Consider the following 144,179-nt stretch of genomic DNA (forward strand, 5'->3'; position numbering starts at 1 on the left):
TAAACACTCACTTTAGAAAATGTATTATGTCACGAAATTTGAAAACATGAAGGAATACTGACAAAGGAACAACATCTTGAAATGTCTCTCCTGACTGGCGAAATGTCTCTCCTGACTGGCGAAATGTCTCTCCTGACTGGCGAAATGTCTCTCCTGACTGGCGAAATGGCCTAGTGGATAAGAGGACAGCTGGATAAGACGCAGGCCTCCTAAGCAGAAGGTTTGAGTGTTCACTCCCGGTCCGGCCTGGTGGGATAAGGGTGGAGATTTTTCCAATCTCCCAGGTCAACTAATGTGCAGACCTGCTTGTGCTTTATCCCCCTTTGCGTGCACATACACGCTTAAGACCAATTAAGTACGCACGGAAAAGGTACTGTAATCCATGTCAGAGTTCGGTGGTTTATAGAAACACAAAAATACCATGCGGGCTATCTCTGAAATTGCACTTCGTATTCACTTAGAGTGCCAATGTCCCGCGGTTTCTCAGGTCTCTCCAACAACAAAAATAGCACCACACCTCAGCCTTTTTTTTCCAGAAGGAGTACTTACTTTGCGTTTCTGCCACACACTGCTTTCCATGTTGAAGGCCCAGAGCTCATTGGTGGGCTGTGGGGTTGTCTTCTTGCCGTCTCCAACCATGATCTTTGGCAAAACGGGCTCCAGAAAACCACCGTAGATAAATATCTCGAGACGTCCCGGAGCACAGGCTGCGGCTTGGTAATACCTGTAAAAAAATAAAAAAATAAAAAATAAATAAAAGATGATGATTAGTGGCTGATCTGTTGCAGGGTTCCAAAAACTGTGCGTTCCTGTGTCCTAGAATCTGAAAAAAATGTACCAGAAATTATGGAGGGGGTGCTGGGATGCACTTCATCTAAAATTGGAACACATGTGATCATAATGTTAATGTGAAGGGCTCAGAGAACACGAGCACTCCAGGGATCATGTGTCGGCAAGAGAGAGATGTGCCTTCAAAAAATCATAACACAATCCAGTTAGCAGACAACCCAGAAAATATGGCCACACACCACATACACATACGCACAAAAACAGAAGTATTCGTATGTAAAAGAATTCACACCTTAAAGTATAAACATCTGTCATGTAGTTTTCTGTGAAATTGATCTCCACAAACACACACCCCCTCTCTTAATTCCACCCCCCCCCCCCCCCCCCCCAAACTCTAGCACCATCCTTTCCAAAACCCAAAACCCTCCTCCCCTTACCACAGACTTACATACATAAACAGAAGAATTTGCGTATAAAAGAAGATTTCACATTTTAAGTTTTATAACTATCTGCCAAGAACTTTTCCAGGAATCGCCACACACACACACACACACACACACACACACACACACAAACACACACACACACACAAACATTCCCCACAACCTCTACCCCCTCCCCCCCCCCCCCCAACCCCTCCCCCCCTCCGCCAACCCCTCCCCCCAAACAAAAACCCCACCCCACAGCCCAAACCTCCCTCACCTTCCCATAGGACGGTCTTCTCCCCTGGGTTCTAGCTGGTCCCACTGGGCGCTGAGCGTGTCATAGCGCCACGTGTCGTTCAGCAAGCCGCGCTGCAGGTTGTAACCCCCGAACACGTACAGCTTGTGGTCCCCGCACGACACCATGGTGTGGCCCACACGGGCTGACGGTGCGGATACCTCGTCATCAAGACGGCTCTTGTCCACCAGGAGTTCTACGTGGGGGTTGGCGCCGATGTTGATGCTGCAGTCTGAGCCAGCATAGTTGGCCCGACAGCGACACATCCCATGAATCTGTAATACAATGTATGTTTGTTACTCTCAACGGTAGTTTTGTGTTGTGCAATGGGATGGGATAGAGCCACTTGTTAATTGTTTCTTATTCATAAAAGCACTAATCAAAAAATTGCTCCAGGGGCTTGCAACGTAGTACAATATATGACCTTACTGGGAGAATGCAAGTTTCCAGTACAAAGGACTTAACATTTCTTACATACTGCTTGACTGAAATCTTTACAAACATTGACTATATTCTATACAAGAAACACTTAACAAGGGTAAAAGGAGAAACAGAATCCGTTAGTCGCCTCTTACGACATGCTGGGGAGCATTGGGTAAATTCTTCCCCCTAACCCGCGGGGGGTGATACACAAGTGTATGCGTGTTTGGGTGGTATCAGCCATCTGCACTTATGGCAGAATGACCAAGGTCTTTTATGTGCCATTATGGTGACACGGTGTAGGGATATGGCTTCCGTCTCTGGGTCTTCACATAAAGTTTACCCGTGTCCGTCCCGGCCCAAATTCGAACCTGCGACCTTCCGATCACAAGTCCAGTGGTCCACCAACTGAGCTACCAGGCCCCCTCTCTCTCAAAGGTCTCACCTTATCACAGGAACCTCGATCCCTATGAGCGAAGCAGTCGTGGGGACACATTTCCCGCTGACAGTCCGCTCCGTAGAATCCAATCTGACACTGGCAATTCCCGCCCATACACTTCAAGTTCCAGTCATCGTCTGATCCGCATCCACGACATGCATCTGTCTTGTAGGTGGCGTTGAACCCTCGAGTCTGCGACACTGGTGTTGGAAAAGAACACAAGAATTATTTCCCCTTTCACATCCGCCACTCTCAGTCACCCCAAGCATTCAAACGAGCACTTAAAAACGCACCTCTTCAAGAAATACAACCCCTGATTTTGTTTTCCCAGTCCATCAGTAGGCTACATGTTGTGTATTTGTTGTTTTAGTGATCATGTGATAATGTATATAAACATCCAGGGCTGTTTTCAGTATTGTTGATAACATGTTCTGTTTGATTAAGGGTATTCAGCTGGTATTTCCTTGTTTTCGCTACCTATTTTATTCATGTTTTTATTACTTAGTTAGTGGAAGAATCTTTTGTATGTATGTTTGATGGTGTATGCTTTTAATTAAGCGTTGCTGACTATGAATGTAGATGTAAATGCTTGTATAACTGTGTTTTAATTTTAAATGTGTCAAGCGCAAAGAGCATAATTGTAAAGTTATGATGTTGCGCTATATAAATGCTCATTTATTATTATTATTATTATTATTATACATGAATTTAATTTTTGAATTTTTTTTAACAAAAGTAGGCAGGAGTTTAGGTTGTTAATGACAAGACCAACGGTTGGGGATACTGTCTACAGAAAAAAACTCGAAAAGTGTATGTTTCTGTCTTTTTGTCTTTAAAACTGTGGCTATAGGTTGAACATTTGGGACACTTCTGCTGAAAGAGAAGAAACGTTTCAATTTCTGTTGTTGTTGGTTTTTTTGCTGACTCCGGGCCAAGTATGTCATAACCCATAATGTGATTACGTCATTAGAAGTGTGTACAGTTTCATAGCTCCAGCTTCAAAAACATCTGCGGAAATGAAATGCTACATTTTTTGTTCATGGACATACGGACGAGAGGCTAAAACAAAGGACACTGCTCATTACTGTGACTCACTATTACTGTGACTCACTGATTACTGTGACTCACTGATTACTGGAGTGAGTGCAAAACACACACATGTAAGCCGAAAAAAATACCGCACAAAAAGGTGAAATCTCGGGGTGTCAAAAAGGATCGCTGGAGCTTTGAAAATGCTAAAAATCCGCAGTGCCTGCTACCACACACTTCTACACTGACAATAAAAACCTTCCCAATCATGCTTCTAAAAGCAGTCAACAAATGCTAGCACTCCGGGCCTGAAAGTGGCGAGTATTTTACTCGCCATGGCGAGTAGAAACATGTACATGGCGAGTAGAAATGTTAATCTACTCGCCAAATGTGAGTAAAGTTGCTGAAAAGTTGCTGAAACAAAACGTTGCTTTGGCGAGTAAAATTTGCTCTCTGGCTAGTTAATTAGAGAAGTACTAGCCAAAGGCCAGTGCCCCATCTTGTGGACCTTCAGCGCTGCACTCACTTAAGAGATTGGCCTCAAAGACGATGGTGATGGTGCCAGAGTAGGCATGCACAGTGAACTCTCGCCCCGGGTTGATGCCACACACGGACCCCAGGTGCCGCGCCCGACTGTGCGACGTGCCGTTGATGTGAGCCGGTATGCCGTCGTACACCTGAATTGCATCCTGTTCAAAAAACGCAGAATTTAAAATTAGATGATTTGTATTTTTCTTTTGCATCGATATCCGATAGTCTTTAATTGTTTTTAACCAGGCAACATTACAAACAATCTATCTTTCTAATGAAAAAATAGAGAAAGTGTGTGTGAGTGTGTGTGTGTGTGTGTGTGTGTGTGTGTGTGTGTGTGTGTGTGTGTGTGTGTGTGTGTGTGTGTGTGTGTGTGTGTGTGTGTGTGTGTGTGTGTGTGAGTGTGTGTGTGTGTGTGTGTGTGTGTGTGTGTGTGTGTGTGTGTGTGTGTGTGTGTGTGTGTGTGTGTGTGTGTGTGTGTGTGACTGTGTGCATGACTGCATGTGTGACTGCACGTGTGTCTGTCGATCTGTCTGTGTATCTGCCTCTGTGTAGAACATTCCAAAGTCCATCAATATAAACAATCTCAAAGTACATGTGGGGTGTGTGCACGCGCGTGTATGCCTGCCTGCAAGATTAAATAAAACAAATTAAACCTGAGCGCACATGGGAGCTGCAGCCCAAGGCAGAAGAACTGACCTGTCCACACTCCACCTGCATGTCGCCCTCCACGGTCAAGGAGATGATTCGTGTCACGTCCGAGTACGGCACCCCTAGTGATTTCTCGTGGAAGACGCTGAGGATCCACAGACAGTAGGCGTGTGAGGGGTCCCTGACCCCACCGCCTCGGTACGACCCCACACCCCCCTCCGTGATGTTCATGTGGATGGAGCGATCATCACACTGCAGGTAGCACTTGCCTCCGTTTCTGTTCCAGCCAATTACAGGTGTGGTTTTAGGTAAAAAGAGAAAACATTGACGTATGTGATAACCAATGTGCTGTATTTTCTCAGTTTTGCTGATGTTATACGCTTGGTACATATATTTACTCATTTTCCTTAAAGAACATGTGATAACATTACTTCATAGGTAAGCACATGATTTTACCTATGGCACAACACAAATCTCTAGCCTCCCTCTCTGAGATGCGTTTGAAGACAGACTGTTAAAAGAGAATAAATGTATGTACACAATTATGATAGAATATTGATGTATGAATTGAAGAAATGTATAAGAACACAAGAATGTATGAATGACAAAGAACAAATGTTTATTTTTGAATGTTTTATGTATGTTTTATTACGGACACAAAAGCTCAGCAATGCAATTTCTCTTTTAGAGATTAATAAAGTTATTGTATTGTATTGTATTGTATTGTATTGTAGGTAAACACACACACACACACGCACGTAAACACACACATACACACACACCCAGCACACACAGACAGAGCACACACACACACACACACACATGCACGCAGGCAAACACACGCAGGCAAACACACACACACACACAGTCTGACACACGGACAAAACACTCAAGCACACACACAGCACAAACACAGATACATGGACAGAGTGACAAACATACACACACCCTCCCCTTCCCCCCAACCCTAAACACACATGACCCACTTACCTGGGAAGGCCATAGTAACCATCCTCACAAAGGTCGCAGTGCAGGCCGCGTGTGTCGTGCGTACAAAAACACTCCCCGGTGATGTTATTACACTCCCCCTCTGCCAGGTCACCATGGCCGTTACAGTCGCATGGACGACAACCTGCAAAATATGAGAGAGGCGTAAAGACAAATGTAAAACCTGCGATCCTCGGACATGGACATAACTTTTATGTGTGACTCAGAAGCAGTTTCGGTGTCCCATCCAATGTTACCACCATGGCACATTAAAGATTACGATCATTCTGCTAGAATTGCAGGTGGCGGATAACACCTAAACACCCACACACCTGGGTAACATGACTCTTGTTGCTGCTAGCTTTCCACTAAGAGGAAGCGACCCGGCTTTCTCAGTAACTGGATAATAGAGTAAGAAATGAAGCGATCAAACTGTCCTTACCTGCCGATGGAAGTTTATCCATTTCACTGAATCTATTACTCTGTCTGATATCTTTCAAACCTAGAAGCTGACCCTATCAATATACACAGTTACCCAACATGAATTTCAGGCATTTAGCACTCCCAAAATAAATCTCCTTTTTTTTCTTTCATGGGCAGAAACTCCCACAGCTTCTACATGTCATTTAGGCAGCCATACGCCGCTTTCAGGGGATGCAGGCTTGATATTTTCATGTTTTTATAACCCACCGAACTCTGACATGGATTACAGGATCTTTTCCGTGCGCACTTGGTCTTCTACATACGAAGGGGGATAAGGCACTAGCAGGTCTGCACATCAGTTGACCTGGGAGATCGGAAAAATCTCCACCCTTAACCCACCAGACGTGCCTGGGATTCAAACCCACGACCTTCCGCTTGGGAGGCTGGCGTCTTATTCACTAGGCCATTGCACCCACCAAAAAGAGTCGGAAAAAATTGAAAAACTCCAAATTTTTTATGTACAGAACCAACTTCACACACACACACACAGCAAACAACACACACAGACCTTCTGGGTCGCTAGGGTTGCCGTAGGAACCAGAACTGCAGTGCTGGCAGTGTGGGCCGCTGGTGTGATGCTGACACTCGTCACAGATGCCGACGCCCTTGGAACAGGTGCTGTGGTTGTTGCAGTTACAACTCTCGTTACACCAAGGGTTGGTCCAGCCCAGCTCACACAGGCACACGTAGTCCAGCGGTCCCGAGCACCGCCCATGAACGCAGCTGTAGAAACACCTGGAAGAGAACGAAAAGTCAAGATGTAAACATGGCTGTACAAACACACTTTGATATGCATTTTTTTTTTAAATTCGCCTTGAGTCGCCTTGTGTGGTGAGATACGTGCGCGATATAAATCCTCGTAAATAAAAAAAATAAAAAATAAATAAAATTCTTCGAAGACGGAGGACAGCTGCCTATATGGCGGGGTGATGAAAAGCAGTCGTAATTGTAATCATCTCATGGCTGATGTGGAAGACAAAATGAAGTGGCCCTGCAAGTACAGTGGAACCTACCCCGGTGACCACCTTTTGATCACCCCCACCTGCCCATTAAGACCATCCCAATAGATTCCTGACGAGAGTTTGCTTTTGGTGAGTCCCTTGGGTGGTGGTGGTTACAGAAAGGTTTGACTGCACAAAACAGAGGCAAGGATACACCAAAAAGTCTGAAAATGACCTATGGTTGCAAAATAATCAATCAATCAATCAATATGAGGCTTATATCGCGCATATTCCGTGGGTACAGTTCTAAGCGCACACATATTCAAGGCGCAGGGATTTATTTATGCCGTGTGAGATGGAATATTTTTTGTACACAATACATCACGCATTCACATCGGCCAGCAGATCGCAGCCATTTCGGCGCATATCCTATTTTTCACGGCCTATTATTCCAAGTCACACGGGTATTTTGGTGGACATTTTTTATCTATGCCTATACAATTTTGCCAGGAAAGACCCTTTTGTCAATCGTCGGATCTTTAACGTGCACACCCCAATGTAGTGTACACATAATACATTACTTATGAGGATGGATCACAAAAACTGCTCTAAAATTATGTCTATGGGCTGATTTCAACCAACTAAAGTCTGAAGATTCTCATGTGTGATGACAACTCACGTCTTCTCGCAGTGGTCCTGCCCGTCGCCCTTGAAGCCCTGGTTGCAGTGACACTCGTAGCCGTCGAAGGTGTTGAGGCAGGTGGCGTTGGAGTGACACTTGTGCAGCCCTAGGCGACACTCTTCTACATCCGGGCAGCGGTCGTACGACCAGGAGGTCGACTCGTTGGCCAGGTTTGGGAACTTCTCCTCTACAGTCGCAGCACACGTCAGCTCATGTCTCGGGCCTGGGGGAAAAATATAGTATGGTACTGTGTTGTAATCATTCGCTTGGGACTTTCCCAGCAAGCGGCCGAAACATTGGATCAAGCAAAGTTCTTGTTATTTATTGTTTGTCGGTGCATTTTAAAGACCGTTGGGTTGACATATTTGTGAATGTAACGTATTGTTTTGTCAATAACAAAAATTCCAACAACCTACCTTTCTTGTTGGCTCACGTAAGTGTAGCCTATGCGATGATAAACTTTGTCTGTCTGTGCGTGTGTGTGTGTGTGTGTGTGTTATGTGATAGAAACTTTAACATTTGAAGACGTCACATTATGGCGTAAGAGGGTTAGACGTCACGCGAAGGAATTACTGAAAGTCTCGGTCATTGTTATTTTGAGCGGGCCGAGACTAGTTGGCAGTCGTGTCCCTGTAAGTAGGCTACATGCAGACAAACAGATCTAGATCTAGTGTCTCGCTTTCTTGCACAGTGTCACCTATGCTGTGTGTGTGTGTATGTGTGACGGAGTGATTGAGTTTGTGTTACTGTTTGTCGATTTCTTACTTGAGCCTCTAGTTTTTTGATTATGGTACTGTGTGTTTTGGTTTGTTATGAACGGTATAGGACACCGACTAATACAGCTTTTTTTTCCTTCATTTCAATTTTCTATGATTTGATAGTCCTTCTTCTTCTGCGTTCCCAGCTATGCTATATCTTCAATCCGGTCTGTAGGGCGAAGTCCACAGTACTTGATCGTCCAAAGGCTGAGAAATTTGGGTCGCTTCCTCCCAGTGGAAAGCTAACCACAGTAGAGTCGTGCTTCCCAAGTAAAGAGTGTGCTATTTAGGGGTAATTAGCCACTTGCACTTCTGGCAGTATATATAAATGACCAAGATCTTTTACATAACCCAGCATTGAATACCGTCTGTGAGTCTGCACATAACGTTGACCTGTGGTTTTTTTTCCCGACTAGGAATCTAAACCCACGACACGCAGATCACAAGTCCAGTGCTTTACCAACTGAGCTACCGGGTTCGCAACAAGCTAAACTGATTCAGAATAATGTTAGGGTTGCAGAATAAGATCTACTGAACTGTGCTAAGTTAAACCATCAAATTCCAAGCAGCGAACAGTTGAGATCTTCAAATATAAGTCAACATGGCAGTCAGAATAATCAAATCAACTCAGGATTATGGCTGACTCTTTCTTCTTCTTCTTCTTCTTCTGCGTTCGTGGGCTGAAACTCCCACGTACACTCGTGTTTTTTGCACGAGTGGAATTTTACGTGTATGACCGTTTTTTACCCCGCCATTTAGGCAGCCATACGCCGTTTTCGGAGGAAGCATGCTGGGTATTTTCGTGTTTCTATAACCCACCGAACTCTGACATGGATTACAGGATCTTTTTCGTGCGCACTTGATCTTGTGCTTGCGTGTACACACGGGGGTGTTCGGACACCGAGGAGAGTGCACAGAAAGTTGACTCTGAGAAATAAATCTCTCGCCGAACGTGGGGACGAACTCACACTGACAGCCGCCAACTGGATACAAATCCAGCGCGCTACCGACTGAGCTACATCCCCACCCGCTGACTCTTTCAACTGTTAGTCTAAAGTAGTTACAAATGTGGTCAAATTCAAAACCAAAGGCGTCACACAGTTGGTCCAAAGCAAAAGTCTAGGACTTGCAGAAATGTTATCAATATCAACACCTACTATTTCAGACAAAAGATGACCACATTGATCATAAAACAAAAGTAAACAAAATCTCTGAATGAGAAAACAAAAATCTCTCTCTCTCTCTCTCTTCCTCTCTCTCTCTCTTCCTCTCTCTCTCTCCATCCACCCCCTCTCTCACCTGTAAAATCTCCATCCACGCAGACGCCGAGATTAGGGTTGTCGTCGTTGCCACACCACCCACAGCCGAAGGAGGACAAACAGGTGTGGCAGTCAGTGTTGACGCTGCAGTTGTGACAGCCGTGTCCCATGGTGATAGTGTCCACCCAGCTGGTGCACTGCCCGTAGATGTAGCGCGTCACGTAGTCGGAGAAGGGCAGGCAAGTCTGCGTGTTCTCGCACCACACGCACTGGCCAGTTTCTGCTATGCACTCAGAGCAGTCCTGCCGGCTGGAGAGGAAGGAAGGAGGCGAGAGGGGTTAGGATGTTTGTGTGGATATGACATACTAGCTGAATAGCCGCTTCGCCAGGTACGGCTTCGCTGGGAAGAAGTTGAGCCGAATACCCGGCTGTGCCGGGGACCCGGCTTTGCCGGGTGTACGCCGGCTTTGCCGGCGCACCGCACGAAGGAAGGGAGATAAACGCGCAAAACACTGGAGAAGAGTAACACCCGGCTTCGCCGGGACAGTGACCTTCTAAAAATAGTATAACGGGAATATGGATTGAGCGTTGTCGACAGTGACCTTCTAAAAATAGAAACGGGAATATGGATTGACGCCACACGAAGGAAGGGAGATAAACGCTGAAAACACTGGAGAAGATAAGGAAAAGTTACTGGGAATGGATCCAGAGAAAAATCAAAATCGGTTCAGCGCTGCGCGCTGAGAGCACGTGTTGAAATATCTCATCGAGCAGGTTGTGTCCGGGGTGTACCTGAATATGGCCACCAAATTTGAAAGAGATCCATCGAGAACTTTGGCCGTGCATCGCGGACACACACACACACAGAGACACAAGTCGTATCTATATATAGATATTTGTTTCGGTGTCTCTTTCATTTTTTTTTTATACAGGGGAGGGCGGGGGGTGATGGGGGTGGGGGAGCTGCATTTACACCAACAAACACATGTGTACACACACACAAGCACGCACACACACACATATTTGCCCCCCCCCCCCCCACACACACACACACAGCAGTTTCAAGCATCAAGCCTTTAATCCTGTAAATTTCAGTTGAGGTGTTCTTGAAATGTACAGGTTTGAAGAAGCTTAAAATTCTGCTGCATGAAAATGCTCTGGACTCTCAAGAATGCTGGAGTCTGTGCAGCAGATTTAAACAGAATCCGCAGAAGACAGTTACCCACAAAAACTCTCAAAATATTGAATGAAATCTACAAATAGCATGTAAACTACAAAAAACAAAAACAAATTTAGGGGAAAAAAGACAAACTTACTGATGGCAGGGAGGTCGACAGTCACTGACGTTTCGTACAGCGTCCTGAATTCGATAGCGTCGAGTGCAGTGTCCGTTCTTTGCCACCCACTCACACAGAGAGTCCTGAAACATTACCACACAGTCGTTCAAGCCTGACAAATACCTCATACGAACCAACCATAACACTGAACAGCCTTTTTCTGTCCATAAAAAACTTCAGTCCAAGGCATCCCCTTCCAAAAAAGCATCTCTTGTGTTTGTAAGCATACTATTATGTTTTGGCAAAAAAGAAAAGAAAATCATCAAAAGATTTTTTTTTTTTTTAAAGAACAAATCAGTAACAACAAGTCGCGTAAGGCGAAAATACAACATTTAGTCAAGTAGCTGTCGAACTCACAGAATGAAAATGAACGCAATGCAATTTTTCAGCAAGACCGTATACTCGTAGCATCGTCAGTCCACCGCTCATGGCGAAGGCAGTGAAATTGACAAGAAGAGCGGGGTAGTAGTTGCGCTGAGCAGGATAGCACGCTTTTCTGTACCTCTCTTCGTTTTAACTTTCTGAGCGTGTTTTTAATCCAAACATATCATATCTATATGTTTTTGGAATCAGGAACCGACAAGGAATAAGATGAAAGTGTTTTTAAATTGATTTCGACAATTTAATTTTGATAATAATTTTTATATTTTTAATTTTCAGAGCTTGTTTTTAATCCAAATATAACATATGTATATGTTTTTGGAATCACAAAATGATGGAGTATAAGATGAACGTAAATTTGGATCGTTTTATAAAAAAAATATTTTTTTTACAATTTTCAGATTTTTAATGACCAAAGTCATTAATTAGTTTTTAAGCCACCAAGCTGAAATGCAATACCGAAGTCCGGGCTTCGTCGAAGATTACTTGACCAAAATTTCAACCAATTTGGTTGAAAAATGAGAGCGTGACAGTGCCGCCTCAACTTTCACGAAAAGCCGGATATGACGTCATCAAAGGTAGTTATCGAAAAAAAGAAAACAACGTTCGGGGATATCAATCCCAGGAACTCTCATGTACAATTTCATAAAGATCGGTCCAGTAGTTTGGTCTGAACCGCTCTACACGCACGCACACACACACATACACCCCGACCCTCGTTTCGATTCCCCCTCTATGTTAAAACATTTAGTCAAAATTTGACTAAATGTAACAAGAAGGGCAAAGCCCATATGACTCACATGCTTTACACATTTTTCCTACCAAAATACATGTGACCTTGACCCAAGGTCAAGGTCATCCAAGGTCATGCAACACAAAGCTGTTAATTCAAGACATAGGAAGTACAATGGTGCTTATTGGCTCTTTCTACCATGAGATATGGTCACTTTTAGTGGTTCACTACCTTATTTTGGTCACATTTCATAAGGGTCAAAGTGACCTTGACCTTGATCATATGTGACCGAATGTGTCTCATGATGAAAGCATAACATGTGCCCCACATAATTTTTAAGTTTGAAACAGTTATCTTCCATAGTTCAGGGTCAAGGTCACTTCAAAATATGTATACAATCCAACTTTGAAGAGCTCCTGTGACCTTGACCTTGAAGCAAGGTAAACCAAACTGGTATCAAAAGATGGGGCTTACTTTGCCCTATATATCATATATAGGTGAGGTATTGAATCTCAAAAACTTCAGAGAAAATGGGAAAAATATGAAAAATAGCTGTTTTTTAGGCAACATTTATGGCCCCTGCGACCTTGACCTTGAAGCAAGGTCAAGATGCTATGTATGTTTTTTGGGGCCTTGTCATCATACACCATCTTGCCAAATTTGGTACTGATAGACTGAATAGTGTCCAAGAAATATCCAACGTTAAAGTTTTCCGGACGGACGGACGTCCGGACGGACGTCCGGACGGACGGACGGACGACTCGGGTGAGTACATAGACTCACTTTTGCTTCGCATGTGAGTCAAAAATGACAACAAACCAAACCCAACCAAACCAAACAACAAGAAGGGCAAAGCCCATACGACTCACATGCTTTACACATTTTTCCTACCAAAATACATGTGACCTTGACCCAAGGTCATCCAAGGTCATGCAACACAAAGCTGTTAATTCAAGACATAGGAAGTACAATGGTGCTTATTGGCTCTTTCTACCATGAGATATGGTCACTTTTAGTGGTTCACTACCTTATTTTGGTCACATTTCATAAGGGTCAAAGTGACCTTGACCTTGATCATATGTGACCAAATGTGTCTCATGATGAAAGCATAACATGTGCCCCACATAATTTTTAAGTTTGAAACAGTTATCTTCCATAGTTCAGGGTCAAGGTCACTTCAAAATATGTATACAATCCAACTTTGAAGAGCTCCTGTGACCTTGACCTTGAAGCAAGGTAAACCAAACTGGTATCAAAAGATGGGGCTTACTTTGCCCTATATATCATATATAGGTGAGGTATTGAATCTCAAAAACTATAGAGAAAATGGGAAAAATGTGAAAAATAGCTGTTTTTTAGGCAACATTTATGGCCCCTGCGACCTTGACCTTGAAGCAAGGTCAAGATGCTATGTATGTTTTTTGGGGCCTTGTCATCATACACCATCTTGCCAAATTTGGTACTGATAGACTGAATAGTGTCCAAGAAATATCCAACGTTAAAGTTTTCCGGACGGACGGACGGACGGACGGACGGACGGACGGACGACTCGGGTGAGTACATAGACTCACTTTTGCTTCGCATGTGAGTCAAAAATGCATGCACACAGCATTAGCGTTCACCAGAAATGTACAGTATCTAACCGTGTTTTGTCCGAAAATACCCGAAAAAAACACTCATCAACCAGTCAGTCATTCCAGTTGCCGTGCCCAACTGAGTGGATTTTTTCTTCAGCGAATTTCAATTGTCTTCTGGTCAATGACGGTTTACAAAAAATGTGCATGATCATTGAAACATCATAAACAACTCAGATGTAAAAACTTCACACATTCCCCCGAAATCGGCCTATGCTGCCAGAATGGGCGGTAAAAGCCGTCATACACATTAGGTATTCCAAACCATTTTTTTAAATCAAAGTTTATGAAAAGAAATTGTTACAGCTTTATAGAACTTTTTATGCTGATTAAAATGATGTTAGGACTATTTATGTACGATAATATTTAAGAAAGATATGCGATTTTTCCTCGTTTTGGGACTTAGAATTTGTTTTGCGTGAAACACTATTAGGTGATTTCTAGCACCCACAATAACACATAAAAATCCACTCGTGCAAAAACATGAGTGAACGTGGGAGTTCCAGCCCATGAACGAAGAAGAAGAAGAGCACTCACATCAGCACAGGTGTGACACTGAACATGGTTGCCACAGTTGGGGCACTCGGAGGGGGAGGTAATGTAGTACTCCTCGTCAGGTGTCCAGTCTTCAGGGTTCTCCCCCTCTACCCCCTCTGTTCTGTTTGCCACACAGGTAATGTTGGTGTCGTTGCGCAGAACGCAAGTCCTTGTTACCTGCACACAAAGACAGATATATAAGAAATTGTAAGAAGCCAGTTTCCCCCGAAAGCGGCATGTGGCTGCCTAAATGGCGGGGTAAAAACCGGCCATGAAAAAAACCCACGAGTGTACCATGGGAGTTTCAGCCCGTGAATGAAGAAAAAGAAGAAGTAAGAAGCCAGTTAAACATCAGTCTGAAAAATCAAGCCAAAGTAACAACTTCTTTTCATTATCCAATACATTTGTTTTAAATATCCATCTGTGCAAGTTTCTACATTCTGGAACACATTTCAAACTTGGGTACACTCTGAAAAGGACTGTCTTCAGGCATGATTGCATCAAGCTTCGTAAATCTTCCCTGCTGGCTAACCTAAGAAATATTTTGCGTTCTTCTACCACACACACACACACACACACACCACACAAACACACACACATGTTTACACCACACACACACACACACACACTCAACACACACACACACACACACATGCATACACCACACACACATACACACCACACACACACCCTAATCCCCCACATACACTACTGACCACCACCACCCCTAACACACACTTTACCCTCCCCCCCTCCACACCACACACACCTGACACCAGCTGCAGAGAGTGTCGGTCAGACAGCCCAGACAGTAGTAGTACTGGTCACAGTGGCCTTTGCCGTAGGGTTCCTCCCTCAACACACACACACACATTAACCCCCCCTCCCCCCCCCCCACACACACACACACACACCTGACACCAGCTGCAGAGAGTGTCGGTCAGACAGCCCAGACAGTTGTAGTGCTGGTCACAGTGGCCGTTGCTGTAGGGCTCCAAGAACTCGGAAGTGATGACCTGGAAGCGCAGGTTATTGGTTGAGGAATTGAGGAATCCGTTCCAGCTGATCTTGACCTCGGAGCTGTGGCCACTGGAGTCCTTGCTGGGGTACATCTGTCTCTGGACCTGCTCCGTCACCTGGTGCAGCAAATACAAAAGCTCATACAGTGGAACCCCCCTTTAAGACCCCCAATTTAAAGATTTCCCTCCTTTTATAGACCCTGTTTTCTCAGACTTTCCGTTCATAAACTCTGTGAATTTACCCCCTATTTTAAGACTCCCTTCGTTGTAAGACCTGATTTCGTCACATTTTTTTAAGGTCTTAACTCCTTGTCTCCCAGGTACGGATATATACCCACTCATATTGCTCTATCTCTCCCAGGTACGGATATATCCGCTCAGACTGTTAGCTTCAGTCGCTTCATGTAACGTCGATCTAACGCCTGCATTCCAGCGTGTTTCTACAGTTTCTACACAGTTACTACAATTCTGCATGACCTACTGCAGCACAGCTGGTCTCGGCTAAAAAAATACTTGGTCAACATAGGTGGGGTACAAAGTGTTAAAGACCTTGTTTTCTCAGACTTTCTATTCATGACCTCTGTGAATTTACCCCCTATTTTTAAGACTCCCTCTTTTTTAAGACCTGATTTTGTCAGATTTGTTTTTTAAGTTTTAAAAGAGGGGTTCCACTGTATTTATTTGTTAATTTTCATAACTTTATTGTCCCATTGCATGGAAATTCGGGTCGCTTCCTCCCAGTGGAAAGCTAGCAGCAACAAGAGTGGCGCTACCCAGGTGTGTGGGTGTTTAGGTGTAATCAGCCACCTGCACTTACGGCACAATGACCCAGGTCTTTTACATGCCACAGTGCTGACATGGGGGAGGAACATGGATACCGGTTCTCTGAGTCTGCACATAAAGTTGACCTGTGTCTGTCACTGCCCGGATTCGAACCTGTGACCCTAGGATCACAAGACCAGTGCTCTACCCACTGAGCTACCGGGCCTCTGGTAACTTGATAAAGAAAAGTGTTACAACTTGTGTTTTGTTTTTATTTATTCAACACACCAAGTCTGTCTAGTTTCTGTTCTTCCTGCAGTGGTGTAACCTTATTACCACGGGGAGGGGAGATAGCTCAGTCAGTCAGTCGCGGCACTCGCTTGAAAACAAGTTGTTGCTATTGGCGTAGATTCTCGAGTCTCAGGGTTTGGAAAACACAAATACAAGCATACAGGAGAAAAAAAAATGGGTAGTGTGATTCTGTCGCTGCACGCTATTCCTAGGGATAGAAGCCCTAATTACCTTGAGGGAACTTCCCAAGAACAATAAATACCAAATACCACTACCAAGATCAGAAAAGAAAACGGTTCAACAGGTTACACTCTGTGAGAAAGATGCTCAGTACTACACTACTACAAACAGTTATTGGGGTCAAGGACATTCAATTCACTGAGATTAAGTCCTCACCTGTGCCAGGTAGTACTTGTGACCCCTGCTGACGTCTGGAAAAAGCGCCCCTTCTTGTTTGCGATGCGCGGTTGACGTGTTAAAAGACGACTGCTTTCCTATGGAAATCACTTTCTCCTGCACACATAAGAGCTGTTCGTTAACATCCGTCTAAAACACTTTGACGTTAACCCAAAGGGATAACTTCATTGCACCTGTCCTCTTCTTCTTCAGTGTTCCAGAATTTTCTGGTTACGTGTGAGCTCATTTGCCCATTTGGGTTCCCCAAACTATACTCTGAGAGCATAGTCAGCTTCACTCCGCTTTCGTTGAGTAGGCATGCTGGGTATTTTCGTGTTTCCATAACCCACCAAACTCCGACATGGATTACAGGATCTTTTCCGTGCGCACTTGGTCTTGTGCTTGCGTGTACACACGAAGAGGGTTAAGTCACTAGCAGGTCTGCACATAAGTTGACCTGGGAGATCTGAAAAATCTCCACTCTTAACCCACCAGGCGGCAGCGACCGGGATTCGACCTCACGACCTCCCGATTAGGAGACTGACGTGTTACCACCACGCCACTGCGCTCGTTAAGGGATAACTTCATTGCACCTGTCCTCTAATGAGAGGGGAAGGGTATTTCAACAAACCAGCTCACAACAGAAAATGTCCTTCGTTCAGAGACGTCCTCTCCCTGGAGGGGCCTCACCTTACATACCTGCCGTTTCCAACTCCACTGCATCAAATTTCACAATAACAACAAAGCATACATTACATGGAGTCAAACTTTGTAAGATCCAGTGTCAAAATATGTTGCATAAAGTATCCTCACTCCCAATCTAAGACTTCCTCCTTTTAAATACCTTGCTTTTCCAGATGCTCTGTTCCGAACCTCTGTAGACTTTCTTCCATATTTAAACTCTGTCCTTTTTAAGACTTGATTTTCTTGGAGTTCTGACGGTTTTATAAGGGGGTGTTCCACTGTCTAGCACTTTTTTTGGCCCATTATCAGCATTATTCATTCTGCAACAGCACTTCACATTTACAGGGGTGATTTTCAAACAAAAATTCCAAAACTGAACTTTTTTTTTTTAACCTAGCCAGCACCTATCCTCAACCTCGGTCCATCGTATCGCAACTAACAAACAGATTGATTTAAATTCAACTTTACAACAACCACAAAAAAGTCAATGCGGAATTCCGTATAATACGGAAGGAAAATCACCCATGCATTTACTCTCCCAACTAACCTTGCTTTCTTCTGTCTCGTCATCGCTGAGGTAGAGCCTGGCCTGTGCGTTAGACAAACCCAGGTAGAGGTGAAGCTGGTTCCCCGGAGGAGGAGTGGCGTTCAGTGGATGTAAGAATCCGATGAATCTTGCCGTGTACGTGAAGTCACTCTCGATTTTGTGAGTCGACACGTATCCCAGGGTGCCACTTGTTGAACGTTTGATTGACAGCTGTAACAAGTCAAATTAACATTCAGCACTGCTTTAAAAAAGATGTCACTCCTTTCCTTTTCTTGTTCGATTACAGAATAATAAATCACCCAAACAAATTACAGTCGTCTGATCCATGTATTCACTGAAAGAATAACAAGGATTTTTAGTGACAAAAAGAAAGCAATGCAGATCAATGAGACAACTAAAAACAAAAACCCGATTAATCTTCAGAGCTACACTTCAAGAGTGATCACGGCACTCAAGAAAATGAAGACAACAATTGAAAGAAACGACTCAGCGTACAAACAGCAGAAAGAGATAACAGGAAAAAAGAATAAGAAAGAGACGGCAAAATACAGACAACAAAAAAAGAACAGAGAGAAGAAAATTGACCTTGTCAGGAAAGGAGAAGTTTATGTAGTTCTGCTATTTGAATAACAAAAAAGTGTATAAAAAGAAATAACAGACAACTAAAAAGAAAAAGAAAAAGAAAAAGGAACGAAACAATAAAAAAGAACACAGAGAAGACATCTTACCTCATCAGGAAAGGAGAGATTCATGGGGTAAAAGAAGAAACAGATACCTAAAAAAGAACAAGAGGCGAAGCCTTCAAGGCTCACGTAAGAAATCGACAAATAGTAACACAATCAATCACTCCGTCACATATACACACACACACAGTAATTGTTTGTTTGTTTATTTGTTGCTTAACGTCCAGCCGACTACGCAGAGCCATATCAGGACGAGGAAGGGGGGGATGAAGGGGGCCACTTGTCAAGCGATTCCTGTTTACAAATGCACTAACCCATTACTTGTGTCCCAGCAGGCTTTAGTAAAACTAAATTAATACCTACTGGAAGATTACCAGTTTCCAGTATGTTAAAATAGGCTTAACCTATCTACTGCTGGACTTACATCAGAACACTAACAGATTAAACTATACATGAATCGCGAGACAAGCGGCAAGAGAAGAGATTTTTGGAAAAAATACAGGTGAATGAGCAAGAAGGCAGAAAAAAGAAAGAATTCATGAAGAAAAAGAGAGCATGACAGGAAAGAGGAACCAAAAATCTACCTAACAGCAAACTAGAAAGCTCCTGCGGTTCCAAAAACAGGAGGGGCTTTTAATTTCATAACCGCAGTGCCCCACTGCGGGAACACACACACAGTAAGAATAGGTGACACGGTGCAAGAGTGCGAGACACTAGATCTAGATCTGTCTGTCTGTAGCCTACTTACGGGGACACGACTGCCAGATCGACACTGCGCAGACACCGGAAACACGCTGTGCAGATTAACCTGTAGGAAATATCCTTTGGTATCTTCTGTATCTATTCTTCTGGAGCTACGAAACCGAACAATATGAAATCGTCTTCTCCGAATCGGCGAACTGCAGCTCGGTGATGACTGTATCTATACCACAATCCTTCACGCGATCTGACCTAACCTTGACCTCTGACCTGGTCTACATACCACACACGACACAAACCAGTCACCTGTGTTTACCCCCCAAAAAAAAAACCACCACCAGTTTTCTTTGGATACACACTTTAACTACATACGTGCCGACGAAATGTTGATCATTGCTTCAATACTTCGAAGCTGTTGCTTGGATAATAACCAGGTAAACTTAGTATTTCGGTGTTCAGTCAAATGTTAAAGTTTCTACCACAGACATACATACATACATACGCACGCACGCACGCACAGACAGACAAAAGTTAGCATAGCATAGGCTACACTTACGTGAGCCAAAAACCACAGGGACAACAAAACAGAAGGCAGAGAAGACAACTGACCTCGTCAGGAAAGGAGAGATTCATGGGGTTATGTTATTTTGTGAAAAGTGGAGAAAAAGAAGAAACAGATAACTATAACACAGAAAAATACAGAGACAACAAAACAGAAGACAGAGAAGACAACTGACCTCGTCAGGAAAGGAGAGATTCATGGGGTTGCGGTACTTGATCCAGTGAAGGCCGGCAGGGAAGTCATCGCGCTGACACTGCAGTATGGTGGTCAGGTTCTTGCTCAGCCCTCCCCACCAACCCACGTTGCCAGACCGTGTCTGGTTGGCCACCTTGCAGGTGCCTACGGGAGCTAAAACATAAACAGCGATAAGATAATTACATTCTTTTGGAATGGGCTGGATTTAGTCTTCTTCTTTTGCTTCTTCTCGTTCGGCCAAAAGCAGAGGTGCACCACGTACAAAACGCTTCATGACAGCTGGATTTAGTCATTTACAATGGAACCTGCCCTAAGGACCTCGTCTTAATAACGGCCACCTGCTCATTACAACCATCCCAAAGAAATCCGATCACGAGCACCTGTCTACAAGGACCGATTTCTCCTGTACATATACACCCCATCACGCACACTCAGATCATCCGCTGACACCAGGCTACTGAAAGTTGAGCGCTTCAACAGGAAGCAGCATGGAGCAAGAAGCTTCTGTTGTGCTGCACCACCACTCTGGAACTCTCTTCCCTTCTCTGTCAGACACTGCACCTCTCTCAGCTCTTTTAAACAACAGTTGAAAACTTTCTTTTTCACAGAATATTACACCAACCTGGCCTAATGTCTTCTTCATTCCATTTCTGCACATACTCTATGATTGTTGAGAGTGTTAGCTGTGTATGTTTGTATATATATAGTGTGTATTGCATATATGATTATTGTGTGAACAGTACATGTGGTGATTTGTGTCTGTATGATTAATTTGTTTTATGTAGGTTGTACTTTTTAATTGTTCTATTCTGTATATATATATGTTCTTTTGTAAAGGGCCTAGAGCCATAGGTTAGGCCCTTAAAAATGTCCAGTTATTATTATTATTCAGTGATGTACATTTTAGTCGGTCTCCGGTCTCTGACCGATCCAATTTCCCCAGGACCTATAGCTTTAACCCCAGCAGGACACAGGTCCGATTAACCTACAGAAGAAGTGGTCAAGGGTCCGATCGTTTTTGACAATGAAGCGGACATGCAGACTGTTCAATTTTCAAGAGGAAAGCTTGTTTCGGTTTTGCCAAGCGAAAGTAAACACTGCGTGAGGAAAGCTGGTTTCGGTTTTGCCAAGCGAAAGTATGCACTGCGTGTGACCAGTTTGTTGAGTGAACGAGGCACCATATGGGATCTGATTCTTTGAATTAATTTATCCTCAAGTTGGATCAAGAAGAAAAAAAGAAAACCGAACCCATATGGTGCCTCGAGTGCATTCATTGGCTCAGCAATAAATCGTTTAAACCAATGGGAACCACCCGTGCATGTTCGCACATGCGCAAGGCATTACTTTTCGTCATAATATCCGGAAAAACCGTTGTGCGTTCGAACGAAAATAAAACGAAAGAGAAACGACATGGGTCCGAAAAAAAAGCTCAAAGCAGATAAAAATCAGCAGACATTGATGTCCATGCTGCGTTCGCCAGCCACTGTGGCTTCAGCTGAACCAACAACAACGTCAACCGAGAACGAACTCGTCGAAGTGGAGAGTGATGGTGAAAGTGCAACCGACAACTGTTCAAATAACTTTGAAATGTGATTCAATCCTTTGAGTATCTAGTCATGACAGTCGCGGAAGGTGGAAGAATTTAAACTGAAAAATCTTTTTAAATGCGGTTTTACGAGTCGTGTTTTTGTCCTATTGAAATTGCAATCTCAGGACACTGTGTCCTATTGATTTTCAGTCTTCAGGACAATTGTCCTAAAGGCTGCTAGAAAAATGTACATCACTGATTATTATTATCTTGAACGGTCGTCATAGACATGTTCGACTATACGACTCGACGTGTTACCAGGAGAAAGGACGCAGGGGTCAACATTGAGGAAAGAAAGAAAGAAGAAAAAAAAACATTGAGGAAAGAAGTTGCACCTTGTACTGTAGTCCAGAAATTAAGGTATGAAAATGTACTTGCCTTTTAACACCCCTCCAATTCAAGACCTAATTTTCTCAGACTTCTGTAACAAAAAAATAGGTAAAAAAAAATCTTTTTTTTTTTAAATTGCGGCAGCAAACTGGACATACCTGAGCGTGTCTGACACTTTGCCTCCTTGACACACCAGCTGCACTGGCTGATGTGCACCTGTCTCCGATGCGACACGTCTGTCAGGTTGGCCCCTCGTCCATGGCTGACACAGGCACCACAGGTGTGCAGGGCGTGGCAGATACCTGGGCAGCGGTCAGGTGTGTCTTGTGGCTCTCCTTTACACAGCTGAAAGACAAAATAAAGATGTGCAGGTATGACTATGAGGGGAGCGGTTGTATCAGTCCAGGCATGAGATCCTGAAATGGTGAACAAGTCTGAAACATTTTAACAGTTGTCCAGAACATTATAAGATGTGTGTGTGGGCGGGGATGTAGCTCAGTCGGTAGCGCGCTGGATTTGTATCCAGTTGGCCGCTGTCAGCGTGAGTTCGTCCCCACGTTCGGCGAGAGATTTATTTCTAAGAGTCAACTTTGTGTGCAGACTCTCCTCGGTGTCCGCGAACACCCCCGTGTGTACACGCAAGCAAAGACCAAGTGCGCACGAAAAAGATCCTGTAATCCATGTCAGAGTTCGGTGGGTTATAGAAACACGAAAATACCCAGCATGCTTCCTCCGAAAACGGCGTATGGCTGCCTAAATGGCGGGGTAAAAAACGGTCATACACGTAAAATTCCACTCGTGCAAAAAACACGAGTGTACGTGGAAGTTTCAGCCCACGAACGCAAAAGAAGAAGAAGATTATAAGATGTCTTGTGGCTTGTTGTCAGACCAGCTTTTTTGACTGTCCGAGGGGGAGCATAATTAGTGTCTTATGTTGCATCTCTATCGACTGAAGCAGAAGGCACATCTGCAGTACAATGTATTGAAAACAAGGTGAAAGCCATGTAACCTACATCATTTTCAACTTTTACTTTGTTCGAGGCTCTTTTCCTCAAACTTTAACAAACTAATTAATTTAATTGGACAACGACCTGCAAAACTGTGTGCAACTGTGACTGAACAGTTCAGTAAAAAAAAAAAAAAAAAAAAAAAAAAAAAAACCTTCACTGCCACAGTATAACAGCATTATCCGAACGGTCTATGAGAAAGAAATGTGTTTAGAACCCCTACAAGTACTTGGACAGTGGTTACCTCCCATTTAGTTTTCAGAAATGTCCTGAAATGTTGTTGACACAAATCCCACGTATGAGATACGGTTATGGGCGTAGGACAAACCGAAAATGACCACGTATTACATACGGGGTGGGCAGTGAAGGGGTTAAGTATTTATTTACACGCTTAATGTTAGGTTCCCTTGTCACACTGTTGGGTTCAAGCATTACAGATGTGCACATGTAAATCAGGCAATCCACTAAAGGAAGAATGAGTTTCACGGACATAAATAACGTGGGGGGTCCAGGTGGCCGCGTAGGTCCACTGGCGGGGTCCAGGGGCAGGACCTTATGAGAGTCTGGGGGCAACACCCTCCGAAGCTGAAGCTGAAGCATGTTGGCCTTGTAAATATAAATAACCCCCTCTGGGGAAAGATACATTGTGCATGTAAAGATAAACACTATTTTGTTTTGTTTTTAGATTTTTGTTGCTTTCTCAGAAATCCACGAAAATCTTGGAGATTTGGATTGCCTGACATATATATATATATATATATATATAATGCAAGAATGCAATATGCAATCTTTTCCACAAAGTGATCATTAAATCCACTGACCTCGGAGTGAGAGCGATGCACACATCTGGACCTGGGAGAGCTGAGCTGAATCCCTCCCTTGCAGAAGACACATTCTGGGTCGTCAATGCACAACCTCATATCGCCGTATAGCTGGCAGTGGTCAGAGTCATTGGATACCACAGTCTGCAGTGGGAAGTAGACATTCCATGACAATGAGATGTCAGTTGATGGAGACTGATTACAAGGTTGAACCTCACACACAGACACCACCTCACCCTCACACACTTACACACACATAGCCACAAACATACACACAGTCACAAACAAACACACACACACACACACACACACACAAACAAACACACACACACACACACACACACAAACTAGGTGCACTATATTTTCTCTGAATAATCCAGAGATACTGAAAAAGAGAACGCTCACTCTCTCTTTGGCATCACTTACAGTTTATGGAATCTGAAGCCAGAAACAGTAGTTTCAACCAACCCATCAGACCAAAACAAATCATTCAAATGTGACGTACAGAACTGTTCCATAATGGGGTTTCGACCAGCTTCCCCTTGCAATGGTATCCCATACTTCTAGTATGTCCAATTGTTCACGCCTCCATTATGCGGCCGAGACAGCTGATAATGTTTTTCCAATTACAGTGGTACCTCTCTTTACGACCCCTCTCTTTTACGGGTCCCTCAATATTACGACCGACTTTTCTCTGACGGATTTTTTCTCCTTCTTTGTCTTAGTATTTCTCACCTCCATATTACGTCCCCCTCTCTAATACGACATACGACCGTCCATACGTGGACTTATAACGACCTTTCCCAAAATTATCACGGGTTTGGTTTACTCTAACTTATATCTCCAGTCGAGTGAGTAAGTGATACGGACACAAACACGTGCTGAAATCCTGTCCGTGTACAACATCACTTCGGCACGCAAACGGCTGAAGCCATGGTTTTTCGTTTTTATTTCAGGTCATTACTTTATTTTGTATAGATAAAGGTCATTCGCCAGATGTCTGCTTCATTTTGCAAAGAACTGTGCAGGAACTCCTACCTTTTAAACACGCAAAGTTACAGAAACGTTATTAAAGTAATCCGATCATCGAACCAAAACTGAAAGTTGTGGTGACGTCATGAAATTTTGCGATGTACGTACATGCAAAGCGCGTGAAAATTTTTTCGGTCTAGCTAACAATGGCGGCAGACGAACACGGTTTTGAAATCTGGAACTGTTCTTGGTTTTCCCCGATCCGTGACCGAATGACGCGATATACAACCACATGTACGTGAACAATTCCAGAAGAAGACGTTTTTCATTTCTAGGCTCAAGTTAGCGGTCTTTCTTTCACTGCATCTCTGAACAGCCCATCAAACATCTATAAACAAACATTATGACAACATAATTTGACACTTATCTAGGGCGGGGATGTAGCTCAGTCGGTAGCGCGCTGGATTTGTATCCAGTTGGCCGCTGTCAGCGTCAGTTCGTCCCCACGTTCGGCGAGAGATTTATTTCTCAGAGTCAACTTTGTGTGCAGACTCTCCTCGGTGTCCGAACACCCCCATGTGTACATGCAAGCACAAGACCAAGTGCGCACGAAAAAGATCATGTAATCTATGTCAGAGTTCGGTGGGTTATAGAAACACGAAAATACCCAGCATGCTCCCCTGAAAGCGGCGTATGGCTGCCTAAATGGCGGGGTAAAAACGGTCATACATGTAAAAGCCGTGGGAGTTTCAGCCCATGAACGAACAAACAAAGACACTTATCTAGTGTAATTGTAAAACTGCTAATACACTTCCTGAGACATACCGGATACGGAGCGACTGCAGAAAGCACCTTGTACACCATGAGATCATCCAGCACTTGGCCAGAGTAACCTCCAACAATCAGCATCAAGTTGCCCCTAGCAACTGCTGCCTGGTGTCCAAAACGACCTTTTGCTGTCAAGGGACCTGGAAAAACAAAACAAAATACGTGTACACATAAACATACACTACAGTGGGATGACTCACCTTTCTCCTTTCACACCTCTCATTTTCACACCCTACTTTTTTCTGACCTTCTGTTATTGTTAAACTTAAAAGAAGGGTTCCACTGAAAAAATAAAACTAATACAAATTACACAAACAAATGTGCACCTGTTACCTGTAGGTGTGCACACATAGGCATACACACCCACACACATAGGCATACACACCCACACCCACAGGCATACACACCCACACCCACAGGCATACACACCCACACCCACAGGCATACACACCCACACCCACACACATAGGCATACGCACCCCCACACATGGCACTCACAACACAACTTATCACCCATGTAGGTCCAACATACACACACATCCATGCATACACTCCCCCCCCCCCTCCCACTCCCCATTTACCAACACACAAAAAGATCAAGCCTCACCTGTAAAATAGGTGTGGTTGAGCCAGACATGGCAGCCCAGGTGGTAGAAGTACATCCTGGCGTTGTAACAGATCTCCAGCCCTGAATGATCGTGTGTGTTACCACCATACACCACCATGTAATTCCCTATCAGCACCGCCGAATGGAACGCTCTCTCCTTGGGAATTTTGGACTCCTCCCAGTTGCTGTTGATAAGTTCCGTCCAGTAATTATCTTGCAGGCTGAGGGAGTAGATCCTCCGAGAGCGGTCGCTGAAGAGAGCGCTGCTTTGGATGTATCCCCCAAAGACGATCAAGGCGTTGGACTCTCTGTGGTAAACCGTGGAATGGCCCACCAGACGCTTGGGGGGGTAGCGGCTACCCTTGATCACCACCACCTCCCATGATTCCGCGTTCGTTGCATCGATGCGATAGACACTGTCTCGAGACACCCTGTCCTCTGTCTTACCCCCTATCAAGTACAGCCATTGGTCGACGGCCGTCAGCGTGTGTCCCGTCACCGGAAGTGGCGACACTGAGCCGTTCCTGCCTTTCAATGCCCACGTTTCCGACGTGGTGTTGAAGTACCACAGTTCGTTGCTGTGCGACCCGTTGGCCAGGACCCCTCCGAAGACGAAGAACCCTTCACCGTGCCCCGCCATGGCGTGCCCGCTCCTGGGCAGAGGCCAGGGCTGTGAGTCTGAGACAGGGACACCCTCCCAGCGGTTAGTGTGGAAGCAGTAGTGGGAGAGGTCGTTTAGCACCGAATTGAGATCGAACCCCCCAAACACCCACAGGCAGTCCGCCTCCTCCAGAAACACAGCGGTGTGAGACGTCCTGCCTTTGAAGCCGCTGCCCGAGGGTTGCAGGGTGTACCACTCCGCCTGCCCCGCCCTGTCCGCCAAGGAGACGTTGCATGCGTGGCCTGCGTAGCCTTCCTCGCACTCGCAGCGTTTCTGGCTGAGCGAGACTGGAACACAGGTGCCGTGGTCATTGCAGTTGTCCACGCAGCCCCGGTGCTGGCAGCCGTCGCCATAGTGATCGCTCTGGCAGTGGCAGGTGTGGTTGACGCAGGTGCCATGGTTGCTGCAGTTCCAGGGACAGTCGTAGATGAAGTACCTGGCGTCAAAGCCTTCCTTCAGGTAGTTGCGGTCACTATACAGGTACAGCAGCATCTGGCACACACACACAAAAACACATTATTTCATTGTAAGTAAAATTGTGCTTTCAATAACTTTGAATAAGTGTGATTTTGTAGTCTGGCTATTGAAGATTGGCACCTACTCCCCCCCCCCTCCCCCCCTCCCCACTATCTTCTTGTAAAATGTGAACAGGGTATTCTCAATTTCACCCCTCCCAACTTACTCCATCCCCTCACCCCAGAGTTCTCTCTGTCAGCCACTAAAAGTGAAACAAACACCGACTTTGGACAAAATTAAAGACCCCTTCTTTGATTTATAGATCTGTGAAATCTGACACACACTAAAGAGGGTAGAATTTCCTAGCTCCCCGGTTTGAAAGGAAGTTAACACACAAAAAAAAGAAGATTCACCAAAAGAACAGCAACACAGAGAGGACACTTTCCTCTCTTGATTTATCTTTGAAAGCTGATACCTGCATAACAGGGTAGAATTTCTTTGCTCCCCCTCTCGAAGAGTTCCCAGTTAAACACAAAAAGAAGATTCGTGTTATCATTAATATCAAGCAACAACACACTAATCTCTTCTTGTTCTCTTGGAAAAGTCATTATTCACCCCCCCATCTCCCCCACTTTGATTAAAAAAAAAGTATAAATTTTGTTTCACTTTCTGGCACATGAATAACTTTCATGTAATTTGACTCCAGTTGTGAGACATACTTAACAAAGTAGAAAGGGAAGGCTGCTGTGGTGAAAGAACTTTGGGAATAAGAGTTATTGAGTTAGTGTGAGTGTGTGTGCGTGTGTTTGTTGTGTGGTGCGGTGTGGTGTGGTGTGGTGTGGTGTGTGTGTGTGTGTGTGTGTGTGTGTGTGTGTGTGTGTGTGTGTGCATGTCAGTCTGTTGGTTTGATATAAATGTATGTTTTCCTCTGGAAGAATACACAGGTCCTAACTCAAACTTGCCATAACACACACACACACACACACACACACACACACACACACACACACACACCAAAAACAAACCACAACCCTAAAACAAAGCCACTCACATATCCAGAGCGTGCAGTGACAGGGTGCGGCATGCTGTCACCACTGAGTGTGGCCAGGAGGGGGCTAGTGTAGGAGTTGCCATCGTAGATGAAGAGAAAGTCAAAGGAACATTCGGTTGACATGCTCTTGAAGTGCAGATGGATGGTCTTATTGGGGCTCCCAGCTGCAACACAAATCACAAATTAGAAAACTCTGTCTTCTTCTACGTTTGTGGGCTGAAATTCGCACGTACACTAGAGTGCACAATTGTGCTTTAACTCACATGTAGAAGGATACCCCTACCCCATATTATATGCTTTTTTGCTTGGGAAGGAAGGCATCTTGTAACTTCTGGAACAATTACTGAATCAGTAAAACTAACAGAGAACAATACATACAGAATACAGAATCTTTAATTGCACAAGGTTGGGAATTTGTTATGACATTACGGCTAAGAAACATTCAATCCAGCCATGTACACCAACACACACATCATTTATAAATACAAACTGATCAACAACATCAATTTAAAAACAACACTGGACAGCATTTAAGTTTTAACAATACAAACACTAAAACTAGCAGCATACACTCAAAGCTTCCTCACCTCAAGTCGCATGCACACACACACACACGCACGCACGCATGCTTGCACGCACGCACACACACACACACTTGTGTACTTCATTAGAAGCTCAATTTTGATTTTGTAAAGCTCGCAGTGCATTTCACACTTTCAGAGTCGAGTATATTCACACATCATAATAAATAATCTTCTTGCACACCTGATGCTAATTTCCACCAGTTGTACAAACAATGTCTTTTGCACATTTTCAACATAAGGAAAGTGGAACTTTGAATTGACAACTTCCCCTGATGTTAATTTCCACCAGTTTTACAAATAATGTCTTTTGCACATTTTCAACATAAGAAAACCAGAAGCCTGGATTGTTATTACACACGTACAACCCCCCCCCCCCCCCCCCCCCCCCCATATCAACTACACAAATAATACACAGGGGTATAACATTGTGGGAAAACTATTATCAAAACTCAGATGCAACAGACAATATTCCTCCTATGACGGTATGGCACGGAGGCTAACTTTGTGACTGTGTTCCTTTTAGGCTTATTGAATAATACATGGCATTTAAAGTGTCTCTGTGCCAAGGCCTTCCATTTTCCTGTGGGCCAGCCAGAAGCTAAAAAAAAAAAAGGCCCAAATGTCACAGCTAGAGCATCAGATTTTCACTCTGTCCTAGCCATAGCATTAATTAGCACAACATTTGCATCGTAATGGTGCAGATCAGGTTTTGCATCATAATGGTGCATGTGATGCTTGGCATCATCTCATTATCTGGATGCACTGTGCAGGTTTGACTGAGCTTCGTGATTCAAGCTAGACCACTTTATGACATGGCCTTTCAAAGCGTAAACGTTGGAGGTCACTACAAGACCTTGGCCAGGAGTAGAAAAGTTGGCCCTATGTAATAGCTGATCTGACCATAGTATTTAGAACACTCTTTTCAAGACCACCAATAATTTGATTAAACAGTGATTGAACGCAGAAAACTGCAGTAAACTACTAACTTGAATAAGTTTTCTGCACTCAATTACAATTTGTTTTGTGACTGTGAAAGTAAGAACAAAAAGAACACTCAGTCCCTATAAGGTTCACCTGCTCTTTGTTATGTTTTTATGGCCGTCCCATGTGTTTCTTCTTCTCTGAAATAAAAATGTCAGGATTTTCAACCGATGTGGCAGATTAACTTCAGTAATACTATTAGGCCAAAAAGAAAAATATGTCTGTTTCCGGTAACCCGACCGACCCTATTTTTAAGCGCCGACCCTAAAGTTTTTTTCCCGCTTTAGCACAACAACAACAAAAAAAATAAAAAATATGAAGTCAAGTATACTTTATTTAAATTCAATATATCTAGGTCAAAAACATGAGCTAAATAGTTGTAAGTAAACAAAGGAAGCGTTTAATTTTTTTTTTTTAAAACACGTAAAAAGACGGTAACAAAACGTAAGAAAAAGGCAAAAATAAAAACAAACAAAAACGACAGACCGACCCTATTTTTTTCGGCGATGTTACCAGAAACAGACGTATTTTTCTTTTTGGCCTTACTAGTATTAGAGCCCCTTTTAAGTTGTAATGATGCAAACTTTTCAAAGCGAGGTGAAGCGAGTACCACACTGCCGACTGGCTTTAACCTGCAGTTGTGACAAACAAATATCTCTGATGTGTATCTATTATTGTAAAGTGTGCACTTAATATATGATACCCTTTTTTTCGAAAATATACCCATCAGAGTTCACGATTCGCTGTGGCAACGATGGCTGGCCCGTAGTTATTGCTGACAATGTGCTTTGACTGATGACACTGGTCAGCAGCATGATACTTGTTTCGCCTCGCTTTGAAAAGCTTGCATCAGTAAAACGAGCTCTTACTCTGCCACATTGTTTTAAAAACCCTGAGCGTGGCAGAATTCTTTCCAGATTACGGCTTTTCAGTATTGGCAGCGTATCTAACCTCTACACATTAAAGACCTATAGATACATGTACTAAACAGGATGTTCAACTGACAGTTATGTCACATAAAATGTCACAACTTCAAACAAGTAGACTCCCTCTATACATCTTCGCTCTGATCCAAGCTTTGATCTTTTCCCCCTTGTCAAATGGCTTGTAATAGCTTATGACAATAAACCAATGAAATGTATAATTGCACCCAACGGTCAAGCATGCCCCTCCCTCACCCCCACCCCACAGTCCTATCCCCTGCAGCCTCCATTACTTTCTTTATCCTATATCAGGGATGTTGCTGGAGTTTATTTTCTTCACCAAATTTGCAGAAATGGCTGTGAAACTGAAAGTTTAACTTTAGGCAGCCCTTGCCCCACCCTGAACAAGTTCAGGGCAGCTCTGCAAAAATGACAGCAGAAGATTTCAGTGATTTGAAAGAAGTTTCATCGCTTCATTTTCTTCTTTTTACATTTTAGTTTTGACTAAATATTTTAACATAGACGGGGGAATCGAGACGAGGGTTGTGGTGTATGTGTGTGTGTCTGTGTATGTGTAGAGCGATTCAGACAAAACTACTCAACTGATCTTCATGAAACTTGACATGAGAGTTCCTGGGTATAATATCCCCAGACAGTTTTTTCATTTTTTTGATAGATGTCTTTTATGACGTCATATCCAGCTTTTTGTGATTGTTGAGGCGGCACTGTCATGCCCTCATTTTTCAACCAAATTGATCGAAATTTGGGTCAAGTAATCTTTGACTTAGTCCGGACTTAAGGATTGCATTTCAGCTCGGAAGCTTAAAAATTAATTAATTAGTTTACTCATTAAAGTTGTCATTAAAAAAAATCGTTTATTTACAGATTTAGAAATCATAACATTGTTTTCTTCATCTTCTCCTGAATTCAAAAATTTATAGATATGTTAGGTTTACTTGAAAAACGCGCTCAGAATTAAAGAAAATAGCTCGAGTATAATGTTTGTATGCTTCGCGGAGTCACGAGTGTGACCCGTCTCGGTTTTCGGGGAAGTTTAGCCGAGACTATCTGAATGTAGTCTTGGCGATGACTGGTTTTGGTGTCGATCTTGTAGTTTGATGCCTACAGATTGACTAAATGTTTTTATACCGCTTCACGAGACTTGTTTCATTTTATATTACTATGTCACTGTCTGCCGACATCTAACAACGTCTCTCAACTGAAATCCTCATCCCGTACCGACTGATAACACTTTGTTCCAAAAGACAGCAGTTTCCCTAGAGCGACCGGCATTATTAAAAAAAAAATTTTTTAAAAAAAGGGAAGACAGCATTAATTGGAATCCTTTAATGAGGCAGGAAGGGGACTCCAAGTCTTGGGTAAAGGACAAAGGGAGGGCAGTGCAGCAGCTTCTGCCTCCTGTCTGTTATTGATTTTCTAAATCAAGACCCTGATGTCAAGTATTGATTCACGCTGGGAGCTAAAAATAGCCTGCAAGCGTGGGAAAATAGTCTGCCCAACAGAAAGCGGAGATTTCCTGATGCATCTCTCTCTCTTTTATTTCCCTCCCCAGCATTGGGTGCATGCCCGCTGCAGTGTGACTGCCGGCAAGGTTACCCTTGGAGACTGACAAATATCATTATCACTGTGAGATGATGCACTGAGGTCTGCTTCTGAGTCTGACTGAACAGTGTTTGACATTGAGAGGCTAGATCATGGACTGGTACTGGTATCATACTTCCAGACTTATGCATCAGATGACGGATCGAGCTTACCACGCACATGCAAGCACAACCCCCTCACGTATACACACAGACGGAGGCAGATAATGGAGAGAAATAAAGGTTGTACAGGAACATGCAATGGCAATATTACTTCTTCTTCTTCTGCGTTTGTGGGCTGAAACTCCCACGTACACTCGTGTTTTGGCACGAGTGGGTTTTTACGTGTATGACCGTTTTTACCCCGCCATTTAGGCAGCCATACGCCGCTTCCGGAGGAAGCATGCTGGGTATTTTCGTGTTTCTATAACCCACCGAACTCTGACATGGATTACAGGATTTTTTTCCGTGCACACTTGGTCTTGTGCTTGCGTGTACACACGAAGGGGGTTAAGTCACTAGCAGGTCTGCACATAAGCGAACGACGAAGAAGAAGAAGAAGGTCTGCACATAAGTTGACCTGGGAGATCGAAAAAATCTCCCACGTACACTCGTGTTTTGGCACGAGTGGGTTTTTACGTGTATGACCGTTTTTACCCCGCCATTTAGGCAGCCATACGCCGCTTCCGGAGGAAGCATGCTGGGTATTTTCGTGTTTCTATAACCCACCGAACTCTGACATGGATTACAGGATTTTTTTCCGTGCACACTTGGTCTTGTGCTTGCGTGTACACACGAAGGGGGTTAAGTCACTAGCAGGTCTGCACATAAGTTGACCTGGGAGATCGAAAAAATCTCCACTCTTATTCTTAACCCACTTGGCGGCAGCGACCGGGATTCAAACTCACGACCTCCCGATTAGGAGGCTGATGTCTTACCACTGCGCCACTTTGCCCGTCATTAGTTACTACATGTACACTTTCTGTCACAACAATCTTGAACTAATTTCATACTCGCAGATACACCATAATACCCAGCATGCTTCCCCCGAAAGCGGCGTATGGCTGCCTGAATGGCGGGGTAAAAACGGTCATAGACGTAAACACCCACTCGTGCGAAAACATGAGTGAATGTGGGAGTTTCAGCAAAGGAACAAGGAAGAAGAAGAAGAGATACTCGCAGATTAAATTCATTAAATAATAGGTTAGCATGTGAATTATGCCTCCTACCCCCTCCCCCACCCACACATGTGTAGCCATGATCGTTTACCTCCACTGATCAGTGATATTGATAATGTGTTTGCCTCCGATTCTTTTTAGGAGTGTGCAACACTTCTACAGCAGTGATGGTGCTAGTATTTTTTTCAAACCGGTACACACACTTTTATGATGCAAACTGTCCAGAAAAAAAACCGGTAGGCTGGTCATAGGAACCAGTAAGAGTCATACCAGAATACTGGTTTTGTTGTTTTACCAGCGAAAAAAAAGGTAGTTCTAGACATCAACCGGTAGGCCAATACCAGCAGCCAATTTTTCCCAGTATTTTCTCATTTCAACCGGTAAAGTACCGGTAATTACAGGTTAACGCCAATACTGTACAGCACATACAAATCTTACTGACTTAATTATCCTTCAAGTTCAAGGTGCTTTCTATAGATCTCTCTACAGTTTACATGGTTTTTCTTCCAAAAAAACCAATTTCCTTGCACATTCACTTCCAGTGAATAGATTCACTACCAGTCTAGGAAAGAGCTTCCTGCTCAAGATTACAATGGCATCCATTCCAAGATAGTTTCAAACCAAATGAATAAAGGAGAACTTCTTCTTCTTTTTCTGCGTGAAATCTGAAAATGTCCCATCACAATTCCCTTCAGTGGGTCAAAGGGCACATTGAAATTGCATACCACTACCAGTGCCACTGCACCACCAAATGTACACTTAACATCGGATCACACACACACACACAGATAACACGATATAGGGGCTAATTCTCAGATGGCACCATATTGCACCATTTTGCATCTTTAGTCAAAATGCGTACAGGCCTCTTTGGTGCTTCTTGCCTTAGATTATGTCCCATCGGAATTTGGTTGAGGGGGACAAATGTCCCATTGCCTTTTTCTCCCAGGTTAAACCCTGTGTGTGTGTGTGTCAATGTGTGTGTGTGAGGTGTTTATTAGAATTGTAAAGCGCTTGAGGATGTGAATCCCCAAGCTGTGAATCGAGGCTTGCTCTATAGAAAAGTGATTAATCATTATTATTAAAGAATAAAGTTGACTGGGTAAGATCTACTGCTCTTTAGAGGGTTTTTTAATTGTGTGGGCTGGGTAAAAGATTACCCCCCCCCCCCCCCAATTTATCAGGGCAACCAAGGGGGTCAGGGACTGAGTCAGTTGAAGAGCATGGTCAAGCCGATTACAGATTCCATTACAGTGATAATGATCTCTGGTGTGCGATACATGCAGTAAACGCTCAACCAGTCAATGTGAAGCTGTGTGCATTAATCAATTTAATAGGTTAACAGTAATAACACCAATAACAGTCTGTACATAGTCTTTGATTACTGTTTTACTCAGAACAAAACTTAATGTGTCAGCTTCTGCTTCGTTTCTTTCCACCAGTTCGGTGTTGAATTCTTCATTGAAATGTACCGTCCATGCTAACAATATAACAGAAGATGACACTGAGCGACTGACACTGACAGCGTGGTCACAGTACAGACGGGGCCCACAGCAACTGAGATAAATATAACATGTTCTGGGGCCTACTGTTTTCACTTTCAGCCTATGTAAATTGTAATCAAATACAACCTTGGAACCCTAAAAATGAATTTCGAGTACAATTTTGTTCTGCCACAAATGGCACTATCATCTATGGTGTGATATCAGTATACACATGCAAGGATGTACATTTTTCAGAATAACAATTAAACTACAATTTGTGTATGCAAATTGACCCAGTGATAGTATACTAGGCACAACTATGTGTGCTTTGGCTAGACCTGTTAGTTTTACTTTTTGGACTTTTAGTAAAAGATTTACTTCACCCTTGGAAGTAACACACACACACATACTCATGCACACACGCATATTGCTGTGCTGTGAACGCTATTGGGACTGGTACTGGTAGATAAAAGATGTTATTGTCAAGTGTCGAAGTGATTGGGACTAGGGTGCCGAACTGTGAACATGAACAGAGAACCAAACTTTTTGATTGCTCTGTCCTCTTCACTTTACATAACTACTTTGCACGCAACTGCTAATGCTATTGAAAGACTCCCAGCGCTTTAATTAAACTTGTACAATTACAGTGAACAACAAAATGTCATTAATATAGGCCTATTGTCCAATTTGCATCAGCATGAAAATGTCATTGTCACTTCAAAATAATTACCAGTGAATAGTAACTAAAGGTCTTGCACACACACCAAAACAAAAATCACTTCCAAGGGCAGTGACACATTCTGCACACAAAATTTGTGCAGGCCTTCAAAGCTACGCACCCGTGAATGAAGAAAACAAAAACAAAACAAAAAAAGTTATCACATAAAGAAACTGCAATCCCAGACATTATCATTTTCCATAGCTGAGCTGCACCCTACAACCACCTTGCACACACCCACCATTGTGCATCCGGTTACCCTCCAATATGATCTATTCGACGAGTTGAATAATAAACATCACTTGTCTTACCTTCAATAAGCCACTCGCAGTGAGAGTTGGCGAGGTAATTTTTGGATCCATCAGAAATCAACCCCTCGTCTCCATTGAGAACTTTACGGCCACTGCAGTTACGCGTGGCACCGGAGCTGGCACTAGTCTGGAAGCAGACGGTTCCCAAGAAGATAATAGCAGCCAATACCACCACTGGCACCAGCGTGCTGAGTGGCATTTTCACTCACTCTCGGAACTCCGAGAATCAACACACACTCGTTCCATTACTGGGCACACGGACGAGAAAACATCTTGGGGAAGGCTTATCCTACCTCGCACCACAATTTTCAGGGGGAAATTTGAAGAATGATCGCTCATGTCTGGCACTGTCTCTGCTCTACAGCTGATCGCTGCCACCATTTTGGGGCATCTTTCCTGAAAGTCTGCGGGTCAGGCTTTGATGGTCCGAATTCGTCTTCGGCGATCCCGGCGCTTCATTTTCGCATCAAGCCCGCACAGATAACTTCCATAAATTTCAGACCAGCCTCCACGGTATCCTGGTTTTGCCTACATAGCTCGTGGAGGCTGCTTATTTTAATTCGACTGATAAACATTCATTCGTCATTTGCTTTTGTTCGACCAATTTCCGCTAAACCGCAGTGAGGCCTGAGACGCATGCTGATTGGTTGAAAATTTGGCCAGCTCGGGTCAACGCACTCTTGTAGTAAAACACTTGCACAGTGTCTGTGCTAGACTTGGTTTCATGAATTAAGTTTATCATCCCAACAGACTTTGCACACAATGACCCGTTGCAAAAGGTTGTTAAAATGCAGTTTTCATAAAGAATATCTTGCACAAGTTCTCGCAAAAGTGCGCCTCTATGACCAACTTGTGACCTGCATTATGATTGATCAGTTGTGCACTGACTAACAAATGCTGATAAAGCAATTTTGTGGAACACAGCCTCAGTGCACTGGGGCATAGACCATTAATTTTTGGTCTATGACTGGGGGAAGTCAGTGTTGGGTGGTTCGCCCTCTTTTGGGGCAAACTGGTGCGTTCTTATCAATAATAGGCAAAAATGCATCATTCAAAGCAGAAAAGGTATTATTTGGACTAGTATGGTTGAAAATAAGATGGACAGGCACAGAAGCAATGTCTCACACAAAAATCCGTCCGAGTCTTTCAAATTTTTAAAGGATCTGTTGTGTGGCCCTTAAAGCGGACGTTTTGGTCATTTGAAAGACCAAGTGCAACATTTGGACTGTGACTATGGTCACTGTCTTGTACTTTCATTGGATACAAACGTGACACTGACCGGTGTCACGATTTCATCTTTCGCCTGTGTACATATTTCCCCCTCGACATAATTATACTCAAGACTGAAATGTTGTTTCCTGGTAAAATTAAGAAGTGAAATTATTTATGGACGAAAAGCATGTCAGTTTCTTGCATGTGAAGAAAATTGGTGGTAAAATTTAATAGATTTCACCCCCAAAATCGAATTCTTCGAAAATGTGTACTGAGTGGTTACGTCCCTTGAGTAAGAAGGAAAACATTTTAGGATGAATCAAATTTCTAAGTTAAATAAAACAAATTGGTTGGACAAATTTGGCCCCATAAATGTAAGGAACACAAGGTCGCTCATCAGTACTATCGAAGGGTGTTTTTTTTGTTCAGTGTAGAGTTTATACTAGATCAACGAGGCCGAGAAGCGGCGAAATATCAACACGGCGAAAGATGAAAACGTCACACCGGCCGCGTCACGGAATCATTACGGCACACATGTTCAAGTTGTGTGTAAACTATGGTCTATTAGCGTTGCGCTAGTACTGGTTAGGCCTACGAAAAGTACTTTTATGATCGGCAGTTCAATCATCTATTATTCATTCATATTTACACCGAGTTTTAGCTTTGCCAGAAGTTGATTGGTTTGAACGCAATGGCACAAATTGATGATGTATACAATCAGACATTCGCCGGCTGCGATTCAGTGTTCCCCTCGACTGCGAACCAGTGTTCTCGTCGGCTGCGATCCATCCTGAACTTGTTTCTTTAATAACTTACAATAGCTGTTCATTTTACGTTTAGTTAATGTAAAAACGAAGAAAATCAGCACACAAAAATGCCCTCAAAAATGTAAACACCAACTTGCACTGATATAAATCACACAGAAAAAGACACGCACGCACGCACGCACGCACGCACGCGCACACACACTGACACACACACACACACACACACACACATTCCGAGCGGCCAATCACTTGACCGAGTCAATACTTGACTGAATGTAAAAAATAAAATAAAAAATTAACAAAACGCGTCCACTCATACAGTTAGGGCCTACGTCGTGACTGAAAAAGCAGGCACCAGAAAGAGCAGATTTTGTTTCTTACCTGTGTCCAAACCCCTCCCTTTTGAAGTTACTCCAAACCCGGGTCATATGTCAATAGGGTGCACTTAACTGATCAATGAATAAATCATAGAACTTACCCCACCCCCACCCCTGCTGTGTAAGATCCTGCATATCCTGTTATGTTTAGAAAGACTGACGGTGGGTTAGGTGTGCCTAGATCGTTCTTTATTAAAAAAGAGAAGATCGGTTTCACGCTCACAGAAAGAGATTGCCATCATTGCGTTTTGTTGTTGATCAAGTTGGAAGCTGACAAATGATCGTCGGAATATATAGCTCTGATCTAATACATAAGAAAGGGAGCAAGCATGCACGCACTCCCTCAAACTGACAAGTAAGCAAGCAAGCGAAGACTCATTGCAGACTCGGAGACACCGACAATTGGTTTTTTTACCCTCAGCCCCTCTCAATGAGCCCAATGAGTGAGTATACACGAGGTTCAGAAGAAGATTATCAGTAGTACGTAAAACACAAAAGTATGCAAAATATAAAATGAGTGTGTATGTGTGTGTGTGTGTGTGTGTGTGTGTGCGTGTGTGTGTGTGTGTGAGTGTGTGTGGGTGTCAGTGTTTGTGTGTTTGTCAGTGTGTGTGTGTGCGTGTGTGCGCGCGCGAAATGTATATGAAAGGGTAGTGGAGGTATAAAAGAGGGAGATGGAAAACCTAAACACCCACCAACATATTCGGCAACCTAAAGAACCAAAAGCAAATAAATGTCCCTGTAGCTTAGAAGTTGCAGTGCAATTTGTACACAGGGCTATTTCGAAAGCAATAGATAAAGCGACTGAATGTCCCGGCCGCGAATAAAGTATCACTAAAAGACCACGACAGATCGAATGGCACACTTTCTTCTCCTGTTCAAAACTGCTGTACATTGAAAAGCAAACAGTTATAGGCTTTACGGTTCTGTAGAGACTCAAAGAAGCGCTCGTGTAGTCAGTAGTCTCAGTGATCTTTAGTATTGCTGTCACAAGCCGATACAATGATGTTTTTATTCTTTAGTACACACATAAAGTCTGTGCGCTATGTTCTGCTTTATCACTGGTTTTGGCGTTTTGCTCATTGAATGCTGAATACCTTTTAGCATATGCACGACCGAGTTATAATACAAATGAGATGTTTGCTTAGATCCGTGAGTATCAATAAACTGTATCAGTGACAAGATCGAACTAGGCACTGGAGGGTCGGTTTAAAACCCCTGACCAAATTCTGTGTCTCAAGTCAAGAAATTAATCGTCAAGATGGCGTGAATTGGAGGATATTTCAAGCGTCTTGTTGAGGAAAGAGTGTGTTAGTCAGTGTTTATGGACACACATTGCCATAGCGGCGTGTAGACAGGACGGCTCCTCCTATGTGCCTTGTAACCAAGGACTTCTTCACAGCTGTCTTGTAACTATGGGAGTTCAATGGAGACATCGAAGCAAGAACATTATTACAACACTATTTCAAGATTGTTTCACCGTCGTAACCTGAAGTGAAGCTCTCTGGGATTTTCCTCTTCTGGAAACTCTCCCAACCAAAGATGTTTTCCCTGTGCCTTGCAGCTACGGGAGTTCATCGGAGACATTGAAGCAAGAACATTTTACAACACTATTTCAAGATTGTTTTGCCGTCGCAACCTGCAGTGAAGCTCTCTGGGATTTTCTTCTTCTGCAAACTCTCCCAACCAAAGATCTTTTTCCCTGTGTCTTGCAGCTTGTAATTAAAGACGTTTTGGCGTCAGTCTTTGTCGAAAGCGAGAACAGTCAGTACTAGTTTGCCCTAACGACTCACAGTTGACTGGATTACACCAGAAAGAGTCGTACTACGCAAGAACTATTTATATGGTTTCTCACGTTACATCATGCAGTCGTCAGAGCCTGATTCAGACAAGATTGTTTTTTTCAGTGGTTCCTGGGACAAAAAGAGTTCAACAAGATTATTGACTTTAAGCTCACTTCCTACTGAGAGTGCATGTGTACCCTGAGAGGGGTATGTTTTCGTCTGTGTGTTCTTTATTTAACTCTCCATTAATGCTGTACTTCGGTGTCTTCTGACCGTTCAGTGATGTACTTCTTTTTGATACTAACTGCACACAATTGTTCATACAGTGTTGACCTGTGCACATAAACGTTTTCTCTCATCAAGAAAGTTTAACATATATCTTCAGTCAGTTTTACCCATGTCTTCAAAGCAGACACGGATTTTTTTCCTCAAAACTGTGTGTACAAAATATCCAACTAAAATGAACACTTTTTGCTGCGCCTAGTAACCAAAGGCTTTTTTTTTTTCATTTTGAGATCAACACTTCTTCCCCAGTGAACAAAAAACGAATCTCATAAACTTTTTGAACTAACCCAACGAGCTCTGTGAACCAAAAGCTATCCTAATCGTGATGGCTAAATCCGATTCAGGGCGCGTCACTTTCGACGAAGAGAAATGCCTATGGCGGTGCATGCCCTTCTTGAAGCGAGAGATGGACAGCGGCGCCATGATGCAAGAACTGGCGAAAGAGGGAGTCCTCTGCGAGAAAGATCAGCAGTTTATCCGCTCCAAACCCACCAACTCGGAGAGAAACTCTGCCCTGATAGACATCATCATGAACAGTACTTCTGACAGTTTTCTGGAGTTTGTCATAGCGTTGGACACCACCGGTCACAAGGTTGCCTACCAGACTGTTCTGGAAGCCCACGGGAAGGAATCCGAGAGCACCTACAAGAAGTTCGTGTCTGGAAGCGGGCCTTCCGAGTTTGTCTCCGGCACAGTGTTTGGTGACAATTGATCTGACGCCTTCTCAACGAGAACATTTTAGTTTGAAAGTTTTGTAGAAGCTGTAGGTATCTACCACGCTTTATATTAATTGGGCGAAGTCGCACTTCACGAAGCTTGCTGCACGAAGCTTGCTGCACGAAGCTTGCTGCACGAAGCTTGCTGCACGAAGCTTGCTGCACGAAGCTTTGGCTCGGAATTTTCGATTAAAAAGAAGTCAACTTCGGGCTAAATTAAGGACAGCCTTCAGCGTCTGCAGATAATCCAGCGTAAACGAAGACTTCTTCTGGAAGTTAACACACACAAAAACTAAAGGCAAAGACTATAAAAAAAAAAAACCTCACAAATACTCCAGAATCCACCACCACCACAAACACCTTCACCGTCACCATGTCGCGAGACACGTCGCGATTCCCGACGGGGAAGATCAGCTTCGACCAGGAGAAGTGCCTGTGGCGGTGCCGACAGGTGCTGACCCGAGAGATGGACAGCACCGAGATGATGAAAGAGATGGTAAAGCGCCGGGTGGTGGGGGAGAAGGACCAGCGCAAGATCCGCTCCAAGCCCACCAATACGGACAAGAACCAGGCCCTGCTGGACATCATCATGAACCGCACCAACGAGGGCTTCTTGGAGTTTGTCAGGTTGGTCACTTTCAGGTCTTTGACATAGACATAGACATACAAGTTACAACAGTTTATAATCTCAAGACGAGAAACTCAGGTGTGATGTATCACAGCATTACAATATACAACATAAAATGTAAGATCTCTCTCTCTCTCTCTCTCTCTCTCTCTCTCTCTCTCTCTCTCTCTCTCTCTCTCTCTCTCTCTCTCTCTCTCTCTCTCTCTCTCTCTCTCGGTGCACCTTATTGAGCTTTAGTATGGAGCATTTAACTGAGTATACGGGCCAAGGCTACCACGTTCACAGCTAAACTTATATAGCCTATGATTACAGCCCGTATAGCTCAGACGTCACGTGACGGAAAGAATGTTATCACACCATTGAAATGACATTCTTTCCGTCCTCTATAGGCGACGAAATAGGTCAAATTTTGTGCACTTTTTAGTGGAAAATGCTTCGACGCCGGAGCGGGTACTGGACCCAGTGCCGTTGCACTTGCACTACAACGGCACTGGGTCCAGTACCCGCTCCGGCGTCGAAGCATTTTCCACTAAAAAGTGCATTTTCCACTAAAAAGTGCACAAAATTTGACCTATTTCATGTCATTTCAATGGTGTGATTCACGTGACGTCTGAGCAGAGATACTGTAGCAGATCTCTGCTTAGAGCTATACGGACTGTAATCATAGGCTATATAAGTTTAGCTGTGAACGTGATAGCCTTGGCCCGTATACTCAGTTAAATGCTCCATACAAAGCTCAATAAGGTGCACCTCTCTCTCTCTCTCTCTCTCTCTCTCTCTCTCTCTCTCTCTCTCTCTCTCTCTCTCTCTCTCTCTCTCTCTCTCTCTCATGTGTTGTTTTGTTCTCGTCTTCGTTTGCAAGGACAGATTGTAAGACTAGGCAATGCCTAAAATCTCCATCCTTCTGTGATAAAGTTTAATCAATCAATCAATCAATCAATCAATCTATCTCTCTCTCTCTCTCTCTCTCTCTCTCTCTCTCTCTCTCTCTCTCTCTCTCTCTCTCTCTCTCTCTCTCTCTCTCTCTCTCTCCATTCATATCACATTCCGTCACAAGACGTGCGGAATCAAAGGCGCATTGTTTCCGTTCTGTTACCAGTCTGTGTGTCGATACTTATTGACCAGTATAGGTCGATTTATTTGTGAATGATTTGTGCTAACAATTATAGAACGTTCCATAATGTTAATCATTCTTGGTGTACGTTTTCGTTTATTTTTTATATTTAGTCAAGTTTTGACTAAATATTTTAACATCGAGGGGGAATCGAAACGAGGGTCGTGGTGTATGTGCGTGTGTGCGTGTGTGTGTCTGTGTGTGTGTGTAGAGCGATTCAGACTAAACTACTGGACCGATCTTTATGAAATTTGACATGAGAGTTCCTGGGTATGAAATCCCCATACGTTGTTTTCATTTTTTTGATAAATGTCTTTGATGACGTCATATCCGGCTTTTCGTGAAAGTTGAGGCGGCACTGTCACGCCCTCATTTTTCAACCAAATTGGTTGAAATTTTGGTCAAGTAATCTTCGACGAAGCCCGGACTTCGGTATTGCATTTCAGCTTGGTGGCTTAAAAACTAATTAATGACTTTGGTCATTAAAAATCTGAAAATTGTAAAAAAAAATACAAAATTTATAAAACGATCCAAATTTACGTTTATCTTATTCTCCATCATTTGCTGATTCCAAAAACATATAAATATGTTATATTCGGATTAAAAACAAGCTCTGCAAATTAAATATATAAAAATTATTATCAAAATTACATTGTCCAAATCAATTTAAAAACACTTTCATCTTATTCCTTGTCGGTTCCTGATTCTAAAAACATATAGATATGATATGTTTGGATTAAAAACACGCTCAGAAAGTTAAAACAAAGAGAGGTACAGAAAAGCGTGCTATCCTTCTTAGCGCAACTACTACCCCGCTCTTCTTGTCAATTTCACTGCCTTTGCCATGAGCGGTGGACTGACGATGCTACGAGTATACGGTCTTGCTGAAAAATGGCATTGCGTTCAGTTTCATTCTGTGAGTTCGACAGCTACTTGACTAAATATTGTATTTTCGCCTTACGCGACTTGTTAGTGTTTACATTTTGCATTCTTATTACTTTATTCTGCTAAACTTACGGCAAAAGATACTTATTGGTATACTATTTGTATATGATGGTTGCATTACTTCGATTGTATCGTTTTTACATTTAGTCAAGTTTTGACTAAATGTTTTAACGTAGAGGGGGGAATCGAGACGAGGGTCGTGGTGTATGTGCGTGCGTGTGTGTGTGTGTGTGTGTCTGTCTGTGTGTGTGTGTAGAGCGATTCAGACTAAACTACTGGACCGATCTTTATGAAATTTGACATGAAAGTTTCTGGGTATGAAATCCCCATACATTGTTTTCATTTTTTTGATAAATGTCTTTGTTGACGTCATATCCGGCTTTTCGTGAAAGTTGAGGCGGCACTGTCACGCCCTCATTTTTCAACCAAATTGGTTGAAATTTTTGTCAAGTAATCTTCGACGAAGCCCGGACTTCGGTATTGCATTTCAGCTGGGTGGCTTAAAAATTAATTAATGACTTTGGTCATTAAAAAACTGAAAATTGTAAAAAAAAAAAAAATTTTTATAAAACGATCCAAATTTACATTCATCTTATGCTCCATCATTTGCTGATTCCAAAAACATATAAATATGTTATATTCGGATTAAAAACAAGCTCTGAAAATTAAATATATAAAAATTAATATGAAAATTACATTTTCGAAATCAATTTAAAAACACTTTCATCTTATTCCTTGTCGGTTCCTGATTCAAAAAACATATAGATATGATATGTTTGGATTGAAAACACGCTCAGAAAGTTAAAACGAAGAGAGGTACAGAAAAGCGTGCTATCCTTCTCAGCGCAACTACTACCCCGCTCTTCTTGTCAATTTCACTGCCTTTGCCATGAGCGGTGGACTGACGATGCTACGAGTATACGGTCTTGCTGCGTTGCATTGCGTTCAGTTTCATTCTGTGAGTTCGACAGCTACTTGACTAAATGTTGTATTTTCGCCTTACGCGACTTGTTTTCTCTCTCCCAGAACTGGTGTCTAAGCCCTCTGAGGCCAAACGTCTGAAACAAAAGCTTGCTCATTTTGTCCAGGGCTCGTGTGTCGATAAATTATGCTGCGATTTATTTTATCAATCTGATATCTGAAGAAAACAAAATCTGTCCAAATTCATTTATGCTCTGGTTTTTCCCCCAGAACTGGTTTCTATGCCCTCTAAGGCCAAACGTCTGAAACAAAAGCTTGCTAATTTTGTGTTCGTATGTCGATAAATTATGCTGCAGTGTATTCTTTCAATCTGATTTCTGAAAAAAAATTCTGTTCACATCTGTCCAGAGCTCTAGACGCCACGGGGCACAAGGTGGCCTACGATACTGTCCTCAACGCCCTGGCGTCGGAATCCAAGAACACGCTGCAGAAACTGGTGGATGGAGGCAAGGCTTCGGAGTTCACCACCGGAGCCGTCTTCCAGGACAGCGGGTCTGAGAAGAGTCCGACGCACCAGGAGGTAGAGGTGGAGTCACCACCTCCCAGGCGACAACCCATTGCCCCTCCTCCTCCTCCTCCTCCTGTGGAGAGGACGGTGATCGTGAGACACACCTCGGTGGAGGATAATCAGGCCAAGACCATCTCCGAGCTGAGGCGGGACCTGGAGACGGCCAAGCACGAAACCATTGGTCTGAGGGAAGAGAACTTTCGCATTGCGGACACCGATAAGCAGAAGACGAGGCAGATCGAACGGCTGATAGAAATGGTGGACGCTGGTAGGGAGAAAATCGCAAAGCTTGTGGGCGAGAACAGGCACCTGAAACACGAGCTGGAAGGCCTCAGGCGGGACTACGAGAACGCCAAAAAGGAGATCAGACATCTCAGGGAGCGACTGGAGAAGCTGGAACCGAGAACCGCGAGAGACGAATCGCGCGCGACCCGAACCGGCTTTTCTGACGATAAGATCAGCCAGGAGGTCGCCAAGCAGTACGGCAGAATGAAGTCAGAAATCCTAGACGAAATCAAGAAAGACCAACGCTCCAACGATGATTTAATCCCAGTCCTCGATCATCAGAACCGAAGAATATTGTCGTATCAACTCCCGCCTGCAGAGAGAATCACTAGCCTCCCCATGGGCATACCCGCAACAGACACATTCGGTACAAACGGCTTCAACGGCATCAGCGGTATAGGCAACGGAAGGAGAACCGTGCTGGGTACCCAAACAGGGAACAGCCTTCTCAACAGAAGCGGCCTGCTAAACGGAACTTTGGGGATGGGGAAAAGGAACGACCTCGGCTACAGATCTCTAGAGCTGGGCAAACCTGGCGACCTGGCAAACAACTTGGGGATGTCCAAAAGGTTCAATTTCGGCAGCGTGGACGACGGTCTGGCCGAGAGAAGGAACGCTATATGGAATGACGCTGTGCAGACAGGGATGCTGAACAAGCAGCGGAACGGCACCCTCGGAACAACAGGCCTCCCGGGCGGGACACTGAAAGGAATCCTCGGTGGGAAAGCAGGCAAGAAGAAAGGCACAGGGATCAAGGCTCTGGAGAACGGCAAGAGCAACGACGTGTGGAACGGGGCCGTGGTGTCCAAGACCCTCCAAGCCCAGCCCTCCTGGCTGTACAAAAACGGGGACATTCCCCTCTGGTTCCACCACGTCGACCACAGCGACAAGAAGAGGAACTACCGGAACGAAGCCCTCATCTGGGAGAGGAGCCCCCGCATTGACGAGCCCTACACGTTCCGCTGGTCCGTGGACACGCACGGCAAGAAGCTGCTGGAGGGATTCATCACGGAGCGACGCGACCGACGTGACCACCCCGGTAAGCTTCCGCGTCGGCATAAGGCTTTGACTCTGAAAGAAGTGTAGGGATGTGGCTTTGACTCTGAAAGAAGTGTAGGGATGTGCTGACAGCATGAGGCGTTGACTCTGAAAGACTGTGTAGAGTGTGTGCAGGGCTTTGGCACTGACAGCAGTGTAGAGTGCCGCCAACGGATAATGACACTGCACAGGTGCGCAGAGTGCGTGCAAGCCTGATTCTGATACAAGTGCGTCGGCATAAGGCTTTGACTGTGAATAAAGTGTGGAGTGCATCAGCATAAGGTTTTGACCCCAAAAGAGATGAAGAGTGTCCTCAAGACTTTGACACAGATAGAAGTGTAGAATGAAGCCAGATAATAATGACACAAGAAGAAGTATATCGAGTGCGCCAGCATAGGGCTTTGGCTCTGAAAGATATGTAGATGTGTGTGCTAGGCTTTGACTCGGGTACAATTTTAGAGTAAGCCGGCATAAGGCTTTGACTCCAATAAGGTGTAGAGTGTGTGCAAGGCCTTGACTCTGATAGAAGTGTAAAGTGCGGCCAAAGAATGTTGACAGTAAAAGAAGCGTACATTGCGTCGGAATAAGGCTTTGATCCCGAAAGAAATGTATAGTGATGATGACGATGGAAGGCTTTGGTTTTAAAAAGAGTGTGAAGTGACAATGACGATAAGGAATATTTTGACTCAAGTGTAAACATGTGATCACGGCTTTGACTCTAAAAGAAGTGTACCGTATACGCATGGACATAAAGCCCTGACTCTGAGAGAAGTATAAGGTGCGACGGCACGAGGTTTTCATTCTGAAATGAGTGCAGAGTGGTAATGACCGCACGAGGCTTTGACACTGAGAGCCTGAGTGAAGAGTTCTATCAAGAGATAATGGCGTCATAAATCTTGGACTCTGACCCAAAAGTGTAGAGCGCTGAAGATGATGGTATAGGGCTTTCATCCTGAATGATTGGACTTAAATAACGAGATACTGGCAATGAGATAATTTCTCAATTGTTGGTCCTACCAACATCTCTGCACTTGTGCACAGGGTAAGGTGACTACAGTGTTGTCCACGTCGTGTGATTCTCAGTGTGTGTCAGGGAGGAATTACCTATACTTACCCCCCACAAAAAAAAAATCATGTGCCAAATGAACAACTGAGATTATAAAGCACAAACGTATTGCAACTGTATGCTTTCGACGACAAAGAGATCATTATCGATCTTTTTCGAGAAACAGGTAGCGAACGAGAAGAAGAAGAAGAAGAAGAAGAAGAAGAAGAAACAGGTTATAGTTTTACGTTTCATGTTGCAAGTTTTTATTTGCTAAATCTATGTGCCATATTTGTTTATACTCGGAGTAGTGTTTATGAGTATTTTCGTGCCGTTGGTGCTTTCCAGAAAACAGTGTCCATCTCTTGCGTAATGTTCTGAGGAATGACCGGCGTTCAAAACTCACTTCCGTTCACCTTGCTTCAACACACAAAAGAAGCTCGCTCAAGAACTTGTGACTATATTGTGCCAAAGTTTTCATACCTTTTTATATTTAGTCAAGTTTTGACTAAATATTTTAACATCGAGGGGGAATCGAAACGAGGGTCGTGGTGTATGTGCGTGCGTGTGTGTGTGTGTGCGTGTGTGCGTGCGTGTGTGTGTGTGTAGAGCGATTGAGAGTAAACTACTGGACCGATCTTTATGAAATTTGACATGAGAGTTCCTGGGTATGACATCCCCGGACGTTTTTTTCATTTTTTCGATAAATATCTTTGATGACGTCATATCCGGCTTTTTGTAAAAGTTGAGGCGGCACTGTCACACCCTCATTTTTCAATCAAATCGATTGAAATTTTGGCCAAGCAATCTTCGACGAAGGCCGGGGTTTGGTATTGCATTTCAGCTTGGTGGCTTAAAAATTAATTAATGACTTTGGTCATTAAAAATCTGAAAATTGTAATTAGAATTATTTTTTTTATAAAACGATCCAAATTTACGTTCATCTTATTCTTCATCATTTTCTGATTCCAAAAACATATAAATATGTTATATTCGGATTAAAAACAAGGTCTGAAAATTAAACATATAAAAATTATTATCAAAATCAAATTTCCGAAATCGATTTAAAAATCTTATTCCTTGTCGGTTCCTGATTCCAAAAACATATAGATATGATATGTTTCGATTAAAAACACGCTCAGAAAGTTAAAACGAAGAGAGGTACAGAAAAGCGTGCTATCCTTCTCAGCGCAACTACTACCCCGCTCTTCTTGTCAATTTCACTGCCTTTGTCACGAGCGGTGGACTGACGATGCTACGAGTATACGGTCTTGCTGAAAAATTGCATTGCGTTCAGTTTCATTTTGTGAGTTCGACAGCTTGACTAAATGTTGTATTTTCGCCTTACGCGACTTGTTAATATTTACATTTGCATTGTGTATATCATTGCGAACAAAATTATAACTCAAATATCTCAGTTCTTCAATTGTAAACGTTGGTGATGTCCGTTCCTTCTCACGCACATTCGTTTTGAGAACCTTCCCATCTGTAAATAATTATTTGTCTCAAAATTTGTTGTGATGCCCAAAACCCTCGAACTTATCAACGGTGTATAACATGACATGTGTTAGTGTGTAAACTGCAAGGGGAAGCAGTTTCCATGTGAACATGCAGTTCTCGGCAGTCTTACAAATTTTAACACTTGTGCAGCCAGTAAAATGGGTCCTAGGAACTGTGTCACAGTGCATTGTGTTTGTACAAAATTACCGGTGTCTTCAGCAGCAACCGACAGAGGTTGTTCATCTTCGAAAGCGGCGTATGGCTGCCTTATTGGCGGGGTTAAAACGGCCATACACGTACAAACCCACTCAGAGTCGTTCAAAAACACGAGTGTACGTGGGAGTTTCAGCCCATGAACGCAGAAGAAGAAGAAGTTCATCTTCAGAGAGGTAAAATAATCGTCGAGGCCTTGACTTTGTGGAGTATCGCTCGAACACGGCGAACGCTATCCGTGTCATTAGGAGTGTCTGCAGATGTATGAGGCTCACCACAAGACTGTGGGTCACTCAGCCAAAGGTTTCCACAGAAGACACGGCCAGTCTTTTGGGTGTCCAGAAAGGCAAACAGTGGGCCTCAGCTGTCGTCGAACCCACCCACCTTCCTCCTCTTCCCCCTCCCCTTTCCTCCTCCTCCATGTCCCCCTCCCTACGAACTGAAATCCTCGGCCGGAACCTTGACCGAACATCACTTGGCTTCCCGGGTCAAGCTCGAGGACGTTTGATGCTGTGGTGAGTAGCAGTGGTACGATTAACAGTAGGCCAGGGTACAAGTTGTATAGAACTAGATCCAGCGGCATTGTGACATAACAGTCACGGTGGCAGATCTACAATTTGTATTCGCAAGGGTGAGGGAGGGGGGTGGGGGATTGAAGGAAATTAGGCCTATTATCCGGTGGGGCTGGGGGTTGGGCCTATCGTCGTCGACCTAGAATTTGGTGTAACTCGATTCTTGGCGATTCTGATGTTTTTGTGCTTTAGACTAAGTAAACCATTCGAAGTGAGAAACTGACATTCTTTACAATACGATGGACAATACAATGTATATATATGATTGAACGTTCTTTTATCTTTCTATTGACACCAGGTACAAAAATAAACACTATTTCATATCAAAAATAATCAGGTTTGGCCTTCTGCTGAAAATCTGTCTAAAATGGGTTACGCCAAAATTCCATGATGACGTCGCTATGTGCATTAACCATCGCTTAATTAGCAGTCATAGTTGGACTTTATAGGCTAAAGTCAATTCGGCATAACGACAAAAGTGTCAAATCAGGGCCGGACTAGGCGAAGAGGAGGGGGGGAGAGTTGCCAGTGGTGGCCCAGGGGGATGTCCCCCCTGGCAGCAGGGGCGGATCAGTTCATTTTATGGGTGTTTTTTTTTCAAAAGTATATTGTGAAGATATGGGTGTGAAGGCGCGAAGCGCCGAGCCGACGGCGCGAACCGCCTAGCTTGCTAGGGGGGTCCGGGGGCATGCCCCCCCGGAAAATTTTGAAAAAAGGATGCAAAATGGTGCAATCTGGTGCATTCTGAGAATGATCATTACCAGTTTCAGGCAGCAGATTTTGTCACTGATTAATACCCCAAAAATTGAAACTCAATGTAAAATAAAGAAATGCATACCTCATTCAATATTTTTATTTTTTGGCTGGGGGGGGGGGGGGGGGGGGTCCGGAAACCCTAGAACCCCCCCCCCCCCCCCCTCGTTGTGGGGGTCAGGGGGCGAAGCCCCCTGAAGCTGATGGGTATGTCATATTCTGAGATAGGAAAATGGTCGCTCCTGGAATGAAACGGCATAAAATAAGCAATAATTAAAAAAAATTAAATAAGTAAGGTACATGTTTAGGCTAGGGGGGGGGGGTTGCGCAACCCCCATAACCCCCCCGGTAGTCCGGCCCTGCAAATAACCAAAGGGAAGTAATCGCTCTTTATGCATACGACATGTGTAATAGAGTAAGCGAGAGTTGTACGGAACCTTTTCTTCTGGTACCTGAGAGAATAACTTCTTCTTCTTCTTCTGCGTTCGTGGGCTGAAACTCCCACGTACACTCGTGTTTTTTGCACGAATGGAATTTTACGTGTATGACCGTTTTTTACCCCGCCATTTAGGCAGCCATACGCCGTTTTCGGAGGAAGCATGCTGGGTATTTTCGTGTTTCTATAACCCACCAAACTCTGACATGGATTACAGGATCTTTTTCGTGCGCACTTGGTCTTGTGCTTGCGTGTACACACGAGGGTGTTCGGACACCGAGGAGAGTCTGCACACAAAGTTGACTCTGAGAAATAAATCTCTCGCCGAACGTGGGGACGAACTGACGCTGACAGCGGCCAACTGGATACAAATCCAGCGCGCTACCGACTGAGCTACATCCCCGCCCAGAGAGAATAACAAGCATTGGAACAGAGATAGTATCTCTGATTGGAATGAACAAGCGACTTTCATCCTCTGATAAAAAAAATGTGTCTGATAAAAGTTGCAGTTATGGAATCATTCAACAATAAATTCACACACACACACACACACACACTGACACGCACACACACATACACACACACAGACACACACACACTCACACACACACACACACACACACACACACATAATATATGCGCACATACACACGCGCTCGTATGTGAAGTTGCACGTGTGAAGTTCAAAGTCGAACATATTTTCGCCTTTCCGCGGAATGCGCGAAGTGACGAAATAAATGCGTCATACGGTTATGACGTCAGTCTGCAATAGCAAAATCCCGTCAGCGAGAGGGCTGGAGAATAAGGTGTCGAACCTGGGAGAAAGCTGAAGGTACGGGCGTTTTGTACCTTACGGGATTTTTTGACCTGTCATACTTTGACAAGGGTTTAGGCAGTTTTTGTTCCTTGTTAGCTGGAAGGTCTTTCTCAGTTTTATTACAGCTTGTATGTTGGAATCTGAGTTTCTTTCTCCGTGTCATCGATAGCCTAGGTCTTTTTCTGCCCCATTTTGTTGTTGTTGTTGTTGTTGCTGCACGAGTTGGCTTTAAATAGTATGGCCGTATCACCCCCCCCCCCCCCCCACTACCAACCCCCACCATGCATGGTTTGGTGGAGGACTGATCAGAGCTCTAGCCTGTAGAGTTCTGCTTGCAAGTCATGTTATTGCTTTTACCACAGTTAACAAATTCGTCACCACATTTGTGACATTCTGTACACAGGTTTTGCCCAGACGTTTCCGACATCGGCGTGACAGCTCTCGACCCCCTTCAGAAACTGTCTCCAGTCACAACGGTTCTGCAGGGGACGACGACGGCAAGAGCGAGGTTGATGCCGCGGTTTATTGCCCAGAAAAGACCACAGTTATTTAGCTGAAAAGCTTAGAGCTGTGACTAGCCTTTTTTCGGAGCAAGAGCCGGAGGGGAATTTCCTTTTTCTGTAAATCCAAAAAATATTAGAAGCGCTTGAAAACTGTTGATTTCACAGCGCTGACGAGCCTTCACGAAGCAAGGAAGAAAGGAAAACGCTGTAGATGGAAACAGAAAGAAGCTGAATAAGCCTGTTCTGTTCAGCCAGTAAAAAAACAAAACCCAGAGTGAAACCTATACACTACCGTATATTATACCGGTGGTGTAAAAAATAAATCCCATCCCGCATCAAAGACAATAGATAATCAATCTTCATCATGAAGAAGAAAAAGTCACCCAAACGTTTCAAGATGGGGAAACGAGAAGTGGAGAAGATAAAGAAGGTGGAGAAGATGAAGAAGATGGTGTTAGAGGCGGTCGAAGACGAGGAGGAGTGCCGAAAAGCCAAGTACATCATCATCGCCATCCTGGTCATGCTCGGGGCCGGGCCTCTACTCGGCCTCACAATACAAGAGGTAGACCCTAGGGCTTGCTTCATTTTGTTCACTTACATACCTGTCTATTTGTTAACTTGTCACTTCTAGGTTCTTATGTTATTGTATTACCCACACGCTGATATATAAAAGCAAAGTCCCACATTCAGTGATATACACCCTGACACATACACACGCTCACACAGACAAACACTTATTTAGTTCTATCTGTGTACCGGGGTATCCATTTATCGATGTGTATTTATTTTACTGATGTACTATATATATAATTGCACACTTATTCTTCAGTATTTTAACCACCGTTTTATGACACAAACACACCTGCACATACTGACACACGCACGCACACACACACACACACACACACACACAGTGAGACACATACCATTCATGGAGCTTACTGACTTGCTTTTGCTCACATCAAATTCTATTTATGTATCTATCCGTCTGTATCTGTTTATTTTATTTATGTATATATAGTTGTAAACTTACTTATTTTACTCCCATTTTATCACACAGACGCATGCTGATTATAACACACACACACAAACGAAAACAAACCCAAACAAGGTGTGCTTCTACCTCCATCGCTAACACCCCCCCCCCTCCAAATCCACAGGTGTGTATCAGCAAGTGCCTGCTATCCCGACGCCTGCCCCAGTTGGGTCGTGAGTTTGAAGACACGGTCGTCGTCGCGCTCTTTCTCTTTTACGTCATCCTCAATTACGTCATTCTGGCCGTCATCTGGACGCTGTTCCGGAAGACCCTACGCACGTGTTACCTGAGCTGGCTGCGCATGAACACAAAAATGTCCATGCCCAGCTGCGTCATGCGTTGGATTCTGATGGATCCCAAGACTACGAGGAGTGGGAAGGTGTATGGCTACCGGAAGGCCAAGTACGTCAACTCAGATATCAGAGCCAACAAAAGATGAAAAGGGAGGGAGTGGGGGGTGGGGGGTGAGGTGAGGTGAGGTGAGGGAGGATGATATAGAGAGAGGGGAGGAGAGGAGAATAGCATGGAGGAAGAAGAGGCTGAGAAGTGAGAGGCAAGAGTGTTGACAACCCAGTCGCAGGACAATTGACAGTTTGAGAAGAGACGTATGTCAAGTCGGGGACAATGGTGAGTTGGGAAAATGAAAAGATCAAAAGCTAAAGACATGGGAAGGATTTCTGGTGTTGTATTTATTATCCCCAGGGAGTGTCTTGGATTGTAAAATGCTCACATATTTTATATATGAACTAAAGGCCCCAATTATACAAAAATTAGACCAAAAAGCATGCCCAAAACAGACCGAAAGAAAATGGCTAAATGAGGTTGTAATTTGCCTTGGAATAAATAGTACATAGATTGACAATACCACAGCTAATTTTGACTTACACTGAACAAAAACTTGAACAAGAAACAAATTGCAGAAATAGTTCAAATAAACAGTCCGTGGAACACTGCTCGTTTTGTACTTCTTGGTTGAATGAATGCAGAAAGATTATACATGTATATGCTTACACACACTGCATTCATGCACATACACAGACACTCACTCTCTCGCATTTCTGCACACACACACACACACACACACACACACACTTTTTCGGACAGTGCACATACAGACATATACACACCCACTCTCTCTCTCTTTTTAACGCATATAAAGAAAACACTAGAACATTCATATCAAACTCCTGTTTTAATTTTACTTCCTTTATCACATTTTGATGATAGGCAGGTCAAATTCACTATCGCTGAGTTGTAGCATGGGTCCATGGGACTAATTACAGCAGAGAACACTCAAGCATCTAACTCTTTCTGAGATCTTGCGGCTATCATTTCCAAAAGGTCTAGTTGTGTTTTTCCAGTAGGACATTTTTCACTGTTGAATTAGTCTACCAAACTTTGTCAATAAACTAAACAGTTGTTTTCTTCAGACGGAACCAACCTTTCATGTAATTCTTGATCTTTTTTGGATAAAATATTACTGACATTTTTCTCATTTGCTTGATCAGTGACTGGTTATTTTTGCCGTTACGGCATTCCTAAAATCTTGGGGAGATTCTGATTCCTAATTCTTGAAGATGTATTGATTCCTAAATCTTGGGGATATATTGATTCCTAAATCTTGGGGATATATTAATTCCTAAATCTTGAGGATATACTGATTCCTCAATCTCAGGGATACACTAAATCCTGTGGATCTTTTCTTTATTTGGTGTTTAACGTCGTTTTCAACCATTCAAGGTTATATCGCGACGGGGAAAGGGGGGAGATGGGATAGAGCCACTTGTCAATTGTTTCTTGTTCACAAAAGCACTAATAAAAAATTTGCTCCAGGGGCTTGCAACGTAGTACAATATATGACCTTACTGGGAGAATGCAAGTTTCCAGCACAAAGGACTTAACATTTCTTACATACTGCTTGACTAAAATCTTTACAAAAATTGACTATATTCTATACAAGAAACACTTAACAAGGGTAAAAGGAGAAACAGAATCCGTTAGTCGCCTCTTACGACATGCTAGGGAGCATCGGGTAAATTCTTTCCCCTAACCCGCGGGGGGAATCCTGTGGATCTACTGATTCCAAAATCTTGGGGATATATATATATCAGAAATTGTGAAAGAAACAATTGAAAGTCAGCAGAGACTTTCTTCCGAGATTTGTTAAAATCTCTTAGCAGAGAAATAAGTATTCCTTCGCAGACAGCCTATTGGGAGCATCAGACCCTCCTCAAGGAGGCAAGAGATTTTCAAAGCAAAGTGCCTTTGTGGGTGACGTACCACAAGGTAATCTAGTACTGAGGAGGTCCATTGCTTTTGTGTCTAGACCAGATACGTGTTTCGACACTTTTGTGTCTCATCAATGGTCAGGTGGTGTTGATGGCTAGAGTTGTCAACCCATGGTATCCAACTATATATATATAATATATAATAATCTTAAATCTTGGGAATATACAGACAGCAGTTATATGACACTGTGGTACCTGAGAAAGCAGGACACCCTTGGGACCTGCCAAATATATCTACACAGGCAGCCTTTCACCGGTAAAATTAAGGTCAAGATAATGGACACACCTTTTGGTGTCCTTTATTGGAAGGTGTGCTCTCATCACAGGGACCTTACATTACAGGTATGACTATTTGTTTTATAATTGGTACTTCCTGAGGAATATTTAGCAAAAAACCAGTATTTTAACCCCCCCCCCCCAAAAAAAAAAAGGTATTTTAACCCCACAAAAAGCCCCTTTCAAACAAAGTGCTACATGTATTATGCTTAAATGAAACTTTGGTAGCCTACCATAAATGCCTTCATAAATACGATTAGATGAATTTGTTAATCACTGGATACTGACATGATATTCAGTTGTAGCAAAGTTATGTGTACTAGAGCAGGCACACAGATGCCCAACAAAGAGTAAGATGCTTGCATGTTCTTTCTAAACCTTACATTTGACAAAGAAACAGACAAAAAGAATGCCCAAATACATGCACAAACAAATAATATGGAAGTCCACAAACAATTTGAGCTAGAGATAATATTGACAAAGATCCTGAAAAAAACTGACACTTCAAATTTTAACACTGGTATGTGCATCTTTTTTGTGACTGTGGAAGTGTCACTGCTTTATGGCCTTAGACACACCTGTGCTCACCCAAGACAGACAATGTGTACACACCTGTTTGAGTGCAATTCTCCTCTGCCAAGAAATTCCTCCCCTTTCCAGAAATCAAATATTCAATTTTCGTAAGGCCAAAAAAAAAAAAAGGTCTGTTTACGGTAACATAGGCCAAAAAAATAGGATCGGTAGGTCGGGATTTTTTTTCCTTTTTTTCCCCCCAAAAAACCATATTTTTACGTTATTTTGCAAAAAAAACAAGATTTTTTTTTTCCCCCCAAATGCCAAAAAAAAAGTCTAGGGTCGCGCGAAAAAACTAGGGTCGGTCGGGTTACCGTAAACAGACCTATTTTTTTTTTTGGCCTAAATGTTATCATTATCCTCGTTCCCAGGACCAACTGAATCATTTTTCTGGTAAGCCTCTACAGTTTCCTTTCTCAAACAAAGCGTAAAAACACCGTACTTACTTATTTGATCATCACCTCAGCCATAATTCATTATGTACTAGTAACTTATCTTCTGATTTATTTATTATGACTGTGCCTTGACAATTAGATTCCAAAAAGCTTGCTACTTACACTGAGAAGTATTTTTGACTAGTCCAGCTGAAACTATATTCATTTTCTGCAATAAAGGCCCCGCACCAACTTTAATGGAACACCTGAAGCAACTGTCCAAACAGACACATGAACAAGCCAGTGTAAAAATGTTTGAAAACTGGTACGACTAAAAAAAACAAGAAGCTGCATCAACTAATCTACTTGCCTCTACACGCTAAAACAGGCTGGGGAACAAGAGGAAAACATTTCTGAAAACTAGCAGCTTGAATACACAGAAGTGGAAACGGACTTCAAAAGATTGCTCCTTGATTATTTTCTTTGAGGATATATTTTTTCTCAAGCCCAACGTTTTTCTCTCTGTCTCGAGGACAGATGCTTTCCACAGAAAAATTGCAGATTGGAGGAAAGTTCTCCAGCCTACTGAAAAATGAATCCGCACTTGTACAGAACGTTTCCTGAGAATATTTTTGACATTCTGGAGTTGTGACACAAAGGCTTCTAAAACATTGATCATTGTGATCATCTGAGAATTTCAATGCCCTCTGAGATCAAAGTTGTTTGGAATGAAATAATCAATCTGCACTACCGTAAAATCCACTGGAACATATAAATGTTCATTGCACACAAAAGCTCAACAATTTGCCCTCATGTGACTTCAAGTAGTCTCCATGACACTCAACTAGCCAATAACCGGAAGGCTGGCAGCAGAAAGAAAAGTTAGCTAAAGTCGCAGAATTGGGGTATATTTGCTGATTAGGCTACTGGCACATTCCGAAAGTGGTGGAGGGGACAAGAGGCTGACAAGTTGAGAGTAACAAAGCAGGGAAAAAATAAAAAGCAGACATTTTTACCACACTGTCTTACTGTTAAAATGTTTAACTACCTCTACCGTATAGGCTTATATGCTGGAGGTACATATGATGATGAGAATTGAAGCCTCTAAAACTTCAGTATTACACCATGAAAATGTGCAACATTTGATGAGTAAGCAGCCTTATTTGGCACCCTCACCATGGAAAGCAACCCAGCATTGCACTAAATGTACCACACTTCAAAACACCAAGCATGAAATAAACAATTGCAAAACTGCAGTCTATTCTTCTCAATCATCATTCTTCTGCGTTCCCGTGGCAACAATCATTCAAATTCTAATTCCTTGCAATGCATCAAACGTAAGTTCCTCTGTGAAGGCTCCACAAAGTTAACTCTGAGACAAATTTACAAGCATGCAATTTACATCAAGCAAGCATGATAAATAAAAAGACATTAACATACTTTACAGGCAGTGGAGAGATTTTATCAAAGTTTTGAACACAGACTCTTCAAAATGCAAACATTCATTATTATGTAAATGGTAATTGAAAATGTACCTATCAAAGCAGATGAAGATTTACAAAACTTGAAAAAATAAATCAAGAAACTGTTATTTAGCACACAAATGATCAAACCGCATTGCAAATGCAATATCCCGATACAACCACGTGTAAGGCTTGTTGCCACTCTGAATGAATCTCATATGTTCACTTTTTTTGTAGTCATAGAAAATGATGCAAACAATATAATCATCAACTGAGAGAAAATTCAGATGACATGAGAACAGTGAAATTCATTCTAAAGCTAACACAAAACTCATTACAGTTTTGCACTTTCATGCATAATAAAATATTACATCTCGTGCTAGTGATAAATTTTTCATCTTTTGAAATACACTTTTTGTGAGAAAAAAAAAGTGACGCCATTTAATGACATGCATGCTTAGAGAGACAATGAGCAAAAATGTATTCCATTGACAATCTCAGTTTTGATTTACAGCAGTAAACTAACAATGGTTCAAAACGACTTTGTACTTGCACAAATATTAAATAATCAGCAAATTCAAACAAGTGAACACAAGGAAGCACCAGCCAGCATCACATTCTTTCTTTATTTGGTGTTTAACGTCGTTTTCAACCATTCAAGGTTATATCGCGACGGGGAAAGGGGGGAGATGGGATAGAGCCACTTGTTAATTGTTTCTTGTTCACAAAAGCACTAATCAAACATTTGCTCCAGGGGCTTGCAACGTAGTACAATATATTACCTTACTGGGAGAATGCAAGTTTCCAGTACAAAGGACTTAACATTTCTTACATACTGCTTGACTAAAATCTTTACAAAAATTGACTATATTCTATACAAGAAACACTTAACAAGGGTAAAAGGAGAAACAGAATCCGTTAGTCGCCTCTTACGACATGCTTGGGAGCATCGGGTAAATTCTTCCCCCTAACCCGCGGGGGGTTGCACAAATATTAAATAATCAGCAAATTCAAACAAGTGAACACAAGGAAGCACCAACCAGCATCACATTCTCACAGTCACACCAGGCATGGGCATTGTACAGATACTGGAACCCCCCCTTTTAAGAGCCCTAATTTATGGCTTCCCTCCCTTTTAAGACCTTGTTTTTGTAGACTCTGTTCATCACGTCTGTAAATTTACCTCCATTTTAAGACCCCCCTCTTTTTTAAGACCGGATTTTCTCAGATTTGTTGAGGTCTTAAAAGGGGGGTTCCACTGTATTGCAGTAAATCAGACAAAAACAAAACAAAGAGAACCATGTCAGTCCTACACCTGCAGTAACAACCATGCAATCAAAAAGGTTTAGGTCTTTGAATGTCTTCAGATCTTTATGTTCCCCACGACAAAACGCAGACCTGAAGCAAGTTTCAGACGCCGTCGTTTGAAGCTTATAAGTGATACAAAACCTCTAATAGATTAAAGGCACATTCCTCCTCGTGAAACTGATCATCTTCATAACCACACATCTGGCCAGGTTCTTACATTGGCAGACCTGTGCACATCTACGGTTTCTCTGTAATTTCTCCGATTTTTATACACAGAATACAGTGCTACGGATTTTTAATTAAAATTCCGAAATTCCGATGTTTTACTCCAAAAAACAATGTTTGTACTTTTTTTTCTGTTTTAAGATGTTTTGACCAATTAGTTGGCCGTTGCGCTGAAAAGACGTTTTCCGATTTACCGGAAGCGCGCATGTTCTCAGCATTGAGTCTTTGTTCTTTGACTTAGTTCGTCCAGCGTCTGCATGGCAACTTGTGATTGAAGTGAAACATGGAAAAGAAAAAAAGAGTGTGAGATTCAGATAGTGAAGAGGAGACACCAGCTCTGTCACCATTCCCATTCTACTGCGTCATAGTGTTTCAGTTTGTGTGCTTTGTGAGCAGAATTATGTCTTGAACTGTCGTTACAGCTTACTACTGAAACATTTTAAAAACTACTGAATTTGGTTTGTTTACTAATGATGAGCGTTTTGAGTGTGCACAGGTCTGCATGGGATAAGGCCTTCCTCCCTCAAATTAGTCACATTCCTGGGTGACAATCTGTACAAAGTGCAACTTTTTCGATGAATTAATTTCTTATCTAACACTGCAATTAATCTGGAAAATAATTCATTGAAAAAAAAAAAAAATCCCAACCTGCTCATGAAGTAGCCAGGATGTTGGTTTTTAGTATGTGTCCAAGTGAACTAATGATCTTACCCCATGTATAAAGCTAGCCAGAACTGAGATAGTGAGCAGAAGTATTTTCACGGGAAGGACTGTGCCTTTAACCTTTGCCGTGCTTCCTGGGTTCACCTGTACCCAGAGACACACTAAAATCATTGTAACTCTGGAACCATTAAAGGTATCGTTTTGAAATTTTAAGTATCTCTCACACACCTAATTTGCTCTCTGTCTGCAAATTTTTAGTGTGTACATGACAAAACATCAGAATTAATTGATTATGATAATTTACATAAACACTACCGATGGCGCGGGTTCACACATACCCATACTTTTAAAGAGTAGTAGTGATTGTAACTATCCCTCTGCCGACGGCGCGGGTTCTGCTACACCCATAATTACCAAAGCGGCGGAACAGTGTCTGTCTGCCTGTTTGTCTCCAAGAGACTGTCTGTCTCTCTGTTTGTCTGTCCGTATCTCTCTGTCTGTATGTCTGTTGTCAGTTGCTCTGTCTGTCTGTCTGTCTGTCTGTCTATCCGTCTATCTGACTGTCTGTCTATCTGACTGTCTGTCTCTGTCTCTCTCTCTGTCTGTCTCTCTCTCTGTCTGTCTCTCTCTCTGTCTCTCTCTCTCTGTCTCTCTCTCTTAGTCTCTGTCTCTCTCTCTTAGTCTCTCTCTCTGTCTCTCTTTCTTAGTCTCTCTCTCTCTCTCTTTCTTAGTCTCTCTCTCTCTTTCTTAGTCTCTCTCTCTCTTAGTCTCTCTCTCTCTTTCTTAGTCTCTCGCTCTCTTTCTTAGTCTCTCGCTCTCTCTCTTTCTTAGCCTCTCTCTCTCTTTCTTAGTCTCTCTCTCTCTCTCTTTCTTAGTCTCTCTCTCTCTCTCTTAGTCTCTCTCTCTCTTTCTTAGTCTCTCTCTCTCTCTCTCTCTTAGTCTCTCTCTTTCTTAGTCTCTCTTTCTCTCTCTCTTTCTTAGTCTCTCTCTCTCTTTCTTAGTCTCTCTCTCTCTCTTTTTTAGTCTCTCTCTCTCTCTCTCTTTCTTAGTCTCTCTCTCTCTTTCTTCGTCTCTCTCTCTCTTTCTTAGTCTCTCTCTCTCTCTCTCTAGCTCTTTCTTAGTCTCTCTCTCTCTCTTTCTTAGTCTCTCTCTCTCTTTCTTAGTCTCTCTCTCTCTCTCTTTCTTAGTCTCTCTCTCTCTTTCTTAGTCTCTCTCTCTCTCTTTCTTAGTCTCTCTCTCTCTCTTTCTTAGTCTCTCTCTCTTTCTTAGTCTCTCTCTCTCTTTCTTAGTCTCTCTCTCTCTCTTTCTTAGTCTCTCTCTCTCTCTCTGTCTTAGTCTCTCTCTCTCTTTCTTAGTCTCTCTCTCTCTCTCTCTAAGTCTCTCTCTCTCTTTCTTAGTCTCTCTCTCTCTCTCTCTCTTAGTCTCTCTCTCTTTCTTTGTCTCTCTTTGTCTCTCTTAGTCTCTCTCTCTCTCTTTCTTAGTCTCTCTCTCTCTTTTTTAGTCTCTCTCTCTCTCTTTCTTAGTCTCTCTCTCTCTCTCTTTCTTAGTCTCTCTCTCTCTTTCTTAGTCTCTCTCTCTCTCTCTTTCTTAGTCTCTCTCTCTCTCTTTCTTAGTCTCTCTCTCTCTCTTTCTTTGTCTCTCTCTCTCTCTTTCTTAGTCTCTCTCTCTTTCTTAGTCTCCCTCTCTCTCTTTCTTAGTCTCTCTCTCTCTCTTTCTTAGTCTCTCTCTCTCTCTCTTTCTTAGTCTCTCTCTCTCTTTCTTAGTCTCTCTCTCTTTCTTAGTCTCTCTCTCTCTCTTTCTTAGTCTCTCTCTCTTTCTTAGTCTCTCTCTCTCTCTTTCTTAGTCTCTCTCTCTCTTTATTTGTCTTTCTCTCTCTTTATTTGTCTCTCTCTCTATCTTTCTTAGTCTCTCTCTCTCTCTTTCTTAGTATCTCTCTCTCTCTCTCTTTCTTAGTCTCTCTCTCTCTCTTTCTTAGTCTCTCTCTCTTTCTTAGTCTCTCTCTCTTTCTTAGTCTCTCTCTCTTAAGTCTTTCTTAGTCTCTCTCTCTCTCTTTCTTAGTCTCTCTCTCTTTCTTAGTCTCTCTCTCTCTTTCTTAGTCTCCCTCTCTCTCTTTCTTAGTCTCTCTCTCTCTTTTTCTTAGTCTCTCACTCTCTTTCTTAGACTCTCTCTCTCTCTTTCTTAGTCTCTCTCTCTTTTTCTTAGTCTCTCTCTCTCTTTCTTAGTCTCTCTTTCTCTCTTTCTTAGTCTCTCTCTCTCTCTCTTTCTTAGTCTCTCAGTCTCTCTCAGTCTCTCCCTCCCCCTCTCCCTCCCCCTCTCCCTCCCCTGCAAGAGGTCGGTGAAGGGAGAAACTCGATGCAACCACTGAAGTAGCGCTGTGGGTTTCCCTGAACCCACCCCGTCGTTAGAGAAATAAACGGTAAAAACCCTCTTTCAAATGTATGGGTTCAGACAAACCCGCATCGTCGTTAGAGGAATAAACGGTAAAAACCCTCTTTCAAATGTATGGGTTCAGACAAACCCGCATCGTCGGGAGTGTGTAGTCAAAAGCGGCATCCGGCAAAGGTTAACATTGGACAGATCTAGATGTGGAACTATTCAGCACGTGTACGGGTAACGTCATGAAATCTAGTTTTTACGTCACGCGTTTGCCAAGATCTGCAGTCTTGGTGGGAGCAAAACAACGTATGGATTTGGAACATTGGAGAAAAAAAGTGAGTCACGTGTGGTGCAATACCTACACGTACGCGTACAGGTCTTTGCTACACGTTCGATCATCTAGAACACTGTATTGAATATCTTTTGATATGTTATATCAGCATGCGATTTCAGTCAGCTATTTCTATATGTCTTTCAGCTGAATATTCCCATGCCTGTAACACTCACACACACACATATTCCCTCTCTACCACAAATCTCCTTATCTATCAACAGTTAATGGTAGTACTGGTTATGGAAAGGGTGTGTCGAGTGGACGCTTGCTGCAGGTAAAGCTTAGGACTGGCGCTGGCTTTGACCGGTGAAACAGGCAGCATCCGTTTACCCCGAGGGGTCACAGGGGTGGGGTTAGAACATAGAGGGGTGGACATTTTCGTGACGCGATTCATCAAACACTTGCTGGACGTCATGACCTCTTGAGCGGCAAAGTCTAAGTGCTCCATCTGGGAATCCGACAGGATGGAGACAGAATCGACGTTGGAAGATAGCCTGCTGTTGAGGGATTTCTCGTGAGGTTTGGTGTCCGAGGTGCTGAGAAGGGATTGAGGCGAGAGGGGGGAATCCAGAAGGCTGGTTGACATGGAAACGCTGTCAGAACTGGAGCAGCTGACCAGCTGTTGCGCCCTCTTGTGGATCAGTTCTGCGCAGCGCTGCACGCGTCGGAAGTCTTGGCTGTCCCCTACACAAACACAAAGGGAGATGCTTTAAACTGTGTACACATGTGTCTTTACAATCTACTTCCTTCTTCATTTTGTCTTTTGCAAAATTGCTTGACAAAAAACAAAAAAAGGAAAGAAAAAAAGTTCAGTATGGAAATAATGTAAAGGTTTTGCAGCTCTAAACACAACTTATTGAAAATTATTAAGAATGTCAAGACATATGCTAGAGTAGCAAAAGTCCACAAAATTAAACTGCAGAGCTTTTTCTCTGACACCACTCTGCTTGTATGCTTCATTCTCTTGACAGCTGAAGAAAAGAGCAAGGTCTGCAATAAAAGAAAGCCTACAACCATGCCTGCCATGTACAGTGCCTCCATGTGTCAGCACCATATACAGTACACGACAATAAATAGGCCAGCCAGCAATAAATCAAAACTACTACTGCGGCACTACTGAGTATACATAGTTAGCATACTGTATAAGGCACAATAAATGAGTCCATTACATTTCCACTGAACTATAAACTACCCGACAGCATTCTAGTGACAAAACCTTACCTGTCACTCAGCAGAGGCTCTGTACACTGTATCAGGAGATTGGCCGTTTCAGCCAAACTTGATACGTGTGTGAGCAATGCTTGTATTCTTAATTTCATTACATTTTCTCTGAACTACAAACTACCCGACAGCGTTCTAGCTCAAGTCAGGGACAACACCTTACCTGTCAGCAACGGCTCTGTACACTGTATCAGGAGATTGGCCGTTTCAGCCAAACTTGATACGTGTGTGAGCAACGCTTGTAACCGCCGATAATTGGCGTGGAAGAAGCTGGGGTGGTCAGAGAGAACAGAAGAAGTGGATTCCCTCCCCTCAGTGACAGTGAAGCTCATGTCTATCTCCACCTACAAGCGTTAGAGTAAAAGCCCCGTAATGCCACAAGCAGGGTGAGTACATGGGATGGGGGCGAGTTGGTGGGGAAGGGAGAACAGTGGAAACCCTATTTTAAAACCTTGAAAAATCTGAGAAAATCGGGTCTCAAAAAGGAGGGAGTCTTAAAATGGGGTAAATTTACAGAGGTTAGGCACACAAAAAAAATATAGTCTGTTTACGGTAACATAGGCAAAAAAAATAGGGTCGGTAGGTCGGGATTTTTTTTCTACCTTTTCCCCCCCTAAAATACATATTTTTAAGTTATTTTGCCAAAAAACAAAGACTTTTTTTTCTTCCCCCCCAAATGCCAAAAAAAAAGTCAAGGGACGCGCGAAAAAAATAGGGTCGGTCGGGATACCGTAAACAGACTATTTTTTTTTGTTGCCTTATGAACAGAACAGCTGAGAAAACAGGGTCTTACAAGGGAGGGAGTCTTAAATTGGGGGGTCTTAAAAGGGGGGTTCCACTGTATTGAGGCAAAGCAGATAAACTTAGCTCTATTTTCTACTAAATGAAAAATATAGATATACATACATGTACATAACTAGTACTAGTAGCAAAAAGTCTGCATATAAACAAATACCATGGGGTATGAAAACTCTACCAATAGTACCATACACATTTTTCTAACCCTTTTGTTACTCTTCCTTGTTTAAGGCGGGTTTTCTTTTTGTATTGTATTGTATGGGGAGATTTATATAGCGCTTAACGTTCTTGAAGCGCTTTACATATTCTTCTTCTTCTTCGTACGACGGTTGTGTCAGACTCGGAATCTGGAGGATGCCATGAACATGGACGTTCTTTCCAGGTCCTCCAGTGCTCCCCACATTTTGGTCCTCAGATCTGTTGGGTCAGGCCATGTCTGGATCCGCAGTTGGTCGAGGAGGGGACATGCTTGGAGAACATGTTCTGGAGTCTGATCTCCCTCTCCACAGTCACATGTGGCAGACTCTGCTACACCTATCCTCCTTAGGTGTGCTTTGAGGCAGCAGTGTCCAGTGCGGAGGCGGAAGATGATAGCCTGCTCAGCACGGCTTAGGAGATGGAGGGGGTCTTGTTGTGGCTTGTAGCCAGAAGTTTTGTTGGTAAATTTCTCTTTCCATCTGTGTTTTATGAGGGTCTTTGCCTCTCGATATGACTGGCAGTGGTTTGGCTGTTCCATCTTGCTGCCATTCTTGGCGAGCTCGTCTGCCTTCTCGTTACCAGAGATTCCGCAGTGTGCTGGTATCCACTGAAGGACGACTGTGGACTTCCTGGCGAGGGTGCTGATCTGGTGCTTCAGCTCTTCCAAGGCTTTACATATTAATTTTTGCCGTGTGAGATGGAATTTTTTACACAATATATCACGCATTCACATCGGCCAGCAAACCTCAAGCCTATTAGGGCGAGCATTCACCTTTCACGGCCTTTATTCCAAGTCACACGGGTATTTGGTGGACATTTTTAGCTATGCCTATACAATTTTGCCAGGAAAGACCCTTTTGTCAATCGTGGGATCTTTAACGTGCACACCCCAATGTAGTGTACACGAAGGGACCTCGGTTTTTCGTCTCATCCGAAAGACTAGCACTTGAACCCACCACCTAGGTTAGGAAAGGGGGGAGAAAATTGCTAACGCCCTGACCCAAGGTCGAACTTGCAACCTCTCGCTTCTGAGGCAAGTGCGTTTATCACTCGGCCACCCAGACCCTTTCAGACAGAACATTCATTAAATCTTCTGGCAAAACCATAACACCCATGAAATGTATTCAGATTTCCATTTCGATAAGATTATTCACAAACAGCATTACTTATTCAATTATTGCATCATGAACGTTTTAATCTTGACGACTACTAGCTCATGCAAGGGTACATTTCCCTTTGTTCATAGAATAATTTTAAAAAAATCTACAGACAAAAAAGCAGGTATAATTTGTTTGTGTAAATTGTAAGGCAAGTAAACAGACAATGACAGCTCTTCTCTGATTCAAAGCAGTTCTAGAAACCAAACCTAATTAGACATAAGAAAGAGAATAGTTCAGCTATAAGCAAAATAATAAAAATTAGTACAGCCTACACCCTCAAAATCTAAAAGTGAAAGAATAAAAAAATATTGCAATGGCTATATAAGAATTATTTTTGAAAAGAACCCCGAAAAGAGTAAAAATAAAACCATCCCCAAAAAAACAGAATAAAAGCAAAACAAGGATGAGTTTCTATGTCAATAAGTGACAGATCTGATATGGTGAGTTTCCACAGGAAGGACTGTGATTGTTTAATTAGTTTAATTATTTAATTAGTTGCATCATGAGTCGAGTCTGTCTGGTTATTTCCCTCACCAGCAGATATCTGTTGTTAAAACAAAATAGTCGAACCTGCCCTGACGACCACCTGCCCTTTATGACCAACCCGAAAGGATCCAGAAACAAGAAGGGCAAAGCCCATACGACTCACATGCTTGACCTAAACCTAGCAATGACATCATACACTAAGAACTGCTTTACACATTTTTCCTACCAAAATACATGTGACCTTGACCCAAGGTCAAGGTCATCCAAGGTCATGCAACACAAAGCTGTTAATTCAAGACATAGGAAGCACAATGGTGCTTATTGGCTCTTTCTACCATGAGATATGGTCACTTTTAGTGGTTCACTACCTTATTTTGGTCACATTTCATAAGGGTCAAAGTGACCTTGACCTTGATCATATGTGACCAAATGTGTCTCATGATGAAAGCATAACATGTGCCCCACATAATTTTTAAGTTTGAAACAGTTATCTTCCATAGTTCAGGGTCAAGGTCACTTCAAAATATGTATACAATCCAACTTTGAAGAGCTCCTGTGACCTTGACCTTGAAGCAAGGTAAACCAAACTGGTATCAAAAGATGGGGCTTACTTTGCCCTATATATCATATATAGGTGAAGTATTCAATCTCAAAAACTTCAGAGAAAATGTGAAAAATGTGAAAAATAGCTGTTTTTTAGACAACATTTATGGCCCCTGCGACCTTGACCTTGAAGCAAGGTCAAGATGCTATGTATGTTTTTTGGGGCCTTGTCATCATACACCATCTTGCCAAATTTGGTACTGATAGACTGAATAGTGTCCAAGAAATATCTAACGTTAAAGTTTTCCGGACGGACGGACGGACGGACGACTTGGGTGAGTACATAGACTCACTTTTGCTTCGCATGTGAGTCAAAAATGCACACCTGTATATTTCATCTCTCCATAGCGACCAGCTGTCCATAACAACCCCTTTTGTACGGTCCCTTGGGTGGTTGTTACTGACAGGTTCAACTGTACGAGCAGAGAAAGTGAGAAAAGCACCAACCTGTACTTCCTGACACGCCTGAAGCAGCACCCTGGTACACATGACAGTTTGACTGACGTCCTGACACACACGGCTCACCTCCTGTCAGGATAACGATAAGATATATAGTGACGTGACCCTCATGGAAATTAGGGTTGCTTTCTCCGCGGGAAAAGCAAGCTGCCATACAGCACTACCATGGTGTGTCAACCGATTCCGGCTATACCGTTCGTACGCTGAATGTTTTCGTTCACACAGCGTCATTTTCGGCACTTGGTTGAGGACACCGTGACTACCCTTTATTCTGTTTTTCCTGCATGAGTGTGTTCATGTTTCCGACCCCTGAGACTTTCGCTGTGAACTTGGGTTCTTTCTCATGCACTTGCGTGCACACGGGGGTGTTTGGACACTAAGCCGAGTCTGCACTAGGTTTTCATTCCCTCCCCGAACATGGGGGACGAACCCACACTAATAGTGACAACTGGTTTCAAAGCTAGTGCCACTACTAACTGAGCTATCTCCCCTCAATCGAGGTAAATGGTAAAAGCCTCCCAAAGTTGCCGAGCACAAATTTACAATGACAAAGATAATCCACCTACATCATTTTGTGAGTTTCTTGTTGTATGCATTAAAAGCGCTTATGTCCCTTTGTGCAGAGGACTACAATTATGGTCATAAACAGGGCTAACCTGAAAGGCCAGGGTCCACGGCGGCGCCCCCCAGAAGCTGAGGCTTTTTTGTATCATCTTGTAGGGACAAAAAACAAAGTTTAAATTTAGGAAACCGGATTTTCGGGTTTTCAAAGACCGGATTTCTGACGAGAACCAGAAAGGTGTTAGCCCTGCAATTATGGTCATACCTGAGAGGAGGAGGTTGTTGACAGTGTCTCTGCCTGTGTCTCGCAGTGCTCAAGTGTTCTCAGACCTCCTTGCAGCGTTCTATCCAGCAGTTTGTCACAGCCGCTGAGAAACGCCTGGCACACTTCTGAGCTTAGCTGTGGACACAGATATAAGGCATTCAATCGTTTGCTTGTTTTCATACCACAAGACTGTGATCTTGAAGGTAAGATGAAGGAATTGTCATGATACTGCACATAATTATTAAAAAAGAAGGTAATTTAAAGTTTAAATGTCCTCAACACACATCTAAAAGTAGCAGACCTCTAAAATGAGGCACATCTTCTGGGGAACTGATACATCACTTATTAACTGCAGCTAAAGCCTGCAAGTTGAATACCGGCACGGTTGGCCTAGTGGTAAGGCGTCCGCCCCGTGATCGGGAGGTCGTGGGTTCGAACCCCGGCCGGGTCATACCTAAGACTTTAAAATTGGCAATCTAGTGGCTGCTCCGCCTGGCGTCTGGCATTATGGGGTTAGTGCTAGGACTGGTTGGTCCGGTGTCAGAATAATGTGACTGGGTGAGACATGAAGCCTGTGCTGTGACTTCTGTCTTGTGTGTGGCGCACGTTATATGTCAAAGCAGCACCGCCCTGATATGGCCCTTCGTGGTCAGCTGGGCGTTAAGCAAACAAACAAACTGCAGGTTGAATGCTGAAGCTCAATGTCCTACTGACTCGGCCTTACCAGAATGATGAATCATGCTCACATTTTATAACTTATAAGCAGTCTTCTTCTTTGTTCATGGGCTGAAACTCCCACCATCTTTTACGTGTATGACCGTTTTCATCCTGCCATTCAGGCAGCCATACACCTCTTTCGGGGGATCTATAAGCGGTAACAAGAAGAGCAAACGCTCGATCGAGTCACTTTCGCAGTTCTGAATATTATATGAGGCATCAGATGGACAGGAAGAAATTGCTATTCACAACACAATGAGTCACGTTCACATAAAATTTGAGCCCGGTCACTTTTATAGTTTCCGAGAAAAGCCCAACGTTAAGTTGTGTGTTGCCGAACAGAAAAGGCTAGTTATCTCCCTTGTTTTTCTGATAACGTTCGTAAAAGGCTACAGATGTAAATACTTTGATGTAAAGAATAATCCTACAAAGTTTCAATCACATCCGATGAACTTTGTCAAAGATATAAAATGTCTAATTTTTCCTTTGACGCTGACCTGTGACCTTGAAAAAGGTCAAAGGTCAACGAAACCATCGTTAAAGTGTAGAGGTCATTGGAGGTCACGACTAAACAAAATATGAGCCCGATCGCTTTGATAGTTTCCGAGAAAAGTCCAACGTTAAGGTGGTGTCTACGGACGGCCGGCCGGCCGGCCGGCCGGACAGACTAACACTGACCGATTACATAGAGTCACATTTTCTCAAGTGACTCAAAAACAGCACCATAGGGTACTGAATGTTGAAAACACTACAAATTTTGCAAAAAGTACATGCAGAGATGCTGTAGGGGTAAGTTGGTGGTTGTTTGGGGTAGTTTGGCAGACCATATCTATGTACCTGTGAAGAAGTAGAGTCTTGTGTATACTGCTCTAGACGCACGATACGTGTCTTGGTGGCAAGAGAAAGCTGGCCGCAGGTACGACACACGTTTAGCACCTCGTCTGACAGCTTGGCCGCCGATTCCTGTACCAGCGTCACCAGGTCTGTCTCGTAACCCTGAATGTGTCACACACAAAATAATACCAGAATTATACATAGCAATAGCGAACAGAATTATACACAGCAAAGACTGACACAAGACTAGGTATGCATAGCAATAACAAACAGAATGATACATAGCAAAGGCTAAAACAAGTTATCAATCAATCAATCAATGAGGCTTATATCGCGCATATTCCGTGGGTACAGTTCTAGGCGCTCTGCAGTGATGCCGTGTGAGATGAAATTTTATACGGCCAGTAGATTGCAGCCATGTCGGCGCATATTTACCTTTCACGGCCTTATTCCAAGTCACACGGGTATGGTAGACAATTATTAACTGTGCCTAAGCAATTTTGCCAGGAAAGACCCTTTTGTCAATCGTGGGATCTTTAACGTGCACACCCAATGTAGTATACACGGGGGGTGGTTCGGACACCGAAGAGAGTCTGCACACAAAGTTGACTCTGTGAAATAAATTTCCGCCGAACTTGGGATCGAACTCGCGCTGACAGCGGCCAACTGAATACAAATCCAGCGTGCTACCAACTGAGCTATATCCCCGCCCCAAGTTATGCATAGCAATAGCAATAACAAACAGAATGATACATAGCAACAGCTCACAGAGTTATGCACAGCAACAGAGCTCTACCAGAAACAAGCAAAATGTTTCAAAATCAAAAGAGATGAAACTGCATGGTTTAAAGTTAAAGTCATACAAAGTATGCATTCATAAAGATCAACATTTTCAGTTTTCCCACTTGAATGCAATCCTTTTTTTCAGTAAAAAATACTTGTTTGCTTTTCAAACAAACACATCATTCTTAATACAAATTCAAAGTTACCTTAATCGGCTTAGACTGTACATTTACTGCAACCTGATTGGATCGACAAAAATAATAAAAATATGGACAAGAAAGTGACATTTCCAAACATTTTTTAATCACAAAGAGCAACGCAACAATAAACAAGTCGCATAAGGCGAAATTACTACATTTAGTCAAGCTGTGGAAATCACAGAATGAAACTGAACGCACTGCTTTTTTTTTTACAATGACCGTAGTCCGCCGCTTGTGCAAAACGGAGTGAAACTGACGAGCCTGTTTAGCGCGGTAGTGGTTTTGCTGTGCTGCATAGCACGCTTTTCTGTGCCTCTCTTCGTTTTAACTTTCTGAGCGTGTTTTTAATCCAAACGTATCCTATCTATATGTTTTTGGAATCAGGAACCGACAAGGAATAAGATGCAATTGTTTTTAAATCGATTTTGGAAATATAATTTTGATCATAATTTTTATATTTTAAATTTTCAGAGCTTGTTTTTAATCCAATTATAACATATGGATATGTTTTTGGAATAAAAAAATGATGAAGAATAAGATGTTTTTGGATCGTTTAATAAAAAAAATAATTTTAATTACAAGTTTCCGATTTTTAATGACCAAACTCACTCATTAGGTTTTAAGCCACCAAGCTGAAATGCAATACCAAACCCCGGCCTTCGTCGAAGATTGCTTTGCCAAAATTTCAATCAATTTGATTGAAAAATGAGGGTGTGACAGTGCCGCCTCAACTTTTACAAAAAGCCGGATATGACGTCATCAAAAGTATTTATCGAAAAAACCAAAAAACGTCCGCGGATATCATTCCCAGGAACTCTCATGTCAAATTTCATAAAGATTGGTCCAGTAGTTTGGTCTGAATCGCTCTACACACACACACGCACAGACAGACAGACACACACACACACCACGACCCTCGTCTCGATTCCCCCTCTATTTTAAAACATTTAGTCAAAACTTGACTAAATGGAAAAACAAGCACCAGCATACCTTAAGCAGGTGAGACACGTGAACCCCCACTGTGTGCACCTGTTCAGTGAGCTGTGTCAGGAGGTCGCGCACCAGTGGAGCGTCACGGTCAAAGGCGGCGGCCCACAGTGAGCAGTGAGTGGCCAACAGCTGCAGTCCACTGACCAGCTGCAGGGGAGGGTAAGGCGGCCGTCTGCTCTCTGCACAATTAGTTTGTACATTTTTGATCAAAATCTGTCAACCAGTGATTTTGCACAAAAAGTATTGAAACATCACCCGTGAGACTGGTTAATCTGACAATGAAGTAAATGCCATGCACAACAGACAAATTCACAAAATAACTCTGTCAGGTTTGTATGGGTCGTGAAAGAGTGAATGCCCTTGCTTTTTACTCGGACAAACATTGGATGGGCTAATCACCAGCGAGGTGTGTGTCAGAAACACGTGGACAGGAGCACGTGTGAAGTTATTTGTCGGAGAAAAAGCAAGGGCATTCACTCTTTCACAACCCATACAAACCAAACAAAGTTATTTCTGAAAATCGTCTCTTCTGCTATTTTTTTCTATGGTGAACATCATCTGTGAGTAAACCACAACCTGCACATGGGAACTCCTGATAACAAGACAGTATATGTGCTACGCAAAGCCAGCTACCACAGGCTCTCAGACAAAAAAAAATCAAACAGAAAACCTTACAAACTGAGATAAAGAAAACAGACAAAGACGTACTAAACATTGGATAAAAGTTTTGTGCCCTTTTAAAAAAAACAAGAGGCGAAGCCATCAAGGCTCACGTAAGAAATCGACAAACAGTAACACAAACTCAATCACTCCGTCACACATACACACACACACACACACACACACAGAAAGAGCATAGGTGAAACTGTGCAAGAAAGCGAGACACTAGATCTAGATCTGTCTGTCTGCATGTAGCCTACTTACAGGGACACGACTGCCAACAGAGTCTCGGCCCGCTCAAAATAATAATGACCGAGACTTTCAGTACTTCCTTCGCGTGACGTCTAACCCTCTTACGTCATAATGTGACGTCAATGTAATGTGACGTCTTCAAATGTTAGAGTTTCTACCACAGACATACACACGCACACACACACGCACGCACAGACAGACAAAGTTACGATCGCATCGGCTACACTTACGTGAGCCAAAAAATCATAAAAAAATCAACATCAAACAAACCAAAACATTTCTCTACTACAGTGGAACCCCCCTTTTAAGACTCCCTCCTTTTTAAGACCTTGTTTTCTCAGATTTTCTGTTCATAACCTGTGTAAAATGACCCCCATTTTAAGACTCCCTCCTTTTTAAGACCTGATTTCTCAGATTTTTGGAGGTCTTAAAAGGGGGGTTCCACTGTACCTGAAGAAACTGAGGATGTGCATTCCGGGCCATCCAGTAAGGCTGCTACGCATGACTTGAGCATGTGACAGTCCCACAGAATTTTGTCTGCCACTGTCTCTTCAAAGCTCAGCTCTGCAAGAAAATGGAAACACACTATAGCGTGAGCAACAAAATCTCTTTCCCTCACCCCGTACCTAATGCTCTGAACATACAAGAGTCGCCCTCATTGCAAAACTGTGTGTAAATATTGATTTTTTCATCTGAATCTGCACATAAAGTTGACCCGTGATTTGTTGGGGTGCCAAACACATTTTCTTGAATTACTGACAAAAAAACAGGTCTTGTGTGTATCAACCAACGCAAATCACTCACAGTTGGAGAAACCCCTAAACATGTTAGAATGTACAGCTTTTTTGTCAGGAAATCTGGCTTGAGAACCTCCCTCCCCTTCTAAAGCTTCATGAGCCTTTCATTAGCTCCAGAGTTCCCATCATTCATCCTTGAAAACTTTGAATAAGAAATGCAACTACCTGACAGACTCACCTTAGCAATACTAGTTCTAGTATACACCTTTTAACCATTTGGGCCTAATTTTCATGATATGCCAAAGGTTTGTAAATGAGGAGTTCCCCTGTAGCACCAGTGACCTTGAAATTTAATGGATGTCATAATTCTTCTTTTTCTTCGTTCATGGGCTTCGACTCCCACGTTCATTCATGCTTTTAGCACGAGTGGATTTTTACATGAATGACCGTTTTTACCCGGCCATTCAGGCAGCATACGCCGATTTCGGGGGAGGCATACTGGGTATTTTCGTGTTTTTATAACCCACCGAACTCTGACATTGATTACAGGATCTTTTCTGTGCTCACTTGGTCTTGTGCTTACGTGTACACACGAAGGGGGTTAAGTCACTAGCAGGTCTGCACATAAGTTGACGTGGGAGATCGGAAAAATCTCCACTCTTAACCCACCAGGCGGCAGCGACCGGGATTCGAACTCACGACCTCCCGATTAGGAGGCCGACGTCTTACCACCACGCCACTGCATCTGTCGGATGTCATTCAAACTTTGTGAACAAAAAAGGATAAAAAAAAAAAGGCTATAAGAATACCCAATATGAGAGTTCCAGCTGCAAACCCTAGTGAGAACATTCTCAGTGTTGTTGCCAGCCTAAGAAGACAATAGGTCCTTTGGACCTCCCTAAAAAAAAAACAATAGGTCCAAATGTCCTGGCTTTAAAAAAAACAATAGGTCCAAATTGTACCGCCATACCTTTGATACATGCAAAATAACCTACAGTCCGGAGTTTGTTTTCTTGCCTTCTAAAGGTTCTATTTTAGTTTTGTCGCTTACCTCCGGTTCCTCCTCGCTCATTTCATTTTCAAGTGGTGTTTTGGCTTGAGTCTGTTTGAAATTGAACGCTGCTAGTGTTTTGTGCCCTTCAACCGGCTTTAATTTCTTTTTCGGCGGCATGTTTATCGATCAGCAATCGACGAAAAAAATCGTCTAACAGAGTAGCATCCCTTTGGCTGGATTGGGTCGACCTATTTACCGGAAACAACGAAAATAGCGAAACAATTAGTAGATTATATGTGTTTGCAACTTTTTTCAAGTTTGTTTGCACCTTTGTTACAATTGTTTTTTTACAACTTTGTTGCAACATTTAGCAACTTTTTTTTGTGCAACATTTTCAGGCCATTCGCGTTTTTCCCTATCCTTCTTATTCTTAACCTGTTTCAAGTCCTTTGGCATTGCTTTGATGTCGCTTCCTAGTTTTAATTGTTCATAAACTTTGCGAGGAGAAAGAGCCTGACATTCCTGGCCTACCCTTTCCAATACAGTGCCCGGTGTGCGAATGTAGGGATCCTGCCTGATCTTCGCATTACCATGCGTAGTATTATATTGATGAACTTTCCGCTGTTTGCGCCGTTTTCGGTAAATAGGTCGGGTATTTCCGTAAACGCAGTCTCGAGTGTCAATGACGACAAACACGGACTCGGCACCGAGTGCATTTTCACTCGTAGCGAACATGAACATTTCGATCAGGGTTTGTTTTCCGACTTTGCAACTCCCGTTCCATTCATTGCAGACCTTGTCCGCCTTGTACAAATATGTATCGGTCAGTTGACCACCAAAACGTACAAACTATCGGTCCATCGACCGGACAAGGCTAGGTCCAATGCGTCAAATCAGAAAGGAATGCGTCAGAGACCGAAGACCGAGGCCTGGCAACAACACTGCATTATATTTTATTGTGAGGCAAGTCAAATATTTTCCTTTTTAACTACAAACAGTCCAAATACTTACCATTCAGCTGGTCCATGACCGAAGACACCATTTTTCGACAAGCCTTATACACAGATACATCTGCGTCCATCATAGACGAGGACAATCCAAAAGAAGCTGCAATTACACAAAGACAGATAATGCTCAGTCATGACACATGGAAATGGTTAACATGAATAAAAGGTCCCACATCAATTTAAAACTTTACATGAAGCCCCGGTGTCTGTTCGGCTAACAGCCCATAAAGTAACCATTTCAGCACTGACCCAAGCCGACCCAAGCCGGTCCCTAGCCCATTTCAGGTCTCCTCTAGCAACCAGCAGTCTACATCCCCCCCCCCCCCCCCCCCCTGCATTTTTATTTTTATACAAAGCCGGGTTTTCCCGTGTAACATGCCCCTAATTGCTTTGCCGTGAGGGAGTAAAACTTACATTTTCTTCTTCTTAAAACTTGACATTGCAAGCACTACATTAAACACCAAGATCCTTTCCTCCGAGTCGTACAGGACAAATCCTGTACATTACTCATCACAAACTTCTTCCAATTTTGTTACTGGAGTTTTCACAAGCATACAATCAGTAGTCAGCTTTAGAGAGCTACCATCCATGTTTGCAGAAAAAAAAGCTCCTTTGGAAAACTAGTTACTTTGCAACCATTTTTGAAGTTTGAAATTGACGGAGTTACTTCCCATGTCATGGGAGGCAAAAGAGTTTGAATATCAAAATGACAATAACGGAAGCCAGAAAGCAGTTTTGTCAGCCACCCCCCCCCCCCCCCCCCACACACATTTTGATTGAGGTAACATGACCAACAAGAAGGGCAAAGCCCATACGACTCACATGCTTTACACATTTTTCCTACCAAAATACATGTGACCTTGACCCAAGGTCAAGGTCATGCAACACAAAGCTGTTAATTCAAGACATAGGAAGTACAATGGTGCTTATTGGCTCTTTCTACCATGAGATATGGTCACTTTTAGTGGTTCACTACCTTATTTTGGTCACATTTCATAAGGGTCAAAGTGACCTTGACCTTGATCATATGTGACCAAATGTGTCTCATGATGAAAGCATAACATGTGCCCCACATAATTTTTAAGTTTGAAACAGTTATCTTCCATAGTTCAGGGTCAAGGTCACTTCAAAATATGTATACAATCCAACTTTGAAGAGCTCCTGTGACCTTGACCTTGAAGCAAGGTAAACCAAACTGGTATCAAAAGATGGGGCTTACTTTGCCCTATATATCATATATAGGTGAGGTATTCAATCTCAAAAACTTCAGAGAAAATGGGAAAAATGTGAAAAATAGCTGTTTTTTAGGCAACATTTATGGCCCCTGCGACCTTGACCTTGAAGCAAGGTCAAGATGCTATGTATGTTTTTTGTGGCCTTGTCATCATACACCATCTTGCCAAATTTGGTACTGATAGACTGAATAGTGTCCAAGAAATATCCAACGTTAAAGTTTTCCGGACGGACGGACGGACGGACGGACGGACGACTCGGGTGAGTACATAGACTCACTTTTGCTTCGCATGTGAGTCAAAAACTGGGCAGGTATACCCAGGTAGGTAAAAACTTGTGGGAGTGTGTGTGTGTGTGCGTGCGTGTATACATGTGTGTGTGTGTGCGCGCATTTAAACAGTTGGAAAAAAAAGTTAGGGTCTGCAGCATAAAAGAGGGTTGGATAGGGTCACCATAGCCAGGAACATTTTCTCGGCCTTACCTCTCTTGGCGGCAGGTGAAGCCGTGGCGGAAGAGTTGAGCTGTGAGACGCGTGAACCCAGACTGGTCACAGGGCTCTTGTGGAACCCAGTCCTACCACCAGACAAGGAAGCAAGAAAGATGAAAACCTACAATGACAGGCACTAGGCTGTGTGACAGTGCACAACACACACAGTGAAGCCCCCCTTTTAAAGACCTACAAGAGGCGAAGCCATCAAGGCTCACGTAAGAAATCGACAAACAGTAACACAAACTCAATCACTCCGTCACACATACACACACACACACACACACAGAAAGAGCATAGGTGAAACTGTGCAAGAAAGCGAGACACTAGATCTAGATCTGTCTGTCTGCATGTAGCCTACTTACAGGGACACGACTGCCAACTAGTCTCGGCCCGCTCAAAATAATAATGACCGAGACTTTCAGTACTTCCTTCGCGTGACGTCTAACCCTCTTACGTCATAATGTGACGTCAATGTAATGTGACGTCTTCAAATGTTAGAGTTTCTACCACAGACATACACACGCACGCACATACGCACGCACGCACAGACAGACAAAGTTACGATCGCATAGGCTACACTTACGTGAGCCAAAAATCAGTGAAATCTGGTCTTAAAAACAAGGGAGTCTTAAAATGGAGGTAACATTACAGAGGTTATGAACAGGACATAAAAAAAAGCAGGGTCTGAATAGGGGACAGGGAGTCTTAAAACTAGGGGTCTTAAACGGGAGGTTCCACTGTAATCCAAACCTGCACAAATCTCAACTCACTGAGCAACCCAACATGGGCAAGGTTTGTCTCCTTGCTTGAACAAAGCATACAATTAACAGATTTATTAACATCGAGAGACAGTGATGGCGCTACTAGTATTTTTTCAAATCGGTACGCAAACTTTTATGATGCAAACAGTCCAGAAAAAACCGGTAGGCTGGTCATTGAAACCAGTAAGAGTCCAACTCAGAGTACTGGTTTTGTTGTTTTACCAGCGAAAAAAACGGTAGTTCTAAAAATCAACCAGTAGGTCATACCGGCAGACAATTTTGTTCCGGTATTTTCTCGTTTCAACCGGTAAAATACCGGTAATTACCGGTTAACGCCAATGCTGGAGAGAGCTCTTAACAAGAAAAGGAGGTATCAAAACAAAAACAAAACAAATCTTACACAACAGGGGAGTTGCTGGGGGAGAAATTCTCCTTCTCCCAGGTGTCATCAGGGTCGTTGAAAACTTCGTCGTCGTCTGTTGAGTTGTCACCATCATTCTGAAAAATTAAGTATACCGGTACTGTATTCTTTAATTCCAAGAGTACACGCATGAGTTATTGGCAAAAGTTTGTGACAGACGCTTCATAATTGGCTTCGATGCAAGTTTTGGTATCAACATCTACCCAGCAAGTAAGTGCTCAGATGCACCAACATCAGGCATGGGAATTTAAAAAAGTAAAAAAGGCTGACATTTTGTAAGTAATATGAAAGTCGACGGCGCAAAGCGCCTAGCCTTACTAGGGGGGTCCGGGGGCATGCCCCCCCCCCCCCCACACCACCCCCGGAAAAATGTCTCCAAAGAACCCAAATTGTGCAATTTGGTGTCATCTGAGCTCCAAGTTTGCCATTAAATTCAGTTTTCAGAACCATTTTTGCCTCCCCAGTTTATTTTTTCGGCGGACACTTTTGCTTTTTCAGTGGAACGAAAATAAAAACCGGCGGAAATTTGCCTTTCGGCGGACAATTCCCATGCCTGCAACATGATCATGTGTTTCTTTCTTCTCTTTTCCCTTATTAGACTCAAAACACAAAGACTTCATTTTGCTTACCAATGATAAGGACAGATGATTAGCAGTGTCAGATTTTAAACATAAATCACTCCAAGAGTCAGTGAATAACATTTTGCACTAAAATTCAACATTAAAACAATTTTCCATGTCTCTGGCCTTTTCATCTGTTAATCACTCTCTCAATTCCTCTCTCCCTCTCTTTCTGTTCTGTCTTTACAAAAAAAATATACATACAGGGATGGCCAAATCATCAATGATCGCCAGGGGCGAGTAAAAAATCCACCGGGGCTACTAGAAACTGCCTGGCAACTCGCCTGGCTGCCCTGTGAACATTCGGGTCCAATGCAACCCTTTTGGTTGTAATATCGAGTTTCAAAGCCACATAAACACTGCAGATGCTGCAACTGTGGTATTTACCGGGCCACCAAAATTTTTAGCGGGCTAGTAACTTTCTTGAAGTTACTCGCCCGGATTGCGAGTTAAAATTTTGAGATTTGGCCATCCCTGTATACACACACACACATGGCAGACAGACAGACAGACAGACAGACAGACAGACAGACAGACCGACAGACAGACTGACAGACACACACACAAAAGCACACACACAAAAACACACACACAAACACGACAGATAGACACACTGACAGACACACACAAAAGCACATGCACACACACACACACACAGCAGACAGACGTACCTGGTAGAGGTCCCTCATCTGCACCACCTTCTCCTCCAGCTTGGCCACTGTCCAGTGAGTGCAGATACCGTGGTGTGCGTTGGTCACCTTGATCAGCGTCTGTGTCCCCCCACCACCCCCCTCACTCTCTTCTTCATCGTCAAGGTCCTCTCGGCTGAACAACTGCAATCATATTTGGTACACTTTAGCAGGGCCACCACACACAAAAAGTAAACAAGAAGAGCAAACGCTCGATCGAGTCACTTTCGCAGTTCTGAATATTATATGAGGCATCAGATGGACAGGAAGAAATTGCTATTCACAACACAATGAGTCACGTTCACATAAAATTTGAGCCCGGTCACTTTTATAGTTTCCGAGAAAAGCCCAACGTTAAGTTGTGTGTTGCCGAACAGAAAAGGCTAGTTATCTCCCTTGTTTTTCTGATAACGTTCGTAAAAGGCTACAGATGTAAATACTTTGATGTAAAGAATAATCCTACAAAGTTTCAATCACATCCGATGAACTTTGTCAAAGATATAAAATGTCTAATTTTTCCTTTGACGCTGACCTGTGACCTTGAAAAAGGTCAAAGGTCAACGAAACCATCGTTAAAGTGTAGAGGTCATTGGAGGTCACGACTAAACAAAATATGAGCCCGATCGCTTTGATAGTTTCCGAGAAAAGTCCAACGTTAAGGTGGTGTCTACGGACGGCCGGCCGGACGGCCGGCCGGACAGACTAACACTGACCGATTACATAGACTCACTTTTGCTTCGCATGTGAGTCAAAAAACGGAAAGGCCAGGGTCCAGTTTTACTTTAAGAAATCGGATTTTCCGTCGAGAACCGGAAAGGTGTTAGCCCTGCTTTAAAAAACAAATCCAATGATGTAAAGCTACAGTGAAATCCCCCTTTTAAGACCTTAAAAAAACCTCAGAAAATCAGGCCATAAAAAGGGGGAGTCTTTAAATGGAGGTAAATTTACAGAGGTTATGAAGAGAACATCTGAAACAGCAAGGTCTTAACAGGGAGGAAGTCTTCAATCGGGGGGGGGGGGGGGGGGGGGGGGTCTTAAAAGGGGGGTGCCACTGTAAATCGACAAACAGTAACACAAACTCAATCACTCCGTCACACATACACACACACAGTAAGCATAGGTGACACGGTGCAAGAGTGCGAGACACTAGATCTAGATTTGTCTGTCTGTAGCCTACTTATGGGGATACAACTGCCAGATGGCCAGATCGACACTGCGCTTTCGACAGCGCTTCCTCGCGCAGACACTGGAAACACGCTGTGCAGATTAACCTGCAGGAAATCTCCTTTGGTATCTTCTTTATCTATTTTTCTGGAGCTACGAAACCGAACAATGTGAAATCGTCTTCTCCGAATCGGCGAACTGCAGCTCGGTGATAACTTGTATCTATACCACAATCCTTCACGCGATCTGACCTAACCTTGACCCCTGACCTGGTCTACATACCACACACGACACAAACCAGTCAGCTGTTTTTACCCCCCCAAAACCCGTTTTCTTTGGATACACACTTTAACTACATAAACCCGCCAAGGACGGTCCCAAGCCCGGCTGAAAAAGGAGGAGGGTTGGGCGTGGGGTTAGCACCCCCACCCTGCAAAAACGACTTCGCTACAGAAACGTCAACAACATGTTGGCGGCCCATACCCTGACAGGAGTGACGGGCATTGATTGATTGATTGATTTAACTACATACGTGCCGACAAAATGTTGATCATTGCTTCAATACTTTGAAGATGTTGCTTGAATAATAACCAGGTAAAATTAGTATTTCGGTGTTCAGTCAAATGTTAAAGTTTCTACCACAGACATACATACATACGCACGCACGCACGCACAGACAGACAAAAGTTAGCATCACATAGGCTACACTTACGTGCGCCAAAAATGTATCCATTCCATTTTAGATAAGCAAATATCTGAGAAAATTATGTCTTAAAAGAAAGAGAGTTTTGGAATGGTGATCAATTTGAAGACATGACAAAGACAGAATCCAAGAAAAAAAGGTCTAAAAGAGAGGAACTCTTCCAACAGAGGGTCTACAAACGGAGATATTACTGTACCATCTACAGGCATGAAAACTGAAAAAAAATAAAATACTGAAAACAAAATTCGAAGGCGCGTAGCGTCAAGTTTCGCAGGTGCGTAGCGCCATGTTTCGCAGGCGCGAAGCCTTCTAGGGGGGTCCGGGGGCATGCCCCCCCGGAAATTAGTTTTTTCAAGGGTGCAATTTGGTGCAATCTGGGGCTATCTGAGCCTTAAAATTGGATTCAAACATGGCCCCAAAACTATTTTACTATAACTATGACTAGGGAAAAAAATAAAAATAAATAAAATAAACGGAAAAATACGGAAAATTAAAAAAAAAAACGGTTTATTTTTTTCAAAAATACGGAAAATACGGAGAATTTTCATGCCTGCATCTAAAACCATAGGTGGGATCACCGCTTCATGGCCTCTACTTATAGAACCATTCCAAGGGTTTTAAAACACAGTTTTGCATGTGTTTTGCTCTGTTTTGGTCAAGACAAGCGGTTGAGTTTTGATTCTGCCTTGTGGAATAAAGTAACACACGCTCACCAGATTCTTCTTCAGGTACTGGCTGATCTTGTTTGCCTCCCGCAGTAGCAGAGCCACCTTGTACAGATCTTTGCGAATTCCTGCACACGACAACCCTTCCCCTCGTCGTTTTCTTGTGGGCGTGGTACACATCTCGGCACGACGCTGTCGCACCTCGTCTAATCGCAGGGCAGCCTTGGCTCGCTCCGCCTCAAGCAGCTCCAGGATTCGTGACTTGTTGTTGACCAGATCTAAGCTCACCTGATGGACAGAGCACACACAATTTGGTGAGCACAGCTTGTGTGTTATAGACAGACATAGAACACTTTATTATCTCAAGAAGAGAAACTCAGGTGTGGTGAACCACAGTATCAGACAACACACGGCGGGGATGTAGCTCAGTCGGTAGCGCGCTGGATTTGTATCCAGTTGGCCGCTGTCAGCGTGAGTTCGTCCCCACGTTCGGCGAGAGATTTATTTCTCAGAGTCAATTTTGTGTGCAGACTCTCCTCGGTGTCCGAATACCCCGTGTGTACACGCAAGCACAAGACCAAGTGCGCACGAAAAAGATCCTGTAATCCATGTCAGAGTTCGGTGGGTTATAAAAACACGAAAATACCCAGCATGCTTCCTCCGAAAACGGCGTATGGCTGCCTAAATGGCGGGGTAAAAAACGGTCATACACGTAAAATTACACTCGTGCAAAAAACACGAGTGTACGTGGGAGTTTCAGCCCACGAACGCAGAAGAAGAAGAAGACAACATAAAACAGTAACACTCCTGGCATACACAGCATTATTGCAGGTTCCTGATGCAATCATTTAAAACGTATGGCGGCATATTCATTTTCATCAGAAGGGAAATCTATAGGCTAACGCTTTGTACACATTTTGTAACTTTGCTGTTTGCGAAGCTGATAACAGAATGCTAATGAAAGCAGATTCCAAAAGCAGTTCTTTTATTGATTCCTTCAGTGCTTTTCTGATGCTGTCCTTGCAATCTTCAATTTTTAATGCATCTTGATACCAGCGTTGCATCTCGTTCAACAGGAATATAATTATTCTACTTTTTTCTACAATAGATACAGACAAACCTGTCTATAACGACCAGCCAAGGGACCAACCAAAAGGGGTCCTTATTGACAGGTGGCGGATATGGAAAGGTGATTTACGTAGGAGAAAAACCTTGCCAGGTTTAGTGGGGGTGTTCGAAATGTTCTTCTTCTTCAGCGTTCCTAGTTCAGCATTCCAGAATGTTTCTCGTTACGTGTGAGCTCGTTTGCCCATTTGGGTTCCCCACACTATACTCTGAGAGCATAGTCAGCTCACTCCGCTTTCGTTGAGTAGGCATGCTGGGTATTTTTGTGTTTCTATAACCCACCAAACTCCGACATGGATTACAGGATCTTTTCCGTGCGCACTTGGTCTTGTGCTTGCGTGTACACACGAAGGGGGTTAAGTCACTAAGCAGGTCGGCACATAAGTTGACCTGGGAGATCAGAAAAATTTCCACTTTTAACCCACCGGGTGGCAGCGACCGGGATTCGAACTCACGACCTCCCGATTAGGAGGCTGACGTCTTACCACCACGCCACTGCGCCCGGTGGTCGAAATGAGCAGGTGGTCGTTATCAAGAAGTGGTCCCCAGGGCAGGTTTGACTGTACCATAAATGTTGGAAGCTTTCAGCTGTAATAAACTATGAATGTTGCACAACTTCTTCTTCTTTTTCTGCGTTCGTGGGCTGAAACTCCCACGTACACTCGTGTTTTTCTGCACGAGTGGAATTTTACGTGTATGACGGTTTTTTTACCCCGCCATTTAGGCAGCCATACGCCGTTTTCGAAGGAAGCATGCTGGGTATTTTCGTGTTTCTATAACCCACCGAACTCTGACATGGATTACAGGATCTTTTTCGTGCGCACTTGGTCTTGTGCAGGGTCCCCACTGGTTTTTAGAAACAAAATTCCATGACTTTTCCATGACTTTCCATGAGCCTCAATAACATTTTCCATGACTAGATCCACAGGTCGCCATTTCCGAACACGCAAACTTTTTACGTCTTGTCACTGCCAGTTTTGACACTGGCTTGCTTTGCACTGAATTTGAGTCAGTTTCTACGCAGTGTCTCTTCGACAAGCAAGTCAAGCATTTGCTACGCAGTCAGATTATCGGTAATGTTTGCTGGTCCTGTCATTTCACTAAACTGGACCAGCCACTGTTTTTATCCATCTGCACTTTCGTAAATTCCGTTTCGTAACCGTCACTGTGACTTGACGAACTGTCATTTTTTTCACCGCGATACACAGTTCATTGCAAAGATCTTCCTCGGTAATTCGTTCCAATTCCGCATACTTTTTGTTGTCAAGAAACAACTCGAAAGAAAGTTTCAAACTCATCATCCTCCATCTTGCTTGTCGAAGCGCTAAAGTACTTTATCGATGCAAAAACAAAAGCAGAAAACTTCGACGAAACCGACTCAAATGCAGCGCATACGACACGACGAGATAACGGAAGGAAGTGAGCCTCGCTTTGGCTCAAGTGCCGTTAAAAATACCGTTATTCTTGATGCAAATACGAACGAGAAGTCTTGATGCAAATACGAACGAGAAGTTGGTCATACGAACAAGCCTTGTGCTGGCGACGCAAATCGGGGAATGGCTGGGCAACGAAAATCGCCGCTGGCGTGCTAAAGGTTAATTTTTTTTTCTTTCTTATTTTTGTTAAATTGCATGACTTTCCATGACTTGAATTGAAATTCCATGACTTTCCAGGCCTGGAAAATTAAAAATCAAATTCCATGACTTTCCAGGTTTTCCATGACCTGTACGAACCCTGCTTGTGCTTGCGTGTACACACGGGGGTGTTCGAACACCGAGGAGAGTCTGCACACAAAGTTGACTCTGAGAAATAAATCTCTCGCCGAACGTGGGGACGAACTCACGCTGACAGCGGCCAGCTGGATACAAATCCAGCGCGCTACCGACTGGGCTACATCCCCGCCCAATGTTGCACAACCATTACAATTCTTCTTCTTCTGCGTTCGATTTCATGGTCATGCAATCGGAAAATCCTACACCAACGATTTATTTTCCGCGCCAAGTTGGCTGCTGTCTTCCTTCTTCGGCAGTTAGAGCTTTTACTAGGGGTTGCTCCCTCCCAAAGAATAGCTGCCTTACTGGGCTGACGAGTCCATTCTGCCCGGAACCATTACAATGAATTCACTCACTCTTTCTGCTGCCTCAGCCTCCAGTTGCTGTCTTTTCCTTCCAGCCAGCACCTCTTGTTCCAACATCTGAAACGCAAACACATTTAATGTTCTTTTATCTCCACTTCAATTAGTTTTTTTTAACAACACGCACTGTACGTGCTTGCTGTATGCATTCAAAGTATTTGAAGGAATCATTACAGTGGGGGGAAAAAGCATCATGCAGGCTTTCCCCCTCCCCAACTTCAAAACTGAATTTTGAAAAAGATAAGCACTGGTACCGTTGGATTATGTGATGAATTAAAACTTCCCCTGACATTCTTTGAGAATCACAATTAGTACGTTATGATCTAACAAGAGGCGAAGCCTTCAAGGCTCCCGTAAGAAATCGACAAACAGCAACACAAACTCATTCACTCCGTCACACATACACACACACAGTAAGCATAGGTGACACGGTGCAAGAGTGGGAGACGCTAGATCTAGATCTGTCTGTCTGTAGCCTACTTACGGGGACACGACTGCCAGATTGACACTGCGCTTTCGACAGCGCTTCCTCGCGCACACACTGGAAACACGCTGTGCAGATCAACCTGTAGGAAATCTCCTTTGGTGTCTTCTTTATCTATTTTTCTGGGGCTACGAAACCGAACAATGTGAAATTGTCTTCCCCGAATCGGCGAACTGCAGCTGGGTGAGAACTGTATCTATACCACAATCCTTCACGCGATCTGACTTAACCTTGACCCCTGACCTGGTCTACATACCACACACGACACAAACCAGTCACCTGTTTTTACCCCCCCCCCCCCCCAAAACCCCCAACCACCCGTTTTCTTTGGATACACACTTTAACTACATACGTGCCGACGAAATGTTGATCATTGCTTCAATACTTTGAAGCTGTTGCTTGGATAATAACCAGGTAAAATTAGTATTTTGGTGTTCAGTCAAATGTTAAAGTTTCTATCAAACACATACACACGCACAAAAGTTAGCATCGCATAGGCTACACTTACGTGAGCCAAAAACACTTGACCTGAAATTCTTTCAGTCACAAATAGCATGGTATGACTAAACATTTTTTGAGTGCATATAATACACATTTACGGTCTATAAATAGGCACAGGCAACTCAAAACTTATCAAAAAGAATTACCACCACCACCACCTGATCTCCAGACCCTGGTCCCTTACATAAACACGCATTCATTGGGCCTACCGTATTTGACGGACTACAAGCCGCGACTTTTTTTTCACAAAAAAATCGCATTGCGGCTTATAAAAAGATGCGGCTAAAACGTTACCTAAACTTGAATAGCATTCACCTAATGGAAGTCGCCGCGGATTTTCATTTCGCTCGATTAGCAATTACCGGTACTTTATTAGCTCTCTACTCAAGACTCGGCGCTTTTCTCTTTCTTTCGCGAATCTTCGTTTGTCAACAAGTCGTCGTGACAAGATAGCGTACAGAGAAACACCGGATGTATCAGGATCTCGCGCGCGCGAGATTTCGTTTTTTTGTGTCTCGCGATAGTTGGAGGAGCGAGAGCCGCCATGTTGTGTTTTCGTCTGCTCGAAATGTGCGCAAAAGTCATAAATCATCCCAAAAAAGCTTATTCCGGGCGGGACTACATGTGTGTGTTGGTTACAAATTGTGTGTGTGATATTTTTCTTCAAACTTTTTCACTTTTCTTCTTTGTTTCACTTGTTTATTCTCGGAGGCGATTTCGCCAAATACCGTACTTTCGTTTGCCTGGTTGTTTTGATTGATTGACACGATCTGATTATATATTTTTGACGGCGGCTAATATAGTGACGCGGCCTATACGTGGCTCGTCCCAATTTTTTTTTTTAAAGTCGGGGGTGCGGCTTATAAAACGGTGCGTCTTGTAATCCGTCAAATACGGTACTTTAAAAAAAAAATTAAATCAATTTTTCTGGTTCCCCAAGCAACTCTACTTTTTCCTCCCAACCCTAAAACTTTTGATGACCCTTGAAAAAGACCAATAAAATAAAAAAAAAAGTAAATAAAATGACAAAACATGATTTAGCATTCTTTATAGGGAAAGCAACTCTTTTTCAACACCAACGGGACACAGCTCACATGAGTTCTGGCAAATAGAATGCCACATGTGCCTGGTTAAAAAAAGAAAGAAAAAAAGAAAAGAAGAAAAAAGACTTTAACAAAAAACAAACATTTAAAACAAAAAACGAACGTAATTTGATTAGCCTTGTCATCAAAACCAAACATGACGTGTTTTTTTGGGTCTAACTAACCATTTTCTGTTTGCGGAGGTCTTGAATCATACTGTGAGCTTCCTGCTTGGACTGTTCTGCTTTCTGGACGTCCCGCGTCTGCTCTTGCTGCTCAGACAAAGGAGATAAGGTTAGTGGAACTTCTCTCTCTCTGGTTGATAAAAGTACACAGCAACACTCAAACTTAAAATGCCATCACACAAAAAATTGTCAGCACAATAAAGTAGACATGTTTCTATCCCCTGGAAAAGATTATGCATGGTGAAGTTCCAACAACAATTACAAAACACACAAAAAATAAGTCATTTTAGGTTGAGATAAAAGGAGTGTTTTGATAAGAAACTTTGGGCAAACAAGAACGGCAGAATGTTTTTGTTTTTTTTAGTTACTATTCCTTATTAAGAAAATACTACTTGCATTTTTTTTTTTTTTAATTCTACGAAGACATGGCCTACACTCGACAAATGACAACAGTAGACAAAGTCAGCATCAAAATAAATCTACACTCATGAACAGTACCAGTGTTTTCTCCATGTTTGCCAGCTTGTCTTCATAACCTGAGCGCTGTTGGTTCAACTCTTGCTCAGCTTCTTGACGCGCCCGTTCCAGCTCTTCCTCCATCTTGGCCTCAGCTATCTTCTGGGCCTCTTTCAGTTCCGCCTGCAACCTGAGAACATCAGACAGTCAGGCCGGACAACCGCTGTGTGTGTGTGTGTTATGTGTGTGTGTTATGTGTGTGTGTTATGTGTGTGTAATGTGTGTGTGTTATGTGTTTGTGTGTGTGACTGAAGAATTTTAAGGGGGGGGGGGGGGGGTCTTGGGGGCCCCCAAACGCTGAAGGATTTGTATAATTACCAACCAAAAAAAGGAACCACAGACATTACGAATCAGGATTTCCGGCATTTACCGGAAGAATCCCACCCATGCGTGTGTGTGTGCTTGTGTGTGTGTGAATGTGTGTTTGTGCGTGTGTGTGTGTGTGTTTACATGCGCATGTGTAAAAACTGTTTTAATATTGCTGCTCTCCTTTCTCTCGCATTTTTTACCCCTGGAAAAAAGTGGTTACAAAAGGTAGACATCATGATCTTAATAAAACATCATGATGTTTACTCTCCGCTCACGATCTGAACACATTAACCTAACATACTAAATAGACGTCATTCTCTCACTTTGCCTCTTGTACTCGTAGCAATTCCTGTTTGGCGAATTCAAAGTTTTTCATCTCAGTGGAAAGCTTGCCGCTGGTCTTCTTGTTCTTCTTCACCTCCATGGGGTGGTTGAACCTGAAACAACCAACACCATGTCACAAAACAAGAAAACTTTAAGTTTTTTGTCTACGAACAGCTGGCAGGGCTGTCTGGCCGGCCTAACACTGCTCATTCTTTAGACTCTCCTGATCACTCAGGTGAGTAAAAAAACACAAAAAAACTGGACAGCTTGAAGGTAACGTTTTAGTGTTTCTTTTTCATCTAAAATGTGACAGACCTCTTGCTCTAAAGTATCAGAAAGCTGTTTGTATGATTCACAAAATATAAACGGTATTCTCTGCAAGGAGGTCCTCCGCCTTTCCTTTCAGTCGGTTGAGGATCACCCCGAGTATGACCTTGCTGGGATGGCTAATCAAGCTTATCGTTTGGTATTCCTGGCACTGCTTCAGGCTTCTATTGTTTCATCCTTCAGTGCAAAGCAACAACTGGGAACAAGTTATGAATCAACAACAGCAACAGTAACACCAACAAACATGGCCACCAAAACTCCAACGTTAGCAAACGAAAAAGAAAACTGTACCTGAAATAGTGGTCTCCTCCCAAAATTACTCGATCAGCCTGTGGAGAAGGAAAATAACTTGTACCAATTCATTCACCAGTTAGAGTACAGTGGATATTACCAAAATCCACTCAGACTTGTACCTTCCAATACACTGTGAATACTTTTTTAAACAACCAAGACTGATATAAACACTAAAGAGGCGAACTCACAATTCTTCTTCTTCTTCTTCGTTCATGGGCTGAAACTCCCACGTTCACTCATGTTTTTGCATGAGTGGGTTTTTACGTGTATGACCGTTTTTACCCCGCCATTCAGGCAGTCATACGCCGCTTTCGGGGGAAACTCACAATTGTCAAGTAAACATTTCCACAGAAAGTCACAGATAGGACACATCTACACATACTGTACAGCTCAAAATATTCCTCATCCTGACTTATTCCTGCAATTTTCAAGAATGAGCCAAAATGAGCGGTCAGTTAAAAGAAACACGAAAACTCCTATTCAATGGGAGCAGACTGACCACAGCCCAGAAAAGCTTGGATAAATTAGCTGCTGTCTCTTCTATCTGCTCTACCTTCTACTTCTTTCAAACACTTACATGGTGCAAGATGGTGGGTTCAGTGATGAGGTTTCCATTGACGTACGTTGGTGCGTCTCCGATGGGGGTGATGTTGACAATGCCCTCCATGTTGTTGATGATACTGTCAAGTAAATCACAGATGTTAATACAGAAATAAGATGTTTTTTATTTTGATGATTTAAAGGTAGCAATAAAATGCTTGGAAGCACAGTTTTCAAACAGAAAAATACTGACACCCATGTGAATTTGAGTAAATGCTGAGTGAAGATCAGGAGAAGGAGGGAAGAGAAATAATTGACAAAAGAAAAGAAGAAGGAAGAAAAAGAAAGAAAACAGGAGCAAAGAATCAAAACTTCTGTGTAATTAGCAATAACCAAAAGCAGAAATCTTACAACTTGATGTGCGACTCAAAAATCCAAATCTGCAAAAAGGCACCAATTTCAATAAGTAAATTTTCTCCGACTACATATAAAATGTTATATTTGCGACAGCAAAAAATCAAGCAAATGAAAATCAAACTAACTCCAACAACGCAAAAGCTACACTCACCAGTGGTTATCGGCAATGAGAGCCCCGCTGAGCTGGATGTCATGGGTGGAATTCTGCCGCTTTTGACCCACCCTGGTTTGACCCGTCTTGATGACGTACAGCAGGAGTTCCGACAGCTGGGGGTCTTCGTTAAGGTTGACGAGGTTAGGTAATTGGTTGTCCACCTTGACGGCTGCCACACCCGATTTCTCCAGCTGCTTGGACTCTTCCTGTTTTCTGGCTTCTGCCTGTCTCAGTCTCTCCTGCCATGATCTGGATGAAGAGAGACCAAGAAAGATGAGCTTGTTTCATAACTATGAAGAGAAGCATTTGCATTCACAATTCAATAACAGAAGCAAACATATTTGTGTTGAAGAGTCTTCAGCTAAGCATGCTGTTCACAGATTGTTTCAAAAGCTGTCTGTTTTGTCAAGGATAATGCATCATTCATATGGTAAAATAACAAAATCAAATTCGTAATGAAAACTTTGATTCATCTTTAAATCTGTTCTGAGTAGAAAGATGTCCTACATTGTTCAGGTCGATCCCATCATGTTAATCTCAAAATATTTTGATAAATGCGATTGTGGTGAAAGACACCGGTGGTCATAACAAACAAACAAATGCAAGAGCCTCTGTATTTTATCATTACAGGGATGGCCAAATCGTACGTCGGGCACCAGGGGCGAGCTAAAAACTGCCGGGCTAGTAGAAACCGCCTGGCAACTCGCACGGCTGACCAATGAAAATTCTGGTCAAATGCAACGCTCTTGGTTTAACTATCGAGCTGTCAAGCCATATAAATACTGCAGGTCAACTGTGGTATGTACCGGGCCAGTGACATTTCTGCCGGGCTAGTGACTTTCCTGCAGTTACTCGCACGGCTGGAGAGTTAACATTTTGAGATCTAGCCATCCCTGCATTACAACAGCTAGTGCAAGGCTGATATTCATCGTTTTCAAAATGTGCACATATTTTTATACACAAAAACATGCAGGCAGATAAATCCTTTTGAACCACATACCTGGACAGTTCATCCATTTCTTTCTCTTTTGACATGAGTTTCTCTCTGAGCATGGCAATCTCAGCCAGACCCACTATCTGAGTGTCTTCGCTGATTGTCCCACTCCCCGACTGCCTGCGAAGCTTGTCAATCTCTGCACGCAGTTCTGCAAAGCAAGATAATATACAGTGACAATATTTATTCCGTAAAAGAAAACACGACGCCAAATTTCTAAATTAATCAAAAGAGGGATGAAATGTCAATCTCTGCACACAGTTCTGCAAAGCAAGATAATATACAGTGACAATATTTATTCCGTAAAAGAAAACAGACGCCAAATTTCTAAATTAGTCAAAAGAGGGATGAAATGTCAATCTCTGCACGCAGTTCTGCAAAGCAAGATAATATACAGTGACAATATTTATTCCGTAAAAGAAAACACGACGCCAAATTTCTAAATTAGTCAAAAGAGGGATGAAATGTCATTCTCTGCACGCAGTTCTGCAAAGCAAGATAATATACACTACAGTGACAATATTTATTCCGTAAAAGAAAACACGACGCCAAATTTCTAAATTAGTCAAAAGAAGGATGAAATGTCAATCTCTGCACGCAGTTCTGCAAAGCAAGATAATATACAGTGACAATATTTATTCCGTAAAAGAAAACAGACGCCAAATTTCTAAATTAGTCAAAAGAGGGATGAAATTTCTGCATGCATCAAAGACAGGGGTGCAGCTTCCTCATGCAAAGACAGAGATGTAATTTCTTCATTCACAAAAATATAATCACTTATTTTCAGAGTTGTTCACTCCTGTTTTTTTAGTATAATTTTCTTTTTACAGACATATCTGCAGACAGGAGTGCACGCGTACACACAAAAACAAAACTCTCAGATAAGCAGTAACAAACCTCTGATGATCTTTGCCTTTGGGTCCTCATTTACTCGTACGACATTGACGATGGATCGTGTCTGCCGAGCATATGTAACTGTGAGTTAAGGCACAATATCACATAAAAAACAACAAATGACACACTGAGCTTCAGAAATCAGACAGCTGAACAAGTGAACAGCTCTGTGATGTCACCTCAACCATTACAGAATGCAGATAAAGAAATTTACTTATACTCTCAGGGATTCCCAATTACATTTATTACACCCCCGGTATAGGGGTGTGTATAGGTTTCACTGGATGTGTTTGTTTGTTTGTTTGTGTGTTTGTGTGTTTGTGTTCGCATATAGATCTCAAGAATGAACGGACCGATCGTCACCAAACTTGGTGAACAGGTTCTATACATTCCTGAGACGGTCCTTACAAAAATTGGGACCATTCAAACACACGGTTAGGGAGTTATTGCTGGATTAAGATTAAGACTGACATATTAATGGTCAAAGGGAAATAACCTTCTCAGTTGGTGGCAGTGAGAATGGTTATTTCCCTTTGACCAACGGGGGTGTTTTTCCTATCGGAGGAATTTCTTGTTTTTCATACTATCAAACTTCCCTTGGCGACCATCGCTTGATAATGACCAGCTGCCCGCAACGACCACCCCAAGGGATTCCAGACGAGTTTCCTTCTGTATAATTTACTCTTCCATAGTGACCATCTGCCTCTAACGACCACATCTGGTTGGTCACTTGGGTCGTGGTTATAGACAGATAAAATGACAAAAAACTAGCTGAATGATGGAGCATTTCATAGCTGTTCCTTGCGTGCTTTTTACCTAGTTAAAAATAGCCAGGGCAGAGGGAATCAATTGGCTATCAACAGCTGCAGCCTGCACGCTTTTGACCTAGCTTGCTTGTTATACCCAAATACTTCCGCACTATACCGAGAAATGGGACTTCAATCAATCAATCAATATGAAGCTTATATAGCGCGTATTCCGTGGGTACAGTTCTAAGCGCTTGTCGAAGAGTTGTCAACACAGGACTAACAAAGAAACTAACATCTACAGACGGACACGAACCCTATCACACACTAGCAAACCCTGATAAACATACAACAAACAACTGTTTAACAACAATGTACACATCAATAGCTAGGTCCAAACAAAATAATATTAAACACAAAGAAAACACCTCTCACAGAGCACAGCATAAGAATGTCTTTTGGGGCTTATCAGCGGCTGGCACTGAGCAAGCCTGCTGCCGCTGCTGTGTTATCTCTGCTGTGGGGTAAGGTTGGGTGCTAAAAATAGCTCAGCCTTCCTGCAGCTAAAGAGGCAGAAATGTAGCTGTGATGGAATAAAGGATATCTGAGGGTGCTGTGCGTTTCCTGCTGGTGATGGTCATAGACATGTATTAGGACTGAACGCTAGCTCAATGATGGAGCATTGCATAAAGGATATCTGAGGAAGGATCATGGTTACTGACAGGTACAAAGACAGAAAGCTAGCTCAATGATGGAGCATTGCATAAAGGATATCTGAGGAAGGATCATGGTTACTGACAGGTATAAAGACAAAAAGCTAGCTCAATGATGGAGCATTGCACAAAGGATATCTGAGGAAGGATCATGGTTACTGACAGGTACAAAGACAGAAAGCTAGCTCAATGATGGAGCATTGCATAAAGGATATCTGAGGGTGCTGAGCGTTTCCTCCTGGTGATGGTGCGAAGGGCTGATGGTGGCGATCATGGCCGTCTTGGAGTTGCCGCCCAGACTCTCCTTCAGCAGCCTGGCAACACACACAAACATCACATTAATCTTCCAGTCTTCTTCTTGTTGATCACCTTTTACACTCGGATTCGAGCTCTGGAGATGAAGCTGGTGGTGTTCAGCAGAGCCTCCACAGGTCCGTGCAGCTTGTCTTGGAGGGGCGTCAACCTGGGCCAAGTCTCGCTCCTCAGTTGCTGGAGGTTCCTTCCAGTTAAAGATACTCCTCATGACAATTATGCATCAATAGCAAAATTATCCGTTCTGCCGAGCCCACCTCAAAGTCACCCCATTTTAACACATTCCCCCTTTCAATACCTTGCTTTTACGGATTTACTGTTCATAACCTTAATTTAAATTTACACGCATTTTAAGACACCCTATCTTTTTAAGACCTCATTTTCTCATATTTGTTGTGGTCCTACAAGGGGGTACCACGGTTGCTCAGACATGTACATACTTATTTCCAAAGAGTAGTGAAAAAAAGAAAAAACCAAGTCTCATTTCATGTGGACGCCGCAGGGGGGGGTGGGGTGGGGTGGGGTGTCCTTACTGGGAGTGGTCTACTCATAGGAGCCTTAAATCACTGGTACCAATGGGCTGAAACTCCCACGTTCACTCATGTTTTTGCACGAGTGGGTTTTTACATGCATAACCGTTGTTACCCCGCCATACAGTCAGCCATACGCCGCTTTCAGGGGAGGAATGCTGGGTATTTTCGTGTTTCTATAACCCACCGAACTCTGACATGGATTACAGGATCTTTCCCATGCGCACTTGGACTTGTGCTTGCGTGTCCACACGAAGAGGGATAAGCCACTAGTAGGTCTGCACATAAGTTGACCTGGGAGATCGGAAAAAGCTTCACCCTTAACCCACCAGGCGGCCGCAATTTGAACTTACGACCTTCTGATTAGGAGGCCGATGACTTATCCACTAGGCCACTCTGCACGTCTAACTTTCATACAAAAGTGGCTGTCCACAACTGAGTCACATTGGCCTGACATACCATGTGAGAACGGAGTCTCTGTAGGGGATGAAGAGCTTCCTCTTCTTGCTGGCCATCGAGCGCTCCGCCAGCACCGAGATCACCTTGCCCAGCGTCAGCAGCGACTTGTTGATGTTGGCTCCCTCCTGATAACAGAGTCATTGATACACGTCAAAAACACGGGTACAGACACCAGCAAACACACAAAGCATCAGCAGCAATATGTTGATGATACCGCCTTCCACATCAGGAATGTAACAGAGTATGCCCCCCCCCCCCCCTCCCCCTTAAAAAAACTCAGCAGCTGAGAAATTATTACTAGGTAGACATCAAAAATGTTTTATCTGATGAGTTTTGAAAGGATAGAAAAAGTATCTGCATGCAAAGCCCACCCCTGCCTGTTAGATCTGTACTTACCCTGAGTCTCTCGCCACTGGTCTGTGCCTGTCGCTTGCTGCCGTCCAGATCTACATGCAAGACCCACCCCTGGATGTTAGACTTGTACTTACCCTGAGTCTCTCGCCACTGGTCTGTGCCTGTGGCTTGCTGCCGTCCAGATCTACATGCATGACCCACCCCTGGATGTTAGACCTGTACTTACCCTGAGTCTCTCACCAGTGGTCTGTGCATGTCGCTTGCTGCCGTCCAGATCTACATGCAAGACCCACCCCTGGATGTTAGACTTGTACTTACCCTGAGTCTCTCGCCACTGGTCTGTGCCTGTGCCTGTCGCTTGTTGCAGGCCAGATCCACATGCAAACCCCACCCCTGCCTGTTAGATCTGTACTTACTCTGAGTCTCTCGCCAGTGGTCTGTGCCTGTGACTGTCGCTCGCTGCCGGCCAGATCCACCAGGTTGATCTTGCTGGTGATAGAGTGGTCATGGTCCTGGTTCTCCACTCGCTCTGTCTGGAATAATAGTAAATGTTGTCAAGAAATGCATGTGCATTGGTACAACCAATTTATTTGTTTGTCTCTTCGAGCATATTTATAAGTTTCTCTTGTTGTGCTCCTTTATTGATCATACACTCCATGGCTTTGTTAAAATTATAACAAGTCGCGTAAGGCGAAAATACAACATTTAGTCAAGTAGCTGTCGAACTCACAGAATGAAACTGAACGCACTGCCATTTTTCAGCAAGACCGTATACTCGTAGCATCGTCAGTCCACCGCTCATGGCAAAGGCAGTCAAATTGACAAGAAGAGCGGGGTAGTAGTTGCGCTAAGAAGGATAGCACGCTTTTCTGTACCTCTCTTTGTTTTAACTTTCTGAGCGTGTTTTTAATCCAAACATATCATATCTATATGTTTTTGGAATCAGGAACCAACAAGGAATAAGATGAAAGTGTTTTTAAATTGATTTCGACAATTTAATTTTGATAATAATTTTTATATATTTAATTTTCAGAGCTTGTTTTTAATCCAAATATAACATATTTATATGTTTTTGGAATCAGAAAATGATGGAGAATAAGATGAACGTAAATTTGGATCGTTTTATACATTTTTATTTTTTTTTACAATTTTCAGATTTTTAATGACCAAAGTCATTAATTAATTTTTAAGCCACCAAGCTGAATGCAATACCGAAGTCCGGGCTTCGTCGAAGATTACTTGACCAAAATTTCAACCAATTTGGTTGAAAAATGAGGGCGTGACAGTGCCGCCTCAACTTTCATGAAAAGCCGGATATGACGTCATCAAAGACATTTATCGAAAAAAAAAAAAAAACGTCTGGGGATTTCATACCTAGGAACTCTCATGTCAAATTTCATAAAGATCGGTCCAGTAGTTTAGTCTGAATCGCTCTACACACACACACAGACACAGACACACACACACGCATGCACGCACGCACATACACCACGACCCTCGTCTCGATTCCCCCCCTCTACGTTAAAACATTTAGTCAAAACGTGACTAAATGTAACAAGAAGGGCAAAGCCCATACGACTCACATGCTTGACCTTGACCTTTACATGACCTTGACCTTCAGGGTCAAGGTCAAATAACTAAACCTAGCATGGAACACAAAGCTGTTAATTCAAGACATAGGAAGTACAATGGTGCTTATTGGCTCTTTCTACCATGAGATATGGTCACTTTTAGTGGTTCACTACCTTATTTTGGTCACATTTCATAAGGGTCAAAGTGACCTTGACCTTGATCATATGTGACCAAATGTGTCTCATGATGAAAGCATAACATGTGCCCCACATAATTTTTAAGTTTGAAACAGTTCCATAGTTCAGGGTCAAGGTCACTTCAACATATACTGTATACAATCCAACTTTGAAGAGCTCCTGTGACCTTGACCTTGAAGCAAGGTAAACCAAACTGGTATCAAAAGATGGGGTTTACTTTGCCCTATATATCATATATAGGTGAGGTATTCAATCTCAAAAACTTCAGAGAAAATGGGAAAAATGTGAAAAATAGCTGTTTTTTAGACAACATTTATGGCCCCTGCGACCTTGACCTTGAAGTAAGGTCAAGATGCTATGAATGTTTTTTGGGGCCTTGTCATCATACACCATCTTGCCAAATTTGATACTGATAGACTGAATAGTGTCCAAGAAATATCCAACGTTAAAGTTTTCCGGACGGACGGACGACTCGGGTGAGTACATAGACTCACTTTTGCTTCGCATGTGAGTCAAAAATGAATGTGAATAAAATGCTGTTTAAACCAATAGCATGTGTGTTTTGCCAAGACTATGGCTGTTGCTTGCTCAATACATGTTTGGAGAATGTTGGGTGAATGTGTGTTCACAAGCCTGCATGTGTGCATGTGCATAGCTATTTGTGTGTGTGTGTGTGTGTGTGTGTGTGTGTGTGTGTGTATGTGTGTGTATGAGAACTACTCCGTGCACATCTCCTGTTTTGTAACCCAAAATAAAAAGGCTGGCTGGGTTTCAACTGACTAGCTAACTAAATTCATCAACTAACTAACTAGCTAACTAAATTCATCAAAAACTTACTAGCTAAATAAATTCATCAACTAAGAAGCCTACCACAAGGCTCCCCAACATCGGCTTCACACAACACATCAGTGCCAACACTATTTACAACAACCTAGACCGACAAAACTGCCCATACATACCTTGGTCTGCGTGAGCACAATGGTGAAGACGGAGTGTGAGCGACTACTCTTGTCGTTCATCCCTGTCGCTGCTGTGGCACGGTTCTTGGTGCCCAGAGTGATCCACCCCTGAAACATATCACATCTAAGTAATATATAGAATAATAATAATAATAATAATAAATAAGCATTTATACAGCGTAACATCATAACTTTACAATTATGCTCTTTGCGCTTGACACATTTAAAATTAAAACACAGTTATACAAGCATTTACATCTATATTCATAGTCAGCAACGCTTAATTAAAAGCATACACCATCAAACATACATTACAACTGCGAACGCCAAGAAGAAGAAGAAACATACATTACAAACGATTCTTCCTTTAACTAAGTAATAAAAACATGAATAAAATAGCTAGTGAAAACAAGGAAATACCATATATATATATTCAGTGTTTTTCACAGCCTCCCCCGAAATCAGCATATGTGGCGGGAATGGCAGGGTAAAAACGGTAATACGCGTACAAATCCAGTCGTGCAAAAAAAACCCATGAGTGAACGTGGGAGTTTCAGCCCATGAACGAAGAAGAAGAAGAAGAAGAAGAGAGAAGTTCCCAGACTCATAGGGAAAAAGGTCAGTTGGACATGGATTGAACATATGAATAGGTCCAAATGACGTCCTGGTTTGTCCGCTCAGTGGAAAAATTAATGGTCAGAAGACCCCCTACATGTTAAAACAATCCGACAGTCGACCAGTCTGGGTCAGAACAATGCATCAGATCAAGTAAAATATGCATCAATGACCGAAGACCGAGGCGTGGAACAAGACTGTATACTAGTTACTACAACACAAAAACATACAAATACATGTTTGTTTATATTTCTGGATTAAATACTCTGACATTTTTTTCTAACAGTAGCTTGCAACTAATAAAACAATATCTGTAAACAGAATAAATTGACATGGTTTTAATGTTCATAAAAAAACAACTAAAATGAGCGACAACATTTTTCTTTTAATATAGCAATAGTTGAACAAAGACATCCAGCAGTTTGCCAGATATTACTAATTGTTAGGCAACGCTACCGTTGCTGAACTTTGGTTCAGTTTTGTGTGTTGCATGTAGTTGACTTATTTGTACTTTGTGGGAAAGTACCGATATTATATTTTGTAAACACAATATTTATGTTTGGACGAGAATGCAGGTGAACTTTCTAGTCCTGTCAAAACAAGTTGTTTACCACGTTGTTTTGAGTCGTGGGTTCGTGGCGTTCGCTCGGATTAAGTGCGTCGGCGCTTTTGATGTACGTCACAGAGAATGTCACTATTCTAGTCCATGGACAGTTCATCTAATTTTAGTTGTATCATGTTCGGTCTGGAATATTCTCGAGATTGAGTATTTACTATATAGGCCAGCGCGATTTGTATGTTAAGAGGCTTTGAGTTCTGCTACGATGTGCAGTTGTATGTATGGAATGCTAAATAAATCCTCGAACTCAATTTGACGAGTTGTTTTCTGCTGCTGCGAAGACGGGCGACGTAGAATAAAAGAACACAACTATACGACGTTTGAGAACTTGTGGCAATCTCAAGTGTCGTGTAACACTAATAACAAGAAGAGCAAACGCTCGATCGAGTCACTTTCGCAGTTCTGAATATTATATGAGGCATCAGATGGACAGGAAGAAATTGCTATTCACAACACAATACAGATGTAAATAATTTGATGTAAAGAATAATCCTATAAAGTTTGAATCAAATCCGATGAATAGTTTCAGAGATATGATATTTCAATTTTTTTCCTTCAAGACATACCTGTGACCTTGAAAAAGGTCAAAGGTCACCAAAGCAGACGTCAAAGTGTAGAGGTCACTGGGAGTCACGTTCACATAAAATTTGAGCCCGGTCACTTTTATAGTTTCCGAGAAAAGCCCAACGTTAAGTTGTGTGTTGCCGAACAGAAAAGGGTAGTTATCTCCCTTGTTTTTCTGATAACGTTCGTAAAAGGCTACAGATGTAAATACTTTGATGTAAAGAATAATCCTACAAAGTTTCAATCACATCCGATGAACTTTGTCAAAGATATAAAATGTCTAATTTTTCCTTTGACGCTGACCTGTGACCTTGAAAAAGGTCAAAGGTCAACGAAACCATCGTTAAAGTGTAGAGGTCATTGGAGGTCACGACTAAACAAAATATGAGCCCGATCGCTTTGATAGTTTCCGAGAAAAGTCCAACGTTAAGGTGGTGTCTACGGACGGCCGGCCGGACGGCCGGCCGGACAGACTAACACTGACCGATTACATAGAGTCACTTTTTCTCAAGTGACTCAAAAAGAGTTAATAAATCTGTCATGAAAAAAAGCATGGAGACAATAACAATCACAGAGTAGAGACTTCATACACATGTACTTAAAAGTTAAAACTCCTGACTTTCTCAATTTTTGTGGAAGTTGCATTGGCAACATCTGACAGTCTATTACAATACACTGACCATGAGAGCTACAACTACACCCAGTTCTCACCTCTACATCTTCAAAAGAGTTGACCACAAAAGTGGACAGTCCTTCCACGTAAGGTCCCAACACTGGGTGTTCTCGCACCTTCAACTGAGGAAAAAAGAAAGACGTAAAGTTCAGTTGAGAACAGGAGTTATTGACAAAGTCCTTGAAGTTGAACAACCAAATAAATTACCAATGATCATACTCTGTTGTTGTAATACCTGGACACAAACAGACACTGAATCATGTTCACTCATACTGATGCACACTTAGAAGTAAAAGAATAATGTTAACAGCACACACACACACACTGATTATTCTTCTTCTTCAGCGTTCAAGAATTTTCTGGTTACGTGTGAGCTCGTTTGCCCATTTGGGTTCCCCAAACTATACTCTGAGAGCATAGTCAGCTTCACTCCGCTTTCGTTGAGTAGGCATGCTGGGTATTTTCGTGTTTCCATAACCCACCGAACTCTGACATGGATTACAGATCTTTTCCGAGCGCACTTGGTCTTGTGCTTGCGTGTATACACGAAGGGGGTTAAGTCACTAGCAGGTCTGCACATAAGTTGACCTGGGAGATCGGAAAAATCTCCACTCTTAACCGACCAGGTGGCAGCGACCGGGATTCGAACTCACGACCTCCCGATTAGGAGGCCGACGTCTTACCACCACGCCACTGCACCCGTCACACACTGATTAAAGTTCAACCTAACATTTCAGTTTCTACAAATATTTAATCTTACTGAAGTCTTACAGTAACTTGAGTGAGCCAAAACTGTGCACGCATGATGCATCATTTGCTTGATAATGAGCAAAGCGCTATTTATTTGCTTTCTCTTTTCCAACTTACCGTTGCTTTCTTTCCATTTTTCTCTTTGGAAGACGCCAGCAGATCATGAATCTTCTCATTGTAGATCTCAAAGAAGCTGATCTCTACACTGATCTTCACCTGAAACAAAGAAAAAAAGATCATGTTCACATTTAAACATGGTTCAAAACTGAAACAATCTACAGAGCAGTCATCTGCATGCAGCTGGAAACAAGTTCAGTGAGCGATACCTGCTTGACCATGACCGCAAACACAAAACACCTGCAAAGTTAAATCAGAGAGGACATGTGGAGGAGGTAACAGGGAGGGAGAGAGGGAGCAATAAGACAGTTGTTTGTGTTTGCCTGTTCTTCAGAGAGAGAGAGAGAGAGAGAGAGAGAGAGAGAGAGAGAGAGAGAGAGAGAGAGAGAGAGAGAGAGAGAGAGAAAGAGAGAGAGAGAGAGAGAGAGAGAGAGAGAGAGAGAGAGAGAGAGAGAGAGAGAGAGAGAGAGAGAGAACAGTTTTATTATATTTCTGCTCTCTCTTTCTGACTCATGTCGTCACTTCCAAAGGAGTATGTAGTTTGTAGTCTCTTTTCACCCTAGCATGTGTGTTTATTTTTCTGTTGAATTGAAGTGATTGCATTGTGATGGAAGACTATCATGTTCATGAAGCATTTAAATATAATTCAACACTGGGTAGGTAAATGAAACAATTTAACCCGTACAACAGCAAAGTATTTTGTTACCTAAAGTCTGCATGAGCACAACAATAAAAAAACATTACCCTGCAAACAAAGTCTGCATTACAGGGTTTCATTTACCAGTGCGCCCTGCGCCATTGGCGCATTAAATCTGAAAATGTCCCATCACAATTCCCTTCAGTGCGTCAAAAGGCGCATTGAGATTACATACCACTGCGCCACCAAATGTAGACTTTACATCGGATTAAACACACACACACACACACACACACACACACAGATAACACGATATAGCGACTAATTCTCAAATGGCACCATATTGCACCATTTTGCATCTTTGGTCAAAACGCGTACAGGCCTCTTTGGCGCTTCTTGCCTTCGACTATGTCCCATCGGAATTCGGTTGAGTGGGACAAATGTCCCATTGCCTTTTTCTCCCAGGCTAAACGCTGGCATTAAACACTAACCGACATGAACAGACATTTATTCCACAAGCAATGGCGTCACATAGCATACACAGGGATTGGCTTGAGTTTTGTCCACTAGAGGTCCATTGACTGACTCAGCCATGAATCAATCAGTCATTTTGCAAACCAATCAGTCAAGAAAAAAACCTTTCCTTCCACCATGGGACTGCCGCAATTGTGCATTACGGCAGTGAGGAGAAACTTCTGAAAGTTGTTTACAATGTACAAATGAGAGGAAAATTCAATTCATTTCTTCATTTTCTTGTTTATTTTCCAATGGCAATGTTCTTAGTCTTACACGAAGAGGAATAAAAGGTCTGAGGACACAATAACCATATTTATTTCAATTAAGTAAGGAAGGGGAAAAAAAACGAAAAAAAAACCAGCAGACAAAAATAAGACGAGCTGACTGACTCTGCTGCATGTCTATCGGTCAGTTGACGGATTGAGACCCATGTGTGTCGGTCTTTTCCGAATTTAACATGGCAAAAGACCAATGACCGACGCCCAAGCCAATCCCTGCACACAGCTGATAGTATAACACTATCTAAACAACAAAAAGGTGCCAGAAATTAGCACTCAATGACTCATGTCTTAATTTGTTATGAAAACATCACCGCCAGACACGCTCCACTTTACCCAAAATGTAACCTCACATTCGTCCACTCACAACAGTCGTCACAACTCTTGACCCTATCATCGACCAATCACAGAAATGGTCACAGTGCCAACACATTAGTGAGATCTTTGACCAGTCAGGGGTAAGCCCTAACAGTCCACTGGCAACTCAATGGTCATTTCTGTGGCTGGGGGTGTAATGCGTACTAATGGCTTTTTAGAATGTACATTCAGGGCACTGAGTGTGTAAAACCACTGAGCACTATGAGACAGCCAAGAATAATATTTTCTGTGACTAATGTAGCAATTTGGTCAATACTGCAGTATGAATGCAGAAGGGCCAGAGAGATTATAGGCCTGAATACTAACTCCTGCCCTTGTAGCGTGGACAAAAGGGGGAAAACCAGTGCTCATGTAAACACAGTAACAGTAACAGAGTCTAACTTACTTCAATCTGTGACAATGAGATTGTGCCTAAAAGTTCCCTGTTCAACCATTTTGTTTGCTTCCGAACCCTAGAACTTTTTTTTAACACTTAAAAAAACAAAACATACAATTTGATTTTGCAGACTTAACAAAAAAAGCGAGTCTTCTAAGACATCCAAGGGGTCACACAGCTCAGACACCAGTGATGGCGCTAGTATTTTTCAAACTGGTACGCAAAGTTTTATGATGCAAACTGTCCAGAAAGAAAACGGTAGGCTGGTCATTGGAACCAGTAAGAGTCCAACTCAGAGTACTGGTTTTGTTGTTTTACCAGCGAAAAAAAACGGTAGTTCTAAAAGTCAACCAGTAGGTCATATCGGCAGCCAATTTTGTTCCGGTATTTTCTCATTTCAACCGGTAAAATACCGGTAATTACCGGTTAACGCCAATACCGGACACATGAGAGTTACAGCCAATACAAAGTTTCATGCGCTTGGGAAAAAAAAGAAGACTTTAAGTTTAACCCTAAAAAAAAGGTCCCAACCATAACTTTTTTGTGTTCTTGTCATTGGAAACAAACATCTGTTAACCAACTGCTAGATAACACTAGTCATATGCATGCTGTAAGGCAAGTGTAGCTATGTTCTTGTCATAATTGTAACCATTGTAAGAACTTGGATACAGCACTGAATCTCAAGAGCTGTGTCAGTGTGCGGGTATGTACATGTATGTACACTCAAGTATCGGCCTCTCTGACAACGTTTGCTAAGCTGTTCATATTGTATATGTCTGAGCCACTTGACTAGTCGTCTTCCTTTCCTACATGACTCAGTGATAATGCACGCAAACTGATTACCTAAAATCTTGCCAATGTTTTGTGAGTCGTTCTACAAAGATGGGTACAATTTTGTGAGCTTAATTTTCAGTCCTTTTAATTTAATGCTTATGATGTATATAAAATGGATAACCAGTCAAACGAAGTCCAAAATACAGCGATTATATTATATTACATGTCTAAAAAAAAAAATGTATCAGATGAAATATTAACATGCCGGAACGACTGGCAGGTGCTTTCATTAATGGCATTTTGACACCATTTTTTGGTAAAATACGGTAAACTTGCGGTCAATGCAATCTGTGGTAAACTGACCTTGTCTTTATTGCTGGCTCTGACCGCTCTGCTGAACAGCTCCTCACAGAACCTGGGGATGATGCCAGTGTCTTGACCATGCCCCATGATGCTGCACAAATATGAAGAACACACAAAGCTTATACAGCAGTACAGACCAGGCATGGGAATTGATTGAAAGAAAAATCTCGGAAAACTAGGGAAAACTAGAATTTTTCTGAAATCTAGTTAAAAATCTGTGCAATCTAGCGCATTCTGCGAGTATGTTTCATGAATTTTACACAGCAAAACACTTGACCATATTTAATGCATGTTTTGTATTGCCAGTTACCAACGATCATTTTAATCTTTTAACTTAATTAATATTTTTGAATGCACTGTGACTTACTCTTTGTTTGCAAAAGTGACTCACGCAGGCGGAATCTTACTAAAAGAGAGGACGGTTTTATGGAGGACATTAGTCATACTAAGGCAGATTGTCTCAGTTTTTCGATTTTGTTCCTCGATATTTTTCTCGGAAGAGGAATTTTTTCTCTCGGAGGACTTATGTGTAGCTTTTCTCAGAAATCCTCAGATTCGAGGACAATTCCCATGCCCGACAGACCTACATTCTTGTACATAAATTCTCTAGGGATGCTCAGAGCTAGAAATACCAACTTCACTCTCAGAACAGTGACTTTCCAAACACCACTTTCGGTGCTTGGAGTTGTTTTTGGGGTGGGTTTTTTTTTTGCGGAGGGTGAGGTGGGGGATTCTTTTATGCTTATTGTCCTGGGGATAGCATGCAGTGATGGACTTGGCTGCCACTGTCAGAATTCTCACCAGGTCTTCCGTAAAACTTTCACAAGGATGAAACTGATTTGAAAGCAGAAAACAACACAAAAAACAGAAAAGTGTTCTGTTCGCTTGCCAGATTTTCTTATTACCACTGCAGGCAAGCCCGCAATTTGTTTCTGATTGTCAGCCCATGTATACTTGTGAACGAATCACCCACCCTTTAACTTAACATCTCCAAACATGTTTGCAAACATTTCCAGACCTGTGCATGACTTGACCCAACATGTAAGGCCAAAAAAAAAAGTCTCTTTACGGTATCCCGACCGACCCTATTTTTTCGCGCAACCTTAGACCTTTCTTTTGCATTTGGGAAAAAAAAAGAAAAAAAAAAGTGTTTTTTTTTTTGCAAAATAACTTAAAAATATGTTTTTTGAAAAAAAAAATCCCGACCTACTGACCCTATTTTTTGGGCCTATGTTACCGTAAACAGAATAGTATAAGATGTTTGATGGGTTGTTGACAGACCAGCTTTTTTGTCGGTCTGAGGGGGAGCATATCGTCTTTTGTTTCATATTTATTGACCAAGGCCGAAGGCCGCGGTCAATAAATATGAAACAAAAGTCGATATGCCCCCCGAGGACCGACAAAAAAGCTGGTCTGTCAACAAACCACCAAACATCGTTTTTGTCATCATTTTGGTAGTGAGAAAATAAGTGCACAATCAACCCAGGGAGCCATGCTTTGAAACACGGGTTCCGTGCTGATAACCACACGAGTCCCGGTTTGATAACCACTGGCAATCAACGATAGCCGTGGAGCGAGGATTATCAGAATGAGCTGGCGTGTGAAAGCAACTTTCTGTGTTTTTGAGTTCATTAAATGTTGGGATGAATATGTCAGGTTTGAGGATGCACAGTTCTGTAGGTTCATCTCGGTATTCCACCCCTCGGCTTTCTGTTGTAAATATTAAGCTGAGTGATCGAATGTGGAAGCTACGTTTGGTCAAAGGTCACAGAAGATTTGCGTCGTGCAGCGAAGGAAAGAATCGCGATCTTGTTTCTGACTCAGTACCTCTTTGTTTTTCATTAGACCTGTCATTCTGCTTGCTCGGCTTTGTTAGATGTTTGCATATCTTGTTGCTATTTTCTTTGCTTTTATTATTGTTTCTTATTTGTGCTTCGTTTATCGATACAACGTCTTGTGCACGGGTCAAAATGTGTGTGTCAGGGGTCGTTTTACTTGAACTTGACGTTCGGTCTGTGTATCGAAACACAGATACACGCACTCCATGACTCTGTAAGAAGACAAAACATATCGCTAGGTTTCATTTGTTTTTGATGAATGTATGACCTTTCATGAAGTAGTTTTGCCTTTTGTTTACTTTTGCCAGTTCTGTTTTGGAACTTTGCAAAGCAGTGTCGTGTCGTCTGTTTAGGTCTGGGGAAACACCAATGAAAAGAGCCGAAGAATCCCCGAGCGTTTCTATTGGGTTTGCTTTTGATTATCCATGTATAACCTGCTTCCTGCAACTATGGTGACCCGGGGATTTATTGCCTGGGGAACATGAGATTTATTTGCCAGGTGCTTGTGAATGAAAACTCGTGAAAATGATGAGAATCTTTTTTTGTTGGCCTAATCCCTTTTTGCAGAACATTATTTCCAAACAATAACAGCAAAGAGAATGGTGGTAAGGCAAAAAATAAATAAAAAATAGGTGTGGTTAAGGTAACATAGCCAAAAAAAAATAGGGTAGGAAGGTAGGCAATCACTTTTTTTTGTTCTAATGTGTACAAATTAAACCTACTTGACAGGGAAATAAGTGTGCGACTCGGGCGCTTTCGCTTTCATTGCGTTTTCTGCACTCGTTTTCTTGTTTTTTTGTGTGTTTTTTGACAAATGTAATAAAAAGTTATAGGGTCGGCCCCTAAAAATAGGGTAGGTCGGGTTACCGTAACCACACCTATTTTTTTTTTTAAGGCCTAAGCCAGGGACAGCCCAGGGCAGTGAATAAGTCAATACAGGCACTGAGGCAGACTGGCATTGTGCTGCACTACAATGGTAGTACTACACACCTAGATCAGCACTAAAGCAGCTTAGCTCACATTCCCAGTTCTCTACACTCCGACTGTGACACCCACCAGTCAGTCACTGAAAGTCTTCAGACAGTCTGTGAAAATCATTATCTTCAGGCTCGTTTCTATCAGTATCACTATCAGTTCTAACGTCGTGCAAGGTGTGACAATGCCTCATTGCCTGTGGTGTTTAAAACTCAAGTTGATACAGGGTCAATGTTTGAACAATCCCTCAAGTGGTCCCTCTCCCAGAACTAATAGTAATTGATCAATACATCAATATTGGAAGCAAGTGAATAAGGCCGTGAGGGCCTGAAATGTTTATTCCAATTCCATGACACAAACTGGCTCAGATTAAGGGCAATTGGTGCCAGATACTCCACCAAAAAATTGTCACAATTAACAAGTCTCTACATTTTATTTTTAACATATTGCCTCTTTGACACACGGCATCCATTCACAATACATCGACCTTTTTTTCTCTCCTTGACATCCAAAATAATTTTTGTTGCTATTGCCTTAAAATCATCATACATGTACCATGAAACATTAGACCTGATGATTTTGTATTTAGTTTAGTTTTGGGGACAGTGTAAACAAAACAGATCCCTGCTCAACTTCAAGAAAATGACTGTTGAATCCAGGCGGTATGAACAGACTTGGCTACTGTTCTGAGCTCCGACAACAAACTTCTTCCTCGTCAATATTGAGACAGGGGCTAATCTTATCTGTTTTCCATCTTGACAATGCTCTTTTGTACCGCTGAACCTTTCTCTGTGAATGATCGCTATCACCTAGGTTCAAACACTCCCTGTGAATGCTAGACAATTTTGTGATTGGCAACACATTATGGCATTATTGTCAGATACACAGCTGTAGCCTGCCCCAGGCGTACGCAGAACAATCGTTTATAAGCATTTGGTCAATTCGTAGGACTTCAAATTTGTAAATTACTTTCTTCTTCTTCTGTGTTCCCAGTGTAAATTACTTTCAAGTTTTTGGCATTTCATTTTCACAGTGTTTTATACTTGTAGTTATAATTCAAAGAAACCATGCAAACATTCTGCTGCAGTCAACAGCTTATACACTTCTTCTTCTGCGTTCGTGGGCTGAAACTCCCAAGTACACTCGTGTTTTTTTGCACGAGTGGAATTTTACGTGTATGACCGTTTTTTACCCCGCCATTTAGGCAGCCATACGCCGTTTTCGGAGGAAGCATGCTGGGTATTTTCGTGTTTCTATAACCCACCGAACTCGGACATGGATTACAGGATCTTTTTCGTGCGCACTTGGTCTTGTGCTTGTGTGTGCACCAGGCCTTGACATTAACTTTTCTGACAACTTGCCCTGTCGGGCAAGTACACATCAAAACTACTTGCCCCATTTTTTTTTACTTGCCACAATAAACTAAATAGAGAATGAGATATAAAACAATAAAACGGAGTAACGCAAACAGTAACACACTGACTCCGTAAGCCAAGATGAGAGGAATTTCCGGTCACGACAGGCCTCGAATGCCTTCTTCTGGGATTTTCGTTTCGAACCATCGTCTGTGTCATCTACACCGCGCTTTGAAGTTGTTAAAAAGGAAAACATCGACGACTGCGAAGCCATTTTGAACTGTGCTTCTCAGTTTTCAGATAGCTCTTCATTGATTGGCTCTTAGCCGTGACCTAAACCAATGAGAAGCCGCGTTAGATTAAAGAAATGTCACCAAATCGGAAATTCCTGAATGGGGTGAATACATGAACGAAAGCATTTCCGGTTAGCAGAAGCGATCGATAACATTGGGGGAAACATTGGAAGAGTCTTGTTCTTCGGAAGTTTGGTCCTTTGTACGCCAAGGTATTTGAATACATTTTAATTTTCACTGAGGCCTAAAAAAAAAATAGGTGTGGTTACGGTAACCCGACCTACCCTATTTTTGGGGGCCGACCCTATAACTTTTTATTACATTTGTCAAAAAAATACCCCAAAAAACAAGTAAACGAGTGCAGAAAACGCAATGAAAGCGAAAGCGCCCGAGTCGCACACTTATTTCCCTGTCAAGTAGGTTTAATTTGTACACATTAGAAAAAAAAGTTTTAAAAAAAAAAGTGATTGCCTACCTTCCTACCCTATTTGTTTTGGCTATGTTACCGTAACCACACCTATTATTTTTTTTGGCCTGACATATTGTCACTTGCCCCGTCGGGCAGCTGGTCATAAGGTTTACTTGCCCGACAGGTTCAAACGCTTGCCCCGGGCTGTCGGGCATTCGTTATTGTCGAGCCCTGTACACACGGGGGTGTTCGGACACCGAGGAGTCTGCACACAAAGTTGACTCTGAGAAATAAATCTCTTGCCGAAAGTGGGGACGAACTCACGCTGACAGCGGCCAACTGGATACAAATCCAGCGCGCTACCGACTGAGCTACATCCCCGCTTAGCTTATACACAATTTCCCTCACAAAATGTCTAAATGACACACCTGTAACTTTTTCCACTGCCAGTCTGGCCATAAGCAAACAGACAGGTGTTGTAACCTTCGAAGGCTTTTCCCAGCAGCGGCTGAGCAAGACTGGTGTAAACCTGGCCCTGGCACGCAAAATCCCCATTTTCCTGATCAAATGACCAGAAGGAGAAGTCAAAGGCGAATCTATGAACATTGCCACCGTCTGTCGTCACCGTTGTTTCATTGCCGCCCATTGACACCACCCGCTTCACGTTGGGGTCAGAGAGCTCTCTGAAAATGAAATACACAGGCACACCTGTTCATTACTTAATATCTTAATACATATTATGAAAAATAATAATAATAAAGGGAGCATTTAACTTCCTTTTTGCAAAAATTGATGGATACTGAATACTGAGAAATTATATCAAAGTTTGTCTTCATTTATACTAAAAAATAAAATAAGTTATGTCCAACCATACAAGTTACAACAGTCCAGAAAAACAAAAGGGAGGGAGGGGGTACGGGTGGGTAAGTCAGTGGGTGGGGTTGGGGCATAGGTAGAGGAAAAAGATGATAAAACAATTAATTATAAGTACAGCAACGATAACATTAACAACAACAACAAAAAGCCATGCATGTTTTCACATGTATCTGTATACATGTATTTGGTCCTGAAATTTCATACATGTTATTGTTACATACTCTACAATTAAAAATCAACAGCTTGAACATTACAAGGATCACGATAAGTTAAAGTGCATGCAGCAATTTTACGGGAAGATTTGGCAACGGTTAACTTAAAACCACAGAACAAAATTGTACAAATATGACCATCCCCTCCTCCAGCTCATAGTACATGAAATACTCGGAGTCATAGTATTCCCCTTCTCCCGGCATCCTTCTAACAAGGTCTCTCTTCAGATTTAAAGTGTAAGAAAAGCGGTTCTGCTTCCCATCAGGAGGTGCCCCAGCCCCCTGGCTTGACCAATACTGATAAAGGAGGTGTGATAAGTGTGGTCAGCATGTGTGACCAGCTTCAAACAGGCAAAGCCAATGGACCATGAAGGGAAGGTTAAGGGGCCATTGATTCCATGATTGAGAACTGATTGTACACATCTCCCCATGTAGTCAAAACCTGTTGTACTAACCAAGTGAATGGTGCCTCTTGCATAGCACTATCAGGGTGAAATAACAGTAGACCTACACTGACCTTTTCTGCTTTAGTCTGTACTGGTGATACTGATACTGATAAAGACATTTACAACCATGTTTGTTTACGCCAAGAAAAAGAATAGTGACGGTTAAGGTTACCTCATACCTGTCAGTGTCTGTAAAAATATAATTTAGTACTCAGTAAAAGAATTGCCAACTTTTGTAATGTAATCTATTACTTTATAATTTACTAATGTCGTAATGATCAATTTCACCTGAGGTTTACAATTCAGTAACACTATCATCAACAGTGATTAACACACATGCAGTAACACTACCATAACCCCAATGACTACATTATCAAAATGTACGTTACACAAGAATATCATCAATCATGCTCAGCAAAACCAAACGCAATCCTGTTAATCCAGGTTTCCCAATTGCTTCGTTTCCGGCCGATTTATGTGGAGCACGTGATGCGCACAAAACATATTGGCCGTCTAGAAGTGTCGTCTGCGCAATTATCGCGGCGGCGCCCGCGGCTTTCTTGACCGCCAAGGACGACCGCGCACGTTGTGATACGTCATTTGTTAGACCTCAATTGTTATCACTCACCTCTGACTATACGGTCTCACTCGGACTGCAACCATGATGCTGCAGCTGTCTTCTCCCTCCCCACCATCTGCCTCCGTCATGGAATCATCGGTTCCTGGAATTAAATCCAAGTACGGTTTCCTTGGAGTTTCCATTTGCACAGACCGATAACAATCAGGAGTTTCAAACACTCTTGTCTCCAGTGTGTGTCGTCTCAACTGGTGTTGGGGAGGTGTGACAAAATTTTGTGGAACTTGATCAAGATACTCCTGTGTCGTTCTTCGCACGTTATCATGATTTGGTCTGGTGGGCGTGAACTTTTCAAATTCTTTGATCAACAACGCTGCCTTTGCAGGACGACCTATCGGGGAAGCAAACACGGCATCATCGTCAGTCACTGGTTTAGACTGTTGCACGGTTTTCATCCTGGGGGTTCTTGTGTCGTCTGTCTTTTCCACATTCTCCTTGTTTTCTGCTTCCTCCCTCGACTCTTGGCCCTTTGCCTGACGAGTTTGACAAGCTGGAGTCAAACCCTTACCAGAGATCACATTACTAGCAATCTGGTTTTGTGATGCCACACCAGTGTGGGTACTCGCCAAGTTTTTGCTGCCTGTCACTGGTGCTAGCGGATCGCCTTTCATTTTGGCAACAGTTTGCGTTCCACCGATAGAAGTCTCCACCACATTACTGTTGAAACTGACCCCTTTTACGCCCGGACTGTCCACCGGGACATCGGGCAAGTGTCGTTTGCCTCGGGCTTGTTTCATGGGAGACGTATACGCCATCGATCTGTCCGTGTGTTGTCACTGTATCCGTGATGTCTGCGTCTGTCTTCCGATCGGCAGACAAATTTCTGCTATTCAGCAAAATCACCTCACATACATACGTTGAACGTGAGCTACGAAAACATATCTAATCCACCCGAAACTGATTATAACTGCAAAGATGAACCCTCCAAATTCATAACTTCACTCCTTTGCCAAGAAGTTGCAAGTCCATCGATTTGCTGACGAAAGCTGGCCAGCATTCTTCAAACCCTAGGTAGTCTGGGCCAATAACAAGTTCAGTGTGTCTCAGACAAGTATTCCGTGTTAGAGTCAAGAATTCCAACGGTCCGACCATAAGCCTTCCATGAACACATACTACTCTTTCCAGTTCTTTCAGTTGGATTATGCCTAATGAAGCGTGTCTAATCCGTCCAGTGCTGCCGAGTTCATTTTGAATCTCTTTCTCCTCGCCGCCATTCGACTTCCGCTGTGTGCTGTGATTGGTTGCTTTTCAGAAAGGCCTTTGCGCGAGATTTGAAACCTCAAAGACAAAATTCGGCTAAGAAACAAAAACTAAGTAGACTAACAGTTACACAAATTAATGCACGTAGGTGTGCATTATTTAAAGTGTGAATTCTGTAAACCAGACACAAAGCAAACTTACGTCAATTTTAATGAACGCAAGCAACGCTTGGGCACACGAGTGCTCTCCCATTCTCTCTGGTTTGTCTAATTTGCAGAGGTTGTCTCCCATGTTCCGCATTGAGCGACACTGACACTGTCACTGGTTGCACACAAAATGCCGAATGTTTTCGCAGTATCGATTTTGCTTTGATGAATGATGCTTTTGGACATTGGCAAAGTAACCTTGTCTTATAAGAGCTTAGAGGTTTTTTAACTTGTATTTTTTTGTATTTTGATTATTATCATTACAGCGCAAACGTATCTTTTCTCCTCAGTCTTGAAACTGAAGGAAATAAAATGAGGGATATAGGAGGGCCCCAAAGGGTTTAAAATCGTGATCGTGATTGGCGTTTTTTGACCTTTCTGTGACCGTGATTGCCGAAATTTCAATTTCTGTGATCGTGATGGGACTTTGGCCGTGATCCGTGATGACAAAAAAATCAAGTCTCGTGATCGTGATCGTCATTTGTTTTCGTGATCGTGATGGGCATTATTGCAAAGCATTTTATTTTCAACGTATATTTTTCACAGCTGTATCACTCTATGATCCTCTATTCGTCAAGGAGCCAATCCTGATTGAAGGGAAGCAACAACACATTCAGAAATATGATTTTGACAGCAATTGCTTCTCTTTAAGAGAACCAATCACACAAAAAAGGAGATCCAATCAGAAGGCGAATTGCAAAAGTCTGCCAAACTTCATCCAATGGAAGGGCTTCGTGCTAAAGCCTTTTGAGTGCATTCAGTCAAATTCGAATTCGAAGATCAAAAATGGCGTGCAGCGGTACTGTCATCGAACTTCTGTTATATTTTGTGGATTCAAACCAGACCAAAGCAGGCGGCGAGAATGCCTTCCTTGATGGAAAGGTCAGGCTACGGGTCCGTCTTTCCGATCCGAACACGAAATGTCAAGGTATGTTGATCTATTCAGGGCCGGACTAGGTTTGTACTAGGGGGGGGGGGGGGGGGTTACAGATGGGGGTCCAGGGGGCAAAGCCCCTTGGTGGGGGTTGCAAGGGGGCGATGCCCCCTTCAAGCTGAACGTTTTTGGATGTTTCTGGAGGGAAAGGAAGCCTCTCCTTGAACGAAAAAGGTAAATTCGACAGCAAGCTGTATAGGCAATGAAGAAGAATTGAGATTGTAATGTAAGGACTCATACTTTTCATCACAAAAATCGTTGAAGAAAAATGTCTTTCGAAAGGGGGTGAGAGGTGCGATTTCTCCTCGGATTTCATGATGATCCAGATGCAACCCCCCCTCCCCACCCCCTCCCTCCCCCCCAAAAAAAAGCGTTTGGGAGGTACATGTTTAAGCCAGGGAGGAGGGGGGGTTGCGCAACCCCTGTAACCCCCCCCCCCCTAGTCCGGCCCTGTCTATGTTGCTCTATAACTGTTCTGAAAGTAAGCAATTAAAGATCTTGAAATTTGTTCAAGATCTTTGAGTTTGATTGAGATCATTGACATTGTCGACATTGCCACGTCCGGCTGTCACTCGCTCAGTGTGACCTCGACTGGCTCGAGTCTGATGAGTCTGCGTGTAGCCAAAACCGAAACTAGAAATGTGTTTTTCATCCCAGCAACGTAGACACGCTTGGCATAGATTCTAATTGTCGCTTCTTTGCATTAAGCTTGGATTTATTTTAGCGCCTGTAAACTTATCAACAATGGGTTAAATTCAGGAACTATGGCGGGGAGACGTGCCAGTTTGGGTCACTTGATCCTCATGTCAAAGTCGATCAAAGTCATGTTCGTTGGGAATTTTGTTATTATAGACTCTACCATCACACATACATGTACTTTAATTTCAATCCACCCAATATATATATATTCATGTGTGTGGGTGAGGGTGTGGGAGTTGAATGTGTATGAGTGTATATTCCTTCACTTACCTTCATGATTCCTAGACTGACCTTTAGTCAGGATTGGGGGTTACAGGGGTTCCGGAACCCCCCCCCCCCCCCCCCCGGCTGTCAAAAAAAAATAATGCTAACTTTAAAAGAAATAATGAGTGGCTGCTGACACCAGTTGTTCATGTTTAAAATCAAGGATAAGCCATAAATTGTTCATAAAATAGCTAAAACTCTTCAGCTTCTGGGGGGCCTTGCCCATGTACCCCATAAGGTCTACCCCTGGACCCCAGGTTGTAGCCTCCCCCCCCCCGCCCCCCGCCTCTGGCTTAACTGCCCTGGAGTGTATATTCCTGTGAGTGTCTGTATGAGAGAGAGAGAGAGAGAGCGAGAGAAAAAACAATGAAAACAACATTCTTGTAACTGATTACAAATCATGATATGTATTTCTATGTGTGAATGAAAGAGAATTAAAAAAATAATTAAAAAGTGCAACAGTTGTCACTTTGTGTTGAATAAACAATAGATCCAGAGGAGCGAATTACTGTGTGGTTGTGTTTACTTTGACACGTGCTTTCTGTACCTGCAACTTTTACCTTGACCGTGATTTGCCACTGGTGTTCGTGATCGTGAAAACAAAAATCAAGGTAACTGTGATCGTGAAAGCTAAAATTTCCCTTCCCGTGATCGTGATGATACCCCCCCTTTGGGGCCCTCATATAGGTTGCACACTCCGAGTTCTGAATATCGTGCATGTTTTTTCCCTCGGGTCGATTTTCAGGTATTACCGAGCCTCTGGCGACTTGTAAATCGACCCGAGGGAAAATATGCACGATATTCATCGACGAGGTGTGTAAGCTTTTTATCCCATTAGCCTGCCTACTCCGACGTTTTCATTAAAAAACCGAACTTTTTGACACAAACTCTACGAGTGCCTGTTTACTGCTCATCAAACCTTCTGCCACCAAAAATCGTGTTATGTTATATGAGGTCTTATATCGCGCGCGTATCTCCAGACTCGGACTCAAGGCGCAGGGGTCTATTTATGCCGTGTGAGATGGAATTTTTTACACAATATCGACCAGCAGATCGCAGCCATTGCGGCGCATATCCTACTTTTCACGGCCTATTATTCCAAGTCACACGGGTATTTTGGTGGACTTTTTTTTTATTTTTTATCTATGCCTATACAATTTTTCCAGGAAAGACCCTTTTGTCAATCGTGGGATCTTTAACGTGCACACCCCAATGTAGTGTACACGAAGGGACCTCGGTTTTTCGTCTCATCCGAAAGACAAGCACTTGAACCCACCACCTAGGTTAGGAAAGGGGGGAGAAAATTGCTAACGCCCTGACCCAGCCTGGTCGAACTCGCAACCTCTCGCTTCTGAGCGCAAGTGCGTTACCACTTGGCCACCCACTGGGGTGTCTACCTGGGTAACTGGGGTGTCTATCTGGGTTACTGGGGTGTCTATCTGGGTAACTGTGGTGTCTATCTGGGTAACTGGGGTGTCTGTCTGGGTAACTGGGGTGTCTATCTGGGTTACTGGGGTGTCTATCTGGGTTATTTTGTGGTGTCTACCTAGGTAACTGTGGTGTCTATCTGGGTAACTGGGGTGTCTATCTGGGTAACTGGGGTGTCTATCTGGGTGACTGGGGTTTCTATCTGGGTAACTGGGGTGTCTATCTGGGTTACTGGGGTGTCTATCTGGGTAACGGGGTGTCTATCTGGGTTACTGGGGTGTCTACATGGGTTACTGGGGTGTCTATCTGGGTTACTGGGGTGTCTATCTGGGTAACGGGGTGTCTATCTGGGTAACGGGGTGTCTATCTGGGTTACTGGGGTGTCTACATGGGTTACTGGGGTGAGTCTATCTGGGTTACTGGGGTGTCTATCTGGGTTACTGGGGTGTCTATCTGGGTTACTGGGGTGTCTATCTGGGTTACTGGGATCAGTGTTTATCTGGGTAACTGGGGTGTCTATCTGGGTTACTGGGGTGTCTATCTGGTTACTGTGGTGTCTATCTGGGTTACTGGGGTGTCTATCTGGGTTACTGGGGTGTATCTGGGTTACTGGGGTGTCTATCTGGGTAACTGTGGTGTCTATCTGGGTTACTGGGGTGTCTGTCTGGGTTACTGGGGTGTCTATCTGGGTAACGGGGTGTCTATCTGGGTAACGGGGTGTCTATCTGGGTTACTGGGGTGTCTATCTGGGTTACTGGGGTGTCTATCTGGGTAACTGGGGTGTCTACCTGGGTAACTGGGGTGTCTATCTGGGTTACTGGGGTGTCTATCTGGGTAACGGGGTGTCTATCTGGGTTACTGGGGTGTCTACATGGGTTACTGGGGTGTCTGTCTGGGTTACTGGGGTGTCTATCTGGGTTACTTGGGTGTCTATCTGGGTAACGGGGTGTCTATCTGGGTAACGGGGTGTCTATCTGGGTAACGGGGTGTCTATCTGGGTAACTGGGGTGTCTATCTGGGTTACTGGGGTGTCTATCTGGGTTACTGGGTGTCTATCTGGGTTACTGTGGTGTCTATCTGGGTTACTGGGGTGTCTATCTGGGTAACTGGGGTGTCTATCTGTGTAACTGGAGTGTCTATCTGGGTTACCGGGGTGTCTATCTGGGTAACGGGGTGTCTATCTGGGTTACTGGGGTGTCTATCTGGGTAACGGGGTGTCTATCTGGGTTACTGGGGTGTCTATCTGGGTTACTGGGGTGTCTATCTGGGTAACTGGGGTGTCTATCTGGGTTACTGGGGTGTCTATCTGGGTAACGGGGTGTCTATCTGGGATACTGTGGTGTCTATCTGGGTTACTGGGGTGTCTATCTGGGTTACTGGGGTGTCTATCTGGGTTACTGTGGTGTCTATCTGGGTAACGGGGTGTCTATCTGGGTTACTGGGGTGTCTATCTGGGTAACGGGGTGTCTATCTGGGTTACTGGGGTGTCTATCTGGGTTACTGGAGTGTCTCTCTGGGTAACGGGGGTGTCCTAACCCCCTGAGGATCAGCCCTTGCTGGGTTTAAGCAGTGTCTCTCCATTCGCAACAACGCCCGCAAGTTGTTTTTCTTTGTAACGGGATACTTTACGTACTAACAGGCTACTGCAAATATAGGCCATTGGTTGCCTGGAAAATGAGTTCCGTCAAATCTATTTGTGGTTTATTGGTTTAAACATAAGTTTATTTTAACAAGGGTTACAATCATGACATGTATACAAAGTTCACAGAAACAGCAACAAGCTAGAAGCTTATAGTGGTGTTCCTGCATGACAGTACAACATAAGGCGGTAACGGGTGAAAAATTTGTCTCAATAAACCAAATCTATTAATAACGTAATGAACGTTGCATAATGATTATAAAGAAAGACAGTAAAGGAAGGAAGGAGGGAAAGAAGATGAATAAAAGAAGAGGGATGGGTAGGAGATGTGCAGAAGTTAAAGTTGTTGTCCGGCTTGTAGAGCATTTATTCTGACTTGCCCAAAGCGGCCTGAACGTTCAATGAACGAGTGTACGGTGGAAAAAATTTTCCTGTTCAAATCTAAAGAATACTTTCTGTCTCCGTTTAAAAGGTGGGGGAGGTGAATTGTGTGATTAGGGAGGGTATGTATAGTTTCTTGACGTACTTCGCGATAATTTGGACAATCGAATATGAAGTGTTGTACGGATTCGGACGGGAATCCACAGTCACAAGATGCATCTGTAGCAACGTGACGTCTCACTAGATCGTTATTAAGATCACTTATATATAACCTGAGCTTACAGTGAATTATTTGTGACATGCGATTTCCAGAATAAAAACAAGAGGCGAAGCCTTCAAGGCTCACGTAAGAAATCGACAAACAGTAACACAAACTCAATCACTCCGTCACACATACACACACACACACACACACACACACACACACACACACACACACACACACACACACACACACACACACACACACACACACAGAAAGAGCATAGGTGAAACTGTGCAAGAAAGCGAGACACTAGATCTAGATCTGTCTGTCTGCATGTAGCCTACTTACAAGGACACGACTGCCAACTAGTCTCGGCGCGCTCAAAATAATAATGACCGAGACTGTCAGTACTTCCTTCGCGTGACGTCTAACTCTCTTACGTCATAATGTGACGTCAATGTAATGTGACGTCTTCAAATGTTAGAGTTTCTACCACAGACATACACACGCACAGACGCACGCACGCACGCACGCACGCACAGACAGACAAAGTTACGATCGCATAGGCTACACTTACGTGAGCCAAAAATAACACGGCGGACTTAAATCGTTTTTTGACAAAAAGTGCTTAAATTCACTTAGGGAATCACTAAGTTTTATATAGTCTGGTAAAGAATTCCAGAGTTGTGTAGTAGATGGGAGAAATGAGTTTCTATATAATTCAGTTTTAAACGATGGAACTTTCCTGTCTAGAGGTCTGCGCCGGTGATATGGGTTATTAGTTGATATCAATGGTGGCAATATCGCTAGTAAGTAGTTTGGCACCTTGCGGTGAACGATCTTGTGAAATAATATCAATTTATGACGTTTTCGCCTCTCTAGTAATGAAATAAAGCCTGACTCATCGTACAATTTTTGATGGCTTGTACCGCGGACTGCTCCAACAATTGTTCGAATTGCATCTAAGTGAATACTTTCGAGCTCGGTGGCTAACTCCTTTGGGCAGTTGTCCCAGAGAACATCAGCATAATCAAAATGTGGCAATATGAAGGATTTATACATTGTTTCTAAAGCTTTTCTGCCTAGTCTATATTTATAAGATCGTAAGCAAGCTACTAGCGTACGGCATTTTGCTATAACAGATTTAATATGTAACTCCCACTTACCGTTATTCTGAATAATAATACCAAGATGTTTATGACTTTCAGTTTCTTGTAAAATTGTGCCACCGAAGTTTAAAGGGATGCAATCTGGATTTCTTTTCCTGCTTATATTCAGAGTTTTGTTTTACTTTGATTAAATTTAACTTTCCACTGTCTAGCCCACTGGTCGATTTTATCAAGATCTGAGTTAAAACTATCTGTTCGCATCTGAGAATTTTCCAGGCTTAAATACATACTTGTATCGTCGGCAAACAGTTTAATAATGGATTCAACGTTATCAACTATGTCGTTAATGTAAACCAGAAAAAGGAGAGGTCCTAGAATAGAGCCTTGTGGAACGCCTGTTTGCACAGGTAAGTAGCTAGACATACTTCCTTTAAGCACCACTGCTTGTGTTCGATCAGTTAAATAGTTTTGCAACCAATTAAACATCTGACCTCGAATCCCTAGTGCAAATAACTTTCTCAGAAGACCTTTGTGCCAGACTCTGTCAAATGCTTTGGAAATGTCGAAAAAGATTGCCTGGACAGTAATGCTGTCGTCGAGTGACTTGCAAAAGTCGTTATATAGGCATGTTAACTGGTACACAGTGGAGTCACCGGGAATAAAACCAGACTGGGAAGGTGTGATTATGTTATTCGATACAAAATAATCAAACACATGTTTCTGAACACATTTTTCAAGAACTTTACCTACGCAGCTTAAGAGTGAGATGGGACGATAATTTGAACAGTCTCCTTTATCCCCCTTTTTAAATATCGGTGTTATGTGTGCTGTTTTCCATATGCTTGGAAATACACCCTCATTTAATGATCTTGTAAATAAAATAGATAGAGGTTCTGCTATTATAGGTAAACTTGCAATAAGAATCTTATTATGAATTTTATCAGGCCCGACAGCTTTAGATGTATCAAGACTTTCTATTACACTTTTCACTTCTTCGGAAGTCACGACCATATCGTCGACAAAACACTCAGCATTATCTATATCGGGAACATTATCGTCTGTGTCGTTTATTTCTGATTGTTTAACAAAAGACATATTAAATAATTCAGCCTTTTCCTGGTCTTCAAAATAGGTTTTACAATCAACTGTTAGTGGCGGGATTTCGTTTTGGTCAGAGCCTTTCTTTGCCATAAACCTGTTAACTAACTTCCACCACTGCTTCTGACCAAATTTCTTTGGATCAGATACGGACCGGTCAAGTTCCTCTAAATATTGTTTCTTTCGCGTTCGAATAGCATCTGTGTATCGGTTCCTTATCTTACGAAAGAGTTCCCAAGCTTGTGGTGTGTCTACATGCACAGCAATAGTATGAATAAATCTTTTTCGGTCTTTTAATTTCAAAATATATGATGTGATCCAGGGTGTGTCTCCCTCCCGAATGGTGACTTCCTTGACAGGCAAGCAGGTTTTCACGATCGAATACAACTGCTCCGAAAAAAGAGAAGCTGCGGTATGAATATCTTCTAAAGTCACTATGTTTGACCAATCAATTTTCTGTAACTCAACTATTAACTTTTGACCGTCTAGTTTGCTATAATCTAAAATCGTTCTTTTTGAGTGTGATCTTTTCTTCAAATGATGCTTTAAATAAACGACTGGTACGGAGTGATCACTACAAATGGGAGGAATAACTTCTACTTTATCAACAATGTCAGTGCTTGGGGTAATAATCAGGTCGATACAGGTGGACGTATCTTCAGTTATCCGTGTGGGACTTGTAACTAGTTGCTTTAAGCTATTCAGATACAAAATGTCTGTGAGTTGCTTTGGTGGGTTGTCATTAAAATCGGAATTAAAATCACCAAGAATTATGAATTTGTGAGGGGTGGCCATAACTTGTTTAATAGAAGAATCGATCAGTTGCCAATAAGCAACAGGGGCACTAGGAGGCCGGTAAAACGAGCCTATCAATATAGTTTCTTGATTCAATTTGGTTTCGATCCATGTGGCTTCAAGGTTAGGAATCAAAAGATCTGTTCTCTCTTTACAGCATAAGTAATCTTTAACATATATTGCCACACCACCGTGTGCTCCGTCTGGTCTGTCTCTCCGCACAAGTGGATGGAAACCATTAATATTAAATTGGTCTTGCATCTTACCAGCAGGTAACCAAGTCTCAGATAAAGTTACTATGTCAAAATCTCTAATTTCACTTTCCACAATATCAAGTTTGTTCCTCAAACTTCTGGTGTTTAAGTGTGCTACTATAAGTTCACCTTTTTCTAACGGAGAAACTGGTCTGTGGTTTATTGATTGCTTGCTTTTGTTTGTTTGATTAGGCCAACAACAAACAAGTCGCGTAAGGCGAAAATACAATATTTAGTCAAGTAGCTGTCGAACTCACAGAATGAAACTGAACGCAATGCCATTTTTCAGCAAGACCGTATACTCGTAGCATCGTCAGTCCACCGCTCATGGCAAAGGCAGTGACATTGACAAGAAGAGCGGGGTAGTAGTTGCGCTAAGAAGGATAGCACGCTTTTCTGTACCTCTCTTTGTTTTAACTTTCTGAGCGTGTTTTTAATCCAAACATATCATATCTATATGTTTTTGGAATCAGGAACCGACAAGAAATAAGATGAAAGTGGTTTTAAATTGATTTGGACAATTTAATTTTGATAATAATTTTTATATATTTAATTTTCAGAGCTTGTTTTTAATCCGAATATAACATATTTATATGTTTTTGGAATCAGCAAATGATGGAAAATAAGATGAACGTAAATTTGGATCGTTTTATAAATTTTTTTTTACAATTTTCAGATTTTTAATGACCAAAGTCGTTAATTAATTTTTAAGCCACCAAGCTGAAATGCAATACCGAAGTCCGGGCTTCGTCGAAGATTACTTGACCAAAATTTCAACCAATTTGGTTGAAAAATGAGGGCGTGACAGTGCCGCCTCAACTTTCACGAAAAGCCGGATATGACGTCATCAAAGACATTTATCAAAAAAATGAAAAAAACGTTCGGGGATTTCATACCCAGGAACTCTCATGTCAAATTTCATAAAGATCGGTCCAGTAGTTTAGTCTGAATCGCTCTACACACACGCACACACAGACAGACAGACAGACACACACACACACACACGCACATACACCACGACCCTCGTTTCGATTCCCCCTCGATGTTAAAATATTTAGTCAAAACTTGACTAAATATAAAAATAGGTGTGGTTACGGTAACATAGCTCCAAAAAATAGGGTAGGAAGGTAGGCAATCACTTTTTTTTTTTTAAACTTTTTTTCTAATGTGTACAAATTAAACCTACTTGACAGGGAAATAAGTGTGCGACTCGAGCGCTTTCGCTTTCATTGCGTTTTCTGCACTCGTTTTCTTGGTTGTTTTTATATTTAGTCAAGTTTTGACTAAATATTTTAACATCGAGGGGGAATCGAAACGAGGGTCGTGGTGTATGTGCGTCTGTCTGTCTGTCTGTCTGTGTGTGTGTGTAGAGCGATTCAGACTAAACTACTGGACCGATCTTTATGAAATTTGACATGAGAGTTCCTGGGTATGAAATCCCCATACGTTTTTTTCATTTTTTTGATAAATGTCTTTGATGACGTCATATCCGGCTTTTCGTGAAAGTTGAGGCGGCACTGTCACGCCCTCATTTTTCAACCAAATTGGTTGAAATTTTGGTCAAGTAATCTTCGACGAAGCCCGGGGTTTGGTATTGCATTTCAGCTTGGTGGCTTAAAAATTAATTAATGACTTTGGTCATTAAAAATCTGAAAATTGTAAAAAAAAATAAAAATTTATAAAACGATCCAAATTTACATTTATCTTATTCTCCATCATTTGCTCATTCCAAAAACATATAAATATGTTATATTCGGATTAAAAACAAGCTCTGAAAATTAAATATATAAAAATTATTATCAAAATTAAATTGTCCAAATCAATTTAAAAACACTTTCATCTTATTCCTTGTCGGTTCCTGATTCCAAAAACATATAGATATGATATGTTTGGATTAAAAACACGCCCAGAAAGTTAAAACAAAGAGCGGTACAGAAAAGCGTGCTATCCTTCTTAGCGCAACTACTACCCCGCTCTTCTTGTCAATTTCACTGCCTTTGCCGTGAGCGGTGGACTGACGATGCTACGAGTATACGGTCTTGCTGAAAAATGGCATTGCGTTCACTTTCATTCAGTGAGTTCGACAGCTACTTGACTAAATATTGTATTTTCGCCTTACGCGACTTGTTTGTTGTTGTTGACAAATGTAATAAAAAGTTATAGGGTCGGCCCCTAAAAATAGGGTAGGTCGGGTTACCGTAACCACACCTATTTTTTTTTTAGGCCTTATTTGGTACAACGATGTAATAATTATGGTGTTGGAGGTTTGTTTTTCTGATGCTTTATTTTCAAGCCCATGGTTACGTTTGTAGTGGTATTGTACAAAGTGATTTGTTAAATTCGGTACCAGTAAAATAGTTTGGCTCCTGTAGTCACGTGTGCTGCTTGAGGTTTATAGTACAAACCATGCTAAAACTCCCCTAGTTCTGGTGCTCGGGCACACAGACAGACAGACAGACACACACACACACACACATACACGCGCACACACACACACAACATACTACGCACACACTCACACACACAGACACACACAGACAGACACACACATACACACACACACATACATACACACACATACGCACACACTCACACACACACACACACACACACACACACAGACAGACACACACACAGAGCCAGTTAAGAAGCCAAGCTTAACAGGCAGCACATACAACACTACAACTGAAGCAAGAGGATGCAGGATTTGGCCTTATTAGTGCGTTCTCACAAAGGAAGACGAACGATATCTTGAATTTATGAAGTTTGTAATTTGTCAAACTTTCTAGGTGTTTTGTTTATTGGACTTTACGCTAATAGGACTTCAAACACACCGGCCCCCGTAGCGCAGTGGTTAGCGCATCGGGCTGCGGGCCGGGAGGTCGTGGGTTCGAATCCCATCAGGGTCATGTGGGTTTTTCGGGCTACGGTCGACTCCTACCCAGAGTGGAAGTGCTATGGTTCCTATGGGAAGGCTGGAATCACACAGCCGAGTGTCATTCACTTAACTACCTGACCAACACCGCAGGTGCGGCAGTTCTCGGGCCTGGTTGACACCAGGATATATTATGACAGTAAGCGTAGAGTGCAGCCCTGTCACGTAGTCTCAAACCAAATTGGAAATCCATAGCATCATCATTATAATCATCCTCATCTCATTAATCATCCAAAATTATAAAATGTCCTTGCTCTTGTGGCCCTTCATGCCCGGAGCTCTCATGGTGACCTTGGTCTCATTGTTCCTGTTCCATCCTTCCCTGAATAGTACTTCTGCTGTCAGTCTTCAACGTGTGACGTTCTGGGGGGGTCGACGGAGGGACGTGGTGGCGTCTGCTCTCTGGAGGGGATGCTCACTTAGTCTGGCTCCGCGACTTAGGGGGCATAGTAGGTAGTGGGCCGAGTCCGTTAGCTCGGGACAGACCCACCACTGAACACCGTCGAAGTGACTCAGCAGAAGTGCAGTGTCATCTTCCGATGGTAGCCTACCGCAGCGACCCGACATCCCTCCCTGGAGCGTCTGTAAAATCGACAGGTCTGGCAGCGGAACGAAATTCAGATGTGGATGGAGCAGCGAATGCAGGGACGGGGCGGTGTGAGAGAACACCGGAACAAGGAACAGGTGTAAGAAAAAAAAAAAAAAAAAGGACTTCAAACACACACACACACACACACCGACATAGACATAGAACACTTGATTATCTCAACGAGAAACTCAGTTGTGATATATCACTGCAATATACAACATAACACGTAAGAACATAAAATAATAAAATATCGAGGCGCAGATAGTCAACTCATAATAATTAAGATCAGGATGATAATATCAAAACAAATCTGTCTCTCTCCCTCTCCCTGACTCTCTCTCTCTCTCTCGCTCCATTCATATCCCATTTACAAGCAGACGCGCGGGTTTATAGGCGCATGGAATTAATAATTATGCGTTAAAAGTTGCTTAAAAGTGAATCTAGATTTAAACAATATCACATCATCTAGGTATATACTTAGGTTATAACATAAGAGAGGATGTACAGCTGTGCTTGTCGATGGCCAGATGTCTGCTCCAGCCCCACTTTCTTTCGGTGTTCCTCAAGGTTCAGTACTCGGTCCCATCCTTTTCATCATGTACACTAAGCCCCTATCCACACTGATTCAAAACCATTCTGTTTTAAATCAGTCTTTTGCTGATGACACCCAGCTGTATAAGCCCAGTCCCCATACAGAGACACATTCCGCCATCCAGACCATTCAGACATGCATCACTGATGTTAAATCTTGGATGGTCGATAACAAACTTAAGCTGAATGATGATAAGACTGAAGTCTTACTGTGCAAAAAGAAGAACACTACATTTCCCTCTCCCCAACCTGTTTCTGTTCAAATAGGCAACACCGACATTCTTTTCTCACCATCAGCTAGAAACCTTGGATTCACCCTTTCATCTGACATGACCCTTAACAAACATATATCTTTAGTCTGTAGAGCAGCTTATTTTGAGCTTCGTAAGATCAGCACCATTCGCCACACACTCTCCTCTCAAACAACTAACACTCTTGTCTGTGCCTTTGTTCTTTCTAAACTTGACTACTGTAAGTGTAACTCTCTTCTCTCTGGCTGTCCTCTGTACCTCCTGCATAAACTACAAAAAGTCCAAAACTCGGCAGCACGCCTCATTCTGAAAGCACGAAAACGAGATCACGCAACACCACTTCTTCACACACTGCACTGGTTACCTATTCAAGCCCGCATTGACTACAAACTGTCCACCCTCTGCTTTAACTTCTTTTCTGGCTCGTCTCCTGCTTACTTCTCTGAACTCCTCACCGTCTATTCTCCGGCAAGACAACTCCGTGCCTCTTCTGACTGTCGCATCCTCACCATACCACACACCAAAACCAAAACATACGGACAACGCACTTTTACTTTCTGCGCACCCACACAATGGAATTCTCTCCCCTTTCACATCCGCCACTCTCAGACACCCCAAGCATTCAAACGAGCACTTAAAACGCACCTCTTCAAGAAATACAACCCCTGATTTTCTTTTCTCAGTCCATCAGTAGGCTACATGTAGTGTATTTGTTGTTTTAGTGATAATGTTGTGACAGGGGAGGCTACCGCTTCTTTCACAGCGGACTCTGCACCCGGGTTGTTGGCCTTTAAGTCAACACCCGTGGTTTGTGAGATTCTGTTTGTGATGAGGTCTGGTGGTTTCCGATTGTCTGTATTTAAACTGTGCAACAGAAACTCGATCTTCTCAGCTGAGCTCCTTGCCATCTGCATGTCGCTTGTTCATCTCAATCTCAAGAACACTCCTCCTCAAAAGATAGCTACTATATTCTCTGACTCCAAGGCAGCCATTGAAGCATTAAGAACTAACAAAAGATCAAAAAGACAGGATCTTGTCATTGCCATAAAGGAGCTGGCAAATAACATTATAAACAAGTCGCGTAAGGCGAAAATACAATATTTAGTCAAGTAGCTGTCGAACTCACAGAATGAAACTGAACGCAATGCCATTTTTCAACAAGACCGTATACTCGTAGCATCGTCAGTCCACCGCTCATGGCAAAGGCAGTGAAATTGACAAGAAGAGCGGGGAAGTAGTTGCGCTAAGAAGGATAGCACGCTTTTCTGTACCTCTCTTTGTTTTAACTTTCTGAGCGTGTTTTTAATCCAAACATATCATATCTATATGTTTTTGGAATCAGGAACCGACAAGGAATAAGATGAAAGTGTTTTTAAATTGATTTGGACAATTTAATTTTGATAATAATTTTTATATATTTAATTTTCAGAGCTTGTTTTTAATCCGAATATAACATATTTATATGTTTTTGGAATCAGCAAATGATGGAGAATAAGATAAACGTAAATTTGGATCGTTTTATAAATTTTTATTTTTTTTTTACAATTTTCAGATTTTTAATGACCAAAGTCATTAATTAATTTTTAAGCCACCAAGCTGAAATGCAATACCGAAGTCCGGGCTTCGTCGAAGATTACTTGACCAAAATTTCAACCAATTTGGTTGAAAAATGAAGGCGTGACAGTGCCGCCTCAACTTTCACGAAAAGCCGGATATGACGTCATCAAAGACATTTATCAAAAAAATGAAAAAAACATTCGGGGATTTCATACCCAGGAACTCTCATGTCAAATTTCATAAAGATCGGTCCAGTAGTTTAGTCTGAATCGCTCTACACACACACACACACACACACACACACACACACACCGACACACACACACACACACACACACACACAGACACACGCACATACACCACGACCCTCGTTTCGATTCCCCCTCGATGTTAAAATATTTAGTCAAAACTTGACTAAATATAAAAAGGAAGCGAGATTAACCTGGTCTGGTGTCCCGAGCACACGTGAACTTGCCTGGCAACGAGAAAGCGGACAAAGCCGCTAAAGAAGCTGCCCAAGGCATAGGCGCCTCCGAGGTAGACCTGCCATTGTCTGCTTCTGAGATCAGTAGCCTTACAGACTCTCTTCTCTGGAGAGAATGGAGGAACACATATATGCACAAGGCTATAAGCTCTGGCTGGCTCATTCGGGAAGCCCCATCAAAACAGATGAACACCTATAATGCATGCCCACGTGTAATAAAAAGGATTAACCGCCTAAGGGCAGAAGCTGGGAATTACCAATTTCTAGAGCTTAAATGCACCTGTCAATCCGACCTCACCATTGCTCATTTGACTTTGGAGTGTGATTTGAACTCATGCCACTTTCAACCCCTGACTCAGTTTATAAACTCAAATAGAAATATTCTGCCAAATACCTCAAAGGAAAAATTAAGCTATCTTTTAAGTTTTAATAAAGACCTTGGGTGGCAAGGTCCCAAACTTATCGCTGGACTTATGCACACGCACCCACTTGGTCCCTGGATATGAAGAGACATTGCTGCGGCTGACGCCATTGCTTCTCATACAGCTACTATATATTTTTATCAGAACTTTTAAAAATACCATTTTATATCCAAGTATCTCTTAACACCATTTTTAATTAGATGAGCGAGAGTGTGCGGGGGGCGGGAGGGTGGTGAACCACTGTACATAAAGGGAAAGTTTGTGTGCGTGCCTGTGTGTGTTCTTAATCTAAGACAAATGTCGCCAATGTTTTTACAGAGTGACGTTAAATAAACGATTTTATCATTTTTTATCATTGTCTGTATGTTCATGGAAACCTTCGGGTTTGCAAAACAGTTTTTATAGGGCTAAGAAATAAGCCCTAACATTTTCAATCCAGTTTGATTGCACTTCGCCTCCCGAGGTGATCGTAGTGTTTCGGCACTCGGTTACATCTGGCGCTTGCGAGCAGGGATGGGACTCGGCATGATATGTTCAGGTAATGGCATAATATGACCACTGAACATTTTCGTGCTGTTCCCATTCTGCGAACTTGGGATGGACAGTGGTCTCCCGGTTCGGAACTTCGGGACGAAGTTCATTTCAAACGGGGGCGATTGTGACAGGGGAGGCTACCGCTCCTTTCACAACGGACTCTGCACCTGGGTTATTGGCCTTTAAGTCAACACCCGTGGTTTGTGACCCGTGGTTTGTGAGATTCTGTTTGTGATGGGGTCTGGTGGTTTCCGATTGTCTGTATGTTCATGGAAACCTTCGGGTTTGCATAACAGTTTTTATAGGGCTAAGAAATGAGCCCTAACATTTTCAATCCTGTTTGATTGCACCTCGCCTCCCGAGGTGATCGTAGTGTTTCGGCACTCGGTTACAATGTGATAATGTATAGGGCCTATAAACATCCAGGGCTGTTTTTATATTTAGTCAAGTTTTGACTAAATATTTTAACATCGAGGGGGAATCGAAACGAGGGTCGTGGTGTATGTGCGTGTGTGCGTGTGTGTGTGCGTGTGTGTGTGTGTGTGTAGAGCGATTCAGACTAAACTACTGGACCGATCTTTATGAAATTTGACATGAGAGTTCCTGGGTATGAAATCCCCGAATGTTTTTTTCATTTTTTTGATAAATGTCTTTGATGACGTCATATCCGGCTTTTCGTGAAAGTTGAGGCGGCACTGTCACGCCCTCATTTTTCAACCAAATTGGTTGAAATTTTGGTCAAGTAATCTTCGAAGAAGCCCGGACTTCGGTATTGCATTTCAGCTTGGTGGCTTAAAAATTAATTAATGACTTTGGTCATTAAAAATCAGAAAATTGTAAAAAAAAAATAATAATTTATAAAACGATCCAAATTTACGTTCATCTTATTTTCCATCATTTGCTAATTCCAAAAACATATAAATATGTTATATTCGGATTAAAAACAAGCTCTGAAAATTAAATATATAAAAATTATTATCAAAATTAAATTGTCTAAATCAATTTAAAAACACTTTCATCTTATTCCTTGTCGGTTCCTGATTCCAAAAACATATAGATATGATATGTTTGGATTAAAAACACGCTCAGAAAGTTAAAACAAAGAGAGGTACACAAAAGCGTGCTATCCTTCTTAGCGCAACTACTACCCCGCTCTTCTTGTCAATTTCACTGCCTTTGCCATGAGCGGTGGACTGACGATGCTACGAGTATACGGTCTTGCTGAAAAATGGCATTGCGTTCAGTTTCATTCTGTGAGTTCGACAGCTACTTGACTAAATATTGTATTTTCGCCTTACGCGACTTGTTATATTTAGTCAAGTTTTGACTAAATATTTTAACGTAGAGGGGGGAATCGAAACGAGGGTATGGTGTATGTGTGTGTGTGTGTCTGTGTGTGTGTGTAGAGCGATTCAGACTAAACTACTGGACCGATCTTTATGAAATTTGACATGAGAGTCCCTGGGTATGAAATCCCCGAACTTTTTTTTTTTTTTTTTTTTTTTATAAATGTCTTTGATGACGTCATATCCGGCTTTTCGTGAAAGTTGAGGCGGCACTGTCACGCCCTCATTTTTCAACCAAATTGATTGAAATTTTGGTCAAGCAATCTTCGACGAAGCCCGGACTTCGGTATTGCATTTCAGCTTTGTGGCTTAAAAATTAATTAATGACTTTGGTCATTAAAAATCTGAAAATTGTAAAAAAAAATAAAAATTTATAAAACGATCCAAATTTACGTTCATCTTATTCTCCATCATTTGCTGATTCCAAAAACATATAAATATGTTATATTCGGATTAAAAACAAGCTCTGAAAATTAAATATATAAAAATTATTATCAAAATTAAATTGTCCAAATCAATTTAAAAACACTTTCATCTTATTCCTTGTCGGTTCCTGATTCCAAAAACATATAGATATGATATGTTTGGATTAAAAACACGCTCAGAAAGTTAAAACAAAGAGAGGTACACAAAAGCGTGCTATCCTTCTTAGCGCAACTACTACCCCGCTCTTCTTGTCAATTTCACTGCCTTTGCCATGAGCGGTGGACTGACGATGCTACGTCATTGCGTTCAGTTTCATTCTGTGAGTTCGACAGCTACTTGACTAAATATTGTATTTTCGCCTTACGCGACTTGTTCAGTATTGTTGATGACATGTTCTGTCTGAGGGTATACAGCTGGTATTTCCTTGTTTTCACTACCTATTTTATTCATGTTTTTATTATTTAGTTAGTGGAAGAATCTTTTGTAATGTATGTTTGATGGTGTATGCTTTTAATTAAGCGTTGCTGACTATGAATGTAGATGTAAATGCTTGTATAACTGTGTTTTAATTTTAAATGTGTCAAGCGCAAAGAGCATAATTGTAAAGTTATGATGTTGCAATATATAAATGCTCATTTATTATTATTATTATTATATGATTTATGAGTACTTTCTATGCCAATATCAAAAATACTTAAAACTCTGAACAACATCACAGACATCTTATAATACTGACTTATAGTAATAATAACACACACACACACACACACACACACACACACACACACACATGCAAACACGCACACTCCTCCTCCCTTCCGTCATGTTGTCATGTTGCAACACATTTGTAAATCCTTCTACAATCTAAAGGCATCAAACACAACATGAAAGCTTAAACAGAATACAAATGAAATGGACATTCTTTAGCGTGATGTCATCCAGATCGACATGGGAAGGAGGGGGGTAGGGGAAGACAGTAACACAATAATTGAAAGCAGTCACGAACGACAACAAAAAGAAACAAATGCCCCAGTGCCCCACTACGCCCGCCCCCCGCCCCCCCCCCCCCCCCCCCCCGCGCTGTTGCTAACCGTTAGGCACACTGCCCACTGTGCACACCGTGTACAGCGTCACAAGGAGGAACGCCGCTCAAGACTCGTGCTCGCCGTCATCAGCGATAACGACCCTGTCCCGTTTGTAGCAGACACTCCCTGATCCCCCGTGCCGTTGTTGTCCGGAGCCACATTGCACACACAGTGCCAAGCGTCACCAGAACGACTGTGCGGCTGGCTCGTGCTGCCCGGCTTCACAGACAGCGTCCCATTTGTAGCAGCAGTCGAGCGGTGTTGAGTTGGACACACCCCGGTGTGCGCTTGGCTCGTGCTGCCTTTCTTCAGAGACAGCGTCCTTATGGTGGCAGATGTCGAAGTGTGTAGGTCAGCAGAAGAACTGCCGCGGGGCTGGCTCGTGCTCCCCTCCTGGTGTGACAGCGATAGCGTTCTGTCGGTAGCAGACGTCAGACTGTGTAGATCAGCAGAACGGTACGCCTGGCTCGTGCTCCCCGCTCCAAGGGACAGCAACTGCAAACCGTTGACAGCAGCCGCCCGCCGGTGTTGGTCTGCAGGTACCCTCAAGCCCCCAGCATTGCTGGTGTCCGGTGTAACACGAGAAAATTACTCCCACGAGATTTTTACTCCGGAGTAAACATTTCGTACGAAAAAGTTACTCCCTTTACGAAAAAAGCACTCCCCCATTTCACGAGAAAATTACTCCCCAAGACAGGTGAGTTCCGAGTAAACATTTCGTACAAAAATGTTACTCCCCTGACGAATAAATAACGAATAAATTACTTCACCCAAACACGAGCAACTTAACTTCCCATGCCAGGTGTACGAAATTTTTACTCCCTTGTCCCCTGTTAGTCTTGGTGGTGGAAGGGGTGGAAGGAGGGTAGCGCGACATTCGTGTGCGCGAGATCACTTATTGGCATTATCCCTTCGCCCGCATCCCATTTTCGCGTACGAGATTTTTACTGGAAGTGAAAAAAATGGGGAGTAAAAATTTCGTGGAGGGAGTAATTTTTTCGTGCCTTGGGGAGTTCTTTTCTCGTACGAAATGTGTACTCGGAGTAAGAATTTTGTACGAAATATTTACTCCGGAGTAAATTTTTCGTGGAGTAAAAATTTCGTGTTACACCGGAGCCACGTCGCCCGCAAAGCAGCGCCGCCAGCACTTTCTCCACATGGCGAGGGGGCTCTGCAGACGCCAGAAGTAGATGACGGGGTCAAGGAGGCAGCTGAGGAGAGGGAATACCAGGATCAAGGCGGAGGCTGGTTTTTCCGACAGCTCTTCTTGCCACCCAACTTCCAGCGCTCACACGGAAAACGGCAAGTAGCCAATAATAAAGGAGATTGCGAGCGAGAAGACGGTGATTGTCGTGTTTCTCTCTAACCTGGAATGACAGAAGAACAAGTCGCGTAAGGCGAAAATACAATATTTAGTCAAGTAGCTGTCGAACTCACAGAATGAAACTGAACGCAATGCAACGCAGCAAGACCGTATACTCGTGGTCCACCGCTCACGGCATAGGCAGTGAAATTGACAAGAAGAGCGCGCGAGCGGGGTAGTGGTTACGCTATGCTGCATAGCACGCTTTTCTGTACCTCTCTTCGTTTTAACTTTCTGAGCGTGTTTTTAATCCAAACATATCATATCTATATATTTTTGGAATCAGGAACCGACAAGGAATAAGATGAAAGTGTTTTTAAATTGATTTCGAAAAAAAATTTTGATAATAATTTTTATATATTTAATTTTCAGAGCTTGTTTTTAATCCGAATATAACATATTTATATGTTTTTGGAATCAGCAAATAATGGAGAATAAGATAAACGTAAATTTGGATCGTTTTATAAATTTTTATTTTTTTTTACAATTTTCAGATTTTTAATGACCAAAGTCATTAATTAATTTTTAAGCCACCAAGCTGAAATGCAATACCGAACCCCGGGCTTCGTCGAAGATTACTTGACTAAAATTTCAACCAATTTGGTTGAAAAATGAGGGCGTGACAGTGCCGCCTCAACTTTCACGAAAAGCCGGATATGACGTCATCAAAGACATTTATCAAAAAAATGAAAAAAACGTATGGGGATATCAATCCCAGGAACTCTCATGTCAAATTTCATAAAGATCGGTCCAGTAGTTTGGTCTGAATCGCTCTACACGCACGCACACACACACACACACACATACACACACACACACACACATACACCACGACCCTCGTTTCGATTCCCCCTCGATGTTAAAATATTTAGTCAAAACTTGACTAAATATAAAAAGAGAGACTGACTGACTATTAGAGTTTAACGTCCTCTTAGACCAACTGGGGACAGGTATTGCGCTGTGAACGTGGGATCTTTTTTGTGCGCATGTGTGCACACGGGGGAGTTCGGACACCGAAGAGAGTCTGCGCAAAGTTGACTCCGAGAAATAAATCTCTCGCCGAACGTGGGGATCGAACCCACGCTGATAGCGACCAACTGGCTACAAAGCCAGCGCGCTACCAACTGAGCTACGTCCCCGCCCCGGAAAAGAGAGGGTCGGATTGACTGACTGACTATTTGGGTTTTACGTTCTCTTGAGACAAGTTGACTTATCTTGAGAGTTTCTCTTACTGGATTTTTATTTGATTTAACTTGGGTTATTTTGCTTGATTTTATTACATTTAGTCAAGGTTTGACTAAATGTTTTAACGTAGAGGGGGGAATCGAGACGAGGGTCGTGGTGTATGTGTGTGTGTGTGTGTGTGTGTGTGTGTGTGTGTGTGTGTGTGTGTCAGTCTGTGTGTGTGTGTGTGTGTCTGTCTGTCTGTGTGTGTGTGTAGAGCGATTCAAACCAAACTACTGGACCGATCTTTATGAAATTTGACATGAGAGTTCCTGGGAATGATATCCCCGGACATTTTTTTCTTTTTTTCGATAAATACCTTTGATGACGTCATATCCGGCTTTTTGTAAAAGTTGAGGCGGCACTGTCACACCCTCATTTTTCAATCAAATTCATTGAAATTTTGGCCCAGCAATCTTCGACGAAGGCCGGACTTCGGTATTGCATTTCAGTTTGGTGGCTTAAAAATTAACTAATGGCTTTGGTCATTAAAAATCTGAAAATTGTAAAAAAAACCATAAATTTTTAAAACGATCCAAATGTACGTTTATCTTATATTTCATCATTTTCTGATTCCAAAAACATATAAATATGTTATATTCGGATTAAAAACAAGCTCTGAAAATTAAAAATATAAAAATTATTATTAAAATAAAATTTCCGAAATCGATTTAAAAACAATTTTATCTTATTCCTTGTGGGTTCCTGATTCCAAAAACATATAGATGTGATATGTTTGGATTAAAAACACGCTCACAAAGTTTTAAAAAAAAATAGAGATAAAGAAAAGCGTGCTATCCTTCTCAGCGCAACTACTACCCCGCTCTTCTTGTCAATTTCACTGCCTGTGCATCGAGCGGTGGACTGACGATGCTACGAGTATACGCTCTTGCTGTAAAAATGCAGTGAGTTCAGTTTCATTCTGTTAGTTCGACAGCTTGACTAAATGTTGTAATTTCGCCTTACGCGACTTGTTTTTATTTTTTACTTCATATCTACTTCACAAAACTCGCTGCATGAAGCTTTGACACTGAATTTTTCGCGAAGACAACTTCGTGCTCATCGAAGTAAAGCCTTACCAATGGTAAGTAAATTGGCCAAGGACCAGGATTCATTTGATGAGGCCTGATATTAATTTGCGAAGTCTACATCTTGAAGCTCGCTTCACGAAGCTTTGGTACCGGCACGGTTGGCCTAGTGGTAAGGCGTCCGCCCCGTGATCGGGAGGTCGTGGGTTGGAACCCCGGCCGGGTCATACCTAAGACTTTAAAATTGGCAATCTAGTGGCTGCTCCGCCTGGCGTCTGGCATTATGGGGTTAGTGCTAGGACTGGTTGGTCCGGCCAGTGTCAGAATAATAACAATAACAATAACAATAACAGCACTTTATTGTCCATTAAAATATTACATAAAAATGGAAATTTTTCTTCGGCACACCCTGTCTGCCTGTAAACGATTATAACAACAATTGTATAGGACGACACACATAAAACATAAAACATAAAAGGGATACAATCAAATATGATATTGCACTATGTAAATTTACCCTCTCATATCACAGGAGTTGGGTTTCACAGCCGAGTAATCACATTACAAATATTTCCCACACACCTTCACATGTACACATTGGTTTTTTTTCCCCAGCCGACTAGCCTCTACGTGATGCGAGAAGAATTTAAAATGGTGACTGCAGAAGGCAGGAATGACTTTTTAAACTGGTTTTTGCGTGCCAAAGGGACCTTATAACGTTTACCTGAAGGGAGAATTTCGAAACAGGGGTTGAGAGGATGGATCGGATCACGGACAATTTTGAGAGCTTTCCGCTTAATGGCAGCTTCGTAGAGACTGGTCAGCTGTCGTTGGGGTTGCCCAACAAGCTTGCTAGCCGTCGCAATGTGACTGGGTGAGACATGAAGCCTGTGCTGCGACTTCTGTCTTGTGTGTGGCGCACGTTATATCAGTGTCAAAGCAGCACCGCCCTGATATGGCCCGTCGTGGTCGGCTGGGCGTTAAAGGCATATGTACGCGCTCCCGTATGGCAATCCGAATGGTGCAAAAGTCCCTTTTAGCTCTTGATGTCTAAATAACACATTATTTAGCTAAATAACGCGTTATTTAGCTAAACAATGCTTTATTTAGCTATATCATGCATTATTTAGCTAAATAATGCATTGTTTAAATTAAACAATGCATTATTTACAGATACAGAAAAAAGAGAGCCCAGAGCACTAAATAATGCATTGTTTAGCATAAATAAGAGATTGTGTTTGTAAATAACTCATTATTTATAAATAATTACGCGTTTTCTCTAAACAATATATTATATGTAAATAAAGTGTTATTTAAATAAATAAAATATTATTTAGATAAATAAAATATTATTTATCTAAATAAAATATTATTTAGATAAATAAAATATTATATGTAAATAAAATATTATTTATCTAAATAAAATATTATTTATCTAAATAAAATATTATTTAGATAAATAATTTATTATTTAGATAAATAATTTATTATTTAGATAAATAATTTATTATTTAGATAAATAATTTATTATTTACTGTTTTTGCCTTGAAATAGTATTATTACACTAAATAATGCTTTATATAGCTATATAATAGGTTTCCGCTATATAATTCATGATTTGGTAAATAATACATTATATACCGTAAATAAAATATTATATACCGTAAACAATTCATTGTTTAGCGCATCGCGAAGCCGTTTTTTCTCTTGTTGTTTTTTTCCACGTGTTTCCGTGGATCCACGAGAGCTCTGTTGATTCTCAAACTGACCAATCAGACAACTAGCATCTGTACACTAATTAAAGTCCCATTGTTGAGTGTGACGAAAACTCGTGGTGACGATTTTAAAACATGTTGGGTCACGCATGGTCCAATCTTACATGGTCCAATCTTACATGGTCCAACCTTACATGGTCCAACCTTACATGGTCCAATCTTACATGGTCCAACCTTACATGGTTCAACCTTACATGGTCCAATCTTACATGGTCCAATCTTGCATGGTCCAACCTTGCATGGTCCAACCTTGCATGGTCCAATCTTACATGGTCCAATCTTACATGGTCCAACCTTACATGGTCCAACCTTACATGGTCCAACCTTACATGGTCCAATCTTACATGGTCCAATCTTACATGGTCCAACCTTACATGGTTCAACCTTACATGGTCCAATCTTACATGGTCCAATCTTGCATGGTCCAATCTTACATGGTCCAACCTTGCATGGTCCAACCTTGCATGGTCCAATCTTACATGGTCCAACCTTACATGGTCCAACCTTACATGGTCCAACCTTACATGGTCCAACCTTACATGGTCCAACCTTACATGGTCCAATCTTACATGGTCCAATCTTGCATGGTCCAATCTTGCATGGTCCAACCTTGCATGGTCCAATCTTACATGGTCCAACCTTACATGGTCCAACCTTACATGGTCCAATCTTACATGGTCCAATCTTGCATGGTCCAATCTTACATGGTCCAACCTTGCATGGTCCAATCTTACATGGTCCAATCTTACATGGTCCAACCTTACATGGTCCAACCTTACATGGTCCAACCTTACATGGTCCAACCTTACATGGTCCAACCTTACATGGTCCAATCTTGCATGGTCCAATCTTGCATGGTCCAATATTACATGGTCCAACCTTGCATGGTCCAACCTTACATGGTCCAACCTTACATGGTCCAATCTTACATGGTCCAACCTTGCATGGTCCAACCTTGCATGGTCCAACCTTACATGGTCCAACCTTACATGGTCCAATCTTACATGGTCCAACCTTACATGGTCCAACCTTACATGGTCCAATCTTACATGGTCCAATCTTACATGGTCCAACCTTACATGGTTCAACCTTACATGGTCCAATCTTACATGGTCCAATCTTGCATGGTCCAATCTTACATGGTCCAACCTTGCATGGTCCAACCTTGCATGGTCCAATCTTACATGGTCCAACCTTACATGGTCCAACCTTGCATGGTCCAATCTTACATGGTCCAACCTTACATGGTCCAATCTTACATGGTCCAACCTTACATGGTCCAATCTTACATGGTCCAATATTACATGGTCCAATCTTACATGGACCATATATATTATTGGACCATGTAAGGTTGGACCATGTAAGGTTGGACCATGTAAGGTTGGACCATGTAAGATTGGACCATGTAAGATTGGACCATGTAAGATTGGACCATGTAAGGTTGGACCATGTAAGATTGGACCATGCAAGATTGGACCATGTAAGATTGGACCATGTAAGGTTGGACCATGTAAGGTTGGACCATGTAAGATTGGACCATGTAAGGTTGGACCATGTAAGGTTGGACCATGTAAGGTTGGACCATGTAAGATTGGACCATGTAAGATTGGACCATGCGTGACCCAACATGTTTTAAAATCGTCACCACGAGTTTTCGTCACACTCAACAATGGGACTTTAATTAGTGTACAGATGCTAGTTGTCTGATTGGTCAGTTTGAGAATCAACAGAGCTCTCGTGGATCCACGGAAACACGTGGAAAAAAACAACAAGAGAAAAAACGGCTTCGCGATGCGCTAAACAATGAATTGTTTACGGTATATAATATTTTATTTACGGTATATAATGTATTATTTACCAAATCATGAATTATATAGCGGAAACCTATTATATAGCTATATAAAGCATTATTTAGTGTAATAATACTATTTCAAGGCAAAAACAGTAAATAATAAATTATTTATCTAAATAATAAATTATTTATCTAAATAATAAATTATTTATCTAAATAATAAATTATTTATCTAAATAATATTTTATTTAGATAAATAATATTTTATTTAGATAAATAATATTTTATTTACATATAATATTTTATTTATCTAAATAATATTTTATTTAGATAAATAATATTTTATTTAGATAAATAATATTTTATTTATTTAAATAACACTTTATTTACATATAATATATTGTTTAGAGAAAACGCGTAATTATTTATAAATAATGAGTTATTTACAAACACAATCTCTTATTTATGCTAAACAATGCATTATTTAGTGCTCTGGGCTCTCTTTTTTCTGTATCTGTAAATAATGCATTGTTTAATTTAAACAATGCATTATTTAGCTAAATAATGCATGATATAGCTAAATAAAGCATTGTTTAGCTAAATAACGCGTTATTTAGCTAAATAATGTGTTATTTAGACATCAAGAGCTAAAAGGGACTTTTGCACCATTCGGATTGCCATACTCCCGTGTTTACAAAGTGTAGTTTGCCCACAATCGATGTCAAATGCATCATAAGGCCATATAATGACGATATGTCGCAATGCGCGGACCATATACATGCATTACAGCTTGTTCTAGCCTCTGAAAAAGTGAGGATGTCAACAAAGACGCGGAGTTATTTCCCTTGCGTCAACGTTCCCTCTGTTGGCAAATCTATAAATAGGACGATCTAGATCAAAATAAAAATTCAAATATCTCAACATTTAAGGGGTCCTAGACCACAATATTTTGCAGGGAACTTAATTTAGCATGTCTCCAGCTGTTGGTAAAGCAATTAGCGTGTATATTCATCGAGTTAATATGCCTTTAAGCAAACAAACAAACAAACAAACAAACGAAGCTTTGGCACTGAATTTCCGGTAAAAAAAAGAAGACTACGCGAAGTCACCTTCGGACCCAATTAAAGACAGCCTTATCAAGAAATTCCTCCGAGGTAGGAAAAACACCCCCGTTGGTCAAAGGGAAATAACCATTCTCACTGCCACCAACTGAGAAGGTTATTTCCCTTTGACCATTAATATGTCCCTCTATAAGTCCTTGTAGAATCTTAATCCACCAATAACTCCCTAACCGTATGTTTGACTGGTCCCAATTTTTGTAAGGACCGTCTCAGGAATGTATAGAACCTGTTCACCAAGTTTGGTGACGATCGGTCCGTTCATTCTTGAGATCTATATGCGAACACAAACACACAAACACACAAACAAACAAACAAACACATCGACCGAATCCTATACACACCCCTATACCGGGGGTGTAATTATCAGCACAATAACCAACCTGTGCGGTGGAACAGGATGGGCCGTACTGCTGGCACGTTGGCGCGACGCTCTCAAGTGTCTGTCCTGCTTCCTCAGCCTGACGCCCAGGTACAGGTACTGCGCCGTGACCAGCACCACGCAAGTCAGCAACAGGCTTCCGTACAGACGTACCCCGTGCCACGCGATCATCTTCTCCTTGCTCTTGAAGCCGAACCACAGCTCGCAAGAATGGTCTCGCGGGAAGCCCCCTGCAAGAGTGGCCGCGGTCACCAGGGCTGAGCACACCCAGAGCGACATCATGGCCAGAGCGGTCCTCTTGAAGGTGACGAGGGTGTGGTAAACAACGGGGTAGGTCAGCGCCACTGTGCGGTCCACGGCCATGGCCAGGATGGTGCAGCACGTGCTGTACGTGGAGAGAAAGCTGACAGCGTAGCGCAGGATGCAGGCCGGGCTCCTGGCGTCGAGAGAGTTAAAGTCGAAGACTCTCGGCAGGATCAGAGTCAGCCCGAGTAAGGTGTGGGCCGTCGAGAGGCTTCCCGACAGCAACTGCGCAAGTTTGGAAATGGGTGTCAGAGTGTTTTGGGAAAAAGAGACATACACTCTTCAAACAAAGTTAAGGATCACTTTTTTACAAGCACGCTACACAAAACAGACAAGACCGAATTCTTTCATTTTTAAAAAATTATATAATTGAACAACCAAGGAGTAATGACAAACAAAGCAAAGATCGAACGCGGCAGCGACAATTTAGCTAGAGTGTGTCAAACGTGACAACCCTCGAAAATGGAATTCACAACAATGTGAATCAGTGTCAATAACGCATGTGCCCTCCGTTGTGTGCCAGGCATTCAACACATCGTTGGCGCATGGAGTGGATCAGGTTGCATATAAATGCTCTGGGAACTCCATTCCACTCCTGCTGGAGCCATTGCAGCAGTTGACCCAGATTGGCAGGAGGGTGATGTTGCTGTACCCGACGACAAAGCTCGTCCCAAATGTGCTCTGTGGGGTTCAGGTCCGGGTTGTTGGCTGGCCACAGCATCCTGTTGACCCTGGCATGCTGGATGAAGGTGTTTACAGCTGCAGAGCGATGTCATCCTGAAGAATCGCACGAGGGTCGATCGCTTGGAGGGCTGGAACGACCAGGGGTTGCAGGATCTCATTCTGGTAGCGGACACCGGTCAAGTTGCTCACTACATGGTACAGGTGTCCTTTGACGTGTGCTGATCCCTCCCCAGACCATCACAGAGCCTCCGCCAAAACGCTGTCGTTCCAGAACAGCGCCTTCTGCGAAGCGCTCTCCGCGACGCCTCCACACTCGGATGCGACCATCAGCAGGTTCCAAGCAAAAGCGGGACTCATCTGTAAACAACACCTGAGCCCACTGCTGACGTTGCCACCTCACATGTTGAGTGCACCAGGCTCGGCGAGCTGCTCGGTGATTAGCAGTCAGTGTTGTTCCTCGGACTGGACGCCTTGCACGCAAGCCAAAGTTGTGTAAGCGGTTTCGGATCGTCTGACCACTAACAACAGTGTTGGTGGTAGCTTGTAGGCGTTGCCTAATGTTGTTTGCCGTAGCCATTCTTTGTTGCATGGCCTGCCTCTGAATGAAGCGATCCTCTCTTTGTGTGGTGACTCTGGGCCGACCAGAACGTTGTCGCTCCTGCACTCTTCCAGCTGCGTGGAATCTCTGTTTTAGTCTGATGATGACAGAGGGAGCCACTGCAAGCCTCTGGGCCACTTGCCTGGCAGCAACACCGTCTTGTAGCCATCCTATTGCCCTTCCTCTATCCAAATCGCTCAGTTTTCTTCGTGGGGGCATTTTGCTACTGTGCATAATTGTGTCAGCGTGTCAACCTTTAAACACAAGCTGGTGAGCGATGTTCATGGCCAGGACCCTGTTGTAGCACGTGCATGCGTTCCGCAAATTTCATGGGGCTATAA

The 144,179-nt window shown here is 42.6% G+C and overlaps 5 protein-coding genes across 6 annotated transcripts in view; 3 read left to right on the plus strand and 2 right to left on the minus strand.

Moving 5' to 3' along the window:
- Positions 1-36,843, minus strand: part of LOC138948999 (multiple epidermal growth factor-like domains protein 8) — a 75,061-nt gene extending 38,218 nt beyond the window's left edge. Inside the window, exons 1-21 of the mRNA XM_070320693.1 lie at positions 36,251-36,843; positions 28,471-28,634; positions 26,303-27,455; positions 25,693-25,835; positions 23,896-24,039; positions 22,226-22,412; positions 20,130-20,302; positions 18,011-18,220; positions 16,780-16,896; positions 15,226-15,447; positions 14,312-14,488; positions 11,006-11,109; positions 9,730-9,998; positions 7,670-7,895; positions 6,558-6,784; positions 5,570-5,711; positions 4,628-4,856; positions 3,924-4,086; positions 2,375-2,568; positions 1,492-1,784; positions 550-724 (exon numbers count right to left, since the gene is read on the minus strand). Of these exons, the coding sequence (XP_070176794.1) occupies positions 550-724; positions 1,492-1,784; positions 2,375-2,568; positions 3,924-4,086; positions 4,628-4,856; positions 5,570-5,711; positions 6,558-6,784; positions 7,670-7,895; positions 9,730-9,998; positions 11,006-11,109; positions 14,312-14,488; positions 15,226-15,447; positions 16,780-16,896; positions 18,011-18,220; positions 20,130-20,302; positions 22,226-22,412; positions 23,896-24,039; positions 25,693-25,835; positions 26,303-27,455; positions 28,471-28,634; positions 36,251-36,449 (4,911 nt within the window). The 5' untranslated portion in view covers positions 36,450-36,843. The remainder of the gene's footprint in view (positions 1-549; positions 725-1,491; positions 1,785-2,374; positions 2,569-3,923; positions 4,087-4,627; positions 4,857-5,569; positions 5,712-6,557; positions 6,785-7,669; positions 7,896-9,729; positions 9,999-11,005; positions 11,110-14,311; positions 14,489-15,225; positions 15,448-16,779; positions 16,897-18,010; positions 18,221-20,129; positions 20,303-22,225; positions 22,413-23,895; positions 24,040-25,692; positions 25,836-26,302; positions 27,456-28,470; positions 28,635-36,250) is intronic.
- Positions 36,844-41,000: 4,157 nt separating this feature from the next.
- Positions 41,001-41,387, plus strand: LOC138947977 (apoptotic protease-activating factor 1-like). The gene has a single exon (XM_070319501.1). The coding sequence runs from the start codon at positions 41,001-41,003 to the stop codon at positions 41,385-41,387; it is 387 nt and encodes a 128-aa protein (XP_070175602.1).
- A 377-nt stretch (positions 41,388-41,764) lies between these two features.
- Positions 41,765-48,424, plus strand: LOC138949000 (uncharacterized). Its single transcript, XM_070320694.1, has 2 exons — positions 41,765-42,018; positions 45,408-48,424. Exons 1-2 carry the CDS (start codon positions 41,765-41,767, stop codon positions 46,936-46,938), a joined length of 1,785 nt encoding a protein of 594 aa, XP_070176795.1. The 3' UTR covers positions 46,939-48,424.
- Positions 48,425-49,028: 604 nt separating this feature from the next.
- LOC138949001 (uncharacterized) lies at positions 49,029-54,718 on the plus strand. 2 transcript variants are annotated; one of them, XM_070320696.1, is made up of 3 exons: positions 49,029-50,163; positions 52,630-53,291; positions 53,890-54,718. In XM_070320696.1, the coding sequence occupies exons 2-3, from the start codon at positions 53,094-53,096 to the stop codon at positions 54,202-54,204; spliced, it is 513 nt and encodes a 170-aa protein (XP_070176797.1). In that variant the 5' UTR covers positions 49,029-50,163; positions 52,630-53,093; the 3' UTR covers positions 54,205-54,718. The 2 variants fall into 2 exon arrangements, with proteins under 2 accessions (XP_070176797.1, XP_070176796.1); XM_070320695.1 differs by lacking the exon at positions 49,029-50,163 and adding an exon at positions 52,107-52,241.
- Positions 54,719-56,486: 1,768 nt separating this feature from the next.
- Positions 56,487-114,336, minus strand: LOC138949003 (kinesin-like protein KIF14). Its single transcript, XM_070320697.1, has 31 exons — positions 113,131-114,336; positions 111,397-111,651; positions 106,099-106,189; positions 102,777-102,875; positions 101,948-102,031; positions 99,439-99,546; positions 97,127-97,243; positions 96,357-96,481; positions 95,271-95,369; positions 93,600-93,673; positions 92,709-92,853; positions 91,706-91,957; positions 91,175-91,277; positions 90,595-90,632; positions 89,976-90,089; positions 89,326-89,473; positions 88,828-88,914; positions 86,570-86,635; positions 83,365-83,604; positions 80,767-80,928; positions 79,455-79,552; positions 78,285-78,376; positions 76,575-76,670; positions 74,283-74,396; positions 72,921-73,099; positions 70,951-71,109; positions 69,397-69,531; positions 68,559-68,639; positions 65,030-65,210; positions 63,504-64,329; positions 56,487-61,055 (listed from the first exon to the last, which is right to left on the minus strand). The coding sequence occupies exons 1-30, from the start codon at positions 113,892-113,894 to the stop codon at positions 63,860-63,862; spliced, it is 4,776 nt and encodes a 1,591-aa protein (XP_070176798.1). The 5' UTR covers positions 113,895-114,336; the 3' UTR covers positions 56,487-61,055; positions 63,504-63,859.
- Positions 114,337-144,179: the final 29,843 nt, after the last annotated feature.

The sequence above is a fragment of the Littorina saxatilis genome, linkage group LG15 (assembly GCF_037325665.1).
Source record: "Littorina saxatilis isolate snail1 linkage group LG15, US_GU_Lsax_2.0, whole genome shotgun sequence".
Classification (NCBI taxonomy): Eukaryota; Metazoa; Mollusca; class Gastropoda; order Littorinimorpha; family Littorinidae; genus Littorina; species Littorina saxatilis.

What these genes read in the sequence shown, in the direction of transcription:
- LOC138949003 (XM_070320697.1), bottom strand. Translation starts at nt 113,894, where the DNA reads ATGGCGTATACGTCTCCCATGAAACAAGCCCGAGGCAAACGACACTTG. An exon ending in GAAATGGATGAACTGTCCAG is followed by an intron (nt 91,958 to 92,708) that starts GTATGTGGTTCA and finishes CTCTTCATCCAG; the next exon opens with ATCATGGCAGGAGAGACTGA. An exon ending in CAAACATGGAGAAAACACTG is followed by an intron (nt 88,915 to 89,325) that starts GTACTGTTCATG and finishes TTGTCTGAGCAG; the next exon opens with CAAGAGCAGACGCGGGACGT.
- LOC138949001 (XM_070320696.1), top strand. Translation starts at nt 53,094, where the DNA reads ATGAAGAAGAAAAAGTCACCCAAACGTTTCAAGATGGGGAAACGAGAA. An exon ending in TCGGCCTCACAATACAAGAG is followed by an intron (nt 53,292 to 53,889) that starts GTAGACCCTAGG and finishes CCAAATCCACAG; the next exon opens with GTGTGTATCAGCAAGTGCCT.
- LOC138949000 (XM_070320694.1), top strand. Translation starts at nt 41,765, where the DNA reads ATGTCGCGAGACACGTCGCGATTCCCGACGGGGAAGATCAGCTTCGAC. An exon ending in GGCTTCTTGGAGTTTGTCAG is followed by an intron (nt 42,019 to 45,407) that starts GTTGGTCACTTT and finishes ACATCTGTCCAG; the next exon opens with AGCTCTAGACGCCACGGGGC.
- LOC138947977 (XM_070319501.1), top strand. Translation starts at nt 41,001, where the DNA reads ATGGCTAAATCCGATTCAGGGCGCGTCACTTTCGACGAAGAGAAATGC.